This window comes from Hyaena hyaena, unplaced genomic scaffold (genome assembly GCF_003009895.1).
Source record: "Hyaena hyaena isolate Hyena2069 unplaced genomic scaffold, ASM300989v1 scaffold_559, whole genome shotgun sequence".
Classification (NCBI taxonomy): Eukaryota; Metazoa; Chordata; class Mammalia; order Carnivora; family Hyaenidae; genus Hyaena; species Hyaena hyaena.
In genome coordinates this window covers 393,177-537,355 of record NW_024081191.1, presented here as the reverse complement: position 1 = coordinate 537,355, position 144,179 = coordinate 393,177, and the positions used below count along the sequence as shown (strand labels likewise).

General features: G+C 40.3%; 1 protein-coding gene across 3 annotated transcripts; it reads left to right on the top strand.

Annotated features, from left to right (window-relative positions):
- Nucleotides 1–57,546: 57,546 nt before the first annotated feature.
- Nucleotides 57,547–136,605, top strand: FRMD6 (FERM domain containing 6). Of its 3 annotated transcripts, none has more exons than XM_039256111.1 (14): nucleotides 57,547–57,626; nucleotides 99,444–99,688; nucleotides 105,579–105,669; nucleotides 108,552–108,631; nucleotides 109,693–109,769; nucleotides 112,195–112,381; nucleotides 115,398–115,553; nucleotides 118,681–118,746; nucleotides 119,592–119,660; nucleotides 122,720–122,894; nucleotides 127,240–127,575; nucleotides 128,701–128,832; nucleotides 132,233–132,324; nucleotides 134,574–136,605. In XM_039256111.1, the coding sequence occupies exons 2-14, from the start codon at nucleotides 99,590–99,592 to the stop codon at nucleotides 134,856–134,858; spliced, it is 1,845 nt and encodes a 614-aa protein (XP_039112042.1). In that variant the 5' UTR covers nucleotides 57,547–57,626; nucleotides 99,444–99,589; the 3' UTR covers nucleotides 134,859–136,605. The 3 variants fall into 3 exon arrangements, with proteins under 3 accessions (XP_039112042.1, XP_039112040.1, XP_039112043.1); XM_039256109.1 differs by having other exon boundaries at nucleotides 108,552–108,655; XM_039256112.1 differs by lacking the exon at nucleotides 128,701–128,832 and having other exon boundaries at nucleotides 108,552–108,655.
- The last annotated feature ends 7,574 nt before the right edge of the window (nucleotides 136,606–144,179 follow it).

Here is a 144,179-nt window from a genome sequence, read left to right as displayed (position 1 = left end):
TCCTACACTCCAAATGCAAATCCAGTTGATTCTGTTTTCTGTGCTGGGAGCTTATGTGGCTTCATCCCAACGAGAATAATCCAGTTACACCCTGACTCTTATTTCAAGATAGCAGAACGCCTTTTTGATATTGTAAATACAAAATTGAAGATGGCAATTTGAAATATATTAAGTATACATATATGAAGCCCGCCTCTCCACAACTGTAGAATTTCCATTCCTCCTTCCCAAGAGTAGAATCCTCATATGTTCTGAACCAAAGATAGAGCCAAATTGCATGGCATTTCACTGGTGTACTTTTGGGGACAGCGAGGCAGGGTATGTGAAATGGAAATACCAGAGGGAATTATTGATGGAACCTAGGTGAACTCATGGCCTGTCTTGCACTGCATCCAGAGACTTCATAAGAACAGGAAGTAAGTACATGTTTTAATCTTCTTCCCCAGCAGGAATCCAATTCCTCACTGCACTTGGAAATGGGAACTAGGGCAGGAAGGGTCCCTGTTATTTACAAGTAGCAGGACTTTTGTCAGAGCTGTTAAGCAAAAGCAGGATTGACTGCTTTGAATTTTCATTTCTTCCTTGGGAGAAGGTGCTGTCAGGGAAACTGCCCCAACTTGTGTAGAAGAGAAAGAGCCGAATGGTAGACTGTTGAGGTAACTCTATTAATCCAGCCTCAACAGAAGAGGAAGGGAGTCCTGCACTGAAAGGAAGAGAGTGCTGAAAACTGAAAGAGGGAGTTGGGGGGTGTTCTTGAATCCTCTGTATCCCCCATCCTCCTTTAGTTACCCAGACTTCACAGGGACCAGTGGACCAGGGATCTTGGAGTAGACAGACTAAGTAGATGCTTAGAAAATAGGTTTTGAGATGATGTAGCTTATGTAGCAAGGCTACATCAATCGTCTTACTCTGAAAATCTGCCTTTTCGAGTTCTAGTTTTAAGCTCAGGCATTTATTGCTGGAAGATCCTCTTGAACTCAAATTTGTGTTCTGGCAATATATATTATTAGCTCCCATTTCTCCAGATTAGTTTATAAAACACTTTCACTTTCTCACAACAGAGACTGGGGAATAGGATACTCTGGAGGAATGGCACATGAGACTGGTAGAGTTTGATTATATTAGAAAAGATGAGAACAAAACCTGCTTCCAGGGTGAACAGAAGTATGAAAGTTTCTTTAACAGTGTGAAGATCTACCCCTGGACTAACATGTCAGAAAGAGAAAGAATATTTAGAGATGAGAACACAGGGTGAACCCTGACAGCATCAGATCCAGCTGCATTTGTCACATCAAAGAAGGCAAGAAGAGAGGCACCTGTGAGACTCAGTTGGTTAAGCGTCCAACTCTTGGTTTCAGCTCAGGTCATGATCTCACGGTTTGTGAGTTCGAGCCCCATATCAGGCTCTTCTCTGACGGCACAGAGCCTGCTGCGATTCTTCTCCCTCCCTCTCTCTTTGCTCCTCCCCCCACTCAGAAATAGATAAACATTTAAGAAAAAAAGAAGACAAGAGGAAGGCTGACTGCCTGGAAAAAGCAGTTAATCAGGGTGCGTTAAAGATAATATTACAGGTCAATTACATGCTGTGCAATAGACAACACTAATGTTTCCAATTGGTTTAGACTATGGTTCACTAAAATTCGTCAATTAATACCTTGCTTTCCTTAAAATCTCAGGCAAAAAAAGGGACTTCAACATTCAGATTTTCTTTTAAAAGTAAGATATTCCCAGTGATTAATTAATGGCATTTAAATGTGAATGGACTTAAATTCCATAGTCTTGAATTTATAATTCCTCTTTCTTAGAGTTTGCAGTGTTTTATATGTATTTTGGTTTGTACTTGTGAAAAATGTTTTACTTCTGTCGGTATTGAAATCCTGACTCCCCGCTGTTTTCTGTAGCTGTGAAATATCATAAGTCTTGCTGCTTGCAGAACTAACGTTCTTACTGATGTACCCCTCTCGCGCTTTTGATTAAGAAGTAGCAACAGCAAAAGAGAGGGCCTGGGACTGAGACTGGCCATTATTTTTATGTCTCCTTTTGTCACAGTAATTCTCCACCCAGGCTTCACATCAGAGGGAACTATGCAGCTTTTTAAATTATGGACTTTCCAGAGGGACAGCCTGGCGTGTGTGTGTGCATGCACACACGCGCGCGCATGTATTCATGTTTAAATAATGCAGGGAATCTGATGCATAGCAGAATCAAGAACTCTCACTTTATTGATTTCAGTGAATAGCTGCAAACAGTTTAAGTCTGGGGTTGGAAGGTGATTGATCAAAATATTTTGTGTGTATTCCTCTGTCTGCCCGATTGTTTCTCCTGCTGCTTGCATGAAATTATGAGATGTAGACGCCTTCATAAATTACTCACATGGCTGAAGGTGCAAAGTGTCCTCACTAATGACTTTTTAAATACCCTACTTCATACAAGAGCGGGATTGTTTTGCATCCCGCGGGTGGTGGCCTGAGCTGTGGCCGAGCCCCAAGGCTCACGGTTAAGCAGTGACGCTTCTGTGGCCTGTGAACACGGCTTGCTGTGTGGGCATGTTGGTGGATGAGCGAGTCATCCCTGAGAGGAGCCCCGCTGCCCTGGTTCAAAAGTTCACGGTCCCAGAAAAGGCGGTGGTGGACTCGAGGCCAGACAGAGATGCTTTCTTTCACACAGGAGAATGCCGAGAAGCGACGTGGCTGCCTGGTCTGCTGGGCTAGACAGCGCGCTGCCTGCATACGTGGGGGGGCCTCAGATTTCTTGCTCTGTTTTGCAGCGTTAGACACCGCACAAAAAATGGCATAGCATTTGACTGACATGTATATATTCCTTTTATAAATATGCAATTAATACACCCAGTGAGCCTAATTGCAGTATGTAAAAGAGGCCATTCATTCATGAACTAACATAGCATAGAGTGTACATATCCACTCGGCATTTTTTCTAACACGTGAAAATGCTGCAGTGGCTATTATCGACTCTGTACCAAGGCATGAGCTAGCTGATGTGGGAGCCCAGAGATAAATCAGATATGCATCATACCATAGAGCGCCTACCTTATGTTTGTAAAGATAAAAGGCACATGTAAATCATTAGGATACAGGGTAGAACATGGCACCTGCCACAGAGTACAATTAAAGTTCTTTGCTATTTCAGAGCAAGGAGACTGGCTCCAGGTGAAGGCAATTAGGAGAGGCTCTCTGGAGGAGGTAGCACGTGCCCTAGACCATGAGGGATGGGTAGGATTTGGACAACACTGAGCTTAGGGGAGGGGAGGGGCAGGGGGAGGAGTGGCTTTCCAGGCATAGGGAATGGGGTGAGCAAGGGCACCAGACAGAAGATCCAGGGCGTATACAGCAAATTTGGCCAGAATGTGGAATGTGTAAAGAGGAAGGGAACCTCTGACACCTTCTGAAGGGCCACCTTGGGTAAGTGACTGACCCTCTCTGTGCCCTAGTTTCCTCATCTGGAAAATGGGGATAATAATAGTGCCTACTTCACAAGGCTGCATGAGAAACAAATGAGTTAATATATGCAAAATACTTAGAATATTCTGTGGTACAAAATAAGTTTTCTCTAAGCGTTAGATCTGAGTTATTATTAATGAAAGGGATCAAGAGATACCAAGACCAGATGAGCTCTAAGATGCATCCAATTCTAGGGACCCAGCATGCAAACCCACTGTGAATTCTGAGTGGTCTCTGAGGGGGAGGAAGCCAACTTCCTACTAGATCTGGGGACAATTTTGGAAAACAGTGGGGAGGAGACAGAGGCCTGGAACAAAGAAGGCTCTGAAAACAGAGGGCTGCTGCCCCTAACTTTTGCTGGTAATATGGAGTCTGAAGGGGTGGGGGGAGCCCTATTATGTCATTCCTTTTTCTCCCAGTGGAAAATTCCCTATTTTGAATCTCCTTCAGCTACTCTTTTGTGTCTTCTTTGGCCAATAAAGGATTAAAAAAAAAAAAAAAAAGGGTGAGAGAAAAACAGCTTTGCTGTAGAGAGAAGGAAACAAAACAAAGCAAAACAACCAAACCAAAACAAAAAGAGAAATTAAGGTTCTAATCTGAAGTCACAGAGAGTGGCCCCAGGGGCCGAACCTTTATCTGTCCCCTTCATGCTGCTCACAGAAGCACATGAGGTATCAGAACTAATGAGACAAGTTGTCCCGACCGGGGTGTGGGGCAGTCTCACTGGCTTGTTGCCACATCTCACGGTCTTCCTAAGGCAGGCAAACTTTCATCAGTCACTCTAGGTCTCTCTTCTTCAAAGTTGGTAGTCAAGTCTTGAATGATAAGCGACTTCCCAGGTAAAATTCTGTTAAATGCTGAAATACTTGCCCTTAAGACCCTCCACCTTCCCTCCACCTGGTTCCCTTTGGAGTCTAGCCCTCTCTCTGAATGACTGCTAGGTCCTCAGGCTGTGGAGAGGCAGTCAGGAGTCACGGTGTCCAGTCACCTCCCTCTGGCCAGCCTCATCTCCAGCTCCAGCCATCATACAGATTCCCATCTGTCCTCACCTGGGGAAAAAAAAGTTGTCAGTAGACTTGAAATCGCAAATTTGAAAGCCCCTGTGCTTTATAAATTCAAGGTGACACTGATAACTGTTCTGATTTTTAAAAATTACAGCCCTCTCATTTTTTTCTCCAGAAAAGCATAAAGAAGACAGTCTGGTTCGTATTTTATCCCTTTTCTTAGCTCAAGCTCTCCTTTGAATTGCCAAAGGGAATGAGTGACTCGAACACAGACATAGAATTATTAGAGTGGATTGCAAAATAAGATATGCTGAAGCTCAGGGGCTTAATTTTTTTGCTTCACTCAGTAACTTATTTCAGAAAAGCACCAGTAATTGGGACATAATTTATTTATCAACAGGGATCCAGACTACTCCCTTGCAGTTGATTTCTGAAATCCATTTGACTTTTGCTGAGTGCTATATCCAAGGTGAGAGAGGCTAGAAACACAGATGTAGAATTACAATTACTGAAGAGAGAAGAGTTGGCCTGGGGTATTTAACCACGCTGGCAATCGGCCACCAAACTGGGTTTTTCTTCACAGCCCCTGACACATCCATTTGTGAAGGAGGTTGATAATAGTACCATACCTACACCCACACAGTTACAGCTAAATAACAATTTCCTTGATACGACTTTATTTTTCTGCAATTTAGAATTTAAGACTGCAATTTTATCTATCCCGACTAAGCCCCAAATTTATTTTTGGTTTTCTCTAAAAAAGTTGCACCCATTTAACTTTGCCTGACAATATAAGAGAAAAATGTTTTTAAAAATACAGATTTTAATTAGCTAGGCAATTTGCCTTCCTCTGAACCATCAAAATGTGGCTGTTGCCAAAGGCAGGGAGCCAGATGAAGTAGAGCCACGGTCAGATACAGAAGGCAATGTCAAGAGCTTGCAACAAGCAGCAGTTGCCAATAGCCTGGGTTCGTAACGTGCATATTATTTTAATGACCTATCAGCAATTGTCATTGAAATGAAAATTGTGTGATTTTTAAAAAAAGGATATTTCGGCAGCAGCAATTTTGGGGACTTAGGGGGAAGGTATATTTTTCACCACTACCTTGCAGAAGCAGTCTGATGGCCTGCTGTTGACCTTCAAGCTGCTTTTCCTTGCCCTGGGGCTTTTCCAGGGGCAGACCCCTCTCTAGGTCTTGCGTGTGCTCTGGGTAGAGCTGAGCTACAGCTTCTGGAGCCTCTGGTCTGGGTTACATGGAAGCCAAGGAAAGGTTACTGCGAGGGAGAACCTACTGGCCTGTAGCCCCTGGGTCTAAAATTGATTTTGTGGTGGGAGAGTACCTTTTTGTTCTACTTTTCTGTGATACCTTAGGAAGCATCCCTCCCCTGGAGTTTCAGAGATGTCTTTCAGGAATGAAGATTCTTGTGACTTCAGTCTGGGCACCCTACCTTCCTCCACCTCCTTAGTAAGAGGAGACCTTTGCAGAAAATGATTTTGGGTCAATACCTGTTGCCCTGTCTCCCTTTGATTGTCCAGTGGTTGCTTAGAGCTGGTGGTGAAACTACCAGGCTCGGTCACTAAAGGACTCCTGAATGAATTTTGTTTGGTGCTTCACAAAAATCTAGAGATTTAGTGAAAGGCTCAAGAGCTGCCTCTAAGCTTGGGTTGATGCTTAATAAAAACAAGTTTTTCTTTCATTGCCTATGCATACAATAGCGCCAGTAAAACCATAAAGGAGGGACTCTGGCTGGGTAAAAGCCTTGGGCCACAGATGTTGTGAAGTTATTACCCACAAAAGGCAAAGAGTAAGGAAGACTCTGTGTCCTGTGTCCCACGATATACCAGGAAATGTCCCCAAATGCCCAGGCTTGATATCACTAGGCAATTATGGTCTCCATCATAGCTTCACCATTTGATTTATCGACCAGTTTGTTGGACAATTGATAGCCTCTGATTTGAATTTTTAATTTTCTTTGTCCTGCCTTCCCAATGAGATTTTGAGCACTGAGTAGACAGGACATATGAACCTCCTTGGCAAGCCTAACAACACCAAAATCAAATTCCTTTTTTATTTTCTTCAAAATCAACTTTCAGAATGAAGAACCAGATATCCTACTACTTAAAAATGTCCTCCTCGGGGTGCCTGGGTGGTTCAGTTGGTTAAGCGTCCGACTTTGGCTCAGGCCATGATCTTACGGTTCGTGGGTTCGAGCCCCGTGTTGGGCTCTGTGCTGACAGCTAGCTCAGAGCCTGGAGCCTGCTTCAGATTCTGTATCTCCCTCTCTCTCTGACCCTCCCCCTGCTCACACTGTTCTTCTCTCTCTCAGAAATAAACAAAACATTTTTTAAAAAATGTCCTCCTCAACATCCAGTTAGCTACCATTGTGCATTTTCTTTTAAATGGAAATTCCTAGAGGGAGGATTGATCCCTGACAATCTCTCCTTAAATGTGAATTACTTTGGTCAGATAGATGCTTCCAGAAAGAGAATTGATTGAGGAAAATGGGAGTAATTTTTGAATAGCCAGTCCACAGAGGAAAGACTCAGGGACAACTGTGTGTGTGTGTGTGTGTGTGTGTGTGTGTGTGTGTGTGTGTGTGCGCGCATATTCAGGAGAAGGAAGGGTTGGAAAGCAAATTCTCACTGATTCTGTAATTCAGTCTGTGGATCTGGTGGCACACTCTAAGTATGAATGAATGATTTGGAGCAAGAGTGAGCAGAGAATAGCCCTGCCCCCTGTTTTTGTGTGGTTCACAGACTAGTTTTTACATGTTTAAATGTTTTTTTTTTTTAAAAAAGCAAGAATACTATTTTATGACTCATGAAAATTATGCAAAATTCAAATTTCAGATTCTATAAATACTTCGGTCAACACACAGCCATACTGTTTCATTTATGTATCATTTATGGATGCTATTGTGCTGTGATGACAGTAAAGTTGACTACTGGCAACAGAGACAATATTTCCTGCAGAGCTAAAATATTTACCACTTACCCTGGTAAGCAAAGTCTGTCAACCCCTGACTTAGATAAAGTTTTCTTGTTTGTTTCTTTTTAGCTTTAATATTTTTGGGTGAAAAATCTTGCACCATTTATAAAATGACTAAATACCGTTTCTTCTCTTTCATGCCTAACCATTTAGTGTTGATTAAAGTATGGTATATGTACGCAAGTGAATGCTATAAAATGCTCTACTGGCATGGAACTCTGTGTCCAATATTGACTCTTTGTGCAGCATGAACCCACACCAAAAAAATGATCCAAATATGATCAAAAATATCTTAGAGATGTATGGGTAGCTCAGTTGGTTAAACTTCTGACTTTAGCTCAGGTCATGATCTCACTGTTTGTGAGTTCAGGCCCCGTGTAGGGCTCTGTGCTGACCACGCGCAGAGCCTGGAGCCTGCTTCGGATTCTGTGTCTCCCTCTTGCTCTGCCCCTCCCCTGTTTGTGCTCTGTTTCTCTCTGTCTCTCAAAAATGAATAAAATTTTAAAGAAATTAAAAATACCTTCAAAGATCCATTTCATAATTTAGGCATGTTATTTCTACGTGGTGGGGTTACAAATGATTTCTTAGTTTTGCTTCTCTGTATTTCCAAAATGGTTTTCAGGGAACAAATATTACCTTTATAAAAAGGAAAAAATATAATAAAACACTCTTTTTCTTTGATAGAAAAATACAACAAAATTATTATAATACATTAGGTATATTGTGTTCTTCATGAAGGGAAAAAGGAATATTCCTAGACAGAATGGAGAGAGAACAAGGGCCTTGGCATCAAACTGCTCACTGGAGTTCAGAGACCAAACCTGCCAGTCACTAGTTCTGTAATCCCTCTCTCTCTCTCATTCTCTCTCTCAGCCTGTTTTCCAAGTTCTCCAATAAGGAAAGAAAACATCTTCTTAGGGTTCTTTCAAACATTAAATAAAACAATGCATTCAAGGGGCACCTGGCTCTTAATTTCAGCTCAGGTCATGATCTCAGGGTTGTGAGACTGCATCGTCTCTGTGCTGTGTATGGAGCCTACTTATGAGTCTCTCTCCCTCTTTCTCTGACCCTCCCCCTGGCTCACATTCTCTCTCTCTCTTTCTCAAAGAAAAAAAAATATAATGCATTCAAAACAGCTGGCAACCCATGTAGTGATAGGCACATAAACAATACAAAACTGTCAGTTTCCAGCCGATTTTATGAAGAGTATTTGCCATAAAGATGTCTTGCCTTCTGCATCAATTTCTCTTGTGAAAAGTGGTCCCTGAATGAAACGTGTGGAGTGAGGAGCAGGGGAAGGCAGGTGAGTGAACAGGAGGGCAGCAGGGGATGAGAATGCTACCTGTCCTGAGGGCAGTGAAAGTAGAGTGGGTCAGTAGAGGCATAGATCTTGTCATTTGGCCAGGAAGCTTCCATTACTGCCCAGAGTAGTTGAGGACAGCTAGAACGCTGGGGAGAGCATGGGGGGGGGGGGGGGGGGGGGGGGGGGGGGGGGGGGGCAGAGGTGTATGTGTGTGACAGTGAGATCTTGGAGGAAAATTGTTCTGACAGTTCACAGTTTAGTTTAGCAGTTTCAAGTGTCTGTTGTATGAAAACTGCCAGACCTCCCAAGATTCATAAAGCATGGCTACAGAGTGAGCCTCACTTATAGGTTTAGAGAGATGACTTTGGGGAGAGGGGCCAGGCAACGGATTGCTTGTGGGTATCCAGCACATTTTCCAGTAGTCCTCCAAGGAATGCTTGCACACTCAGGATTTAGCAAGAAGGAAGGTGATTATTAAGATATTGTTAAAATAACCATGTTTTGAGGAAGTGACTGGGCCAGGAATAAAAACAGTCACTAAAAAAATATACTGATAAGTTAGGAGACTAGATGCTCAATGCTTAAAAGAATGGGAAGAGGTGAAGAGAAGATTTTGTGGCCCATTGAATTGATAAGCATCAAGGAGCAACCCTTGGGTAGGATAATGTCAAGTGGGAACTCTACAGGGTACCTTATTCTTCTCGTCCTCCTTGTTCTTCTTTTTTTCCGGGGAATACTGCTCTGAAGGTTCATTTCCACCTTTCCTCTCTCCCAGGCTTTCTCTGTATCCATACAGCCCCAGCCTTCTAGACCATTGCTCACTATTAACACTGGCATGTGAATATGGTTCAGTCCTTGAAATTATATCCTTGAAGTGTCAATGGCTTATACGAACTGCTGTCTCAAGATACATGAGGGGTAAAACCAGACCAAAGCAACCACAACCATCTCTTTGTGAAGTTCACTATGTCTCCATCCCTGCCCTCTAATGCATTACACAGTCATTACTTTTTCTATGCTGTTCACCTCTCTGTATGTTTCTCTACATATTTTTGTATTATGTTATTTATTCCAATTTTAGGATGGGTTTGTATGAGCAGGCCTTTGCTACATCAGAAGAGAAATAAATCATTCTCTCGTAATGTGTTTTACCTGAAGTATTGAAAGTCAGTATAATTACACTGCTAATGTCTTACCCCAAAGATGTATGTTTTCAAATATATATATTCTCTCTCTGCATCTTGTGAGGATGCAAAAAGAGAATATATATCGTATCATAAAAGGCACTCCAGCGAGACACCATACCCCCATCTGCAGGAAAGGTACTCAATAGACCAAGACTGTGCACGATTTACTCTCTGTAGGCTCTGGAAGAAGGCTCTTTCTATAGGTAGGCCCCTCTACAGTTGGAGGTGGTGTGTGGACCTTGCAAGCATTGGTAATACGATGTAGGTTATGTTACATTTTGAGACATACCAAAAAGGAAGGCACTTAGAATCTCAAAATAGTTTATTCATCTATAAAGGGAATTAGAGTGAGGATGTTGGAAGGAGCTGGAACTTCTGAGTCTCAGAACTCGTGTCCTTCCCCCTGCTGAAGCTGGCTCTTCTGAGCTACTCTAGACGGACTATGAATTACTCAGTTTCCACACTGCTGTCCCCAGAGGGTCAGAGAAACTGGTTTCTTAATTGAAAAGTGGTGAAACAGGGGCGCCTGGGTGGCTCAGTCGGTTAAGCATCCGACTTCAGCTCAGGTCATAATCTTGCGGTTTGTGGATTCAAGCCCCGCATCAGGCTCTGTGCTGACAGCTCAGAGCCTGGAGCCTGTTTTAGATTCTGTGTCTCTGTCTTGGTCTCTGCCCCTCCCCTGTTAGTGATATAGCCGGAAGTGAGATGGGTCGGTTTCCAAAGGCTAGGTAAAGCATGTTTCCTCTGGGGTAAGGTAAGGACCATCCTTTACCATGACCTTGCATCAGTGAGGTGCCTAGAGGTCCTCTGCAAAGAGTTAAGAATGTCGCATTCAGTCTTTAAGCAACTTGAAAAGGCTCTTTGAGCTTCTGCTTTGCAGGAAGAAGGATCTTTCCATTCCATGCACATACTCATACTCATATACACACAGTAATAAATATAAGCATTCACAAATGCTCATGAACACCCATACATACCCTTATAAACACTCATACATGCACATAGGTAGTCACGCATACAAACATGCACACGTGTTCAGACACACACACACACACACACACACACACACACACACAGGCACATGCCAGCTGGCTCCGTGCAGGCCCTTTCCAAGGAGCTATTTCTAGGCCCTAGCCATCTCCCACCACCTCTGCCCTAATGATACACTGGCTTTAAGCTAATATCTAGGTGACCCTGGCTCTCCATGGCTCAGTCTGTAAACTATTCCAATCCAACAGCTTTAAGATTGCATCTCTGAAACCAGCACTGAACACCAGGAAGCCTGAGGTTGGGGAGGACAGAAGGGAATGACTCCCTTTCTCCATCTAAAAAACTGTCAGACTAGAGGAGCTCTTCCGTCTCTTCTGCCTCAGAACCAACTATGAAACTGTCCATGTTTGGTAGGCACCTTGGGGTGGAAAGTGTATTATGCATCCAGTTTAAAATTGAGGGGGCAACTGGGGTATTCATTGGTCGTTACAATCAAACAAGGAATTGGTGTGGTGCCTGGTGTGCTAACTTTAATCTTGCCTGACACCAGGGTTCATCTTTCATTTTCTTCTTTTCCTTATAAACCTATTTTTATTTATTTCACTCTTTTTTGTTACCCATTAATATAGGATTATCGTAGTATTCTGAAATTAAAAAAAAAAGAAGTTAAGCCACCATGTCTCCCACATACAGCCCCCTTCTCAGAGATGACCACTGTTAGCAGGTAGCGTGTGGCCTTCCAGACTGCAAACTGTCTGGACTATACCTTTCCGTGTCATAAATGGCACCCTACTACATGAATTGTCTTATGACTTGCCATTTTTCCCACTTAATTATATATCTTAAAGGTCTTTTATTAAGTGATTTTTTAAAATATGAAACAAGTCCATGAACTTCGAGGGGGTGCCCTTTCCCTATTTCTGCCAAGTGCCACGCTGTGCTGGTGGTTCCGTCCGAAATTCCTGATTCTGGGCTCCTGCCTTTTCCCATCTTACAGTTAAAGTAGTCACTTTGCAGCGCCTCTGGGCTCCCGCCTGTCTGCTGTGGCCGTGTGAAGGAAGCAGAGTCGTCTTACTGTAATTATTTGAGGTTCTGGGCAGTTTTCTGTGCATCAAATCCAGTAACACAAAACATAAGAAAACCATTATGCCTGAAACCCAGCTATTTACTCTCTCCCACACAGCATTTTCTGGGAAAGGGAGACTGCAGTCATCTGGGAAAGGGAACCGCCACAATGCTCAGTTAGGTCCCAGAGCCATGATATGCAGTGAGCACTCTGGGCTCCCCCCGCTCCCGCTGCCCCCCAGGGCCATCCCAGGCAAATGGGAACTTTTTACCAAGAACGCTAGCCCAGTGATTAAATGACACAGACATGACCAGACTTTTCTTCCTCCAATCCTGGTTCCATCTGTAGCCCTAGAAGCTTGGGTCAGATACTTACTGTCTGCACACCTTATCTTTTTCATCTAGAAGACGGATGTCATAAAATGTGTAGCTATGTTGTGAGAGTTTTGTGATGCTTAGATGGGAGAATTCACAAAAAGTCCTTAGCACAGCGCTTGGCGTCTAGTAATTCCTCATGAAATGTTAAATGCTGAGTGAGCTTTCCCTCTCCCCTTCCATCTCTTAGAATCCTTCTCGGTGGTTCCACTCCCTTGTATCTGCCCATATAGTCACTCTTTCCCTGTTCAGGCAAGCTTACAACAGCTGGGAACCTGCCAAGGTGTTCATGGCCTGGCCCTTCCCTGGGGGTGGAAGGGGGGGCGGTGCTCCCTGGGATTCGTCCTCACTCACCTTTTCCACAAACCTCTCAACTTCCTCTCAGCAGCAAGTCCGGTGAGACTTACCTCCATTCATTCATGCATTTGTTATGTGTTCTTTCAGTACATGGGTTATGTTCGTGCCTACTCTGTGCCAGGCATTGATATAGGTGGCAGGGGTAGAAAGAGACAGTCCCAGCTCTAAGGGAAGCCCAGTCTTTTGGGGACTAGACACTGGTAAATTGGCTCTACGGTGCGTGGCACCAAACACGTGCTCTGATGAGAAGGTTTGTCCAGGATGCCTCAAGGACGCACAGCAGCCTTGCAGCAGATCTCTACTTTCTGGGAGAATCCTCCAAACCTCCTATTGAATTTTTTATGTCATCAATTATGCTTTCAATCACCAAGTCTTCTTTTTTTTTTTTTTTTGTTCTGATTATTCTTTCTTTCATAGTGGTTCCTAAAAAGTGTATAGGAATCAGCCAGAAATGTACATTTGGACCAGGATGGATTCCCACAAGCTGAGCAGGAGCCTGGTATGAATGTCCCAGCCTCTGGATGTCAGGGTCTCTGTAAGAACCAAAGAGACAGTTGGCCAGGCTGATAAGGCAGTCATTCATTCCTTTATTCATTGCATCAAAAGTAGTGCTATGCACTGTTGCAGGTTATGGTGTGGGGCAGTGAGGGGCATGATCTGTTCTTTCAAGATTTCACTAACGTGTGGAAGAAACCAGCACATGAACAACACTAATGCTGAGGGTTAAACTCCACATGCATCGCTGTGTGGATTGGCCAGGAAACCATTGAGAAGGAAACTGAGAAGGAGACAGGAGAAGGGGGCCCAGCAGAAGAGGTCATTTTATTGCTGAGTCTTAAAGGATAAGAGGTAATTCCCAGGCAGGGAAGGAGCCGAGGAAGCAGCAAAGGGGGAATGGCATTCCTGGCAGAGAGAAGGGCGTGTGTTAAATCCAAGAGGTATTAAAGGGTTTATGGCCTGTTGGAGACTGGTGAGAAGTTCTGTGACTTAGTTCACCCAGCCGGGGAGGACGGGGAGAGGCACTGGCAGGAGATGGGGCTCCAGAGAGGTCAGTGAGTGCAGATCATGCAGGACCTCATCTGGCATGTTAAGGATTAGGGCTTTATGTCGGCGGTTCTTAAACACTTCTACATGGACCCTTTTGAAAATACGATGAAAATTATGAACCTTCTCACCCCTCTAAATACCCGTGTACATACACGCTCGGGATTTGAAGGATCTGAAGCCCATTCCTGTTCCTTGGGTTAGGCAGTGGGGAGGCCCCAGAAAGTTTTAAGCAGGAATGTCCGTTCAGTTGGAGGACTGAGTCCTGGCTCTTCCATTTCCAGGTGCATGTGGCTGTAGTGACACCATTGTGCCTGCTTCACATCCCTACAGCCCACCTTGGATTTCAGTGCCGTTGAGGTGGACAGTTCCGTGCGAGCTCTGACATGTCCTCACATTGGCAGTTGTGTCTCCTGTGACTCACACATAGGTTTAGTCCCAGGGCAACCCCCGAGCGTGGAGACCTAGGGTGAGAAGTGTCGGTGCATAAATGTCCCAGCCTCCCTTTTTCTGGGTTACTGTTCCTCCAGCCACTTTCTGTTTTCCAAGAAACTTAAAAAACCCTCATGAGCTGATAGCGCTGTTGCATTCTCTTTTTATACCTTAAAAAGAAAACCTGCCTTTCATGTGTAGTGTCTATCAAAAGGGAAGACAAAAAAGTGTTGTACTCAGTTGGCAATTACCAGCAAAAATCTGTTTGATTCTTTTTGTATTACTTAGGGTAAAAAATTTTAACTATAAACTTAAAGTTTAAAATTTTAAACAAATATTAAATTGGGGTTAAACATTGAAAGAAATTAGAACCAGAAGGGCTAACATCCCTAAAACTGGAATTAAAGATTAAGTCACTTAAAAATCACTTTTAATTGACCAAGTGTTTTGCCATGGGCCCAGTATTCCGGTACAACATTCTCTACAAAAGTCAAAATATTCAGAGTAAGTGCTGTGATCCTGGTTTATGCAAAAAGGGGAAATAATGCTGAGTCCTCATTTTGAAAAAGTATGTACCCATCTTGGTTCCAGGGTTAAAAATGGTCACAGGCTTTACTAGGAGGTCCAAGTGTTCCAAGTTAACTCAGATGTTCAGTGTTTTAAGTGGTCATTTTCATTTCACTGAAAAGAAAATTAGGAAAAACAGTTCATGGCTATGACCTTGACTTTCCCACCTACCTGTGCTTGTGGCTTTGTGTAGATAGAGTCAGAGGGTCAAAACCCACTGGCTTGCTTAAATATGGGCATATAGGAGAGGTTGGATTTAGGGCTTGAAGGTAGGACAATGTTCCAGGACAAATACGATTATTGAGAAGAAATCAAATAGTCTTTCTATTGCTTCTTGGTGCTGTGTTATAGGAAATCATGTTTTGTGGTCTCTGAGCAGGATCTCCAGAGACTATCATGGCCAGGAATCTCTTGGGAGAGGCAGAAAGGGAGGAGTCTAGGGGGAGGTAGAAAGGGAAACACAAACGGGAAATAAAGAAATTTTTTTAATGTTTATTTTTGAGAGAGACAGAGAGAGAGTGAGAGAGGGTGCAAGTGGGGTAGGGTCAGAGAGAGAGAGGGAGACACAGACTCTGAAGCAGGCTCCAAGCTCTGAGCTGGACGCAGAGCTCGACTCAGGGCTCAAACCCATGAACGTGAGATCATGACCTGAGCTGAAGTCAGACACTTAACCAACTGAGCCACCCAGGCATCCCAAGAAATTTTTAAATTTATATTTTCCTAAAAGCATTGTGGGGTCTTGTTTTGTTTTCATTGTTGTTGCTCTGTTTTGTTTTGCTTGGTCTTGTTTTACCAGAATGTCCCACAGAAATTTATAGAATGCCTTATAAAAGGAACTCGAGGACTAGAGAGAGAGGGCTACTTAACTATTTAATCAGTTTGTAGCAGGGTTTCAGTCCCCCTTCAGTGGCTTTCCAGCACATTGGAATCATCAGGGTAACATTTACAATGACCAATGCTTGCCCACACTCCCAACCCCCACTTCAGATTCTGATTTAATCTCGTGTGACCTGAATATCAGGATTTTGAAGATCTTCCCAAGAAATTCTGAAGTGCAGCCAAGATTGACAACCACTGTTTTTAGTCAACTACTTCTTATATACCAATGTGCACACAAGTCACTGGGGGGTCTGGTTAAAATGTAGATTTGGGTTTCAGTTGTTCTGGGGTAGGGCTCAAGTCTGCTTGGTGACAAGTTCCCAGGTGATACAGAGTCTGCTGGTCCAAGGACCACACTCTGAGAAACAAGGGGCTAGAGATGAGGTCCTTTTGTGCTATAAACCCTATCATTCTACCAAGCTGCTGGATTTCATGCCTTTAAATATCACTTCACTAGGACTCAAACAACTCTGAACGTTGTGGTGTGAGTACCTGACGGACTCTTACACAGCCATGACAAGTTCTGCTTCTGAAGATTACACAGTAATAATGAAGGAATGTTCAATATCATGATGGAAAACGAAAGCAACAGTGACATAAAATTTTATGTAATCAAAAATATGTCAAACAAATAAAAAATGCATGGGAAAACTGGGAAGAATTACAACAAATGTTAATAGTGATCTTGATAGTGATATTTTTCTCCTATTTATTTTTTATAGTTTTTAAATATTCCATAATGAAGCACCAGTTACTTTCATAATGAGCAAAATAGTAGCGGGAGAAATGTCTACATATCTGCAAGTTTAAATACCAGAGTGTGTGAAACATTTTCATGTATCCAATTTTGTGTTTATATCTGCCTTTATTTTATATTTTTTCCAAATATTAAAATGTAATTGACACATAACATTGTTTAAACTTAAGGTATACAACATGATGATTTGATACACACATACATATTGCAAAATGGTTACCACAGTAAAGGTAGTTAACATCTCCATCATCTCATATAATGGTTTATTTATTTATTATTTATTTATTTATTTTTGTGGTGAGACCATTTAAGATTTACTCTCTTAAAAACTTGCAAGCATATAGTACAGTATTGTTAACTTAATCCCCATGCTGTACATTAAATCCCCGAAACTTTTTCACTATGTAACTATGAATTTGCTTATAGTTTGACCAACATTCCCCATTTCCCCCATCATTCAGCTACTGACAACAACCATTCTTCTCTCTGTTTCTAGGCTCAGCTTTTTTTAGATTCCACATATAAATGAGATCATATAGTGCTTGTCTTCTGTCTGACTTATTTCATATACTATAATGCCCTCAGGGTCCATTCATATTGCTTCAGATGGCAGGATTTTCTTCTTTTTATGGCTGAATGATAGTCCATTGCATATATCACATTTTCTTTATTCATTCATTTGTCAATGAAAACTTAGGTTGTTTCTACAGTATTTTATATTAATAAAAATTACGACTGGTGTAGATCTCTTTAAAAGATAAGAAAACTAGAAGAGAGAGCGCTGAGTCTAAAATGAGTCTCATGATAATAATGAGGTTCTTTTCACTAAAACACTCTATCTGTACAAAATACCATCTTTGTTGGCCAAGAGACACATAAAAAAGAAGCTCAACATCACTAATCACTAGAGAAATGCATAGAAAAACCACAATGAGGTATCATTTCCCACCAGTCAGAAGGGCTAGTGTCAAAAAAACAAGAAATAAGAAGTGTCGGTGAAAATGTGAAGAAAAAGGAACCCTCATGCACTCTTGATGGGAACATAAATTGGTGTAGCCACTATGGAAAACAGTATAGAAGTTCCTCAAAAAAATAGAAATATTATATGACCCAATAATTCTGCCTCTGGGTATTTACTCAGACAAAACAAAATACAAATCCAAAAAGATGTATGCATTCTTATGTTTATTGAAGCATTATCTAAAATAACCAAGATATGGAAACAACCTAAGTGGCCATCAGTAGATGAATGGATAAAGACATGTGGTGTGTGTGTGCGCGTGCGCGCACACACACACACACACACATGCACATGTGTGGAATATTACTCAGCCATTAAAAAGAATGAAATCTTGCCATTTGCAACAATATGTGTGGACCTAGAAGGAATTATGCTTAGTGAAATAAGTCAGACAGTAAAAGACAAATACCATATGATTTCACTTATATGTGAAATATAAAAAACACAGATGATTAAATCAACAAAATGAATCAGACCTATAACTATGGAAAGCAAACTGGTGGTTTTGAGAGGGGAGGGGAGGGGAAGAGATGGTAGGCAAAATAGTTGAAGGGGATTAAGAGGTACAACTTCCAGTTATAAAATAAATAAGCCAGAGGAATGAAAATGATAGCTTTGGGGATATAGTCAATAATATTGTAATAACTTTGTGTGGTGACAGATGGTGACTTCACTTACAGTGATTAGAACTGAGTAACATATAGAAATGTCAGATCACTATGTTATACACCTGAAACTAACGTAATATTGAATGTCAACTGTACTTCAATAAATAAATAAGGGTGTCATTTTTGTGCTTGTTGAATAACTCAGGTAGCTCCCCAAATTATAAATAGTCACATGAGACTAGGGAAGGATGGCGAAGCCAAGTATGAGGAGACCTGAATTCTTGTCTAATCTTGCCAGGTTACTAGCTATGTGACCTTTGGCACATTGCTTAAATTCACTGAGGTCTCACTTTTCTCTTTTGTTAAATGAGTATTAATAGAAATGCCTACTTCATAGGTCATCATGAAGACAAAATGAGGTAGCAGGCCCTCAGTGGCTCATGTCATCTCTGAAAGGTCTGGATGTGGTCATCAAGGACTGACAGGGGAGAATAGGAGATCTCTAAGGATCCTTCAGATTCTATCTTGTGACATTAGAGAACTGTATTTTGGAAAATCTAGAGAAACAAGATCATATGGCATTTGTCTGGATGTCAAGTAAGTTCTTAGCAACTGTGCTATGCAGCAAGGACAGCTCAAAGGAGCTCACAGTCAAATAAGTCAATACAACATGATATGTGCCATAATGGAGAAATAGATAAAGTGCTCGAGACGCCCAGAGTGGATGTAGTAGAGATGGTGATAATGTGGGTCTTGAGAGAGAAGAGGAGGAAGAGGCACACAGGCAGAGGGAAGGTCAGGGGCCAAGGCTTGGGAGCATGAAAGAAGGCCGCATGTGGTGTGGCTGGAGTGGATGTTGGATGGGGGATAAATCGTAGGTGAATCCAGGGTCCAGACAGTTTGTGGAGAGCTTTTCAGCTACAATGAGGACATTATGGTATGACCTTTGAACCAGGGAGTAGAATAACCAGATCTGCCGCTTGAAAAAGAAACCTCAGAGCAGTGGTGAGGCAGATGATCTGGAGGCAGGGAGGCGAGGTGGATGGAGGTCATGACGATAACCCCAGCAGTGGTGACAGAGAAACACAAAAGGGTGTATTAGAAACACTTGATAGGCCTTAATGATTGTTTGCATGTGCTGGCATGGGCAGGGAATGAGGAGACAAGGAAATTAAAGGTGCCCGTGACCCAGATAAAAAGTGCAGGAGGAGCAGCACTGGCGTGAGAAGTGCTCATATGTTCAGTTTTTAGGTGGAGCATCCAGAAAGACAGAACAGATGTATGGGTATGTGACCTCCAAGATGAGAGGCAGAGAGATGACGGAATCTGTCCGCTAGTGGTGAAGTGACGGGTGGGTCAATGTTTGTTTCTGAAAATGCCAGCAGTATTAGAAGTTTCTAAGGCAGCATGTCTCCAAATGTAGGCCAAGGAAGGCCAGGCCTGCATCTCAGTCCCTGGTGGTGGGCTCTATCCCAGGCGCACTGAGACGGAGTCGGCAGGGTGAGGATCGAGCATGAGCATTTACAGCTCAGCAAGTCCTACTCTAAGAGAAAGAGCCCTTTGATAAACTCATGAAAGCTAAGACTCAGTACTGTCCAATAGAAATGTGACATCAGCTACTCACGTAGTTTTAGTTTTTCTCGTAATCATATTTTAAAAAGTAAAAAGAAACAGGTGAGGTTACTTTAATAATATATTTTACTTAATCTAATGCACAGAAAATATTATAACTTCAACATGAAACACTGTAATAATTGAGATGCTTTACATTCTTTTGATCACTCAAGGTCTTCAAAAGCCAGTTGGAATTTTCTACTTACAACATACTTCAGTTGAGGCTATGCTATTATCAAGTGCTTAATAGCCACCTATGGCTACTGCATTTGACTGTGTGGCTATAGAAAGGTCCCACAACTCTGCCCTGAAATATATACATGCACACAAAGTTTTCCTAGAATTCTGGGGATTCTTGTTGCTCCTGAAGTATACCTATGCTTGGTTAAGAACTCTTCCTTTTAGGGTGGCTTACTTGGTTAAGCATCTGACTTTGGCTCAAGTTGTGATCTCGTGGTTCACAAGTTCGAGCCCCACGTCGGGCTGTGGGCTGACAGAGCCTGGAGCCTACTTTGGATTCTATGTCTCCTTCTCTCTCTGCCCCTTCCCTGCTTGCGCTGTCTCTCTCAGAAATTCTCTCAAAAATAAATAAATATTTAAAAAATAAATGGTAAAATAATAGTCATTTAAAGAAAAAAGAACTCTTGTCTTTAGAGACTTTGGGTTTCTTGAGACTGATCCTAGAAATCCATGGCTTTGTTCAATATTGTGAGGTTTAATTTTAAATATTCTAGTTACACAGAATATACAGTAATGTACACTTCAGAATGATAAGAATTCATTCTTGCAAAAAAGAAAAGGAATAAATAAATCTTTTTGGTTTATAATTCTACAGTGGACTGTCTACACTAAAAGATGGATTTTTACACTTTCATGGGACACTTTTGTTTGCAGATTTGGTTTGTTAACCCTGTGGATATTGTTTCTAGGCCAGACAAAGGCAGAGTTATAGGCATCATTTTCTAGGTGCATTATTTGAAACATGATTTTTAATTCTGCGAATTTAAAAAGAAATTTTAATGTTTTATTTATTTCTGAGAGAGAGAGAGAGAGACAGGGTGAACAGGGGAGGGTCAGAGAGAGAGGGAGATACAGAATCTGAAACAGGCTCCAGACTCTGAGCTGGCTGTCAGCACAGAGCCCAACACGGGACTCAAACCCACAAACTGTGAGATCATGACCTGAGCTGAAGTCCGACGCTTAACCGACTGAGCCACCCAGGTGCCTCTCTGCGAATTTTTTAGATTGGTTTCAGTGGTTTCTTTTCCCCTTGTCATGGTTATATACAAATTTCAAAGAAATGGCCTGAGGCACTACTTCCTTCCCAACAGCCTATGTGTCCTCTCTTTAAAGCAGCACCTCATAAAAGGGGATTTCTTTCTGAATCTCAGGCAGAATTATTTTTAGAGGTGGCATCATGTTATATTTGCAGGAATGACCCTTCCTGTAACTGGCCTGTTGGGATGATTGTGGAGATATGGTTGTGGTCTCACATAATTACACACCTGTGCCAAAAGTCTAGGGACCATCCGTGTATTTCCAAGGCCTCTAAATCAAGGGTATTTGGTTAATTGCTCACAGGTGCTTTCTCGTGCTTATGAATATGTGCAGTCTATGAATTTCACAAAACTTGGCAGAAAGAAGGGCTGTAAGGTTGAGGAGTTTCTTAGATTTACTCAGCTAATTAATCAGGCAGGGTAGGGATTTGGCTCCTTGGTTGAGGGAACTACACATTTGGAGTATGACTAAGGAATAACCTATACCTTTGAAGCAGAGTTTAAATGGAAAACAAAAGGAAACAGAGAAAAACTTTAGTAAGCTGCTGCCCCTAGAAACTTAGTGTAATGAACCTGCCTATTCTGGGGGCTTTGCGGAGATGGGTCGGCTCGTCCTCTGCACAGAAATGGTGCTAGATTCTAAGACACAGCAGACTGTGTTGGGTTATGAATTTTAATTTCTAAGACTGTACCTATAACAAGCCACACTATTCATTCTTTTTTTCTGCTGGCTGCTAATGATCATTATTATTGGCACAAAGGCCTTGAAAAGTATGGAATGCTGGTCAGAATAATCCTATATTAGATTTATTTAGAAGTTCATCCTAAACAAGTAAATATGGCATTACTGGCATAATATAAAATCAAAAGAATGTTCAGATCATTGCCCCAGGTGATTTCTGTGACAGTTATTCATAAGAGTAAAAGTAAGGGGGCCTAGGCTAAATGAAATGTGCCTATAGCCAGTTGGAACACATCACTCTGCCCAAAAGTTAGGGGGAAAATGGTTTTGCAGTTCAGTTCAATAAGCCCGCAAAACCCCATGTGCTGATATTAACAACGATGAAAAGGACATGGTTTCTGTCCTCAAGGAGCTTAACTTTGAGAGAAGAGAGAAAAACAGAGAATGTTAATTGAATGTACTACATGCTGTAGAAAAGTCTTGATTCAGCCATTGAATCTGGCAACCTTTTGTGGAGAGATGAAAGCAACCAAGTCCGATTATGAAAGGTTAATAAGAGTTAGTCCAGCTGAAAAAGCTGGTTTTCAGGGCAAATATTACCAGAATAGGAAGAAATAAGTGGAGAGTGGATGGGTGTGAAGCTGGAGACTGAGAAATGAAAAGATGTAGTGATCTTATCAAAGATAGGGGAGACTTAATCTTGCTTATACTCTGCAGTGAAAGATCCAGCAAAGAGGAAGAGATCCTTCACTGTCCACTGGAATCATCTGTCAAGCTTTTAAAAATGCTGATGCTCGGATCCACTGCCAGAGAATCTGGTATAATTGGCCTGGATACAGCCTAGGCACTGGGGTTTTCAGAAGGTCCTGGGGTGACTTAAATAGGTTGTCAAGGGTGAAAACTGCTGGCTCAGATAGAGTGAGGGGGTTGAGGAAAGTATCGAACAGGCTAGAAATTGCCACTGAGGGGAATGGAAAGGGACCTGAGGACCAGCAGAATCACTATGAGGCAATGTCTAAGACCAGGTGAGTCTTCAGAGCAAAGATTTATGATAGCCCCGATCTGCGAAGGCTGATTTTGTTTTTTCTCCCAGCCACAGTGTGAGGCCAGCAAAGTTGGCTGGCAGTAGGACTGGTCCCGAGGTGGGGTTTACACAGGCTCGAGGTACAAGAAAGGGGTCAATCAAGTCAGCTCCCTGCCATCTAAGGCTGAGCTTGGAAGAAAGCAAGACAGGGAGCAGCCCAGCCCAATTCTACCTTAATCCTCTATTTCCACTAGTGGAGGTTCTTATCAACAAGAATCTGGACAAAAACAACACCAACAAAAACCCAAGTAAGCAAAGCACTAGGAGAAGTAAGAGGACCAGATGCTTCCCCACTTATATCACTAATTGCCGAATAACCTAGAGGTTGCTGAACATGCTTCCTATAAATCTGTGTGACATTATATGTCAGGAACACATTTCATGTCCCTCCCTTTTTGAAAATCACCGTTCCTGCCCATGAAATAAAAAGGCGGGACGTGGCTTATGAGGGGTACGTCTGTCCCATTGGTCATAGAAAGCATCTCCTAACTCACAGGAGTACTACTGTGTGCTAGCTCCCTGACTTTCCATGGGGACGGGCGGCATTTTTCTTGCTACGATGGTGCAGTGGCCTATTATTGAACCATTTTGCACAGTGACACAGTGAGTCATTGTTCTGGCAGAATTCCCTGCTTTCCACACACATTTCTACCTACCTTTGGAATGTGGGAACACTGACCTTGTATATGATAGCCTGGCAGAAAAGTGGCTCTGTCAGAGGTTTTACTACTGAACAGCCCTGGGGAAGCAGGGAACAGAAGAAAAGGGTAGAAGGAGGATGGGGAGGGCAGTGGCAGGGAATATAGAGAGAAGAAAGAAAATGATGATCAAGAGGAAGAGAAATCATTCTACCTGCAGTATTCCTCAGTATGGGAAACCTGCCTCTCAATATGTTAGATCTGTATTTCAGTAAGATGACCAACATGAATATATACTTTTTATTAAAAAAAAAACACATTTAGTATTATGCGTGTATATGTTTGAGACCTTAGATAAGTTAACCTAACTTCCATATCCTTAAAATAGGATGATAATGTTACTTACCTCCCAGGGTTGTGATAGGGAAAAAAATGAATGAATTGAAATACTCCTGGGACATTATAAGAGAACAGTAAATGTTAATCATTGTTATTGTTTTTCTATGTTTGGCCACTCTGAACTTAAGGACCTTATACCACTTTTCTTAACTTATTTTTTTTCTTTAAACTTCTTTCTTGTCTGTGAAAGGGGGATACAATCATCTGGTCAATAGGTACATAAATTTAAGGACGTTAGAATACTCATAAAGAAAAAAACATGCAATGTACAAATACGTTACAGTGATGATCCATTTGTTCACAGGTATTTACTGAATGCATATTAATGTTTTATATGCCTCTCTGAACTAGCACACGCATGGTATCTGCCCTCTTAGAATTTATAGACTTCAGGATAGATTAAACATTATATATAATACAATAAAAAATATTATTATCATACAATATAAATACACAAATCCACAATCAATTGTGGTAAGCATATTGAGAGAGAAAAGCCAGTTATTATATTTAAGACTAACAATGGAGACTACATTAGTTCGGGTACAAAAGTTTTTGATGACTGACATGTAGTTAAGACCTGAGGGTGAAAAGAAACTAGTGAGTGTCTGGGGCAGGGGTGTTGGGGCAAAGGGGAGGAGGAAATGTTCCACATCATTTCACATACCAAAAGAAGGTCAAAGACAGCTACCGTTTAGGGAGCCAAGAGAAAAGGGGCAATAGATCTAGACCTGTGTTAAGGAGTTTGGAACAAGTGCACCACTTGCCCGTGTTCACTTGTTTAAAAGGATGCTCTGGTTCTCTCTGATTGGAGAGAAGCAAGTATGGAAGAAGAGAGACCAGGTGGGAGGCTACTGATGAGTAGTCCAGCAAAGAACTGATGGTAGCTTGGGTGGATGGGAGGAGATAGAGACGGGAAGCTCTATCTATCCCACAAAGTCAAAATATACTGTGGGAGTGAAATTGACAGGACTTGGTAATGGATTGAATGTGAACATGGCTGGTGCAGCCACCGACAGAAATGAGGAAGTCTGTAGGAGGAACAGGTTTGGTAGGGAAGATGATTACTTGTGATTTGCTGTCAGAATCCTTTAATTGGAATGCAAATTGTTTTAGCCCATTGCAAGCAATAAATAATTATTATAATGCAATTATGAATGTATATATTATGAAGAACTGACAAGGTTTCATCTGGGGCAGATACAAATAAAGTTGTAATATTAAGGAATTCCTGATGATTCTTGGACTCCCTATGTCTAAAGGGTTTCAAACAATTGATTGTGAGGCAAAATATATAATCAGTAATCTTATAGTTTAGTACCCACTTGACTATTATCTTGACATCATTTAAGCTTAACCATGGAGAGTACAGCTCTGAACACAAAGCAGAAATTTCTCAGGACAGAAATTCTATACTGAAACCTCTTGGTCTTGAATCTGTAGAATGAAGAGTCTTCTGGTATTTTATATTAACACATGAATATTCTTCGTATCTTTACAAAAGCTGAGCAATATGAAGGAACACTCATTTTTAATAAATGCACCGGAGGCCAGGGCCCAACAAATGACCAACTGTTATGGTATCGCTTCCACAAGCATTTAGTGTGGGTGACTGTTTATTAAATAGCACAGTTGGGCTTTGAGGTTTGAAGAAGAAGGAGGGGGAGAAGAAAAAAAGGAGAAGAATAAAGAGGACTAGAATGACAAACAAGAGGGGGAGGTGGAAGAATAGAGGAAGGAATGAAAGAAGGGAGAGAGAGAAGAAGGGAAACGAAGAAAGAAAAGGATGAAGAAGAAAAAACCGAAGAGAAAATCCTGATGTTAACTTCTAATAAATCTGAGGCCAAATACACAAAGAAAAAATGCCATTTGGAAGAGCTGTCGTAAATCTGATCAGAAAGATTTCTTCTCAATTACCCCATAAAACAAATCTTCCTACCATCACCACCTTCCCTAACTACTCTTAAGGGGCCAAAGACAGATGGGGAATCAGAGAATATTCCAGACTCAAAGCATAAAGGTTTATAGCTAATGGACAGTTTATGACTGGAACCTAGGACACAGATCAGTCCAGATGTTTGGGGAGCCCTGTACTTTCCAACAGCTGGTCCACTGTACCTACCCAAATTACGTCAGCTGCTTTGTATACTTTTTGGAATATCTAAAACATCTCATCAGCTGGATTCCATGTGTTTCCTTTGGGGATACATCAGTACTCCATGAACAAAAGGTTAAAAAGGGAAAAGAAAGACGAACTTGAGAAAAACACACCAGGCCTTTGCTTATGACAATTGTATTCAAGTTGTCTCAGAAGACAAATAGGAATTTCCCCTGTAGCCACTGGGTCGCACATACCCTTTTCACTTTCCGAAGTGACTGGTAAATAGCTGTGTGACGGGGCAAATTCACTCACCTCGAGGAGCCCCGGGTCCTTCATTATAAGATGAAGTGACTGAACTAAATGGTTTCCGTAAGACTTCTTCCAGGTCTGTCATTTGACTTTGACTTGCCTCCCTGGGAACGCTGTGTTCAAAACCCATGGGAATTGGCGTGACTTGCTCTGTGGAGGTCATCCAAACCTGATTTCCACTCAGCTTGTTCTGTGATTTCTACTTTTAAGTCGGCCTGGGAACTTCTCCTCTAAAATTTACAACTGGATGAAATAAATCCATCAAGGGCAGCTAATTAGCACAAATATAGTTGCCAGCAGTAACTTATGAGGAAAGTTCTGTAAGGATGAAGGGAAATGATTCTTCCCAGACACAAGAAAAGTTCCACTGATTTGGCACACAGTTGGGAATTAGTTGCCAAGACATAGGGCAGAAAGGTGATTACTAGGTCTTTTTCTCTGAGAAAGGTGTGACTCCAAAGTGGAAATGGACAAAAGGGCCCCTGTGTCCTTCTATTTAGGATGAAGCTAGGCTATGCCAGTCAGACATATGTATGGGCCATCAAGGCAGGACTTCTGGAGCCAGCAGCAGAGACCCATCAGGATGTCACTCTTTGCAGGAAGCCTTGCCCACCTACCCGCCCTTCTCTGGCTTGCTGAGCAGTGGCTGTCCAGCCCCAGCAGAATCTGACAAGACAGTGTAATGCACGGATCAAAGCCACCACTGCTCCTAAGGGACTCAGCCATTTCCAAGGGCTCCCAGTGAACATGGGTGACCACAGGTTCCCAAGCCATGTTCCAGACATATGGTCGGTTGCGAGCTGGCACAAGCGTTAGAGAGCTGGGCAGTGCACCCACACTTGTCCTCAAGTTCTGACTTTTCCAGAGACAGTCCTCAAGCAGGAAGTAGTAAATTCAGGGAGAAGTGTAAAGGAAGAAGTAAATTCAGCTGACTCTCCAGAGTTTGCTGATAGAATCAACTTTGTTTGCTGCAGTGGGGCTCTCACATCACCACATTCCAGGGCTGCAGTATAATTACTTTAAACACAGAGTGGCATTTAACCAAGCCACTGTTTATGTGCCTAAATCAGCACTCAGAGGAAACTGCCTTTTAAATCAACTTTTTGATGTTACCTCGACATTGCATGTGACTTTGGCAGGGAAAATAAGCCCAGTTATTTTCACTTGACGTATGACTTAAAGGCTCTGAAGTGGTGTGTTGGATCCGGTATCCTGCCCACAATGAAGCTGTCTCGTCGTCCTCGCTGGGCCAGCCATGCCAAGCAGCTTCACGCAGGAGTGGTCTTCTGCCTTGCTTTCCTGCTTGTCTTTCTGTCATAGTGATGAACTGACACAGGTGTGACCCACCAAGACGAAGCTATTGCATGGATGACACTTAGTCCACCTTGTGTGGACTTCCTTAGTCCACTGGCACCTCCAGATGCAGTGTTTCACCTAAAGGACAGGCACCCAGGTGATCTTTCTAACCAGGCTTTCCTGCTGCTCCATCCTATACGTTGGTTAAGATGTGTAGACCTTTATGAGAACAGAACAGAAGGGACTAACTGTACTGGATCAGATGGTATTACTTACAGATTCTTGGGTCTCTAAACAGAAGACGCCTTACACGCCAAGGACTAATTTTTAAAAGTTTTGATTTATATTTAAAAATGACGTCTAAGGAGATAAAATAAAACCCCACACAAGAGAAGCTTTTCTTGCGCCCCACTCTAAACAGGTCGATGTGATTATCCCCACTTTAAGATTGGGAGACAGAGATTCTTTCAGGTCCAGCTGGGACAAAAAGGCAATGAAGATGCAAAAGTTGGAGTGGAAAGACTCCTACCTGGGCCCAGCTTGTGTGGTGACAGAGGTGACTGACATAAATAGGGTGAACATATAATTTATTGTGCAGAACCAGGGCTGTTTTGTTTTGTTTTCAGAATGAAAAGGCAATTATTAAATCTTAAACAAGAATAACAGGCATAACCTGGGGCTTTCTGGTAAACCAGGACATGTATCCAAGTCATCCTCCTGCAGTCTTCATCGGTGATACTGTATCTGGGTGAACCCTGAAGCCAATGAAACTTCAGGTCCCTAACTTACATAGGTCCCTGTGCATGCTGGGAGTGGCTTGGACTTGTAGAGAGTTGTAGGTGTGGTGTGTACGCTAGACCATGATCAGGAAGCATTTCTGTGTAAAGCATCCCTGATAATTCACCTGATGATATTTTTGGAAAAGTTCTAAATCTCCAAGGCTTCAGTTACCTGTTGTGATTTTTTTCCTAAGTAATTGTTCATCTTTGTCCTTAATTTTACGTACATAATTCTTTTATTTATTTATTTTTATTTTTTTAATGTTTATTTTTGAGAGGGGGAGGGGCAAAGAAAGAGACAGAGGATTCAAGGTGGGCTCTGCACTGAGAGTAGAGAGCCCAATGTGGGGCTCAAACTCATGAACTCTGAGATCATGACCTGAGCCAAAGTTGGACACAATTGACTAAGCCACCCAGGTGTCCCTCTTTTTTCTTTTTTAGAGAGCATCCTTCTCCTCTCCCTCTAACTCCTACACAAATTGTATGAGCCTTAAGTTTCACACTTTGTAATAAGGACACCTGTTCAGGTGACACAGTCTGGGGAGAGAAATAGGGACCAGCATCATTGCAGTAGGGTGTAAATCACATTATTTCTTACCCTCATCACATTTATATCAATGTAATTAGGATAGAATGATCACTAAAGGCAGCTCTAGAGAAGAAACTCAATCTCCCAGCTGGATCTGAGGGTCATAGACAAAAGGGGTAGCAGTGGTCCTGATTTTGAGTCCTTCGTTATAGGAAGAAATGTAGGAGAAAATGGTGCATTGCATGTTTGTGAGCTTCAGGTCCTCTTACAGTACTCGCCGGTAGGACTATTTCCTGCCTTTACTCTGAGTCAGTCCCTGACCCAGCTTCTGCTGCTGCCCAGCCCCCAGCACATACATACTCTGCTCAGATTCTAGCGTATTTGCTCCTATTCACAATGCCCTGAAGACTCATTTGGACCAAGCCTTAGGAGACCTTCAATCGAATTCTTTGTCTGCGCTGACTCATTTTCTGACTTTGTCATTTTTCATAAGCTCTTCAGTTCTCTTGGATGTACAATGAAAATGATTTAACACCTCAAGAAATAGGAGATCATATTTTGCTCCTCAAAAAAATAGGAGGTCAGATTTTAAAATCAGCTGCCCTCCCCGCACATGTTAAAATACCCTTGCTTTATGGACTGTGAGAAACAAATAGGTGATTGTTCAAACAGAACAACACAAAATTGATCTTGGTGGAATTCCTTTTCATACGTCAAGAAATGAAATGAGGTGCCCTTGTTTTATTATCACCTGGATACGTTGGAGAATCTCTGCCTCAAAGAGTTTTGCATTTTAAACCAGCCTGCCATCATGTTTCCTGACTATCTTTAAAATGGGATCCTGAATTCCACAGGTCCAAACACTCAAAATTCATTATATTGTATAAACCAGAGCCCAGCTGATGACTAAGAGCTAAATTCTGACAATCACTCAGCCCCCTTGGCCACCCAGCTCTGTCACCTTTCATATTTTTGTGAAGGTCATGCACATTTTCTCTTCCTTCTGGACATGATTTTCTGCTTTGACTTCATTGCTTTACTGCTTTTACTGCTTTTTAGCCACTTTACTGTACTCCTCATTGTCCTTCAGAGTTTTCCCAGCTATCACAGTTTCCTGGAGGACTTCACCATTATTGTCTTCCTCCTGTCACCATTACACCTAGTTCATGATCATATCACATTTCTTTATACTATAACATCAAGTTTTATTGACTGGACTATGAGCAGTCTCAGTGTAAGGAGTGCATTTACTATAGTTGCAGTAGACATCCAATAAATGTTGAATAAATGAACTAATGAAAACAAGATGGCATTAGAGAGCACTTATAAGGCAAGGACTGTGGTATAGTGGTTCTGGAAATAGATGAAAAGAATATCCTATGAACCTTATTCCAGTGTTTCCTAACTTAGAAATGGTAGTCCCTATTGGGAACACCATATGGACAATATTATTCACCAGTTGGGATGAAAAATTTCAAGGGTCTCCCAGACCCTTGATATATAAAGGGTAAATGAGACTCTCCAATCTCTGAGCCTTCCCCCTTCCCCCTTTCATTCCTTGCTTTTAATAGTGCTGCCTTCCTACAGGTGCCTGGATGGCTCAATCGGTTAAGTGTCTGGCTCTTGGTTTTAGCTCAGGTCATGATCTCATGGTTCATGAGTTTGGACCCTGCATTGGGTTCTGCATTGACAGTGAGGAGCCTGCTTGGTATTCTCTCTCCCCCCCCCCTCTCTCTCCCTTACACCCCAAAAATAAATAAATAAACTTAAAAAATATATATCTTGCTGCCTCCTTAAAAGCAAGCTGAATTTGTAGGATAAGTGTATATGATCGTGTTATCCCATGACGGAATATACCTGAGGAATGTCTATTCCATTGCTCTGTCTTTAAAAAAAAAATTTTTTTTAACATTTATTTATTTTGGTGACACAAGTGGGGGAGGGGCAGAGAGACAGAGGGAGACACAGAATCTGAAGTAGGCTCCAGGCTCTGAGCTGTTAGTACAGAGCCTGATGTGGGGCTCCTCACCAACTGGGAGATCCGTGAAATCATAACCTGAGCCAAAGTCTGACACTTAACTGACTGAGCCAGCCAGGTGTCTCCCATTGCTCTTTCATAAAATGGCCTCTGCTAGGCTCTGCCTAGCCAGGGACGTGGGCCTTGTCTAGATATGCTTCAGTCCAGCTTTAGGAGCCTAGAGTGTTGCTCTTCACTTGCCCTTCTAAACTGCAGCGCTGAGGCAGCTAAACATCAGCACCAATCTTTTAAGCTCAGCAAGTTAGTAAAATGAATTTTTTAAATCCAAATTAGAGCTGAGGGAGCTTGGGAACATTTGTCTGGAATGCTAACCTGCCTCCATAAAACTCACAAAAATAATTGCTCACCGCAGTCTTGCACGATTAAAACTATAATCAAACACATTGGAGATTTTTTAAGTTGTCCAGGTATCAGGAAAATTATAATGACAGTAAAAAAAAATTACACTATATCTAGCAACTATCCTTGAAAACTATAGTGTTAATACCACCTCTCCTGTAATACTAAAAATTCCCAACATTGTTATAGTTTTAAAACATCATTGGTCACTCACCCTGTTGCCAGCATATGTGTGTGGTGGAAGGGGATGAAACAGGGTAGTCTGGGATACTTTTATTACCCAAATCAGTAATTTGAGCACTTGGGGTGGAAAATTATTTCCAACAATCTGCATATTTAGAATGGGATGAATTTGTGTGTGGGGGGGGAGGGAGATGATTATATATTTTTCCCGTTTAGCAGAAACTAATTCAATCATCTCTGCTGTTGAAAAAGAGCTTCAATCATTTCTGCTGTTGCATTTTCAGAGAATAAATGACTGAAACTGAAAACAAAACTCAGAAATTCTGATTTCTAACCTTGTATTTGTCCTATGACTCTTCTGGGATTCCCCTTATTTTTCTTTTTTCTTTTCTTTTCTTTTCTTTTCTTTTCGTTTCTTTTCTTTTCTTTTCTTCTTCTACATGCTGGCAAAAAAAATAGACAGATTTTTACCCAAGACAGGAAGCAGTATCTGAGTAACTATTGCCTGGACCTTGACTGGAACAGAATCTCCTTAGTGTCACAGGCTGTGATAGGATGTGTCACCATAACATTCAAATCTTTTTGCTCCCGAGCAGAAACCACATCATACTGACCAACGCAGGGTGGCATCCTCACTGTTCTTCAATGCAACATGTCCATTCCTGCTTCCAGGTCTTTGTAGAATGCTCTTCTCTCTCTTCTCTGCTATCCAAACTGTGCCTTCCTTGAGGCCCACATAGGCCTCGCTTCATTTGATGGGGCTACCCCCATTCTCTTCAGCTCATAACTGTGCCCCTCTCTAAGTTCCCTTAGTATATACTGTCTAAGCCATTCTTTTAATTACCTAGGTCTGTTCTTTTCTCTTTATTGAATTATGACCTCCCGAAGAGCAAGGCTCATGTCTTATTTTCAGGGGGGTTGTCATATCTTAGGTTTATTTAGGCATGAAGTAGACAACTGATAGTGTTTGTTTAAATGGCAATAATAATAATAATTTAATCCTTGGTGGTGCTCCCAGACTTGGGAAGAGCAAGATAGCATGATGGAAAGCACATGAGTTTTGAGTCAGACAGAATTTCTAATGTCCCTTGTCCTCAGGTATTTGGGGTTTTTTTCCAAGTAAATAGGAACAAGAAGACCTAACTTGCCTAGTTATCAGGATTAGAAATAAATGTGAAATGCCAAGCACAGTGCCTTCTATATAGTAGGTTTTCAATAAATGGGAGTCATTATTGATTATGTAACCAAGACCTGGAGATAATGATTCTATTTTCTGTTCATTTACCAAACAGATTAAATGGTTTTGAGATCTCTCTTACAGAGGGAAAATAAAAATTATTGAGTGCCATTATTTGCGCTCATGATCAGAGAACTCTAAAGGGAAAATGGGAAAGATGGTGGTATGTCCTAGGCTTACCTGTGCACTTTCTTCTTATCTTCATTAATCTGGGACTGGGTTGTTTTGCACAGTTAATATAGCAGCAGCCACATCTCTGCAATGAAAGGTTTTAAAGCATATTCCTCTGTAAATCATTCATTTCATTCTCAGATTTCTCTTCTCTGCTACTCTTGCCTGATGTCAGATTAAGAAGATAAACAATTCTGAAACATATCAAAGAGAGATTTTAAAGGAATTGGATATATAATGATGTACGTTGAGTAAAAGGATGGGTTTCAGTTACTTAAAATAAATGCCCTTATGATAGTGTTATTGATCTATCATCCTATGTCTTTTCCTCAGTGGAACTGATGCCAAAATCTTTGCATGAAATTAAATCTTTGTAAAGTAAACAAAACTGCTACTTAATTCGCTCTGATGACCTGGTAATCTAAATACAAATGGTCCTTTTGTTTTCAGCCACACCAGTGATTTCCAGAAAATGAAGAGTCTGGGTTGTTCTGGCTGTCTGGAACCTATAGCTAGAATTCAGGTAAGTACCTATAAAAGAAGAGAGTCCTATTCAAGACAGTCTTATAAGCTGGTGAACAATTTATAGAGCACTGAAGAGGAGGCCCATATGGCTCAGGGACAGAAATCTACAGAGAACCAACTTATTGGCTATTCTTGAGTGAGTCATATGCCATGTCCCCCGTGGTTTCTTCATTTTTAAAAATGAGGGTGACAGTTTTTGCAAGATATTATCAGGAGGTCTGTTTAGATGTATGGGGTAGTGACTGAAGTCACTGGCTTTGGAGTCAGAAAGACCTAGACTTAAATCCTGGTTATGTTATTTACCAACTGTCACTTTGAACAGAAAACCTCTTTATGTACTTTTCTCATTTGTAAAAATGGGAGTAATTATTGTTCTTATCTCATAAGGGTCATTGTGAAGATTAAATAAGGTGTCTGGGACATCACAATATATCAGGTACTATTAGCTATTATTTATAAAATACTATAAGCTTCTTATAGAAAAGAAACCCATATAATTCAAAATCTGAATTATTCAACTGGCAGGTACAGGTTTGGGAGGGTATTTTCAGTTTTAAAAAGTAGATTTTAAATAGGCTTTTACTGGGGTGCCTGGGTGGCTCAGTAGATTAAGCATCGGACTTCAGCTCAGGTCATAATCTCACGGTTCGTGGGTTCGAGCCCTGCGTCAGGCTCTGTGCTGACAGCCAGTTCAGAGCCTGGAGCCTGTTTCAGATTCTGTGTCTCCCTCTCTCTCTGACCTTCCCCTGCTCATGCTCTCTCGCTCGCTCTCTCTCTCAGAAATAAATAAAACATTAAAAAAATTTTTTTAAATAGGCTTTTACTTTAAATAAGGACTATATGCCAAATTATCTGATGTTTAGTTGATTCATGTATTTCTGATTATTCTTGATGACTGTAGAATTGCAGCCATTATTATTAGGAGCATATCACACGTATCTGCATGATAACAGTGCATCCTCTCTCTCGATAATTTTGCTCTGAAATACTGGGACTGAATGAAGTGAAAGAGAGAACTATTAAATTATCAAGTTCCAAAGTAGCCAAGCTTCACTATTCTTTGAGATTCTCACCCACATTCACTTTCTTCCACAATGTAAATCGCAAATTAATAATCTTAGCTTCGCAAATAAAGTTTGTGAATGAGACCCGGAAAGAGGTTTTATAAGTTTTATTAGCGTAAGGAAAATAATGATGGAAACATAGGGTTTTCCTTCGTTTAAACTATTACATGCAGGGGTTAAGATGCTTCAGAAGGTCTAGCCAAATAGGACACCCGGGTGCACAGATGGCTGAAGGCCAAGAGCCTGGGGAGGTTGGAAAGCAAGGAAAAGGAAGAGTGGGGGAGACGTAGGGCAAAAATATCCTGCTGGCAAGATGAAAAATGGCGGGATGGCCATACTGGGTTCAGGTTCTCAAAAGACCAAGCCATGCAGGTGTCTTACTGTCACCAATCCTGCTGTTGATAAACAGAAGTAGCTCTGGCCTGCTCATCTTCTCTCTCCTCTGGCTGCCGTCACCCAATCCTGCTTCTCCCCTTGCTCATTGCCCCGTTCCTTACCCAGCTGGAATGTTGGAGCTTTGACATTGTTTACAATCAGAGTCGTGGAGTAATAATAGTTCAGCTTAAAAAGATTTTTTTAATCTTTTATTTATTTTTGAGAGAGAGAGAGAGTGGTGTGTGTGTGTGTGTGTGTGTGTGTGTGTGTGTGAGCAGGGGAGGGGCAGAGAGAGAGGGAGACCAGAATCAAAAGCAGACTCTAGGCTTTGAGCTATCAACACAAAGCCCCATGCAGGGCTCAAACCCACAAACCATGAGATCATGACCAGAGATGAAGTTGGCTGCTTAACCGACTGAGCCACCCAGGAGCCCCAGAATTTGAGCTTAAAGACAGATGTGTGACTACTTCCAAGAATACAGCCTGATTATGATATCCTCCACAATCTCTGACTGCTACTTTTGATGTATTTCATTAACTGCATAATGATAGGCATTTTTAAAAACAACTTTATTGAGATATAATTGACATATTATAAAATCTATTTTAGATGTATATAATTTAATGGCTTTTTAATAAACTTAGAGTTTCTTAATCATCACCACAATCCACTTTGAGAACATTTCCAACATCCCTCCAAAAATCTTTTGCCTGTTTTTAGTTAATCCCCATTTCTACCCCCTAACCCCAGGTGACCACCAATATCTTCTCTGTCTCTATATATTTGCCCCTTCTAGACATTTAGATGGAATCAACCAATAGGTCTTTTGCATCTGGCTTCTTTCACTTAGCATAATGTTTCTGAATTTTTACTTGTTGTAGCAGGTATCAGTCATGTGTTCCTTTTTATGGCTGAATACTATTCCACAGTCCATGTACTAACTGATAGACATTTGAATTGTTTCCAGTCTTCCACTATTATAAATAATGCTGCCATGAACAGTCACATACATGCCTTTGTGTGGACATTCATTTCTCTGAGGTAGATTCCTAAGAGCAAAATTGCTGGGGGAGATGGTAGGCTTAACTTCTTAAGAAACCACCAAATCATTTTTCAGACTGAAAAATATATCTTACCTACCTGCCAGCAACATGAGAGGATTCCAGCTTCTCCACTTCCTTGTCAGCACTTGCTATCGTCAGTCACTTTAATTATGCCCATTCAGCAGGATCCCAAACATTCCTCATGGACCAGAGTCTCCTTACAACTTGAAACAGGCTCTTTGGTGTCGTACAAGCAAAAAAGGAATGCTTCATTTCCATTCCTTGTTTGGCCAGCTAGAATAAGTTAAAAACAAAAGCAAAAACCTAGCACCTGACGTGGGCAGGGTAGAGACTCCGTGCTCACCTGTATTCTTCCTCCTGCTACCTGCACAGCTGCTTCTCCAATAGAGTCTCATCTGCTCCAACAACTTGAAGCAGATCCCTTTAGGATACACGTTTCATTGTGCTATATCATGGTGTCATGTCAAAGAAATGCCCACGCATTCAGAGAAGTCATTTATTCTTGATTTTCTTCCCAAAATGATGGGATCGGGTGATAAATAATGCAAGCAGGGAAGAAGGAAAGAAAGCAAAGAAGCCAACTGCCCACATACTGGGTATGAGATGAGCATTTTCAAATTTTTCACATCGTGAAATTCTCATAATCCTTGAGGTAATTTTACAATCACCATTTCACAGGTGAAGAAGTGAAAGCTCAGAGAAGTTAGGTAAATCCCATAAGGACACACGGTAAGTGAAGCTGAGTTTTAAGCCCAGGTCACCTAGTTGGAATCCAATTTTATTTCACTGTGCCAACAGAGGAAATAAACAAAGGCGGAAAATTCTGATGAGCGGGGAGAAGAGTTAATGTAAATGTTAACTAACGAGAAAAGATAACAATGAGACCAACAGTGGTCAGTTATTATACCTACATTGTACAGCCCATATTTATCTTGTGGTCCAGGTCTTATTTCCATAGTTGGGTGCCCTGTATATGTGTGTACTTGTGTGTGTGTTTGTGTACACATACACATGCACGTGCACACACACACGTGCACACACACAGTTCAAACCTTGGAGATGAATCAATCTCACTCCTTCAGGAGGAATGGGGAGAAAAGGTGTTCTTGTTTAATGAATAGGCATTTTGATTTTCTCCCCACCAAGAAACAATTGTTCATCCCAAGTACTTGCCTGGTTAGTGCAGAGAAAATCCACAGAGACATTTTTACCACCCGGGGTGAGGAACTAAGAAGTTCTAGAATTAAACTGGCATATTTTTTGAGTCATAGTTCTATATCCCTTGGGTGAGTGGCATCTTCACTGATGTCATTGCTACTCACCACCACATGGCATCTCTGCATGGTTGCAGTCACAGCATGGTGGCAGTCACAGCAGTGTATAGATGGAGAGGATCATTTAGAAGAGGCAACAGGGCATGTGGAGGAACTCTCTCTCTCTTAAAAAAAAACAAAAACACACACTTACAGATTCCAGAGTGGAAGGCCTCCTCCTTAATCTCTGTTTTTAGGAATATTTGATTTATGTATCCCTTACTTCATTTGTTTTTCATCTATGTTTATATGATCACCATGAAAGAAAAAGAGAGAACTCATCTTTATGATGCCTAGTTTCAAGGGAAATGTCACTATTTCCTGAAGTTCTTCTATTCCTTATAAGCACCAAGTTAGAGGTGGTTCTGGCATGGGTTAGAAGTGTGGTAAAAGGGACAGGGGATGGGAGATGAGAATATAAGTAATACATTATGAAATTACTTTTTCCCTAACGACAGCCAACACAGGTAATTGGGGATTATTTTAATTGTTACCAATTAAGTTCTTCAGATTTTAGGGCTTTAAGTTAAATCCTAACTCTGGCAGCATTTTGTTACTGGGCTCATATAATGTACTTAATAGCACTTATCTTTCAGTGGGATTAAAAATTCCACAGGGCATCTATCTGATGATAGATCTGAGTGGCTTAGTCTGTTCAGCATCTGACTTCGGTTCAGGTCATGATCTCACAATCTATGGGTTCCAGCCCCACATTGGGCTCTGTGCTGACAACTCGGAGCCTGGAGCCTGCTTCAGATTCTGTGTCTCCCTCTCTCTCCGCCCCTCCCTCTCTCACACTCTGTCTCTCTCTTTCAAAATAAAATAAAGACATAAAAAAATGTTTTTAATTTTGTAAAAATTCCAGTTTACACCACTGGATCTAAGAATGAGAGGAATGGGGCTCCTGGGTGGCTCAGTCAGTTGACTGTCCGACTTCGGCTCAGGTCATGATCTCATGGTTCATAGGTTCGAGCCCTGTGTCGGGCTCTGCGCTGACAGCCAGCTCAGGGCCTGGAGCCTGTTTCGGATTCTGTATCTCCCTCTCTCTCTCTGACCCTCCCCTGCTCACACTGTCTCTCTCTCAGAAATAAATTTAAAAAACACTTAAAATTTTTTTTAAATTAAAAAAAAATAAGAGTGAGAGGAAAAACTAGCAAATGTGATTATAAGGTGCTCTGTCAGAACAGATGGTTATTAGTGTACCTAATCAAAGCAGTAATAATAGTAGCACAGATCAATGCATTTCTCATACTATGTTCCAAAAGATGTTAATAGGTGATCTGTGGGGAAAAGAAACCCAACTCCATAATCAGATAACATTGGGAGACACTGAGTAAAATTTGTGCAACACCAAGGAGCCTTTAATGTATTAAATGTACACTGCGACCCTCCAAGAGGGGCATGCTGCATGGAGTATTTCCTGAACTGCTTGAAAAGAATACCTTTTTTTTTTCTTTTCTTTTTTTTTTAGTATAGTTGACACATAATGTTACATTAGTTTCAAGTGTACAACATGGTGGTTCTGAAAGTTTATACATTGAAAAGAAAAACTTAGAGGGACATTTTGTAAAACATTTTGGGGGAAGACAGCACAGGAAATTTGCAGTTGCTTTAGGAGTACAGTTTCTTGTCTAACCAAAGTTCACACATCCAGTCACCTCTTTCCATTTCTCACCCACATTCCATCTCGTATCTCCCACAAAAGGACCCTGAATGGTAAACCCATAGATCATAGAAATATGTTAAAAGAGAAATGAAATCGATGACCCTTCTAAATCTGAATTTTCTTATACAAACCTAGAGAGCCAGCCTGACTGAGTGCTGCTTAATGGTAGTTTCATGTGAAAGGGGAATTCTTCATTAAAAAAACAAACTAGGGGTGCCTGGGTGGCAAAGTTGGTTAAGGATCCGACTTTGGCCTAGGTCATGATCTCACAGTTCATGTCATCGAGCCCTGATCTAACAGTGTGGAGCCCACTTGGCATTCTCTCTCTCCCTCTCTCTGCCCCTCCCCCACTTGCACACACTCTCTTGCTCTCCCAAAATAAATAAACAAACTTAAAAAAACTAACTTGTTTAATAATGAAATGCAATGCATGGCACTCATTTGGATCTGGATTTCAACAGACCAACTATAAGAAGACATTTTGGGGATACAGAGAGAGCTTGAAGGCTGAGGAATTATTGTTAATTTTGTTAGCTATGATAATGGTATCTCGTTATTAACAAAATGCCAGTTTTTAAGGATGCATACTCAAGTGTTTTGTATGAAATGGATTTGCTGTAAAACCTTTAAAAAATAAATGAAGCAAATATGGGAAAATATTAATAACTTCAATCTAGTAATGGGACAGGTGGGGATTTTTTACAATATTTTTCTGAAGGTTTGAATTTTTTGATGTTGAGTTTTTTAAAAGGCAGAATAATCAATCAGCCCCGATCTACTAAATCAGACTCTCTGGAGGCTGGTCCTAGGAGTCTGCTATTGTTTCCCTCCTCTTCTTTGTTACTTTCTCTTTAACAATCATACTACCAGCGTTTTTTAGTCAGGAAAGCTGAGATGCTAGCTTCCTCTGGAATGCTATAGCCTTTACACCTCGCCCAGTTAGTCGTGGCCTGGTATTTTGTTTTTTAAGAGCTTACAAAGCAGTGATGTAGGCGTGTGACATAGTTGTAATATAGCAAAAAGCCTGTTGTGCAGACATGCAGGTTGAAGCTACAGATACTAAACTAAAAGCTCAACCATCTCATTAAACAAGTATAACATGACTTGTTTTTACTAATTCGTTTTGATATTTACTGTTTGTAATGCAAACATATAGTTGAATTAAGAATGAAAAAGTGAGTAACTTGCCATAATTATAAGGTAACCATAAAATTAAAATTGAAAGTAATGTTACATTTCATAAATCAAACGTATTAAGGCAAACGATATAATAATAACTCTAATCAATTCTTTTTTTAAATTTTTTAAATGTTTTATTTATTTCTGAGAGAGAGAGACAGCATGAGCAGGGGAGGGTCAGAGAGAGAGGGAGACACATAATCTGAAACAGGCTCCAGGTTCTGAGCTAGCTGTCAGCACAGAGCCTGATGCGGGGTTCGAAACCACAAACCGTGAGATCATGACCTGAGCTGAAGTCGGTCGCTTAACTGACTGAGCCACCCAGGCACCCCAATAACTGTAATCAATTCTAATATGTGCTTAAAGAACGGCATTATGCATGATTAACATAATAAGTTACATATTATACTTCACATACTAAATGAGAGTCAACTTCAGAAGTCATAACTTGATACATCCTTTAAAAATACTTAGATGAGGGGCACCTGAGTGGCTCAGTCGGTTGAGCGTCTGACTTCGGCTCAGATCATGAGCTCACGGTTGGTGGGTTCGAGCCCCGCGTCGGGCTCTGTGCTGACAGCTCGGAGCCTGGAGCCTGCTTCGTATTCTGTGTCTCCCCCTCTCTCTGCACTCTGTCTCTCAAAAAAAAAAGAATAAACATTAAAAAAAATTGTTTTTTTAAATGCTGAGATGAACATGGAAATTCAGTACCTGTAGAATCAATATCATCTACACTTTCTATAAAAGTTTGTTAATGTTTATTTATTTTTGAAAGAGAGAGAGAGAGAGAGAGAGAGAGAATGAGTGGGGGAGGGGTAGAGAGAGAGGGAGACACAGAATCTGAACCAGGCTGCAGGCTCTGAGCTGTCAGCACAGAGCCCAGTGCGGGGCTCAAACTCCTTAGTCTTGAGATCATGACCTGAGCCAAAGTCGGATGCTTAACTGACTGAGCCACCCACATGCCCTCATATCGTCTGTACTTTCAAAAATCCATATTGTCAGGGTGCCTGGGTGGCTCAGTCAGTAAGTGTCCAACTCTTGATTTTGGCTCAGGTCATAATCGTATGGTTGGTGAGATTGAATCCCGTGTCAGCACAGAGCCTGCTAAGGGTGTCTCTCTCTCTCTCTCTCTCTCTCTTTCTCCCTCTCTGTCCTTTGCCTGCTTGCACGCATGCTCAGGCAATCGTGTGCACACGCTCTCTCTCTCAAAATAAATAAACTTTAAAGAATCCACATTGTCATACTTCCAAGATGTTATGGCAGAGGGTTTATAGAACATGCCTGAGCGTCATACCTGTAACTCATACGGTCTGCATAAAATGGATTGTAAGTATAATTAGCCATGTCCTAAGCCATAATATCTATTAAATATGGGTTTCGAGCTGTTTTGTTTTTTCTAAAATACATTGAAATGAACACATAACTATTTTTTGAAAATGCATGTCTCTCTTACCATCTAAAATCATGTGGCATACCACGAGTAATACTCGTCATACACCTTGGGAGTCATCAACCTAATTTGAGAGTCGCAAGAATATATCAGAATATATCCTTTGCTAATAGGAAAGAAAGTGAAAAAAATATTCCTAAAGGGAAAGAACTATGTCGTAATTATATTTGTATAATCTATACCTAGCACAGTGCCTAAAACATAATAGGCATGTAATACATGTCTGAGTAAATGAATGAATGCTTATCATATCTCTGAATTAGCTCTATCCCCTATTCTCAAAACCAATTATTTGTCAAGGTAAAGGCTTTAATCAGAGCTCTTAGCCCATGAAAATTAAATTGTTGAGCCTGGCCCCTTTGTAGGAAATGTAAAACTCATGAAATTCAAGTACTCTTGGGAAATCCAAATATATTTCCATTTACCATTGTATATAATAGAGGCAAAAATAAATTTAAGTAAATTTCCTTAAATACAGGGATATTAGAGCTTTTGACATTTCTTAAAACATTAGAAAAGGAAATGGAAAATTATCTCTTACAAATTTGGAGGCAGCTTAGAGTAACGGACAATGCAGACAGAAAGCCTGGGTTAGAATTCTGGCTCTATTTACTATTTAGCTGTTTGTAACTTGGGTAAAGTCACTTAATCTGAGCTTTAGTTGCTCACTTATAAAATGAAAAGATGAGATTAAGTTATCTAGGTTTCCTTCCAGCTCTAAAATTAATTTTTTTTAAATGATTCTCCTCCCAGAGGCCTTGTGCCTTGTGTTTAGCTTCCAATCTTTTCCAATATTAAGTAGACAGAGGCTGGCATAGCTTTGTGCACAGACTCAGCACCGCTCTGAATTATATGAGCCCAGGTACTGGCAAGCAAAACTTCCACATATAAGTAAAGGCCCTTTGTTGTTCATTTTTTAGACAAGTATATTTAGGAAACCATTTAACATGCCCTCATTTCTTTCAGTATTTGAAGTAAATTTTATCGGAAGGCAGCATATCCAGCTGTTAAGAACATATTCTCTGTGGTCAGGTTGTTTGGGTTTGAATCCTGGCTTTAGAATTTAGACAAGGATAGATGTGTTAACTAATCTTGTAGTGGTAATCATTTTGCTATATATGTGTGAATCAAATCAACACTCCGTATACCTTAAACTTACACAATGTTATATGTCAATTATATCTCAATAAAGCTGGGGGAGGGAAATAGCTCTTAGGACAAGGGACTTCTCCATGACTCAGCTACCTCATCTTTTTAAAGTGATTACAAAAGAAAAAAATAATAATAATCCTACCTACTTCACAGGCTAGTGGGAGGCATAAGAATTAAATGAAAACAAAACAAGCATTTAGGAGAGTGCCTGACATGTAGTAATCACCCAATAAAACAGCTACAACGGGTCTTTTCCAAATATCCTTTATCTGGGAAACCATATTGTTTTTTCCTTACTAAAGGACACAGTGAAACATTTGCTGTGTACCTGTTTCTTCACTCTGACCTGTTTATGTTGACTTCTGCAGAAGAAACGAGGAAGGCAGGTGGGGGCAGTGGCTTGCCTGCTCCTGCCCACGCCCACCCTGCCTTCCGAGGCCTGTCTGCAACTAATTGAATTGCTCTGGTCAGTTTATCACATTTGCCTTCATTTGCTCGTTTCCCTGTCTGGGTGTGTGCTGGTGGCCCATTCGGGTAGCTATGAGAAGCAGCCTTGTGAAATGCTCACCTGTGAAGATGATCCTCAAGTCCCTATACTGTTGCCGAGAGGCAAATGAGATGCTTGCGGTTTAAAAACTGCAAAATGCTGCTCAAATGCCACTTTTTTATATGTGAAGTCCAATTTGAAGATCAAATCTAGAGGAAAAAGGTCAGAATGTGGGAGGTACCCCCCGGAAGGACTGTCATTATTACAAGGTACAGTGCTCATTTCCCAAGGGCCATGGAGTAGCTGTTTCTTCTGTCCTGATTTTGCACCCAGAGAGGAAGGGCCAGAGGGGTAGGAGAGAGCACCCCCCACCCCACCCCCAGAAGGCTGACAAAGACAAGATTGAAGCAACTGTAGGGAAGAAAAGGCCAGCTCCATTCTGAACCATCTTCTCACCTGTGTTACACATTTTATGTGGAATAGCAGGTGTCTTTTACATTTAAAAAATAATGTTTTGTTTTTCTTTAAGACAGCTGGCAGGAAACTTTATTTGTATGGATATGTCTCCTATTTAAGGGGAAGAATAAGCATTTTATGTAACAACCATTAAATGAAAATCCTTTAAAAACTAATTTTACTCTGTAATTGATGTGGCCCCATTTAGTATGCAAATGACTGGTGTTAAATATATGCATATTCCCTAATTTTAGGAACATAATTTTGCAAATTTATATTTTTATTTTTTGGAAGCATTACACATAAAAGTGATACCATTGGCTAGAAATAGTTGCTGGGGGGAAAAACTGACATAAAGTGAATGGCATGTTATCAGCACCGCAGAACAGTACAATTAGCAACAACATTTTATCCTGCCGGCAGACATTTGCAATGCTCCATGTATCTAAAAACAAACCTAGAGGGTATTATGCTAAGTGAAATAAGTCAGACTGAGAAAGGCAAATATCATGTGATTCCACTCATATGTGGAATCTAAAACAAACAAAAACAAAAACAAAGCCAATACCAAACAAATGAATAAACAAAAAACAGAATCAGACCTATAAATACAGAGAACCAATGGTTGCCAGAGGGGAGAGAAGGGGTAGAGAGTTGGGCAAAATGGGTGAAGGGGAGAGGGAGATTGAGGCTTCCAGTTCTAGAATGAATAAGTCACGAAAATAAAAGGCACAGACTAAGTAATACAGTCAATGCTATTGCAATAGTGATGTAATGGAAAGATGGTAGATACACTTGTGGTGAACTTTAGTATAATGTATAAGCTTGTCAGGTCACTGAGTTGTACACCTGAAACTAACATAACATTGTGCGTTAACTATGCTCAAAGAAATAAAAACAAATGTAAAGGGAACAGAGAACAAGAAAAAGATTTTTCTCTGTTAATTAGCATAACAAGTCAGAAAGCTAAAGAGATTTTGTTTTGAAGCAGAAATTACAAACGGAGCAATTTTGAAAAGTGAGGATAAAGATGAAATTCATAATACAAGCTGATATGTTCATACCTTCATTAATGTAATCCATAAATCCATCTAAAACAGTTTTTATTTGTTGTTTATGTTTTTGTTTAAATTCCAGTTAGTTAACATACAGTGTAATATCAGTTTCAGGTGTACAATATAGTGATTCAACACTTCCGTATTTCACCCATGCTCATCAAAGCAAGTGCACGCCTTCATCCCCATCACCTAGTTTACCCTTCCCTTTACCCAGCTAAAAGGTTTTTCTTTTTCTTTTTTTAGTGTTTATGTATTTATTCTGAGAGAGAGCACGAGCCCATGCACACATGTGCAGGGGAGGGGCAGAGAGAGAGGGAGAGAGAAAATCACAAGCAGGCTCCATGCTGTCAGTGCAGGACCTGATGTGGGGATAGAATCCACAACTGTGAGATTGGGACCTGAGCTAAAACCAAGAGCCAGAAGCTCAACCAACTGAGCCACCCTTCACCTAAAATAGTTTAAAAAAAATTTTTTTAAATGCTTATTTAATTTTGAGAGAGAGAGAGAGAGAGAGAGAGAGACAGCTTGTGACTGGAGGAGAGGCAGAAAGAGAAAGAGACACAGAGAAGCAGGCTCCAGGCTCTGAGCTGTCAGCACAGAGCTCACTGTGGGGCTTAAACTCACAAACCATGAGATTATGACCTGAACCGAAGTTAGATGCTTAACTGACTGAGCCACCCAGGTGCCCCACCCTAAAACAGTTTTAAAAAATCATCCCAATTTAAATCCTCTCTCCCCAAATCCCCAAAAGATTCTGATGGGTGGCTTTTCCTGTAACTTAAGGACACTTTCTTCAAGAGTTCTCCAAGTTGCAAAGAGTAATAGGGAAATCTTTGATTTAAGAAATGAAAAGTTTGCCGCCAAATTCTTTCCAAGGATAAGGGTTGGATGAGACAGGACAGCATGGAGCCCAAGCCTCAGTGCCAGTGGGAACAGTAATTTGGTCCCTACCACCTCATTCAGACTGGGAGCCCCCAGCTGTGGGTGGTTCTGCATTGTTCGAATTCCTCCAAGAGGCTCAGGTTGATAGCCACTGTTCTGGGAGCCTCAGCTGACATAGGAAGCTCATGTCGCATGCAAGATTTTACAACCTGGCTCTAGCAATGACAAAATCATAGAGACTAAAGGCAGAGGTGATTCTACGGACTACCAGTGGTTCCTCAAATGTTCCCCTGAACTGTCTGCCTCTCTCCTTTATGTTGTGGTATGGCTCAAATGAAGTCACTGGAATCTTGAAGGGAAAATGTGGAGTTGCAGATGAATGCAGAGGGGTGTAGTTATTTACCTGAGAGCTTTCGTCATCATTCTTTTAGTCTGATCAGTTTAAAACACAGGCCAATTTAAAGCTGTTAGAGTGGAAGGGTATCAGGAAGCACGGCCCTATTGATGCCTTCTTGCCAAATGACCTCATGTAATTCTTCGAATTATTTTTAAATAGATCTACCCACTGAAAACAAGGCTGAGAATTTTGTTCCCAGTCCTTCCTGTCCCACGTACAGTTTGAGTGGGTACATATCATGGGTACTTCTGGACGTTTTCTAATACGATAGCTTGCTGTCTGAAAGTCACTCTGCTAAAAAAGTGGACACCTTAGTGTTAGATTTTAAAAATTTTATCAAGGACACCTGGATGGCTCAGTTGGTTTAAGCATCAGATTCTTGGTTTTGGTTCAGGTCATGATCTCATGGTTTGAGTTCAAGCCCTGCATCGGGCCTTGCACTGACCGTGTGGAGCCTGCTTCGGATTCTCTGTCTCCCTCTCTCTGTCTCTCAAAATAAATAAATAAATTTAAAAAATATATCAAATTTGGGCATTCCATTAATTTCATGACTTTTTCTATTTTGTTTTTTACAAAAATTATTTAGAAGCTCCAATACTAATGGGCTACTTAAATTTGGGTAAGTTACCTGTGTCCTAGTTTCTTTATTTGTAAAATAGGAATTTTGATGGTATCTATCTCTAGGGTGACTGTTATGATAATAAACTTAAAACATCCGGCATAGTACCTAAACCACAGTGAATGATCAATAAGCAATCACCTGTCATTATTTTAAATGCATTGCATTCCTGGAGACTACTCTTCTGAAGTTACTTGTCATTCATAGAACAAAATAGTATCTATCCATGCAACCTTGTATTTATCAACTAGGTGTCACCTTCCAAAGTCCTGAGTGAGTCAGTGCCTCGAGGATGAAATAGGTACATGTTTATTAGGCGGCTTCAAAAGAGCAAAGCTGTGAAATGGGAAGATGTACAAATTGGGTTACTTGCATATCCTCTTCAGTCTGTATTCCATTTTCTCAGAGCTGCCCTTCAGCGTATTTATGGAAACATTAATTAAGATTGTGACTCATTTATACGCTATTAGATTGATGTGGAAGTTTCTGGGGACTAGATGCAATTATGTTATTCAGAAAGACTGGTAGTCTCCATTGCTTTATCTTAAGTTGAATGGCTTCTTATTGACCAAATTAAAAATCATAGCTTCAGTTACTCCATTTACATCACAAAGAATCAAAAATAGGCAACCCATCCTTAATTTGAATTGGTTGCACTGACCTCACTGTCCTTGTTGTGATAAGCGATTACTAACCACATCTTAACACATTTTCACTCCACCTCCCCTCTCACCTAGTTTTATTCATTGGAAGGGGATGGCAGAGCTACAGTACCTAAAGCATTTTGGGGTGTCAAATGAAACATTTCTAAAGTATCTTTAATCTGGCCTCTTCATTTAAATCTTACTTTAGTATAAGCACTAACAGTACCACTACACATATGGTTGCAAATGGATGTCAGAATCATTTGAAGAGTCTGTTGCCATTATATTGAGATTCCCAGCCTTGCCACTGGTTCTTAAATGGTTCTGATACATTTACAGGCTTGGAAATGACTATATAAAAGAAATCAACTAATAAGTCTAAGTGGAAATCAGGCAATATTTGAAAATGGTGGTTAACATATACTTTCTATAGCTATTCTTGGATTTGCTTTCATGAAATTTGAATATATTTGAATACATACACAAATTCTTTATTATAAATGCTAGTGATATGAAGAATAATGGGAGTATAGGGATAGGAAATGGCTTTCGTCAATATAAATGTGATGAATATGATTCATGCAAATAACTGATAGCCCTCAAGATGCTTTCAAAGTTTATTTCTGTATATTTGGCAGAAGCTATTTGTTCAAAAGATATTGTTTATTCTATTGTATGCATTTCTACTACTTAAAAATAAAATTAGCAAATTATTTAAGTAATTAAAGTTATTATTCATCATAAGAGCTAATAACTGGTCAGGTCTGGTTAAATTATAAAGTTTATACTTTATTAATATCTCTGTAAGACTAATTTTAGTTCACAAGTTAATTCTTCACTGATGTCAGTGGAAAGCATTAGCATTTCCAGCTTTTTTCCTCTTTGACCTATTGTTTAATTTGGACTGGGATAAATCTTGCTATATCTCTGTTGACAAAGAGCATGGTGTTCTACCACATTAGTAATTTTATAGCCAGAGGTAGAAATTTTACTAATGTTAAAAAATGCTTTTGTCAGATACAAGGATTGTCCTATTTAGTTTTCTCTCTCCAGGTCCCCATACACTAAAATAGGGGATACAAGAAGACATAAAGTGTGTAAGAAGTATCTTGAGGCTAAGAAAAAGATTCAGGTAAAGTTTGGGGAAGAGCAGATGAAGAAACTCAGCCCAAATAACTTACTCTGTAGGTTCCAAATGATTCTTCATCTCTAGTAACTCTTCAGCAGGCTTAGCCAGAATCCCCAAAGTGACACTTCCTTCCACCCAACTTACAGGGCAGCTAAATGTTCAGGTCAAGTTTACCCTTTAGACCTGTGGTTAACAACTAGGAGCAATAATTCTTTGTTTTGAGGTGCCCTGCATTGTAGGATGCTTAGTGACATCCCTAGCCTCTATCCACTAGACACTAGCAGCAATGACCCATCTCCTCCCAACCTCCTGATCTGTGGCAACCAAAAACATCTCCAGACACTGCCAAATGTTCTTCTGGGGTAATAAGCACCCTCTAGTTGAGAACAACTAGATTTTAAAAAAGTTTATTTTGGGGGGGCAGGGAGAGAGAGAAGAGAGAATCTTAAGCAAGCTCCATGCTCAGCGTGAAGCCCAACACAGGGCCCGATCCCATGACCCTGGGATCATGACCTAAGCCAAAATCAAGAGTCAGATGCTCAACCTACTGAGCCACCCAGGTGCCCAGAGAACTACTAGATTAATAGTTGCAAAATATGGGTTTAAAAGGTGCTTTGTCTTACAAATATCTACCCCCCCCACCACCACCTTACAAATGCTGAAATTCCTTTAATAAGATTGTGTCTTTCTTTTCACCATCATAGATTACAAGGCTTCAACCACAGGTACCAGTTTGAGGCTACTTTGGTGGGAATAACTGCAGTTAAAGCGTAACTAGTCAGTCAGTCAGTAATGGCAAAGGGTTAATTTTCCAGACCTTCCTAAATCTGCTGACAAAAAGATATGAGCTAGAGGCCCTCCTGAAGTGGGCCACCTTCAGAGAAAGGACTAAGGATAAACTTCCAAACTGTAATTACTTTACCTGGAATCATCCATCTATCAAACATGCACCTGGTGCCCTGTCAGGGTCAGTGGTAGGTGTAGTGTGAAATATCCAGTGACTTCAACACTCTGCCGATGCAAAGAATGGCCTAGGAGCTGGCCAGATACTGAATATTTAAGGGGAGAGTGGATAATTAGATAATCTCCCAGGTTGGGAGATTAGGCCTTGTTTACCTCTGTGTTCCTAACATACACCCGGTACACAACAGGGACTTAAGTATTTGCTAAATGAATAAACAAATGATGGAGAAGGCTCCCAACAGCTAGGAGGGCTTGGGAAACAAAGCTTTGGCCAGAGGAGGTTTACTGAGAAGGGGCAGGAGAAAATGTACACTCTACACAGAAGTTTGGAGATGGAGTGAACTGAAAATGACTGGGGTCAGCTCTGCACCCAAAGCAAGACAGTTTAGGGAGAGAGTGTGAGCTTAGAGACAGATTTCCTGAGTTTCAGATCCAGCACCTACTTTCTTTAAGATCTTAGGCATCTGTAAACCAGGGATATTGACAGTTCCTCCCTGAAAGGATTGGATTAAGGATTCAACAAGGTAATACTTATAAACCTTTCAGACCAGTGGCTGTCAGAAACACTCTAGGCTTGGGTTGGGAGCAGCAGGGTTTTGGATTGGGTTGAGGGACCTGAAGAGAGACCTAAGAATCTGAACATTATGGTAAAAGGGAAAGGCCGCCAATCAGGAATGAATAAAAAGTTGACCAAGCAGCTGTGTTAAGTGCTCCACTGCTACAACTATTGTCTTGGTGATGTGACTGATAGACACATTCATTATTGTCTGTAGTCTTCCTTGGTGACTTAAAAGCAAAATTCAAGAACATGGGCAACTGAGTTGACCTGATTGTTAGGGTTGTTAAGAAAGTTGTATTAGAAGGTCAAGGAGATACGGGGCATAGACTACAGGGGAGAATAAATTCAAAATGGTGAGTTTAGGCATTAAATTCAAAAGAAAAGAAGAGAGGCCACAAACAGCCAATAAACTGGAAGAACTGGGAGGGGTTTTGGTGAGTGAAAGTCTCAAGGCCAACAACAGTTCCGGTGGGAGAGGCAGAAGGGCAAGGCGCGGTGGACAGAATGGCTTCTCATGTTCAGAGATGGAGCAGCTCCAGATGACACCAGGAAACCTTCACGTGGAGGTGGGGGCATTGAGCACATGGGAGCAAGGCCACGTGTTTTTCCCTTGCTCTACTCAAACCACTCTGTTCCCAAGGTGTCTCATCAACATGCTTTGTTGGCAAGGAATTCAATAATTGATGAACTGCTCTAGTACAACCCCTCTAACGTTCTTAATATTTCAGAAGTCAGTAGGATGAGTAGTTAAAGATAGAGGGAAAGGTGCAAATAGAAATAAAATACATATTAAGGAATATCAAGGGATATATACCAGATACTGTTCTAGATGCCAGGGCCAGAGCAGTTAGTGAGATTAGGTCTGTGTTCATATGAAGCTTAAATTCTAAAGGGAGAGACAGTGACAAACAAGTGAACATATTCATAAATAATTTCAGATAATGAGAAAAGTGCTATGAAAAAAATAAGTGATGTGATAAAACATTTTATATTGATGTGTACATAATGTGAGGTCTATATACACATAAAATGATATAAGTATATATCCCATTAAATCTTAAGAAATTGGGGTGTAAAGGACAAAAATTAGTATCTAATATAGAACTATGGGCTGAACAGAAAATCACTGATTTGCTGATTCTATTTTCCTGCTCAAGAAATCACATAGGTAAATCATAAATACATAATAAAGTTTTTATTTATTTTTTTTAATATTTTTTTATTTATTTCTAGGAGAGAGAGAGAGAGACAGCGTGAGCAGGGGAGGGTCAGAGAGAGAGGGAGATACAGACTCTGAAATAGGCTCCAGGCTCTGAGCTGGCAGTCAGCACAGATCCCGACGCGGGGCTCAAACCCACGAACTGCGGGATCATGACCTAAGCGAAAGTCGGACGCTTAACTGACTAAGCCACCCAGGCGCCCCCATGATAGAGTTTTTAAAGAAAAGCATGTTTAAGAAGGACAGGCCTCACCCCTCCACCCCAAGAGTCTTACCGTCCAAGCTAAATCTAGTTAAGAATGCTATCACCCGGCACTTTCTTCTCCTGGCTGTCAAAATTAAACATTGGAATCTGAGGCCATTTGAGAACAATCTTCCAATTCTTGGCTTCTAGTTCAAACTCCACGCCTAATTACCAATGTTCTTTCTTCAAAGAACTAATGCATAAGAATTCTGTTTATGCTAATAGAATGATATATTAGCCTGCCCTTGTAAAAGAAAAATATAACCACTGCCTTGCATACAGAAAAATTCCTTAAGATTTTTTGGCATTTGGTTCCCTAGCCAAGCCAAACAAGAACGAATGTAGATTTTGTTTCTCATCTAGGATCAGGTGAGAGGAAAACAGGGATCTAATGTGGGTGTTCATGAATGCTTTTTCCCTTGTATATACAACCAGGTAACATAACCAGCGTATCAGGACTTTGTGTTATAACGAAAATCCCAATGACCACATGTGGATAGAGTGTTCCTTGGAGGCCCCACCAACAGAGCCCATTAGTGTCCTTGAGCTTACTGTGAAATCTGAGAGCCAGCACTTCGTACTTGTAACTTTTGTTCATCACTCTTTTTCAAGCAACTGAAAAAGAAGCTTAAGGGCACGGTTTGTTGTGCTTAAAATGTACTCAAGGTAACCAAATTAAAACTGAATGGATATGTTTCATGAACACTTGTCATCAATGAAACTTTTGTTGGTATTCTCAAGAAAACCAGTATTGGCTAGGCTGTAAGTGTTCTGGAAGATGGATGTTCACATCTCCTGTTCTATCTAGTTCAGTGTGTCTCTGGCACAAATTGATAAGATGTCATAAAATACTGAAGACAATTTCAGTGACATCTGCAATGTTATCATTTGTGTTTGAAAGTGACTCCTCCAGGAATATTGTCTCAGATAAAGATAATCAGAGTGTGCCTGCAGCATAACTCGAAGTAACCAGCCCTTCTTCCTTTCATTTCCCATTTCCCCCAGTAAGGAATGGAGGGAGTTGCCTCCATCTCTGTGGATAGGAATGTTTTCTTTCAGCTTTTCAGAGAGTAATCAAGGAATCAGAGCTGAAAAACTGCTCTGGGACATTGAGGCCTGTTATATAAACACAAATGGTATACACCAGGAAGCTTTATCCTATAGGGAGTCTAGCCCTTGTCTCATCCCTTCTACTAGACATTTTTCTGAACTAACTTGTCCTCAGTCGCCTCTGGAATGTGATTTTTGCCCCACGCAAAAGCAAAAATGCTATTTGCACACTTAATTCCTCACTCTATTTTAGTTAACAGCAGTGCCCCTCAAACAAGCATGGCCTCTATGCCATTATGCCTTTCACTTCCAAGACCTCAGTACTGGGTTATCCTACCTTGTGCAGCTAACACCTCCACTGTCCCACTCCTCAGGAGTGAAAGGCCTGGCTTGACCCTCCCAGTCTTATCAAACCTTTTGTCTGGAGTATTCAAGTATGTAAGCCCTCAAGGAATAGTTATGTGATGTTTTTGCAAAACTAAAGCCATAATAGAATGGAAAGAAAAGTAGCTCTTCAAATGTCTCCTGCAAAGTTTTACATGTTGCATTAAAACCAAACTTTGTCCTAGGATAATTAAGTTACCCTATTTTTAAAAAAAATTTTAATGTTTATTTATTTTTGAGAGAGAGAGAGAGAGAGAGAGTGAGCAGGGGAGGGGCAGAGAGAGGGGGAGACACAGAATCTGAAGCAGGCTCCAGGCTCTGAGCCGTTAGCACAGAGCACCACGCGGGGCTCAAACTCAAGAGCCTTAAGATCATGACCTGAACCAAAGTTGGACACTTAACTTTCTGAGCCACCCAGGTGCTCCTAAATTATCCTATTTTTAATATTTTCTCTCAAAATTTGATGGCCAGAAGAGTGGAATTCAATTAGTTTAATTTTTGTAACTCTGTGTCTCAAAATTGGGTAAAGGTAAATTTGTGTTAAGATCACTACATAATATATTATGTATGCTAATATATTGCCATGCTGTGCTACCTCTGCAAAACAGTTATTTGTATTCCTGGTTAGGGGCTCCTGGTGCACATTAATGAGACAACTGGGTTAAATAACTGATAATCAATTTTCCCGACTTTTCTTTTGGTGTTTTTGTTTTACAGAACATAGTGATATACCAATGAGAATAATAAAAAGAGCATTCTAAATGTTAAGCAGTGAAAACCAGGACTACATCACTGCACTGTTAAGTTTCCATGTGTGATTAGTTTGTCTTTCAAAGTAATATATATTAGCTAAGTGGACATTTAAGACCTTAGAGTAGGACTTATTTAAATTTATTTTGAATGCTTTCAAATGCATTTTGTTTTGCTTTTTAAATTGCACTTCAGTAATTACCAAAAAGAAAAATGAACCTAATTCCTTTATCATGACCTTCATCCAGAATGATAAACAGTATTTAACATCAGGAAGGTCTTCTTTAAAAGCCAGTATATCAAATGACCGACTTCTTTCTCTGTGTAGAAGTTATATCTCAGCATTAAAACATACTCTGAGTCCCAAATAACCCTGAATTATCTAAGAAAGATGAAAAAGAACTAAATTAAAAAAAATTTTAATGTTTATTTATTATTTTTTGAGAGAGACAGAGTGCAAGTAGGGGAGGGGCAGAGAGAGAGGGAGACACAGAATCCGAAGCAGGCTCCAGGCTCTGAGATGTCAGCACAGAGTCTGGCATGAGGCTCAAACTCACAAACTGAGATCATGACCTAAGCCGAAGGTGGATGCTTAACCACCTGAGCCACCCATGTGCTTCAAATTTTTCTTTTAATATTTTGAACTGATCTTAATTTTCAAAATACTATTCCAGTGTTTGGAAGATACTTGTGGTGTGTGAATTGCAGCAGTTTACATCTCTTTCCCTTCTATGTAATTATGTTCTTTATACCAAAAATGTGTAAGTATCAGCTACCAAAGCTTAAGCCTCTTGAATTACAGAATGAGGTTATGGCCATCATGCTTTGAACTCACACCCCAGGGCACGTGCTCACTCTTGTGCCCTCTACCTCGGATGCTATGATCCATGGTTCCCACATGTGTCTCCACTTAAAATAATCTGGGGGTTTAAAAACATTCCCAACCCCAGACTACATCTCAGACCAATGAAATCACTTGCCTGGGACACAGTTTTTGAAAATCTCCAGGTGATTCCAGCGTGCTGCCATGTTTGAGAACCCCCGCCTCAACTAACTCATTCCTTGGCAAACTTCTGTTCATCCTTCCCATCTCAGTTTATCCTTCTCACCCAGACAGAGGTCTGATGCCCACCTGAAGGGCCCAGGCCTTCCCACTATGCCTCCTGCATATCCCTAGCCTGGCAAGCATTAAAGTATATTGTAACTGCTTACTCACTTGCCTGCTTCCTCAAACACTGTAAAATTCAGGAATATTTTTACCTTTGGATCCCAGAGTCTACCCCTGTGCCTGGTGTTTCGAAGTACTCAATAAATTCATCGAATGAATAACTTCTTCCTTAGAAAAGCAACAGCACAAATATAGAGTTATGTCAATATTTACATGCCATGGAAAAAGTAGAAATTTAAGATGTGCTCAAGGTGATGTTTCACTGATGGGCAATGTGTCATATTTAGGAAAACATCATCCCGGTGAAAATAGAACTATACCTAAACATCAAAAAGAACCACAAAATATAACTTTACCTATAAATTTGCATTCTTTAATAAGTGCAAACAAAATGTCTTGCGATAAGAAATATTAAAACAACCCATCCTTTCTCAGTTCCACCTCCATTTTGAGTGGACTGTTGTTTTCCAAAGCAACCCTTTCAGAAATGTATGTTTCGGGGGGTTATAGAATGGTTTTTAAGAGTTTTAAAATACTTAGTTTACAAAATGCATTGGGGCGCCTGGGTGGCTTAGTCGGTTGAGGGTCTGACTTTCGCTTAGGTCATGATCTCGCGGTTCGTGGGTTCGAGCCCCGCGTCGGGCTCTGTGCTGACTGCCAGCTCAGTCTGTGACTGTTTCAGTCTGTGACTCCCTCTCTCTCTCTGACCCTCCCCTGCTCACGCTGTCTCTCTCTCTCTCCTAGAAATAAATATTTAAAAAAAAACAACAAAATGCATTATGTAAGAGTATATGTTTATTGGTATTCACTATTAATATGATCGTTACGAGTCAAACAATATTCACATAGTAAATTTTGCTACAATCTAATTCTAGACAATAAACCCAATCTTAAACATACATTTTTTTAAAAATCTGTTTAAAATATTTGGCTCCTTGGGTTACCTAATTATTTTATATTGCAGCAGTGTTTCACAATCTAACAATATGTTGTTCTTTTTTTAAAAAGTTTATTTATTTTTTGGGGGGAGAGAGAGAGAATCTCAAGCAGGCTCCGCACTGTCAGTGCAGAGTCGGATGCGGGGCTCAGGGTTCCAACTCATGAACTGTGAGATCAATGGACCCAAAATCAAGAGTGGGAGGCTTAACCCACTGAACTAGCAGGTACCCCACAATATGTTCTTTATCTGCTAGATGCAGAGAGCATGAAAAGAAATCAGATTTAAGAACTCTTTTCCAAGATAGTAATGTATTACTCCTTTATCTTGTTTATCTTATGAAATGCTGAATTATCTCATTAGACATCAAATTAATTTAAGATCTTGTCAACCAGTGTTCACTATGGACTCATTCTGAATGCATCTAAAAAAGTGAGAGAAAAGTGTGATCCACTTTTAAATGCCTACATTGTCATCAACTACTGTAAGCCAATTTTTAACCTTACTCTGTTAATTAAATACAACTAATTTAGAAAACAGTCATTGGAATGTAGCTCTGGTCCTCTTTTCCATTATGGAATCATGACTTTAAATGCAATATCCTTAGACACTGCTGCTTTGCTTTATCAGAAATAAGCTCTGAAAGTATAATCAATTGTGAAAAAAGATTACAGCTGCTTCTAAGATTCAGTTCCAGTGCCATAGTTCCCCCATTGTAAAGGCTGTGAATGAGGCAACTATTCCAAGTTAGCTTCAGCCCTAATGAACACAAAAGTGAATCTCTTTTGCCAAGCAAACGAGGCACACAGACAGGCATACTTTCAACCAGTATCAGCCAGCTTTACACATTTATGTTTGGATTAAAAGATCAGACCAATTTTTAAGTTGGCTTCTGTAAGCATACATCTGATTTTGGGTATTGTCTTCTCAGGTCCTCCGCTGCTGGTGTTTTCATCCATCTGTCAGACCCAGAAACATATACACCCCATCACTCCTTTCGTGAGGGGTCCTGTAGGGCGTTACTGCCACCACTGGCCAGGGGTCACTGGGTCAGCAATCAACATGAGACCTAGGAGGGCAAAAGCCCAGGAGGTGGGAGCACCCTGCATCAAGGGCCTGGGGACACGGTGGAGGCTGGGTCTCTCCCTTGGCTCCAGTTCCCAGCGGCAGGTCCTATTGGGCGCAGGCTGACCAAAGAGGCTTAGCTCTTTCCCAGAGCCAGCAACTAAAGGTGGCAAAGAAGCCTCCAATCTCCTGACTCGATTCGTAATTCCGCAAAAACATCCTCCAGGGGCCCTTTGCATCACCCGCTGCGCTCTCCAGCCACCTTCAGGAGCGGGCAAATAAATTTTCTGAGGGGTCACGGACACTAAAACCACAGCAAATAGAGGCTGTGTCTACCTTTACAACTGGAGGGACTCAGCGGGGGAGGCTTGGCGGCCGGGCTGCGCCCCCTCCATCCAGGATAAAACCCGCGAGGGCGCGGCGTCCCGAGGGGTGGGTGGGCCGGTGGGTGCGGGACAGAAGGCCGGGAGGGAAGCTAGGAGTCACGAAGCCTCCTCCGCCGGGATCGCCTCCTCGTTGAGTGGCCTCCACTCCGACGTTCAGGATTAGTAAAGCGATGCTCAGGCCAAACAGCCACCCCCGCCCAGCCAGACCAGGCTCGGGAGGAAGCGTTCTCGGGGAGCGAGGCCGAGCGTAGGAGAGGGCCATTCGGCCAGAAGGGGGGGGAGCTGACAGTGTCCCCTCCCGCCTCCGTCGCGCGGGGGAAAGGCCTAGAAGGCAGGGGTCCACGTACGGTACCCTTCTGCGCTCTCCTTTCTCAGGGCCCGGGAGGGGGCGGTTCCCTCCGCTTCCTCCCACCCTCGAGTCGCGGCACCCCTCCGCGGGACGCTTGGTTGGGTCCGGGGCGGGGCCGACAGGCGCTCCACGTGCGGCCGCGAGCCGGGCGCTCGGCTCCCGCGGCCGGGCGGCCACCCCCGCCACCTCGGGGCGGGCGTGGGGGCGGAGCCTCTGGGGGCGGGGCGGGAGGCGTGGGCTGGGGGCGGTCCGGACGCGGAGCGCTCGTCAAGCTGCCGGGGCAGAGGGGCTGAGAGGAGCCGGGCTGGCGCGGCGCAGGCAGGAAGGGACGAGGAGCTGAGAAGAGTCCGACGCCGGGTGCTCCGGGCTTTCTGCGAGGTATGAGCGGGAGCTCGGCGCTGGGGGGCCTCCCAGTCCGTCCCCTAGCCCGGCCACCGCGCCCCGGCTGCCCATTGTGCCCCCTGCCGGCCGGGCGGCGGCGGCGGCCACTGGACGGGACTTTGGGAGGGTTTCTGGGAGTCGAGAGCCCCAGCCAAAGCAGTGTCTTCCCTGAGTCTTTCTTCGCCTTCTTTTTGCTTCCTCGGCTCTGGGCGTCGGGCACCGGGCTGAAACGTAGCCTCTCCGCGGGTCAGAGCTCGCCCACGCCGGCGCGGGAGGACGGGGCCCCGGGGCAGCCGAGCCAGGCGGCGGGGGAGGCGCGGAGCTCCGGGGCCGCCTTTGCGGCGAGGGCCGGAGGCCGGCTGGGGCTGCGGGCTGCGCCCCGGGCTCACGGTGCCGCGCTCGGCTCTCCGGTGGTCTCTGGCGCGCTGTTCTGGGGTCGCCTGTCGGTTGCGCCCCATCGGTCGCGACTTGGACGGGGCGCCGGGGCCAGCCAGTGAACCCTACATTCCTGGGTGTTCAGCCGCCTGTTGTGCGCGGGCGGGGGGCGGGCAGCCCGGCTGCGCGAAGGGACCCGAGAGCAGCGTCTGCCCCACGGTTCCTGAAAGTGTCTAGTCGGGGAGCCGGAGATTGAGCTGGGGCTCGGCGGCGCCAGAAGGGGGCCTCGGTGGGATGCGAGTAGGGGGCGCGGCCTGCAGAATTTGGGTTCCTGGAGGTGCTTGCGGCGCGCAGGCCCGGCCCCGGGCACAAGAGACCACCAGCCTGTCCTCGAGGAGTGCCAGGAACTGTCACGTACGGACCGCTGGGGGCCACCCGTGTGAGATCCACGGGGCTTGTAACAGCACCTCGAGTCCTGGGACAGCGTAACCTAATGGGGAGGGCGTTTTCTTTAGGGCATGAATAAATGGAAAGGTGTCAAAAGAAGCATATTTTAAAGTTGAAATGAAAACTGGCAGATTTTTCAGGCCGTGCAGTTGTGAAGTTAAGTGTCCAAAGAAATATTAGCTCCTTTACACCCTTTTCGTTTTTATTTTTTGGCAAAAAGCTGTTTTGCCAGAATTTCCCTCAGGAGCTTTGCATGGCCCACAGTGGGGCAGGAAAACTTCAGCAAGCGTTCTCAGGTTGCTTTTGACTTCAAGCCTACGCTCTCCAGGTTTTTGGAGTGCGCAGAAAAAGTATCTGATTCTGTCTCTTTTTCTCTGGGATCCGACGATGTTTGTTTATTGGTTTTATAAGCATCTATTTAAACGTAGTTTTTGCACGAAATACTCCCCGTTGCCACAGGGTGTAGTTTAGGGATTAGAAAATACTGTTGGAGAAAGCTGCTAGTGGCTTCATTTTCCAAGAATGTAAGTCATTTCCTTTCTGTGATTTCAGGGAGTTGATATTTCACAGCATCAAAACTTTGTGGGGAAAATTTTCCGTAATACATCTGTCATTAAAAAGGCTTTTGACTTTTGGATTTTGTCTTCTTAGAACAGCACATAAATTTAGGCTCAGCAGTGTTAGAGGATAGGAAGTTTTTCAGAAACTGCCGCATTCTGAAAGTCTTGTAGAAAGTAATTTTAACAACCACCAAGACTTACAAACAGCCTGCACCTTAGAGAGTGGGGGAGGGGAGAAGACCAGAGGAGAGAGGCAGGAAAACAGATGCTTTTGCTGTTGTCCTTTGTAGTATAAAACTTGTAGCAGTTAATCATTTTCCTTGGGTGGGGTTTTGAGAACTAAAAGTATTATGTTAAAAAGGAAAATAGCCCACAATATGAGACAGCTGACATTCAAATGCTCTTTCCGAATGTTTGTAAATATATTGGATTTATATTTCATATTAAAATAGACCTCTGGGATCATTTGATGAGAAGGGTCCCCCAGGGCATATCTTCTATCAAGTTATCTCCAGGATATCTTCTCCAGAAAGCAGACAGACTGTAATATGAACTAATTTTCCCCCTTTTGAATTGCTTGTAAAAATGCCTGAGTTCTGACACTGATGGACCACAGTAATCAGCAGTTCTTGCAGAACTCAAAACATCTTAAGAGAAAGGAAATCTTTCTGTATTTCCACGGTCTCCTTTTTGGGGGGCAGCTGGGGTAAGCGACCAGCTTCGAGTACATAATTTGAACTTGCTGATTTAAGATGCTCCCAGCTCTACAGTAAAACAATAGGAGCAAGGATGAAGACACTGCTGTTTGAAAGCCAAGTGCCCATGTGCTAGGTAATCATTTCTGGTAACAGGTTCTGTAAAAACTCATTCAGTTGGGCCAGCTGAACCCAGGGAACGGGGGTTGTAGAGCTTTTCTGTTTCTGGACTTTGTTTTCACTTTTAACTACACTTATAAAGCCTTTGGCTTTCAGAACTTATGACATAATAGACTGTGTAGCCTTTTGTGGCAGATGCTTGAAATGAAAGTTTCAAACAGAATCGCTTTTGACTGAACTGTCAAGTGCAGAGTTTAGTGTAAATGAGTCCTGTCTCACAACTAACTTTTTTGATAAAGGAGTTCTTTGTAGTTTTCAGCTTGGATGCTGCACATTTTGATTTCTGAGACTGTGGGTTTAAAAAAAAATAAAACCTGCAAACAATTATTTTATTACATGAAAGCCAGTACCAAGAAAAGATTAATTCAGTCCAGATGTAAAAATGTATGTGAATGTTAGATTTGGATGATCTCAACAAGTTTTCCCTTTTGTTGATGAAACTGCCTGGATCCCAGATGGCATTCACAAACTGTCCCTTAGGTGGTTTTCTGAGTTCAGAACTAAATTTCAGGGGCCTTCTCTAAAGTCACTTTAAAATTGTTTTAAGCATTCTAGAAGATAGACATTTTTCTCTCTTTATGCAGAGATGGGTTTTTCCTATCCCACATGGATACAAACTTTATAAATGCCCTGGTTTGGTAAATGAAACCTGTGTCTTTCATAAGTAGGAAAACCAGAGGTATTCAGCATTGTGTAACCTTATGAACAAAACATAGAAATGGTGGCTTTCGTTTATGCAATTCCAACTTTATTCTCTTTTTTAAAGTATTTATTTACTCATTTATTTATTTGCTGGGAGAGCATGAGCAGGGGAGGGGCAGAGAGAGGGGTCAGAGGATCTGAAGCAGGCTCTGTGCTGATAGGCTGTCATCATGGAGCCCATTGTGGGGCTTGACCTCATGAACCGTGAGATCATGATCTGAGCCAAAGTCGGATGCTTAACCAACTGAGCAACCCAGGCACCCCAATTCCAATTTTATTTTTTTTAAAGAAAATAAAGAGTTTTAAATGTGTTCTCAGTCTGTAATGAATCCTGTTGTAACACAGTTTGTGGTTTCTGATAAAGCAGTTGGTCCTTCTTATAGGATGATCCCTCACCAACTAGAAAGAACAAACACAACTTAGAAGAAAACTCCAGTACTTTAAAAAAAAAAGTCTGTACTTCCAACACTACAGTTATTAAGGGTGTGTGTTGCACACGTAAAATTGTATATTTTTAAGAATTCTTTGATTATATAATTACATATTTAGGAGTTTGGTTACATTGTGATTGCGCTTTAAACAATTGAGTGTAGGATGGGGGAATAGAAAGGAAACAGTGATGGAATTTTATGAGTGGCGAAATTTTGGTTAAAACGTATCTTTCCTAAAACCCAGACAGGAAAAATAGTATTGTTGTCCTCTGTAGTTAAAGTTTGATATGAGGGGTAGTTGAGAGGTGTTTTTGAATTGCGTATTACCTGAGGAAGAGACTTTGGGGGCCTATAAAAATAAGTAGAAACAAGTTAAAGGAATAATTTGAGAGGAAAGAAGAAGTAGAGTACTGGACAATGAGTTGCAAGGAAAATCTGAACTTCGAAGGATGAATATTTAAAACAAGGCTGAAGTAGGTAAAACATTATATTTAAAAATGGCAATTAAAAATAAGATCTTTTTAGCAGAGAAAAAAGGATTCCTCTTAAGGTGCCCTACAAAGCCTGGATACAGCATGAAATGGTACTGTTATGTTGTACTCATTCTGGAAAGCTTGCATGGATTTGTGTTGAATTTCTGCTTTGGTGTTAAATAATGTTTAGGGCCTGGAGGCTTATTATTGTGCCCCGCCTCCACCCATGCCACTTCTCATTTTGAAGCTTAGAAACCTTTTTCGTCTAAACTCTCATGATTCTACAAATATTTCATTATTCCCCCAGCATTTGTGAGCGCAAGAGCCTGCCTGCCATGCTGTAGGACCAGAGGGGCTCTACGCTGGTAATGGGCATAGTTACTATAAAATTTCGAGTAAAAACAAGCTATCAGTGCTTCCAGATTATCTGATATGATTTGGTGGTGTAATTACTTCTGATGCAAGCTTGTCTGATATCACTCTGTATAGGTATCAAGTGGAGCAATCATGCAGTATACCATATTGATCAAAAAGAGATTCTAGAACAGTGGGAATGGGAAAGGAAAGAAATCACTGATCTGACATGAAGAATTTTCTCAGGAGGAGAAAAATGTAGTGTTGCATCAAATTCACATGAACAAGTTACAGGCCAAAGGAGAAGGCAATGTTGACCTTGGATCTGTGTGTAGCACAGTGTTTTCTTGAATGCCTTTTCCCACCCGTGTGGCCTTTCCTGGCAGAGCTTAATCTACACAGCAAGAAATTAAGAGATTTTGTCATTATCTAGTTTATTTCATTAATGTGGTAACTGGGATAATTCTGACCAAAACTGTCTATTTAGAACCTCAGTATTCCTAATTGATTATCCGGGGATAAATTTTCAGCTGTTTTCCAATAACCCTGCCTTTATACATAGATATGACAGAACTTTGAGCAGTAACGTTTTACAGGTACATGAAGACAGAGAGAAAAGCAATTACTTTACACTATCTTCTAGCCACAGTTTCATGTGAAGGAGGAAATGATTATAAAAATTTGGCAAATTCTGGATGAAGATTTTACGAAATTAATGAAAGGCTCACTTAGCCTTTTGGGTAGTTCTTTGTGTAGTTGAGTAATTATTTTTCTGCCCACAAGTACTTGTACTGTCCAGTTGCAGTGAAAAATGCAGAAAAGTGCACGAATCAGAAGTATAGCACAAAGTGATCATATCTAGTCAACCAGCATCCAAGCCAAAAAACAAAAAAACAACAAAAAAAATCCATCACTATCTGCTCCCCAGAAGCCTTTCTTTATATTTATAATCCCTGCCTCAAGGATAACCATTCTTTTTTCATTGCTATAGGTTAGATGGTTTTCAGAAAAAATATTTATTTTGAGAGGGGGAGGGGCAGAGAGAGGAGGAGAGACAGATTCCCAAGCAGGCTCCATGCTCAGTGCAGAGCTTGACTGCAGGGCTCAATCCCACTACCTCAAGATGATCACAAGGTTACAACCTGAGCCAGTATGTCAAGAATAGGGTGCTTAACCAGCTGAGCCCCCAGGTGCCCCCAGCCACAGTTTAGTTTTAACTTGTTCTCAGACTGCAGTTTTTTTCAAGTTTATTTATTTATTTTGTGAGAGAGAAAAAGCACGAGTTGGGAGGGGCAGAGAGAGAGAGGGAGAGGGAGAGAGAGAGAGAGAGAGAGAGAGAGAGAGAATTCCAAGCAGGCTCCACACTAGTAGCACCTAGGGCCTCAAACCTGCAAACCGTGAGATCATGACCTGAGCCAAAATCAAGAATCAGATGCTTAACCGACTGATCCATCCTGGCACCCCTCTCAAACTGCATGTAGTGCAATGAAATAGAAGTTCTCTTTGTGTCTTCTTCAGTTCAGCATAGAGTCATGTCCAAATTGATGCAGGTAGCAGTTCTTTTTTCTTTTATTTCTGTGGATGAATATACCCGTGTATTTACCTGTTCTGTCGATGGACATTTGGGTATGGGGCTAATATGTGGGGTATGACCTTTTGAAGGTTCAAGAAAAGCCAATCACTTTGGAGTTGAAAGGAGAGTATAGTCTTAAGGTGAAAAGAGAAAAGTACTTGAGAAACGTGGGAGAAAAAAATAAAGGAACATTACAGAAACACTGAAGTCTCAGCTCAATCCATAGAATCCTAGTATTTTAGAGACACAGGAATACCAACTGGACCTTGCCAAATTTTAACTGAGAACTGGAACGAAGCAGGAGGCCTTGGGTGGCAGGCAGCCTAATCAGGTTGTAGAAGTGGAGGGACTGAGGCCCTGTGAGGTTGAATGACTCAGAGTCTCACAGGTAATGACAGCGCCAAGTGTACAAGCTGCTTCTCACTCTCGGTGTAGTCTAGGTACATGCCATCTGAGGGCTAACATCCGCCCCCCTACTCTTCAGTGAGTCCGCTGGCCTAAGGACAGGGTGCTCTTTTCTGTCAACACAAAGGTATTCTGTGGCTCTGTTCAGACAGACTCAAAATCTACCCAGAGAAAATGGGGCAATGGCCAGTGAGGCAGAATTTTACCTCCTTGAGGCTTGCCTACCTCTGATCCCATGCAGAGCCCTTTTCTCCTTCTCCCTGTATTCTAGGACTTTCTAGTGAGATGTTGGGTATTTAGTGCCAGGTAGGTGACATCTTTAGGACCCTCTTGACTCATTGTTTCATTGATCCACAAATGATCTAGGCTGGACCTCAGTTTCAAAGGACTGCTTTCTAAATATTTTGAGAATAGTTCACTCCTAAGAAGATATTATGAAAAAGTCTTTTTTTGTTTGTTTGTTTGCCTCTTCCTGCCATTATGTCCTCACTGGTTATAAACTTTTCTCCTCCCTTGGACATCCTTCCCCCTCCTTCAACTTATCTTTTCATAAATACCTCTGGGAATATCCTGTCTCTACCTAAAACAACAGTGAAATTCTGATGCTGATGTCTGTGGCAGTCTCCAGGAAGCATTTACTGTAAAACGGAGGATTATGAGAAATCTAATAGATAAAACAAAGTGCTTACAGAGGAAAACAAATGATGTAGATTTTTTTCTTTTATGTTTCCCTAAAGAAGAAGAGGGCATTTTTCATGGTTTAAGAAAAGGCTCAGAATTTTGACTTAGGCTCATTAGGAAAGTGAAAAACAGGTAAAATGACAGAAGTTTTACAGATGGGTAGTAAATATATTCTGCTCAATGAAATACTGCTTAGAACAGCAAAAACTTAGCATGTGCAGTCGTAGAAAATTTTTTTAAAAATGTGCTCACCATAGGTCGTATCTCTGACAAGTTCCTCACTGAAATTACTGCAGAAAAGAATAGTACGTTTCAGAGGCAACAGGGGAGAGAAGCAGAAAAGTCTAATGGTAACAACAAGATCCTTGAAATAAATCCTCTGAGGCCCAGATCCAGGTTCCACTATTTTCCAGCGTATAACCTTGAGGAAGTTACTTTTCTGAACCTCTTACCTGTAAAGGTAAAATGAGGATAATGATAGTAACTATCCCACAGGGTTGTTTTGATTACTATATGAAAGAGTACATAAAAAGCAACAGCACAGTCTGACACATAGTCAACTGTCAAGTGATGTGAGCTTTTACTACTTAAGACAAAAAAATGTTGTATAGGATTTATAGTTTTCTTGGAAGTCCCTGAGCCTTTAATTTACAAGCAACTCATGAGATGGTATTATATTTTGTTTTTGATGACATTCAGCAGGCAACAAAACCTAGTGTTTCTCAGTTACTGATATTGGGCAATCTATATTACTGCACCAAGAATATCTACAGATTAAAAAATATTCTTTTTATGATAATTAAGTTTGAACATAGTATTTTTAAACTTAAAGACTACCAGTGGCCCATGTATTTTGCTCTTGTATCTTATAGAATTCATGCACTTTTAAAGAAAACCACTACTGGGGCGCCTGGGTGGGTCAGTTGGTTAAGCATCCGATTCTTGATTTCAGCTCAGGTCATGATCTCTCAGTTTATGAATTCAAGCCCCGCATCAGGCTCTGTGCTGACACTGTGGACCCTGAGATTCTCTTTCTCTCTTTGCCCCTCCCCCCCTTAAAAATAAATATTTCTTGGGGCGCCTGGGTGGCTTAGTCGGTTAAGCGTCCGACTTTCGCTTAGGTCATGATCTCGCAGTTCGTGGGTTGGAGCCCCGCGTCGGGCTCTGTGCTGACTGCCAGCTCAGAGCCTGGAGCCTGTTTCATCTGTGACTCCCTCTCTCTCTGACCCTCCCCTGCTCACGCTGTCTCTCTCTCTCTCTCTCTCTCTCTCCTAGAAATAAATAAAACATTAAATAAATAAATAAATAAATATTTCTTAAAAATAAAAAAAACCACTATTATTGGTATAAAGCAGTCATTGATTATTTCTCCCATCCCTGCCCCCACCATTGGCATAGTTTCTATAATGTAGGTCAGACCCCTTTAAAATTTTCTCTGAGGAGGTCCAGTGCTTAAGATTTTAAGCTACTCGTTCGATGGAAACTAATAGTCTGGAAGTTTCAAAAGGAACATTTAAGAAAAGCAAACGTAAGCACATTAGAAAGAGACACATTTACATCTAAATAGCAGAATTATAAACCCAGTCAAAATAGGCACAGGATCCTCCAGAATCATTGTGGTGTATCCTCCTACTGTGTTCATTAAAAGCAGGACCTACCTTGCCTACCCCATGCTCTGTTATGCATTGAATAATATCTTGAATTCAGTGAACATTTTTAAAGTATTAAATTTCTTAAGTCCATCAGAAATGGGTCTTATGTCTCTGTGAAGTATCCAGACTGTGTTGGCAATTTGAAAATATACTATGGTCATAGAAGGACTTAGCGAGAAGATGACTCGAGGAAGTTGGCCCCACAGAGATACCTGGGAAAGACTGTTCAGCTGGGAGACTGGCAAAAGTCTCAGTGGAAGTGTGCCTGGTGTGTTCCAGGAGCTCTGAGAGGGTCACAAAGCAGTAGTAGATGAGGTCAGAGAAGTTTAGGGGGTATGTCATGTATGGCCTGCTTGGTGGACCATTTTAAGAATGTAGGCTTTTACCCTGAGCGAAATGGGAAATCACTGGAGAGCTTTGAGCAGAGGAGTAAGGGTTTGATTTACATTTTATTAGAATCACTGGCTGCTCTGTCGAGGTAAAAAAAATGGAGCAGGGTGGTCAAGGGCAGAATCAGGATACAAGTTATCAGTTGTTGATAACAGTCCAATTGAGAAATGCCGGTAGCAGTGGAGGAAGTGGTGAGAAATAACCAGGTTTTATTTTGTAGATCAAACCACCAAGATTTCTTGCCAGCTGTTTGAGGAATATGAGAGAGATCAGAGTAAGGATAACATCAAGGCTTTTTGCATAATTATGGAGTTCCCATGAACTGAGATGGGGATCTGATGAAGGAGTTGGTTTGGGAAAGATAACAAGGAGCTGTTCTAAACATGTTGTGTTCAACTTCCAGGTGGAGAGGTTGAGTGAGTGAGTTATTGGATAGGAGTCTGGAGTTTCATATGCCCAGGCTAGAGATTCAAATTTAGAAAGTGCCGACAGAATTTGGATGAGAGCCCTTGGGGAATGTGTGTAGACAGAGAAAGCAATCTGTGGACCGCGCCTTTGGTCATGCCAGTATATACAATTTGTTGAGGAAGAGAAGAAGTCTCCTAAGAAATTCTCTTATGACATAGGTAATATGCACATATTTCTAACATAACAAGATGGGAAGAATGAACTGTGAGTTCTATTTCTGTGATAAGGCACTTGGGCTGAACCTGGGCTGTTTCAGCCTTTAAAGATTGAGTTGGTAAGAAAGGATCAATAAAGGAGACTAAGAAGGAACAGCCAGATGGATAGGAGGGAAATTGGGACAATATCCTTGAAGTCAAGTAAAGGAAGTGTCTCATGGAGGAGAGAGTGAATCAGTGGTGTCCTGGGTTACTGAGAGGTCAGGTAGGATGGGGACTGAGTTGCTGATTGGATTTAGCAATGGAAGTCATTGGTTACCTTGACAAGTGCTGTGTCAGTGGAGTGGTGGGGGCAGAACCTGACTGGCATGGGCTCAAAAAGGAATAAAAAGCTTATGAAAGAATTCCTATTTTCTTTTTATTTATTTATTTTTTATTTTAGAGAGAGAGAGCGCGCGAGCGTGAGAGCAGGAGAGAGAGGCAGAGAGAGAGATTCTTAAGTAGGCTCCATGCTGAGCTTGGAGCCTGACATGGGGCTCCATCCCATAACCCTGGAATCATGATCTGAGCTGATATCAAGAGTTGGACGCTCAACCCACTGAACCACCCAGGTGCCCTGATAATTCTTATTTTCTGTTCAGTTTCTTATAAATATTCAGTATTGAATGTAAGTACTTTTTAATATATCTGATAGAATGTGGGGTAGGACCTCAGAATACTACTAGAGGCCATGAGGGGTCTTCAGCAGGCTCTGTTGGGTATGGGGGTAGTGGGGAGCCTTTAAGCTACCCCCTAGTTATTATTGGGAAAGCTCCCAGTGTATAGATTGTAGTCCGTTTCTTTTGAAATAGAAAATCAATTCTAATGCAGTCTCTTTATATTGTGTCCCTTTAGATAAGACCTATATCCTAGAAGCGCCATCATGTTAAGACCTTTCTGTTTCTAGTAAAGATGTGTTTTTGACTTGATCCCTTACGTGAAAAGAGTATGAGAGAGCCCTAGTGACACATGTTCTTTGAGTTGGCTTCTTTCTCGGCAGTGGTGATAGATTTGAGCTGACCAGCCACACATCGTTGTGCCCCACGAACCTAGACGCCTTCATTCACAGAACAGATGGCTCGGGGTAGGGATTCCCAAGAGCCAGTAGAAATTAAGTAATAGAAACATTGCTTGTTTAATAGTTATTTTATACTTTGTTGGTAACTTCCATTGTGAATATTATTTCAAAGCATGTGATTAAGCAATTTTCAGAGTTCTGTATTGTATATCGTAATTATGCACCAAGAATTTTCTCTTCTGGGAATTACCTTTCAATTATAATGCTAACTTTCTGTAATACTGTCATCAAAACAAATCAACAAGTCTCTGATACTAATTCTCTTTTCTTTCCCTAAGCTTATTAAAATGTTAACACATTGGCCTTTAATGCTTAAATATTGTTTTTGGATAGTTAAAAGCTTACAGTGAATGGTAGAATTAAAACTTTGCTACATGTGTTTGAATGTTGTTTGGTGATAAAAGAAAGTATAGTAATCGTCTTTAGAAAGTTGCTACATATGGGGAAATGCTGGAAAGAGCAAAGACTTTTCTTTTCCAGTGGATTATGGTGCATGTTTTTTGAGAAGTGGAGCTCCAGGGACTGTATGTGTGTTTGTAGTGGGTTGTGGTATACACAGAATGTCAGCATTCTCTTAGGCGCTGCTCTGTCAACACTGCTTTATTAGTATCATTTTGAATGTTTTTTCAGCTGAAACTTGTAAGTCACTCTACAGTTTGTTAAATGAACATAATTGGCTTGTAACAGAGAAATACACAAGGCCAACATGAAATAATTTGGCAGTGTTGAGAGTTTTACTTCGTAAATACCGAAGTGTGCAGAGGTATAAAACTAAGCAAATTTTGGAATAAATGTTAAGTCTCTTAAGTCAGTGAATACAAGATGAAGTCCAGATCTCTGAAGCATGGAATTCAATATGCCAAACCTGAGCTCCAAACCTGTGGCCACCAGGAAAAATTTTTTTTAATTTTTTTAAATGTTTTTTATTTATTTCTGAGAGAGAGAGAGAGAGCATGAGCAGGGGAGGGTCAGAGAGAGAGGGAGACATAGAATCTGAAATAGGCATCAGGCTCTGAGCTGGCTGTCAGCACAGAGCCCGACGTGGGGCTCGAACCCACGAACTGCGGGATCATGACCTGAGCCGAAGTCGGATGCTTAACCCACTGAGCCACCTAGGCTTGGTTTTTAACGTAGCATGAAAATATTTATTTGCCAACATTTAGAAGTTGAAAATTTTCATTTTTTACAAAATTGATTTTTGCATCTTCTTTTGAAAAACTGGAAGGCACGGCAATGTTTTCTGGGGAGCAACGTAATGATCTCCCCTTTTATATGGGGTTTGTACTCTGTAGCCCACCATAGTCCCCAGAAGAGATCCTCTTGGCCCCAACATTGAGACCAAATGGCTGTGAGCATTTTCATCCTGCACGCTTCATTCCTTTCTTGCCTGCCCCTGTAGGCATGTGAATTTACTGTCATTGTGTTGTAGTTTTATGTAGTGTCATTTCACAGATCCGTAAGTGTAACCCAGTTGTTCTCCTCCTAGTCCCCAGTTGTCTCCATTATCAGGCTAACTATGACATACTACTTAGTGTGTGTCACACATGCTCTTCTCTTTCCACTGAACTGAGCTGCAGAATGCTTGTATCATTTCATTGGAACTTAATACATCCTACTTTATATAGTCATCTTTTTATATATTCTAGCTTACCAGCTGTAAGTTTCTCGAGGGCAGGAACTACATCTTATAATTTACTAGTGCCTAGCAAATCTACTTTACATTTACTGGATTAATTATTGTTTAGATGGTACCAGTAGATGGTAATATATAGCTATAATGATGCTTCAGAAGAATTAGAAAATACCTAAAACTCATAAAATCTATTTCCTCAGCCAGGGCTATCTTAATTTACTATATCGATTTCTTTGTAGCAGGATTTAGATCATTTATTTGAGTATTAATTCACTTACCACCTCATTTATTGCTCGTTAAGATTCTGTCATGTAGGTGGATGACGTTTCCAAGTAAGCGGATCTTTATTACACACCATTTTATTACTTTAGATGTGCTTCTTTCTAAGGCTAATACCATTTTAAATGTCTTATTTTTTTTCATTCATTTGACAAATAGTGTGTACCCTACGGAGAAGGTCCTGGAGATAGTGTGTATTCGCCATGAATTCAGGAGAGCAGGCATGATGCAGAATTATGGTGCATGCTCTCCTGAAGCTTTAACCCATTACCTAGAAAGGCAGACATTAGATAACAGAATGTATAACTGTTTAATTTCGATAAGTATACCAAGAAGTAGGGGTTGCCCTGAGACCTTATAACTGGGCACTCTGGTCTGAGGGTGGGGCTATAATGGGGAGTATAACATAACTGAATTCTAAACTCCTTGACTTTCTCATAATGCCATAGCAGTTTATAAAATATTCTGAGTGTAAAAATATTAACCTTAGAAACAAATAAATGAAGCGGTAATTTCTGTGACAAAGTAAGATTTAAAAAATTCTCTAATGAATTTACCATCAGCTGCAGTCATTACATTAATGATGAAGAATGAATTTTTTTTTTTAAATCTTCATTTTTGAGAAACAGAGACAGAGTGTAAGCAGGGGAGGGGCCGGAGAGAGGAGACACAGAATCTGAAGCAAGCCCCAGGCTCCAAGCTGTCAACACAGAGCCCCAACACGTGGCTCAAACTCATGAAATGCAAGCTAATGTCCAGACCTGAAGTAGGGCTCTTAACTGACTGAGCCACCCAGGCACCCCATGAAGAATGATTTATAATTTATAACTCTAGAGTTTATTTTGTTTGGTACCTGAATCGAACCCTATTTAAATAAGTAAATGTCAGAGTTCCTGGGAGGCTCAGTCAGTGAAGTGTCTGATTTCGCCTCATGATCTCACAGTTTGTGATTTTGAGCCCCGCATTGGGCTCTGTGCTGACAGCTCAGAGCCTAGAGCCTGCTTCAGATTCTGTGTCTCCCTTTCTCTCTGTCCCTCCCATGCTCATGCTCTGTCTCTCTCTGTCTCTCAATAATAAATAAAAACATTTTAAAAATTAAAAAAAAAAAGAAAATGGAATTTGGGCTAAAAATTTCAGATATAGCTAACTTGCAAACTTTTATTTTATGAAACCATAATTATTTTAGAGATGTTTAAAGTGAGGACATTTCTTATGTCTTCCAAAAATAGGATATAAAAAATAAACTGACTTATTCCTTCAAGAGTAGCTAGTGGATGATACCTTTATTTTATATTTCCAAGCCCGCAACTAAAATATATTAATAGTTTATCAGTCTGATCTTGGAGTGATGTAATAGAATGTTATGAAAAACTTCAGCAGTAAAGTTAGTAGCATATGTGAGCCAAAAAATAGAGTGGAATTTTGTGTGGTGTATATATTTTATCACACCAATCAGAAATGCTTTAGGCATTTTTTCCCCAAAGAAAATAGAATTCTATACTTAACTAAATCCATCTAAATATAGTGGTAAAGTTAATGTTTTGCATAGCTTAATGTCACGGTGAAACAAAGGTCAGCTGTAGTGGTGCCATTTCTGAGATTTCTGTTGAGAAACTCATGTTACTGGTAATTATAGAAAGAGATTCAGAAAAATTAACATACTTAAGGAAGTTTTAGTTCAAGTTAACCCAAGATTTTCAGATGTGAGCCTAAGGAAATGTAAGGAATCAGATCAGGAAATAGTTTTTAAGGAATGCCAAATGTCATACAGAATTTAAAATAAGTCCCAGATAAATCTTCTTAACCTTAAATATTCATTAAGTGAGCCTATGTTAATTTTAAGTTGTGAAGAAGGTATTTAATAGATTATTTATAATTTACTAAATTATTTGCTTTTATTGGTGCCTACAGAAATATAAAGAGAAATTTTTATGAATTTTAGTTGTAGAGTAAAAACTAGCAGGGTAAGCTAATGAAACTCAGTTAACTTATAAAACAAAGTTTCCTTTAATGATTGGTTGGCTTATGTACTCTTGAACTAGACTCATAATTATCTGACCAATAAGTTTTCAGGAAATTTGTAATCACCATATTATAGATAAAGGATCTAAGTTAATGCATTTTAATGTATGAACTATTTTGACTTGAGGAGCCTGAAACATTCTCAGTTGCCCAAGGGGATGGGAAAGGCTATAAAATGTTTGGGGGCTTGTGTAGCCTGGTTAGTAGTCAGTTGAATTCCATTTTCTAGGGCTTGAATCCTGACCAGATATGTTGCAGTGGTAACTCGTGTTTGTGTATCTTTTTCTGGTATGATATTATTTTTGTCTGTGTTATGGACATTAGTCAAGTCTTCCCAGGTAGGCAGTAAGATGTTCGAGGACACATAAGAGGTGATTTCTACTCTTGAATTCTTTCATAGGTGCTGTAAAACTGTTAGCTCTTGACTTCAGCCCAACAGTGTTGTGGCTTTATTCTTTCTGATCTGTATAGTGTGAGAGAGCTGTCACCTAGATTTAAACCTTCAGCAAGTCAGGGAAGCATCTGCCCCATTAATAAAAGTTAGCAGACTTGTGTTTGTATCTCCCAAGTCTGATGATGTATGTAAGTAGCACAGTAGTGATATGTATTCATATTTAATATTGGCATTGGAAATACACATTTTGTTGCATAAACATTTGAAAGGCCATGAAGAATACAGATTTTGTTCCATAAACTTTCAAAAGACTGTAAGTAAGATTGGGTTTTAAATTTCTTTTCTTTTCTACATTTATTTGTTATTGAGAGACAGAGAGAGGCAGAGCTTGAACGGGGGAGGGTCAGAGAGGGAGACACAGAATCTGAAGCAGGCTCCAGGCTCATCCAGGCTAGCTGTCAGCACAGAGCCCGATGTGGGGCCTGAACCCACAGACTGTTAGATCATGACCTGAGCTGAAGTCGGACACTCAGCCGAGCCACCCAGGCACTCCCAAGTACTAACAATAGACTGCAACAATAGAAATTATCTGTGATTTCTCAGTGCAAGAAAACAAGGTCTCTTGAAATACCTTAGACTTTGGGATTTCTTCCCAGCCTACATCAGAACAGGGTTTCTTGTTTCCTCATGCCAGGAGTTTTCTTAGGGACAGTACACCACACACTGGGGCTGACCAAGACACAAGCTTAATCCATTGGAAACGCCCATTTAATCATTCCTGCAGTTTTTTCTCTTTGGTTTGACATGTGGTGTTGTCCACTCTTGTTGTGATGATCAAATTGCTTGTAAGGAAGTGGTCTTAAAATGACATGGCTCTCCGACCATTTGAGTTGATGTGCATGGCCCTGTGCCTAGGAGCGAGATGATAACGGACCTCATATTTTCTTATTAAATAATGTGAGTCATATCCTTCTTTCATATTGGGGGTGGGGTCAAAAAGTTGGGATTATTTCTAAATGAAAATTTTATATTGTTGTGCCACCCATCTTTGCTGCTATTCTTGACCTCCTTACAGATCTGAGTTTTATCGTCCCCTGACTTCTTTTCTTCAGCCCTTCTCTGTTTTCTGTTCCTGCTTCATCTGATCACATATGTATCTTCTATTACAGAAGGAAAAAACAACTCGGTATATGGTATGTTCTATAATGGGACGAAAAGGCTAATAAAATCATGTACAGAGATATTCTACTCCGTCCTAGAGTCTTTTTTACTCAGACTGTGTGTGTGTGTGTGTGTGTGTGTGTGTGTGTGTCTCTCCCAAGGATATTAATGAAGTTATTTTATAAGAATCTTTATGAATTTAAACCTTCCAGAGGGCAGGAGCAGTTGACCCATAAAACAAACTAAAAACCATGTTTATGAAAATCCATGTTATATATCTCCCAAATCTGACATATGAATAAAATACAACTTTTCATAACAGTAATATGTAGTTACATTTAATGTCGCATTGAAAAATATAAATTGTATGTGTGTGAAAAATGTAAATACTAACTTTTCAGAAACTAAACAAAGATTGAATTTTGAAGATTACCAAATAGAATGTAGTTATAAAATAGAACATTTTTCTCAAAGAAACAAATCAGGATGTAATTGATTAGCTTCCTATAATAATTATATATATATTTAATGTTTGATTATGGGAATAATTATGTAATCATAAGAATAATTCTAAATAGTGTTATTTCAGTTCTCTTTAAGATGCTTAAGTGTAAAATGAAATAATAGTTCTTCAGAATGGTGTATGCATCTTAATTAATAAGGTTTTTCTACCTAAATACAGATAGAAATATAGCCATACAGCATGATTAAGAACTCTGTCTTTAGGGGTGCCTGGGTGGCTCAGTCGGTTAAGCCTCTGACTTTGGCTTGGGTCATGATCTTAACATTCATGATTTTGAGCCCCGCATCTGGCTCTGTGCTGAGAGCTCAGAGCCTGGAGCCTGCTTCGGATTCTGTATCTCTGCCCCTCCCCGTCTCGTGCTCGGTCTCTCTCTGTCTCAAAAATAAATAAAACATTTAAAAATTTTTAAAAAAAGAATTCTATCATTGGAGTTTGGTATTATAATAAATCACTGTTCAGAAGTTGAATTAAATCTGATATTTGAGTGAGGTCACAGATCTTTTTTTTATTTTTTAGAGAGAGAGCTCATGAGTAGGGGAGAGGGGCAGAGGATGAGAGAGAAGAGACTCTTAGGCTCCATGCTCAGTGTAGAGCCCAATGCTGGGCTCAGTCCCACAACCCTGGGATTATGACCTGAGCCAAAATCAAGAGGTACACCCAACCAACTGAGCCACCCAGATGCCAAGGTCACACATCTTAAAGTGTTGTTAAAAAATGGAATATACCGGGGCGCCTGGGTGGCCCAGTCGGTTGGGCGGTGGACTTCAGCTCAGGTAATGATCTCAAGGTTAGTGAGTTCGAGCCCCGCATCAGACTGTGTGCTGACAGCTAGCTCAGAGCCTGGAGACTGTTTCAGATTCTGTATCTCCCTCTCTCTCTGATCCTCCCCTTCTCATGCTGTCTCTATCTCTCAGAAATAAATAAAACATTTTAAAAAATGGAATATACTACTGAAATGAAATAATGCACTTGAAAGTACTTGGTAAGTGTGGTATCCCATGGAGATACCCCTCAGGGTCTTATCATAGTTATCTGAATGGTCATTTACTACCCATAGTGTGGGCAGTAGAAAAGATTGTTACAGTGTTTACCCTGACTGCAGGTCATGAGCCGGAAACTCTGACTTTGGTATATACTTGAGGGGCAAGGATATATAGTGTATCAGATTAAGAACCATGATTTGTATATACTATCTTTCTCAAAAATGGAAGGAAAGTGAAAATGTCTTTCTTTTAAGCAGCATCATATTTTATATGATTCCAGCAGCATTATAATTTATATATTTTATGACATTTTGTAGGTTACTTTATCCTCACAGTAGTAGTCCTTCTTTTACAGAAGAGGAGGGTAAATAATTTGGATGACTTGACAACTTTACCTGAAATACTTTGTGAAAAATCAGAACATGATTCTAATTCTGAGGCCTGTGTTCTTTTTTCTTGCTACCAGTCATCCTGTTGATAAAATATTTCTAGAGTATTTGCAAAATACAGTGTGACATTTTGGTTTCTTTTCCTTTTTTTAAGTCAATTTTGGTTTCTGCCAGATACTAAATCAACTTGTGTTCCGTAATTAGCTTATACTGATTTTGCCATACAGAATTTTTTGTGTCAGTCTGAACTAGATAGGGTAGTCTTTTCAAACATTTTGTATTTCCTGTGATAATGCATTTAACTTGGCACAAAATTCCTGATCATTGGATTTTACAGCAAGATATGCATAAAATTTCACACTATTAATCCTTTGTTCAGAGCAGCTGTTACCTTGAAAAAAATCTCTAGTAATTTGTAGGATTGGTTAACAAAGGAGAATTAGAATGAAGGTGTTTTTGGAATGATTGCACACTGTACATTTAAAGGTGAGACATTAAATACATTTGCTTGATTTCTCTTTAGAGCATTACAATCTTTAAGTGCTAGTGTTTTATGGAAACATACTCAGGCCTTTCTGAAGGAAAGTATTGACATGTAGACTTTGTAAATGAACCCGAATTTAGCATGAGAACATCTGCACATCTTTCTTTCATTCAACTCTTATTTATATGCCAAGCATTTTGCTGGAAATTCAGTGATGACCAAGGAATGGACCTGTCCTCTGGAAATTGGAACCTGGTTGATGAGGGAGACAGACAAACCAGTGAACACTTAAACCATGTGGCATGTGAAATGTTAACCTGTTTAAACATATTTTAACGTTTAAAAATGTTTCAATGTTAAAAAATCTGTTGTGCTAATTTTGTATAACAAGAAATTTTCTTTTATCTCTCCAGAATTCTTACTAGATAATACCACTGGTAAACATAAAAGGCCAACTTTTGTTTTTACTTAGTATCACTTAAAACTATAGTCTTTTCCCAAATCACCATGAATTCCTACCTTTGAATTTTTAAGATCGGGTTTAAACTTTCTGAAGCCATGGATTTAGCCGGTTTAGTTAATAATTGTATCACTTTTATTTGTACCCTGCACCATGCAGCAAAGGGTTTGAGGTAATATGGTGTTACTTAACACATAAGGCGCTTTAATGAACGTGTAGATTCATTACATTTCTTAAAATCAGATTTTTAGTTATATAAATTACATACAATAAAAATAAAGTTCACAGATTTTAAGTAGATAATTTGGTGACTTTGGAGAAATGTGTATAATTATGTAACCAGTGTCAATCAAGATGTAGAACATTTTTGTCATGCCGAAAAGTTTTCTTTAGCCCCTTTTTGGTCAAGTCCTCTTCTTCCACCACTTTCTCTTTTTTCTCCTTCCGCCTTCACCCCCGTTATCCATGACAACTCCTGATCTTTAGTTTTGTCTTTTATAGAATTTCATGTAAATTGAATCATATGACCTGTAGTTTTTTTTTTGTGCCTTGCTTTTGTATCTGGCTTCTGTCAGTTAGCATGATGCTTTCTAGATTCATCCATTTGGTTGCATACATTGATAGTTTTTTTTTATTGGGCAATATTAAATTGTCACAACTTTTCATTCATCTGTTATTAATGGATATTTGCATTGTTTCCAGATTGGAATGGAATTTTATTATGAATGAAGTTACTATGAACATTCGTGTGTAAATTTTTTTAATTTGATGCACTCCAGTTCATTTATATTTTAAAACTTTTTATTCAAGTATAATTAATATACAATGTTCCATTAGTTTCAGGTGTACAGTATAATAATAAAACAATTCTATACATTTCTCAGTGCTCATCAAGATAAATGTACTTTTAATTCCCTTTATCTATTTTACCCATCTGTCCACCCACCTCCCCTCTGGCAGCCACCAGTTCTCTGTATTTATTTATTTTTACATTTTTATTTTTGAGAGAGAGCAGGGACGGGGCAGAGAGACCAGGAGAAAGAGGATCCGAAACAGGCTCCACGCTGCCAACACAGAGCCCAGTGTGGGGTTCAAACTCACAAACTGTGAGACCATGACCTGAGCTTAAGTCAGATGCTTAACTGATTGAGCCACCCACGCCCCCCCATTCTCTATATTTAAAAGTCTGTTTGTTTGTTACTCTGGTTTTTTCTGTTTCTTAAATTCCCTATGAGTGTAATTCTCTATGAGTGAAATCATACCGTATTTCTCTTTCTCTGTCTCACTTATTTCTTTTAGCATTATACCCTCTAGGTCTATCCATGTTTTTTGCAAGTGGCAAGATTTCTTTCTTTTTTATGGCTGAGTAATACTCCATTATGCATATATACCACACCTTCTTTATCCATTCATCTATCAATGGAACTTGGGTTGGTTCCATACTTGGCTATTGGAAATAATGCTACAACAACCATAGAGGTGCATGTATTTTTTGAGTTAGTGTTTTTGTTTTCTCTGGGTAAATACCCAGTAATAGAATTACTGGGTTGTAGGGTAGTTCCGTTTTGCGCTTTTTGAGGAACCTCCGTTCTCTTTTCCACAGTGGCTCTACCATTTTGCATTCCCACCAGCAGCGCATAAGGATTCCTTTTTCTCTACACCCTTACCAGCACCTACTTACTGAATCTAGCCATTTTAACAGGTGTAAGGTGATACCTCATTTTGGTTTTGATGTACATTTCCTTGATGATCAGTGACAGTGAGCATCTTTTCCTGTGTCAGTTGGCCACCTGCATGTCTTCTTTAGAAAAAGATCTACTCATGTCTTCTGCCCATTCTTGATTGATTGAATTATTTGGGTTTTTTGGTGTTGGGTTGTAGGAGTTCTTTGTATATTTTGGATAGAACTCTTTCTCAGATATATCATTTGCCAATGTGTTCTCCCATTCGTTAGGTCGCCTTTTTGTTTCGTTGATGGTTTCCTTCACTGTACAACAGCTTTCGATACAGTGTAGTCCCAGTACTTTCATTTTGCTTTTGTGTCCCTTACCTCAGGAGACATATCTAGAAAAACGTTGCTAAGGCTGGTGTCCAAGAAACTACTGCCTACTATTTTCTTTCAGGAGTTTTTTGGTTTCAGGCTTCACGTTTAGGTTCTTAATCCCATTGTATATAGTGTTAAAATGTGGCCCAGCTTCATTCTTTTGCATGTAACATTCTAGTTTTCTCAGCATCATTTACTGAAGAGATGGCCATTTTCTCATTGTATATTCTTGCCTCTTTTGTTATAGATTGACTATATACGCATGTGTTTATTTCTGGAGTCTATCTTAAAATCTGGGACTGTGATGCTTCTGGCTTTGTTCTTTTTCAAGATTGCATTGGCTATTTGGAGTCTGTGGTCCCATTTAGTATTATTTGTTCTAGTTCTGTGAAAAAGGTTATTCGTATTTTGATAAGGATTCCAAGCGTAAGTCTTTGGTGGATGTATCTTTTCATTTACCTTGGGCAAGTACCTAAGAATGAGTTCTATGATAAATTAATGTTTGACCTTATAAGAAGCTGTAAATTGTTTTCCAAAGTAGTTACATCTTTTAACATTCTCAGCAGCAGCGTCTGAGAGTTCTAGTTGCTCTGAATTCTCACCAAGGTTTGGTATTCTCTGTCTTTTCCATTTTAAACATTCTAGGGGTGTGCATTGTGGTATCTCGCTGTAGTGTATTTTTTATTTTTTATTTGAGAGAGAGAGAACACACATGTGCAAGTATGGGAGAGTGGCAAAGGGAGAGAGAGTGAGAATCCCAGGCAGGCTTCAGGCTCAGCACAGAGCCCAGTGTGGGGCTTGATCCCACAACCCTGGGATCATAACATGAACCTAAATCAAGAGTCAGACACTCAGCCAGCTGAGCCACCCAGGTACCCTTCACTGTAGTTTTTAATTTCATTTTCCTAATGACCAATAATATTGAGCATCATTTCAAATGCTTGCTTGCCATTTGTATATCTTTTTTCGGTGAAGTGACTGTTTAAATCTTTTGGCCATATTTTTAAGTGAGTTTTCTTCTGTTAGTAAGAGCTATTTATGTATTCTGGGTTTAAGTCTTTAATTAGATAAATGTTTAAAAATATTTTTTTTTCAGTCTGAGGATTTCATTGCCATTTTTAAACTGACTTGCAAGGAGCAGGATTTTTAACTGTAAAGAAGTCCAACTTATCCTTTAAAAAAATACTTGATCACAAAGATCTCCTAGAAGTTTTCTGTAAGTTTTACAGTTCTAGCTTTTATATTTGGATCTGTAATTCAAGTTAATCTTTGTATTAGGGTTGAAGTCAATTCTAAGTTTATTCTCTCAGTAAAGTACCTTAGCACCTTTATCAAAAATCAAATTACTTCCGGTATATGGCTCTGGACTTTTTATTCCATTGACTAACAACATATCTTTAGGCTAATATTATACTGCTTTAGGGGCACCTGGGTGCCTGTCTTTAAGTGCCCAACTCTTGATTTTGGCTCAGGTTATGATCTCACAGTTTGTGAGACTGAGTGCTACATGGAGCTCCACACTCACAGCACAGAGCCTGCTGGGGATTCTCTCCCTCTCTGCCCCTGCTCTGCTCGCACATGCATGCATGCTCTCTCCTTCTCTCAAAGTAAACTTTAAAAAGGTAAAAATGATATATACTGCTTTAAGTAATATATGTACTCTTTACAGTACATCTGAAAAATCAGCTTTGAATTTGACTAGAAAGGTCAGACCATACTTGCTTTGTTCTAATATTAGGGAAAAACCATTTACTCTTTCACCATTAAGTGTAATATTAATTGTTGGTTTTTCATAAATGGTCATGACTTCTACTCTTGGAGCAAGTAATTTCCAAATTCTAGACAGATTAATGCAATTGGAAGGTGTTTTTGAAGGACTCCTTAGAGTGGATTTCAGGATTTTGTCTCTTCATTTTTAATAACTATTTCGAGGGTTACTAGTAGACAACTTATAACTTTCCAAATTTTATCTGAAAAAGAATTTTCATCCAGCTTTCCCTAGAGAGCCCATGATTAGTACCAACACCATATTTTCTTAATTCACTTTTCCAGAAGAGAAGGTCGTGAAGGAAAATAGGCACTCCTTTCTTAATGAGTACTTTTTGAACACTTGAATAGTTTTGCCTCTGGATCTGAGGCGATAATGGTTCTAAGGAATTTGTTGGCAATATAGAATGTTTTCTTGGTAGAATTATAGGAGTGAGAGGACAGGGATGCACCGTAGGTATTGGACAGTAGTCCTGCCATGAGGAATGGCTGACCTCGGAGTAGGCTGCTCATCTGGTTTATTCAGGATAATAGTCTATAGGTCAGCCTCAGGACTAGCTGCCTTTCCAGGATGATTAGAGCCATTAAAAAAAAAAAAGCAATATTAAACAGAGGTAGGTTAGTTTCTGTTTTTTGTTTGTTTGGTTTGTTTTTAACTTCAACATTGAATTATGGTTCCATTTTTCATGGAGGATTAGCCCCGTCATTATAGGGTAACGTGTAATTCTGATTTCCTTCCTCCACACCCTTTAAAAACCAGACTTTTAAGTCTCTCTCAAAGCATTTGAGGATGATTACTATCAGGAGGAATGTTGTCTTTTGGCGGCACGCAGGGGGATGCACTTCACAGAACCAGAAAATCCAATGAACAGGTAGGTCAAATGGAGACAACTTGACTGGGCTCTTAAGTGACTCACTGTTGGATGGTGTGGACTTCACCAGAGAGCACAGAGATTCACTGTTAAATGACTTTTATGTCTACTCTCTTTGGGATATAAGGTAATACTCAAGTTGGCTTTGGTTTCTTACTTCAAAATCCCAGTTGAGATGAGTTCTAGAAACAAGGTCTGTGAATTGGTGTATGGGAAATAGAATATTACTGTACAGGTAAATACTGCTTGAAAATGAGATTTCACACTTGATGGACCTAGCAAATTTATGGTGGTTGTCTTCTAGAAGTAAGTGAAGGGAATTAAACACTAGATGATGGGTAGAAGAGAGCCAGCTTCTGATCGAAAATTACCTTGGGGGAAACCTAAGGGATGCAGCTGTGGCTCCCAGTGATGTTCTTCACAGCTGCCATAACAGTCATGGATTTGTGTTTCTCCAAAATAACACAAATCACCTCAGTCTCCTTGGAGAAGATTAGCTAATGATTGGATGATGCCCCAGGGGCATAGAGTAGCCATATAGAACTGGGAAGCCCTATAGAAAATAAACATTCTTATCAGTTTTCTTAAGCAATGACTTTTAAAACTGTAAGTCAGAGTTTCAGACTTTTTTCTTAATGATTAAAATAATCATTGTTGGAGTGCCCAGATGGCTCAGTCAGTTGAGCTTACAACTCCTGATTTCAGCTCAGGTCATTATCTCATGGTCCTGAGATCGAGCCCTGCATTGGGCTCCACACTGGGCATGGAGCCTGCTTAGGGTTGTCTGTCTGTCTGTCTGTCTCTCTCTCTGTCTCTCTCCCTCCCTCTCCCTCTCTCCCTCCCCCTCCGCCCCTCCCCTGCTTGTGCATGCACATGAGTGCTCTCTCTTTCTCTCTCTCTCTAAAAAAAAATAACAGTAGTAGTTGTTTTCTCTGACTTTTAAAATTGATATTTTCAGATGTCTTTGTAAATTTATGTGATAATTTTGTTTCTAACTTACGGCAAAACTCCCAAAGGGGTGTTAAATTAGACCTTTTGTAGCAATAAAAGCCTTGTTAGAATATCCAGAGGAATTTTTTACTTTGAAGTCTATAGATTGTGCTTTTGATCTTTTACTGTAAAGAGTACCTGGACCTGTGAGTTTTACTTCAGTCCATTCTGCACGTTTGGCACATGAACAGTACGTGTGCATGTGTGAGGGTGTGTCCTGCAAATTCTCCTCTTTCAGGTGTGTCTGGTTAACAAAATAATTGCGGCCCATCATTTATGTGTATAAGGGTAAAAGCTGGATTCCTAGCATCTCAAACTCTTTTTCTGGCTTCAAAATCTTTTTTACGTATAATTCTGCAACTCTCAGGGTAGAAGGCAGGTTTTATTAGCATTTGAGTACATTCACTTTAGTAAATCATTTTAGCATGTTTTTTAACTTTATATATAAAGTGAACGTTTTGAAAAGAGACTAGATTAAATTAAATTGTTTCCCATTCATGGGAGTTTTTGAACAGCATTTAGAGAAGAAAAGAAGGAAAAAGGATACTGGGTACCTAACACTAACTGGTATTATCTTGGCAGATCATTCTCTCACCACATCGGTTTCTTCACCAATAAAAGTAAGGAGTTGGAGGGTGCCTGGGTGGCTCATTCGGTTAAGACTTCGGCTCAGGCCATGATCTCACAGGATCGTGAATCTGAGCCCCACATCAGGCTCTGTGCTGACAGTTTGGAGCCTGGAGTCTGCTTCAGATTCTGTGTCTCTCTGCCTCTCCCTCACTTGTGCATGCTCTCACTTGCTCTCTCTCAAAAATAAATAAATAAACTTAAATTAAATTAAGGGGTTGGAGTAGATCATCTGTAAAATCTGATACAGTGGTCAAGTTTTCATTTGGTTGTTACTTTATTGCATTATTATTCCATTTAGTAGTAGATAGAATCGTAGAAATTAAAATATATGGCTACTACTAAATTGTAAATACTGTAAGAATTCATTAACAACATCAGAATATCTAAGGCTTTTTTTTTCCCCATTTCTGGCTCATGGAAACACTTATGTAGTGGGCACAATAATATTTTATAAAGATTATTTTAGTTTGCTGTAAAGTCTTTGCATAGGATCCTCAATGTATTCAATTTATGTTAAAAGTAACAGGCTATTTATTATAACAGGATTGTATACTTGTCCTACTTTATGTATCTTTTTCAAGTTTAATAACCAATATGTAGTTATTCACAGCATTTTCTTTTTTTTTTTTTTTTTTTACAAATAGTTTATTGTCAAATTAGTTTCCACATAACACCCAGTGCTCATCCCCACAAGTGCCCTCCTCCANTGATTTTCAAAATATTAAATAGATTTACTAGCATCCCCCAAACTGGACCAGTGATTTTTCTTCCTGTTTTGTGTTTCAAACTTAAAGATGTAAACATATTTGATATATTTTAATCCATCACAGTTATTACTCTTATTGATGTTCATCATTTCTATTTCTGACCACGGGGCGGGGCTTCCAAGTGAGATCCTATATCACTGATATGGTCACAGTAACATCTGTAGTTTTTGAATACTTTGTACTCTGGCTACACGTTTACACTACATGGAAACTAGATCCTTGTGCTATATGTAAAGTCATACAATATTACTTGAAGATAGTCTCTGTCTAGTGAAAGGTACATATTCTAAATCCTCAAGCAACCACTAACGGTGATAAGAGAATGATGTCATATTACATATTACTACTTCCTCCAAATCATTCTCAGTCCATTCTACCTACCTAATGACACAGTCGCTATTAAGCAGCCTTTTTTTTTGACTCATAAGTTTTTTTTTTTTTACAAATAGTTTATTGTCAAATTAGTTTCCACATAACACCCAGTGCTCATCCCCACAAGTGCCCTCCTCCATGCCCATCCCCCCTCCTCCCCAATTCACAGCATTTTCAACAAAACCTCTCAGAAATTTTATTTTTTAATTATGACATATACACATAGAAAACTGCCTATAATGTCTGTGTACATTTTAAACAATAATAGTAATCAACACCATTGTATCTACTACCAATTATAAGAAAAAGAAGAATTCTCTAGCTCTTTGGTAGCTCCTGCCCTTTCTGAAGACATCTCCTACTCCCACACTACCCCATCCAGCACGATTTTGAGCTTAATCATTACCTTTCCATACAGTCTTACCAATATATATTCTGTATCCCTGAATGAGTTACTGTTTCATCACCGGATTTTGAACTTTCTATTCAGGAAAGAATTGTGTATATTCATTTGTAACTTGTTTTTTCACTGAACGTTGTCTTTGGGATTCACAGTTGTTCACGTGTGGCTGTGGTTCATTAATGTTCACTGTTGAATTGTTTTAATGTACCATATTTTATCCTGTCACTGGACTTTTGCCTCTCTGGTTTGTGTGTTTACTTTGTTGTTGTTAAGAACTGTTTAATAACATGAAAAGTCCTTCATGTTAAAGCTAGCAACTTTCTAAATCCTCAGTTCAATCTTTCTTAAAGGTGCTAGCCTCCGGAAAAAAAATATTGCAGGGGAAAAATAAGTACAGTTAATATCGAGATTCTTATGTAATATAAGAATTTCTATATTTCTACCAGATAATGAGAATTTCACAGCAAAATCATTATCTAGAAAATTACAGTTCCAGTGTCAGAGGGAATTGAGTGCAAGTCCCATGAATGAAGGAATCAAAGATTTCATTGTGGAAATTAGAAGCAGATGCTTCTAAGTTGGAGGATTTTCCCTGAGAACAGCACTTTTTGTTGGCGGTGTCATGCTAGAAATCCATCTTGGTTGAAAGGAATTTTTGTGCCTGGTTGCTAAACCTGATATGACTTTTGAATACAGATGGCTATGAAAAAAATAAAGTTTCTCTGGTTGAAAATTCATGACTTTTACTCTTGACTCTGTTCTTCTTGTTGGTTGTCTATCTAGGCATCTCCCCTCATCTCCAAGGCTTTCCAGATGTACTCAGATTTTTGTTTTGATGTCCATGTACTTGAGGGGAAGTTGATCCTACCTCTAGCTCTAGAGATGGGCCCTGGGGCCTAACTATTCAGACCCCTGCCCTATGATTGGGGGTAGGGGGTGGGGTGGCTGGTGACCTGAGAAATCCAGTTAGGGTTAGTATCGTTACTCCTGTTCGCCTCCGCATTCTGGGTTATTTGGCCACGCTGAGAAATGCAAGCCTTAAAGTGGAGTGATTCCAAGGTATGAGAAGGAAACTAGGTTCTGGATGACATCTCAGGCTACCACATCAAACCACCCAGGGTCCCTTTCATCCTGCTTGTAGCCTTCAAGTTACTTTGGTTTTTATAAATTTCCCATATAGCATTTAACTAGCTTAACTACTAATAGTTAACATGTCTATAGTGTATACCATATGCCTTACATCATCCTTTAAAGTAAGTACTGTTGTTATTCCCTTTTTACAGATATGGAAGTTGAGATGTAGAGAGAGGTGAAGGGACTTGTCCAAGGTCATGTAGCTGAGATGTAGCTGGCTAATAGTCAAACCCAGGCAATTTGGCTACAGAGTTCAAGTTTGAGTTTGATATTTTTGGTACTTACAATTTAATGCATCCCAGACATTTGCTTTCACAGAAGTTGGCTTACCTGATATACAGGGAGACTTTTCTAGAAACTGTATTTTGTTGACAGTTTTGGAGATTAATTTTCTTCTACGTTTGTCTATTACATTGAAAGACAAGGAAAAATATGTATTTTTCCCCCTGTAAATAACATGCAGAAAATATTCAAGAAGGTGTGACCTTACTGACTCCCATTTCTGGGGTGGGGATTGGAGAGCGCCTCTTTAAACATAATTTTAATCTTAATTGCTAAGGAATTCCCATTTCTGGTGATATGATAAATACTTTGCTCATTGCATCCTACTGTGTGCCTATTAGAGACCCAGTACTACCACAGACGTTAGAGACCTAACAATGCTGATGGATGACCCTGGAGCACATACCAGTTCTCCGTTGGGAGACAGACTTGCCATCAAGTACAAGGGTGAGAAGAGTGCAAGGGAAATGCCCCTCAGCTGCCTAGCAATGTGGAGGCATGCTTCCCAGACAAGTATCTTGAATTTTCTGGGGAGAACAAAGATAAGAGTATTTTGTTCTTGTTCTTTTGGAGGTGGGTGAATCATATGCGAGGGAGGATATCTAGGCAGGGGAACAGGATGGTCAAAAGCATAGACATATGACAGTTACGACTTGTTCAGAGAACTCTGAGGAAAACAGCTGTAGTAATGTACAGCATGAGTGACAGAATGGCCACACTGAGGCTGGATAGAACACGAAGGTGAGAGGATTGTGCCTTAGAGTTTAGGTGTTGTCTTGAGGAAGCACTGTGGCGTGAAAGAATGTGTGCGCTGGGATGTGAGATGCAAAATTGGATGTGCAGTTTAATGAGGTCACCTTGGCAGCATTGTGGGGGTGGCGGACTTACAGACTGAAACAAGACCAAACGTTTAGACATCCAAGTTAGAATACAGTGAAGATGGATGGAAGAGGAGAAAGGCACGAGAACGACAGACTGGACAGAGGAAGAATTTTTTTTTTTTTTTTTGTAATTAAGATTATTTTTAAGTGTATGTAGCACCTCTATCCCAACCTTTCTGCCACTGGGATCATTTTTGTCATCCCTTCTCTCCCCCACCTTCCTTGGGTGCTATGAAAAGATTGTCTGTCAAAATGAATTGTTTTCATTTTTTAAACCTGGCAGGTAAAACTGAATGTGCTGTCAAAATAAGCACTTGAAAAATGGTATGAAAATGACTTAAGTGAATGATCTTAGTTTCCTTTGAAACTTTACCATGGGTAAAAATACCAGTTTTTATCAGGGTTTTTGAAATATTTAAAATAATTATAAAGATCTCATTACTTTTTCTGTTTAATTGAAGGATGGTTGACACATAGTGTTACATTATTTCAGGTGTACAACCTAGTGATTTGGCAAGTTTCTGCGTTATGCTGTGTTCACCACAAGTATAGCAGTCCTCTGCCACCATCCAGTGCTGTTACAGTATGCTGTACCTTTTATACCCATGACTTATTCATTCCACATTCCTTCACCCATTTTGCCCATCCCTCCACCCCCTTTTCCTCTAGCAACCACCAGTTCTTTGTATTTTTTGGAGCTGTTTCTGCTTTTTGTTTGTCTTGTTTTTTACGTTCCACACAGAAGTGAAATCATATGGGATGTGTCTTTTTCTGTCTGACTTATTCCACTTAGTATAATACCATCTAGGTCCATCCATATTTCTGCAAATGGCAAGATCTGATCCCTCTTTGTGGTTGTTATTCCATTGTATGTATATGCACCATATCGTCTTTATTTATCTATATGGATGAACACTCAGGCTGCTTCTGTATCTTGGTGATTGTAAATCATGCTGCAACAGACAGAAGGGTGCATGTATCCCTCTGAATTAGTGTGTTTGTTTTCTTTGAGTAAATACCCAGTAGTGGAATTACAGGGTCATGGGATAATTCTATTTTTAATTTTTTGAGGAACCTCCGTACTGTTTTCCACAGTGGCTGTACCAGTTTGCATTTCTACCAACAGTGCATGAAGGTTCCTTTTTCTCCATATCCTTGCCAACACTTGTTATTTCTTGTCTTTTTTATTTTAGCCATTTTAACAGGTATAAGGTTATATCTCATGGTCTTGATTGTATTTACCTGATGGTTGGTGATTGTTGAGCATCACTGTATACCTTCTTTTGGAAAATGTCTTTTGAGGTCCTCTGCCTATTTTTTAATTGAATAATTTGGGGGTTCTGATGTTGAGTTGTATAAGTTCTTTATATATGGTATTAACCCCTTACTGGATATATCCTTTGCAAATATCTTTTCCCATTTATTAGGTTGCCTTTTTGTTTTGTTGATGATTTCCTTCACTGTGCATAGCTTTTCATTTTGGTATAGTTCCAATAGTTGGATTTTGTTTTGTTTCCCTTGCTTTAGGAGACATTTAGAAAAATGTTGCTAACTTCAGTGTTGAAGAAATTGCTGCTAAAATTTTAAAGTTAAATTTTAACTCCAGGAGTTTTATGGTTTCAGGGCTTACATTTAGGTCTTTAATGCATTTTGAGTTTATTTTCCTTTATATTGTAAAAAGTGGTCCAGTTTCATTCTTTTGCATATAGCCATCCAGTTTTCCCAGCACTGTTTATTGAAGAGACCGTCTTTTCCTCATTCTGAGTCTCCTCAGAAACCTGGTCAGGGTACTGAAGGAGATGCCTTATCATTCAGGGGAACATTTTCCACAGCTTGATTTCTCATCTGTCCCATCTGAATTTGCTTCCTGGGACAGCAACACAGATTCTTTGAGGGACTCAGTCCTCTGTCCTGCCTCCCTACCCGGGGCCCTTGTAATTCTTTTTCTCCTCACTGCATACAAGCCATTTCACCTCCCTCCATGAGGTGTTTTCTCAGTGCTGCACTTGCCTCTGTTCGCAGCCTTTCCACAAATCCAGAGACAGCCTTCTGTTTACCACATAGTTTAGCATTTAACTTAAAATATAGTTGTATTATTTCTTTTTGTTCCTACTGTGTTAATTTTAACTCTTCAAAGAGATTATAAGGTCTCTAAGGGCCAGAGTTTAGAAATGATGTGAGAGATGAGAAGGAGCATACTTAAAGTGCTAGAGGACTCAAGTACCAGTTAGTTTATATGCTGGCTAATGGGCTAACAGAATACTCTGGATTTCCCTCCCTGCCTCCCTTCTTGTCTTTCTTACTGTCTTTTTACTGTCTTTCTTACTTTCTTTCTACCTATTTGATTTAGGGGTTTCTATATTCTTGCTACTTCTATTCTAAAAATATAGTGAAAGAGTAATTTTGGGTTACAGTTGGTATTTGTGATTTGGGGAGAATGTATTCAATAAATGGTATTTTTTTTATTGATGTACTATAATTTACTAATCCCTTCTGTTGTTAGACTGTTTAGATTTTTTTTCCAGTTTTTACTCTGATGGTAATAGTTCAGTGAGTACTTTTGATCAAAAGTGTGATGTGTGTTGGTTGTTTCCTTCTTATACATTTTGTCCCCAGAAGTTAGATTATTGGGTCAAAGGTACAAACATTTGTAGGACTAGTCACATAATTTTATTCCTTACAGTATGGTAAGCATTAGTTGGCACCAATTCAAGTCCACTTTAATTGGAAGGTGCTTTGCCATTCCCAGCCCCAGGGAGTGTCTAGCAAATGTCATTGTTAAATATAGAAATGAAATAATCTATTAACTGCTCACAAGAGAAAAACATGATTTCTTTTAGAACTCAACACTACCTATTACCAAAAACCCATTCTTCCACTTACTTTCCATAGCATGACATCAGTAATGTTACTTAGTAGTACATGAATGGCCTATTTAATAATCTTCACAACAGTTTGATTTCAGAGGTGAGGAAAATGGACATGAAGTCAAGAGACTTGCCCAAGGGCACCCAGGTTTCAGGTGGTTCAGGCAGTCTGAATCCATACTCTTAAGTAGCACATTGTATTACCTCTCACTATATTCCCACTTTCTAAACTTAACATTTCTATTATTCAATAATTACATTTCAAATTTAGTTATTACTTTTATCTAACTTACTTGTATATTACTCATTACCTCGAGCTCTTACAGGTTAGGTTTCAGACCACTGCAGAAAAGTGAATATTGCAATAAAGTGAGTCACATGAAATTTTTTTGTTTCCCAGGTCATATAAAAGTTATGTTTACACTATACTGTTGTCTATTAGGTACACAATATTGTTATGTCTTAAAAATGTACATACTTTAATTAAAAATACTTTATTGCTAAAAAATGCTAATTAAAATCTCACCTTTTAACAAGTCATAATTCTTTTGCTAGTGGAGGGTCTTGCCTCTGCGTTGATGGGTGCTGACTGGTGATCATGGTGATTGCTGAAGGCTGGGGTGACTATGGCAATTTCTTAAAATAAGACAATGAGGTTAGCTGCATCCGTTGACTCCTTTCATGAACAGCTTCTCTGCCTCCTGTGATGCTGTTTGATAGCATTTTACCCACAGTAGAACTTCTTTCAGAATTGGAGCCAGTCGCCTCAAACCCTCCTGCTGCTTTATCAACTAAACTTGTGTCCTATTCTAAATCCTTTGTTGTCATTTCCACAACTTTCACAGCATCTTCACCAGACATAGGTTCCATCTTAAGAAACCACATTCTTTTCTTGTGTATCAGAACCAACTCTTCATCCATTCAAGTTTTATCCTGAGATTGCAGTTCAGTCCCATCTTCAGGTTCCACTTCTAATTCTAGTTCTCTCGCTGTTTCTCCTACTTCTGCAGTTACTTCCTACACTGAAGTCTTGAACTCCTCTAAGTCATCCATGACGGTTAAAATCAGCCGCCTTGAAAGTCCTGTCCATGTTGATATTTTGACCTATAACAATGAAGCACGAATGTTCTTAATGGCATCTAGAATGGTGACTCCTTTCTAGGTTTTCAATTTACTTTGTCTGGGTCCATCAGAGGACTCATTATCCATGGCAGCATTAGATTTATGGAAAGTATTTCTTAAATAATAAAACTTGAAAGTCAAAATGACTCCTTGATCCATGGGCTTTAGAAAGGATGTTGTGTTAGAAGGCATGAAAGCAACATTAATCCAGTGTACATCTCCATCAGAACTCTTGAGTGACCAGATGTACTGTCAATGAGCAGTAACATTTTAAAAAGAATCTTTTCCAGAGTGGTAGGGCTCAATAGTGGGCTTAAAATATTCCATAAACCATGTTGTAAACAGATGGGTTGTCATCCAGGCTTTGTTGTTCTGTTTATAGAGTACAAGCAGAGTAGAATTAGCATTATTTTTAAAGGCCCTAGGATTCTCAAATGCTAAATGAGTATTGGCTTCAACTTAAAGTCACCTGGTAGCTGCATTAGTCCCTAGTGAGGAGTCAGCCTTGTCCTTTGAAGTTTTGAAGCCACACGTTGACTTCTCTCTAGTTATGAAAGTCCTAAATGGCATCTTATTCCAAAAGAAGGCTGTTTTGTCCACTCCGAAAATCTGTTTATTGTAGCCACTTTTGTTAATTATCTGCACTAGATCTTCTGAATAACTTGATGCAGCTTCTACATCATCACTTGCTACTTCACTTTGTACTTTTATGTTATGAAGATAGCTTCTTTCTTTAAACTTCATGAACCAACCTCTGCTAGCTTCATACATTTCTTCTGCAGCTTCCTTAGCTCTTTTAGCCTTCATAGACTTGAAGAGAGTTAAGGCCTTGCTCTGGATTACTCTTTGGCTTAAAAGAATGTTGTGGCTGGTTTGATCTGCTCAGACCCCCAAGTAAAGCTGTTTTGCCTTTGTATCATTAGTGTGCTTGCTAGAATAGCGCTTTTCCTTCAATAACCTCTCCTTTGCATTCATAACTTGGCTAACTGGTGTAGGAGGCCTAGCTTTCATCCTATTTTGGCTTTTGACATGCCTTGCTTAACTAAGCTTCATCATTTCTAGCTTTTGATCTAAAGTGAGAGACATGCAACTCTTCCTTTCATATGAATGGTTAGAGACCACTGTAGGATTGTTAATTGTTCTTATTCCAATATTGTTGTTTCAGGGGGGAAATACAGAGGCCAGGGAGATAGGGAATGGCTGGTTGGTGGAGCAATCAGAATACCCACATTTATCGATTAAATTCATTATCTTATCTGGGCACAGTTTGCAGCACCCCAAAATAATTACAATAGTAACATTAAAGATCACTGATCACAGATCACCATTATAAATATAATAATAATGAAAAAGTTTGAAACATTGTGAGAATTAACCAAAATGTGATACAGAGATACAAAGTTAGCAAATGCTGTTGAAAAAAATGGTGCCAACCAGATTTTCCACAAACCTTAAATTTGTCAACAAACAAAACCACACGCGCGCGCACACACACACACACGCAATCTGTGAAGTCCAATAAAGCAAAGTGCAATAAAACCAGATGTGCCTATATTTTAAAAACAGCTAGATGGTAAAAAGTAATGACTCTAAGGAAACTTGTTCTTAACAGTTGGTTCTCAACAGTGTAGGATTTTGTCCCAAGGGCATTCGACAGTGTCCTAAGAAATTTTGGGTTGTCACAATTTGAAGGTGGGGGGATTCTCCTGACATCTAGTGAATAGAGGTCAGGGATGCTGCTGAACGTCCTACAATGCACAGGAGGTCCCACAGTACAAAGGATATTTTACCCCTGGTGTCAATAATGCAAAGGTTAGGAAACCCTGCTATAGAACCTTCCTTGTCCAAGGACATGTATGCAGTAAGTGAAACATCTCTCACTTAATGAGCATATTCTATATGCCTGCCAGTCAGAGATTAGAAGAAATCTGAGTAGGGGAGACAGACAAGAAATGTAAGCTACTGAACTGTTGGTGTAGAGATAGTGCTTTGAAATAACAAACTATATTTGCACAAATGAGTTATCCATGACGCAGAATTTCTAACTGAATATGAATTAGTCACAGGGCCAGCCCAAATTCAAGGGAAGGGGAAATAGATCCTGTCTCTTAATAATAGGAAGCATGGAAAAGAGTTTACAGTTTTCTTTAATATGCCATAAGTGCTTAACAGTAGCACCTAACACATAGTAAGTGTGTACTAAATGTTAGCTATAATTAGTGCCTTTTCTGAACAGTAGTTGAACCTTGGCATTTGCTATTCCCTCTATTTGGAAAACTCTTCCTGAGATGGATGGATGGAGGGATGGATGGATAAATGGAAGGAAGGAAGGAAGGAAAGAAAGAAGGAGGAAGGAAGGAAGGAAGGAAGGAAGGAAGGAAGGAAGGAAGGAAGGAAGGAAGGAAGGAGAAAGAAGAAAAGAAAGAGAGAGAGAGAGAGAGAGAGAGAAAGAAAGAAAGAAAGAAAGAAAGAAAATGACACCCCTCTCTTAATTCTGTTATCATTTCAAATATCTACTTATCAGAGATGCTTCTCCAGATTTACCCTGTATGAAATAGCATCTACACTACCACCTTATCTCCATCAACTCTCTCATCTACTCTCAGTTTATTTTTCTTCATAGTGCATATCACCATCTACATTATATATTTATTTTCTCTCTCCATCATAGCAGAATACTTGTTTTGTTCAGTGTTATATACTCAGTGCCTACAACACTTAGTACATCGTAGGTGTTTAATGTATATACATGGAATTAGTGAATGAATAAATGAATGAGGAAAAAAGAACAACTCATATTACCAAAGACATTTTGATACCACTTTTAAGATATCATACATTGAGAAACTATATACTGTTTATTCCAAAATGATATTAACCACACTGTTCATACACTTAATGCTGTCAGCTATTATGTCTTCCCGTGAGACTTATCCATCAGGATACAGGCAGAGGCAATATCATCATCTCAAGTTTCTTGGCGGTGGTATGTTCCTAACTAGATTTTGAGCTCAAGGATGTAGGGGCACATCTTCTATTGCTGTTGTATTCTGCTTTTAAGCAAATAAATACAGTGCCATGTACGTAACTTGAGCTTCCTAAATGTATAATAATTAAGGTTAGAGCTCTCTGCGCTCCAGCTTTCTAAGATAATTTTTCATCTTGTTTTTGTTAGGTTATAAAGGTTACCTTATTGACTATTGAAATATGGCTACTAACCATGCTTGCCTTGTAGTAATCATCTTAGCACATTACCACCTTTCACTTTTTTTAGGGTGACGGTCTCAGAATTGAGAATCCTTTGCTTCCATTCAAAGTGAGACTGTATTATGTGTGTTGGAAATTTCTGATAACCTAGTTCTTTTATTTTTAAATAAACTTTTTTATTTAGAATACTTTCAGATAGATAGGAGTTGCAAAGAATATAGGAGTTCCTGACACCCCACATGTACCCAGTTCTTCCTCTTGTTAACATCCTACATGAGTGTGCTATGTTTATCATGACTAATAACCATTTATTCATACATTATAATAAACTAAAGTTCATGCTTTCATTCTGGGGTGTGACCCAGTTTTAAAGATTAATTCTAATAATTTCTAAAAAGAAAATCTATATTCAATGTACACGCTTACCAGGTGGTCGGTAGTTTCCCGATTCGTAAAAGAAACAAAGTAACTTTTAGCCATTGCGGTTTATCAGAAAATAAGGCACTTATAATAACGTGGATTTAAAATTCAAGTGAGGGAATCTAATAGCTTAACATATTTTATTTGTGAGTTGGGTATTAATAAAGATGATAGGATGAAGCTTGATGATTATTAAAGGTAATTTTTTGTTGCCTGGAATATCTGATCCTACAACATGGTGTGTTCAATAATCTATCCTAAGATCACTGGACAGAAAAGGGCTGCCCAGAGTAGGAAGTGTACCCTCCCGGGTCCAAGTTGGGACTTAGCTGAGGACACAGCAGAGGTAGCCAATGGCTCAGAGGTAATTTCTACAGCTCAAACTGGTATAAATTTAGTCTAATTCTTTTCCCTAGAGGACTGTCCAATTTAAGATTAAATTTTACACTGGAGCCTTTTAGAGATACAGGCATTTTGCTTTTTCACTGGAATCTTTTAATCAGCTTTAATGCAGTCCTGGGTAAAGTAAAAACTGAATCCTATCTCTCTTTTAGGACTTTTTAGTTTGCCATCCTCAAAGCAGAAAAGGCAGCAATGAGGGAGTGCTGCTTCTTAAATACTCTGCTTTTCATTAACTTTCTTCAATAATCCTCCTCTAATCTTTTTTTAATACATTATTTGAATCATAAAATAAGTAAAAATTGTAGTCAAATGAAATTTGAAAATTATTTTAATGAAGCTCTGGAAACATCTCAAACCTCAGAAGATATTTTTTCCTTAGTTTATTTTTTAAATTCTTGAAAGTAAGTTAGTAGCAATACCCCCCTTTTAATTGGTTTAATTAGGAATGGAAAATTATAGGAATAACTCAATTTGAAATGTAGATTTAAATAAGAAGAATTACATTGGGATTAGTATCACTTAAGGGTTTGCATTTAAATAAGATGCATTTAATCATAGCTTAGAATTTCTTCTTGGAAAGATTTTAATAGCAGAGAGGAGACCTAAGTATTAGAATAGATCAATACATAGGAAAAAAAATTGCCATGAAATTGACAAGGAAATTGCTTTACAACCATATTTCTCAAATAGTATGTTTAAGGATATTATTCTATAGGACCTTAATAGGTAAGTCTTAGAGGAGGGGGAAGTATTCTGTGACCAAGTTTGAGAAATATTAAGTTAAACAAATTTAAGCAGTTGCCTGCAGTACTCCTCAGAGCCTTTAACACTTTCAGAGAAGGTATATATAGAGCCCCCTGTTTCCCCAACTTATTTATCCCTAGGTCACCTAGTAACACTTTTCAGGAAAGTGTTCTGGTACACAAATTTGACCTGTTTTAGGAATTTATTTATACCTTTGAAAAATTTATTTGACTTCTGAAAAGTCCTCATATGTTGCTTATTCCCCATTTTGTACCTCTTGACGTTTTCCCAGTGTACACTGTGAAAGTCTTATATTCAACTGTTTGCTCAGTACCTTCCTTATGTTAACTCAAGTATGGTTTTTATACGTGACTATGTGTCAGAAATACCTGGGAGCTTTTTTAAAAGATTAAGATTCCTGAGTCCTGACCTGGGAGATTCTGAGTGAGTAGAAATGTAACTGTGCTCAGGATTCCGTATTGATTACAGATACTCAGGTGATTCTGATGCAGCCAAAGTGGGTCTTCCAATTGGTGCTTTGGAACTATTGAACTAAAAGTACGCATTTGTCAGATCAGTGGTTGGATTTGGGGTACACTTAGTTTGTGGTCATATAACACAGGGGCTAACCATCCCATACTGGCAATAAACTTCAGTGTTGACCTCCAGTGATCCTATAGGATGATGTGCTGGCTATAATCTTAATGTGAAACAATTGGTATTATCTTTTAAGAAATGCAGAATACTTGTAAGGGGGCTTTTGGTCCCCTTGGTAATAAGGAAATAATATATGTAAGATTACCATCTGTTGTTACTTAATTTGAGTAGCTCCCTTATTGGTGACATTTTATTCATACTTTAAAAAGAAATTCTAGTTTATATTTACTCATAGCCATGTAAGATTATATTCTCTCCCATCTTCCTGCCAATAACAGATGGACATTTAACCTTAAGCAAATAGACCAGATTATATCTCATTTATGCTTTGATTTATGTGAGCACTGACAGTAGCTTTTCTGTTAGAACTGTGTGGTTATGTACTCGGAAAGCTATAGAATACTTATGCCTAAGGAAATTGAAGAGGACACAAAGAAATGGAAGAGCATTCCATGCTCATGGATTGGAAGAACAAACATTGTTAAAATGTCTATACTACCCAAACCAATCTACACATTTAATTCAGTCCTTTTCAAAACCAACAGCACATTTTGCAGAACTAGAACAAAAAATTCTAAAATCTGTATGGAGCCATGAATAGCAAAGCAATCCTGAAAATGCCAAACAAAACTGGAGGCATCACAGTTCTGGATTTCAAGCTATATTACAAAGCTGTAGTCATCAAGACAGTATGGTACTGGCACAAAATCAGACACATAGATACAGTGGAACAGAATAGAAAACCCAGAAATGGACCCACAGCTATATGATCAACTAATCTTTGACAAAGCAGGAAAGAGTATCCAATGGAAAAAAGACAGCCTCTTCAAATAGTGTTGGGAAAACTAGATGGTGACGTGCAGAAGAATGAAATTGGACCATTTTCTTATGCCATACACAAAAATAAATTAAAAATGGATGAATGATCTAAATGTGAATCATCAAAATCCCAGAGGAGAACACAGGCAGCAACCTCTTTGACCTTGGCCAGAGCAGCTTCTTAATAGACACATTGCTGGAGGCAAGGGAAAGAAAAATAAACGTGAACTATTGGGACTTCGTCAAGGTAAAAAGCTTCTGCACAGAGAAGGAGACAGTCAACAAAATTAAAAGGCATCCTATGGAGTGGGATAAGATATTTGAAAATGACATACCTGATAAAGGGCTAGTATCCAAAATCTATAAATAACTTAGCAAACTCAACACCCAAAACACCCCAAATAATCCAGTTAAGAAATGGGCAGAAGACATGAATAGAAACTTCTCCAAAGAAGACATCCAGATGGCCAGCCGATACATGAAAAGATGCTCAACATCACTCATCATTAGGGAAATACAAATCAAAACCCCCTCACACCTGTCAGAATGACTAAAATTAACACAAGAAACAGCAGATGTTGGTGAGGATGCAGAGAAAGGGGAACTGTATTGCATTTTTGGTGTGAATGCAAACTGGTGCAGCCACTCTGAAGAACAGTATAGAGCTTCCTCAAAAAACTAAAAATAATATTGCACTACAATCCAGCAATTGTACTACTTGGTATTTACCCAAAGAATACAAAAAGATTCACAGGGGTACATATACCCCAAGGTTTTCAACAGCATCATCAACAATAGCCAAACTATGGAGAAAGCCCAAATGTCCATCAACTGATGAATGGATAAAGATGTGGGGTGTGTGTGTGTGTGTGTGTGTGTGTGTGTGTGTATGTATTACTCAACCATCAAAAAGAATGAACTCTTGCCATTTGCAATGACGTCGATGGAGCTGGAATGTATTATGTTAAGCAAAATAAGTCAATCAGAGGAAGACAAATACCATATGATTTGACTCATGTGAAATTTAAGAAACAAAACAGATGAACATATGAAAAGGGGGGTAGGGAAGAGGAGAGAGGGAAACAAACCCCAAGAAATTCTTAATAGTAGAGGGTTGATGGAGGGAGGTGGGTGAGAGATGGGCTCGATGGGTGATGGGTATTAAGGAGGGCACTTGTGATGAGCACTGGCTGTTGAAGGTTAAGTGAAGAATCACTGAATTCTACTCCTGAAGCCAATATTGCACTATATGTTAAATAAGTAAAATTTAAATTAAAAATTTAGTTATACTCTCTGGTAAAACAGTTCTGTATTCTGGAAATTCTCTTCTGCATCCTACAAATACAGCTGGAAAGAGACAATAAAAATACTACTGGAGAAAAATAATTACTGTTTGTTTGAGAGGCAACTAGTCTTAACCTATCTTGGTTGAATAGTGTTATATTAGCAATAATATATGAAAAAGTAGACACACCCATTAAAAGTAGAACATATCCCCCACTGTTTTAAAATGATTCTGCAAAATCTTGCCAATGCAATAAGACATGAAACAAAGGGTGTGAGTGTGGAAGACCGGAAATAAAAATTTTCATTACTTGCAAAGGAAGTTGTATATATTGAAAACCTGAGAGAAATTAAAAAATAATGTGTTTAATAAACTGAATAGTTATGAGAGGGTATTTACAAAATTCACTGTTCTTTTGTATACAAACACAGTTTGATATATACAGTTTTGTTATTTCTGTGTATTAATTGGTCGGTGGAAAAAAAAAAACAGAAGAATTGTTTGCATTGTCTGGTTAAAGGATAAGGAGAGAGAGCAGCACCATAAAAACTAAGGGAGGAAAAAAAGTTATAAGGAGGGCTTAACCTTGGTAAGTTAAGAGAGATCCGTTGAAGTGAATCCCGCAGATCCTGCCGGTGGTCTGGAGGTCACTGGCTTCCTTCGGCAGAGCCATGTTGGTGAAGTGAAGGAAGTGAAAGCCAGGCCACAGTAGTTAAAGGAGGAATGTAATGTAAGAGCCAAGACGTTTATTTGAGTTTGTAATGGAAAAAAAGATTGAGAATGTTGTTGCTGGTTGTCATTTTGTTTGTTTATGGAAGCCTTGGTGTTGTCTCCCACGCGAGACCGGAAACTTCTCAGAGGCAGGCTCTCTCTCTCTGCTTCTGCGAGCCCTGCAGTGCACGGCACCGCCTCGAATGTAGGACGCTCTCATTGGCTCTATGTTTAGTTCATGACTGTGAATGAAAGTTTTAAAAACAGTTGATAGTGGGCAAAATACAGATTACATTTCAGTGAGTTCTCATTTATTAAACCAGGCAGCCCTCGCATGGAGGCGTGCTGTCCCTGTGCCAACAGAGACAGTTGTGCTGCTGCTCATGTCCCTGTTTGTCTCCTCACCAATCTCTCCGCCTTCATTTATGGCTGGCTTTTGGGCTTTTTTACAGCTATGAAACCTACGTAGTGGGACATCATGCTGCTTCTCCTGTAGGGCGTGTGATGAGGAGCGGAGTTTGGCTTTGGAGTGCTCGGAACCAGAGGAATTGCCGAGGACTCGGAGCCCAGCCCTGACCACTAGAGAGCCCACAACACAATGAACAAATTGAATTTCCATAACAACAGAGTCATGCAAGACCGCCGGAGTGTGTGTATTTTCCTTCCCAATGATGAATCTCTGAACATCATCATAAATGTAAGTAGATCCGACTTTAGAAGTGTTCGAATATCCTGTTCCCAACCGGTGGCCACATCCAAGTTACTACCTGGTGAAGAGTGAGAGCGTTACAGAATGAGGCCATTAATAATGTGGCAGAATTGGGGGGTGAACATTGTCTACACAGGTACAGACTTTGAATTATGGCTTCAGAGCAGCTGCCTTCAACATTCTTTCACCTGGGATGAAATTACTGAACTGTGGTTACTATATTATAGAAAAGCAAACACCTTGCTATTTTAAAAAACTGTATATTGAGATCTAGATTTTTATTCATATATAATATGATTTGCTTTTTGAGTGTTTTTGAGTTGTGACACACATGATACAGTAATAATGGCTAGCTTCTTAATATGCATCTTGGTCATTAATCCTAGCCTAAGTCTAGCCAATTTTAAGAATAGGCTGTGCACGGGGTTCCTGGGTGGCTTAGTTGGTTAAGCGTCCGACTTTCGCTTAGGTCATGATCTCACGGTTCGTGGGTTTGAGTCCCGTGTCGGGCTCTGTGCTGACTGCCTGCTCAGAGCCTGGAGCCTGTTTCAGTCTGTGACTCCCTCTCTCTCTGACCCTCCCCTGCTCATGCTGTCTCTCTCTCTGTCTCCTAGAAATAAATAAAACATTTAAAAAAAAAAAAAGAATAGGCTGTGCACTTGAGCACTAAGCTGTTGCTTATGGGTCATGAGTCAAGGGTAACTGTCTTAATTGACCTGGACATTGAGGAATATTGGTACTGTTTTTCTTAACTTCTAAAATTGAGTTATCCACATACAGCAAAGCATAGGCATCATAAGCATGCAGCTCAGAGAATTTTTACGAGTGTATACACCCATGTAACCATCATCCAGCTTGAGATATGGTGTATTTCCAGTACCTGAAAACATCTTTTGTGACTCCTCCTTGTCAGTAATCTCTACCCAAAGGGTAATACATATTCCCTCCTCTAGAGAGTAATTTGCTTATTTCTGAACTTCACACACCTGGAATTACATGGTGTGTTTTCTTTTTTATCTAGCTTCTTTCAGTCAACGTTGGCCTATGAAATTCATTTATCCCATTGCATGTAACACTAATTCTTTTTCATTGTTGTATAATATTCCTTTGTGTGAATATGCCCAATTTGTTTATCCATTTATTGTCCATAGATATTAGGCTGTTGTAAGTATTGGGCTATTAGGAGTAAAAGTGTTAAGAGCATTTTAAGTGTATACACTTCTGACCCTCACCTAAGAGCAGAGTTGTGAATCATAAAGTATATCTGTGTTTAGCTTTGGTAGCCACTGCCGAACAGTTTTATGGTGATCAGAACCATGCCTAGCACTTTTCAGCCCCTCTCCCTGTTATCGACTTTCATATTCTTCCTTTTACTGATTCTGTTAGATGGAATTAGGCAAAAAAAATGGTCTACATGCAGTGCCTTAAATTAGTTTTCTTTTTCTTTTTTTAATGTTTGTTTATTTTTGAGGGAGAGAGAGAGAGGCAGAGTGTGAGCAGGGGAGAGGCAGAGAGAGAGGGAGACAGAATCTGAAGCAGGCTCCAGGCTCTGAGCTGTCAGCACAGAGCCCGGTGTGGGGCTCAAACTCACGAAGTGCAAGATCATGATCTGAGCCAAAGTCAGATGCTTAACCTACTGAGCCACCCAGGTACCCCTTAGCTTTCTTTGTTATCCCAATTGCTATATAAAAGAATATTTCTAAATGTTATACTGACTATATACGACATTTAAATAGCTTCATTACAAAATTTAGCCAGGAAATGACTCTGCTTATTACCATAATTATTTTGGGTTTATTCTGACAACCACCAGTTTCTCAGTGTTACAGTTTCTTGATTTACTAATGTAACCTCATTTTTGCTCATAGTGATTGTCTGAGCATCAAACCTACCTCTTGGATGAATTTTTCCATCTGTAGAGCAGAATTTCTGTTGATCAGCAACATTGCTATTCAGGTCAAAATTGTTAAAATGTAATTCTACTTATGTAGGTGAATATGCTCTTTCAGTTTTTATATACAATTATATAAAGAGGTACTAAATTTTTAAAAATTCAAAATTCAGGGCATATAGCCTAAGCACTTTAGGAAGCTTCTCTCAGTTCCATTTATATGTTTCCACCCAGAAGATTGTATATCCATGTGTTCATGTGTGCAGCTATGCGCACATACAGGATATGGAACAAAACCTTTACTGACCTCAGGTAAGTGGAAGGAAGACTAATCTGACTTCATGAGAAATACTGAAAGCTGGCTATAATTTTCAAAGAAATTAATTTGTACTGAAATCTCAGCTAAGGAAGATAATTATGAATAACACCTATGGTACAGTCATACTATGTGATTGTGTATATTGTTAGTGTATAGCATCGTTCCCAACACTTACATATTAGCTGCTATTATTATTTTAATTCCTCATCAGAGATTCAGTTCGCATGTCTTCGGTCTCCTTATTTTGTAACATTAGTGTAATATCCCTACAGGATGGGCCAGGACCATGATCATGAATTGTGCAGCCAAACATCATCATCATTAAGGAGGGTTTTAGAGTCACAGGGACCTAAGTTGAAATCCCTACACCTTGACCTACTCTGCAGCCTTGGGCAAGTTAGGTTTTTGCTTCAGTTTCCTTATCTATAGTAGAGATCATCTTACTGTCCTCATCAGGGTCATTGTGAAGATTCAAAGATAGAACATGAATAAATTGTCAATTGTAGCACATGGCAGCTGGGCATTGCTCAGTAAATTGGCACTTAATAGAGGAGCACTTGTTTTAATTTCTTTGGGCTATGCTTGTCCATTTCATTTGGAAGCTCTGTTAATGAAACTCAAATAGAGTGTGTAAACCCCCTGTAGGCCTGTGAGATTTTCTTGTTCCAGGATATGTAGACTCCCCTGCCATGTCCAGACTCTTCTCTAGCCAACTGTTGAACAAAGGAGGGAGGAGGAGAGAGAGGAGGGACTGAGTTACGTAGTATGGAGGCCCCTCGTTGCTGGAAAACCAATGCAGGACTGCCAGAGGTAGCTTTTCCTACACAGTGTTATCTCTGTATTCATATAATAGCAATTGTGTTGTAGGGTTGTAACATAACAAATTAACTATAACCAAATCATCATTTCTTAATGTGTAGTTGATAGAATATTGTCTTTCTATGTGTGAGGTATATTTAGTGTCTGATCGCTCTAGTTTCTCCCTGAGTTTAAACTAGTAGGGACTCTTTTAAATGATTTTAATCATTAGATAAATACTAAATATGGAAACTTGGAAAATTTTGGAAATAAAATTATGGTAAATGTAAGAGCCACAACATTGTTGAGTGATATAAATAGTGGCCAAGAGCTTATACTTGTTCACTAAAACGAAGGCAAACAATTCTTTTTTCCTGGAATATATTTTAAATGTGCTTGCTCAATAACCATTGAACTTTAGGACCAATTTTTTTTTTTTTTTATTAAAAAAGTCCCTAAAGAGTATATTTTTAGATAATATTTTAATTCTTATTCTTAATACTTCATACTCTATAGCACTTTTTAAAGCTCCATTGCTCCTGAAGTTTAAAGAACTTGAGAAATTTCACAATTAGCTAAAATGTAGACTTACAGACTCATAATATGCAAATACAAAAAACTCAAGTTTTTTTTTTCACAGCAGGTAAGACTTCAGAGCCACAGTTTCAAGCAAGAACACTACTTACTCGATAGTTGTTACAGAATTTTAACAGTAGGCCCCAAATACTTGATTTAAACTAGCAGAACAATAATAAGTATATGGGATATATGGAAGAAATGTACAGCATTATTTGAACAAGTTATACATAGTTACAAATTGGTTTGTTTTATGTATAGTTTGTGGTTTGGAATTTTTCTGTTAACTTTTATCACATTTTATCCCAAGTGCTTTGTTTATAACCTTTTAAAATACAGTAAAAACTAAGGATTAAAGGTGATCTAGATAGATGACCTTTTAAGTCTCAAATTTGCAGTATATATTTCGACTTTATACAACATTTGATAGATTTCCCTTTACTTTATCATGGTGCTTAAGCTTATTTGTAAAGTAGAATTATGGTAATACAGAACTCAGAAATTCACAGTCTTTTTAATGAACGAAGAGGATGATGATTTTCTATTGGCAAACGTATTCTCCTAATGGTATTTGTGGGTTTGCAGTGCTTCATTTTCCCTAAATTCTTGAATGGCACATTTATAGAATGATATACTCAGTGGGCGAGAGACTAGTCCATAGTCATGGAACAGTACAAAGGTGAGGGGCCCAAATGGGTATCAGACACCAGCTTTTATTCTTCAGACATTTAATAAGGGCCATCTGTATATCCTGAATATAAAATAAGACACTATTCCAGCTTCATTGACTTCCTGGTGCTTCTAAGTGCAGAATTGGTGTTATTCTGGTCTTAAAGAAGTACCTTTTGCTCTTTCTGTTGGATAAGGTGCTTCAGGTTAGTTGCCATTTAATAATATGGAAAGAGCAGTAAACCTATTTTTCTTCCTTCAGTTGGAATTATCACCATTCTGCATTGTTTGGCTTTCAGTTATCAAGGGGTCTTAGCATATTTTTATTTTCTGAACCTGAGTCACATATTAAGGTATGAATTCAGAGCTAATTTAGAGTTTATAATTAAAACTGCAAGAGGCATCAGTATCAGTACAAGTGTAGTACAAGTGAGGGACAAATGTCACACATAATATATATATATATATATATATATCTGAAATGATAAACTGTCATGTTGTGTATATTTTAATATACACATTTAAAACTGTTTTAATACTTAAATGAGCAAAGCTGTGAGTCGCTGCCTTTGCCATTACTAGCTTATATGATCTTAAGCTTTGTGGGTTGTCTTTCTTTCTTTCTTTCCTTCCTTCCTTCCTTTCTTTTTGATAGAGAGAACATGAGCAGGGTAGGAGCAGAGAAAGACGGAAGAGAGAAAATATTAAGCAGGTTGTGCACTGTCAGCACAGAGCCTGATATGGGGCTTTAACTCACGAACCATGAGATCATGACCTGAGCTAAAATCAGGAGTTGGACACTTAACCGACTGAGCCACCCTGGTGCCTCTGTGGGTTGTAGTTTCTACTTCTGTAACATGAAGAAACTGACCATGACCGTAGGATCTCTTCAAGTCAGCTCCAAGCTTTAGTGATTCTGAATTCAATGAGGCAGACCCAGCAGAATTACTATCCCCCAAAATACTTCATTAAATATTTGAGAAATTATTAAAACTGAGTCTTTTAAAGACCATATTATTATTTCAACATGTGACTTTTCAGAATAATCTATTCACAGAGTTCCAAATTAATATGATTTTTTTATGTTTGAATTATACTAGGACTCAGAAAGGACCCTTGTTTAGGTACTTAAAAGATATAAGACAATAAAAGTAAGATAAATAAAAGCTAGTTATTCACTCACTCATTGTAATGGTATCTAAGTATTTTGCTTAGACCATCAGGAAGATAACTTTCCCCGTAAAGATACCTACCTAATTCATGCTTCGGATAATCTGAGTAAGCTGTTTCGGTACCTTATGAAAGAAATATTTGTCGTGCACCATGGTTTTAGAATTAAGGCCTTATCAACATGTCATAAGATTTATGAGTCTTGTACAAGATTGCATTGGTACTTTATTACCATGTTGTAAAAATTCGTATTATCAGTGTGATAATCATTATTGAAACAATGCAGACTAAAGCAATTTCCATGAACCAACAGTGGTTTTGCTAGTGTCACCTTTTCCTTTCAAGGTGTATATAATTTGGGTGTATTAAATTGCCTGATTGCAGCTCAGTATTTGGGCTTGGGTGACTTGTCTCAACTTGTGTTTTTTTGTTTGCTTGTTTGTTTTTCTCTACAGGTTAAAATTCTGTGTCACCAGTTGCTGGTCCAGGTGTGTGACCTACTCAGGCTAAAAGACTGTCACCTCTTTGGACTCAGTGTGATACAAAGTAGGTCTTAGTCCCATCTCTGATAGATTTAGCCAACTATCACTGAGGATGATATTTTATAGCTGGTTGTAACTTAATTTGGGCATATTGTGATAAGATTGTGATTGTCAAAATACCCATAAATTGGTCATTATTTTTAGTCTCCTATTCATTTTTTTGATCTTAACTATTGTGAATTTCTTACAAGATTTAGAATTTTAGGCCATGTATTATAGTTTGAACTTAAAAATCGGTTCCTTTTTAGGAGTCTAGATTTTGTGTTTGTTCTTTTCTGTGTTAATGAACCAAGCTTGATTTTTGCTTCCTTGCACTCAGGGAACAGCTGGAGCTAGTAGTAAATTATTTTGCATATTTTTGTCATTTGTTTTATGATTTTTGACATTAAAAAACTTAGGCATAAGAAAAATGACTTTATTCAGGTTTTCTTGCTGTTGACCATATAGTATAACAAAGTGATCTATTAATTTGCTCTTATTTCCTGTTTTTCCTCTTAACACCTTCTCTTTTTTCCAGTTAGACTATATGACTTGGAGATAGGGGATCAGTTTCTTCCCGTATACTTTATGTGAAGGCTTTCTTCACATAAAGGGCTCTGTATAAGCCTCCTCCACTACCCACTCCTGTAATTCCTTAGAGTTGAGTTCCCAGGATTTACCTGCAGCCATTCCTTACAAACTTTTTCTTTCAAGTCATATTTAAAAATTTTTCTAATTTAGTCTGATGCACAAAACCTTTTCTATCTTTACTCTGTTTTTCAAGAATACTTTTTTTGTGAAATACATTTAATTACATTTTATACTTGTAGATGAATCATATTCTACTACTGGAATCGGTTTAAATTTAAAGCCTCATGACATCTTGAGAATCTGGTTAGTACCAAAAAAGCTTAGATCTGCCAAGTTGGAAAGTGTATCATGATCAGCCCTTCTCCTCCAAAATATGTACCATTTTCAGCTGTCTTTTTAGGAGAAGCCAGAGAGCATGGAGCAGGGAACGCCTCAGGAACCAATGAATCAACCACTTGCTCTTCAGTTTTTCCCTGTAGTAGTTAAAGCAGTAAAAACACAAATGCTTAGCTACATCCTTCTATTAGTTCATCCCTCAGTCATTCTTTCAAGGAAGGATCTGGGTGAAATAAGATGCCCTATAGCTTCTAGAATAGGTTTCCTTTCTTTGAAACCCAAAATTAATTCTTTCTTACTACAATGACTGCCAGACTGTTGATCTGTGTTGCTCAATAAGTCAGTCTCATAAAACTAGTTTTCGGCTTCCTTAGATTTCAAAATACTAAGTTTGAAGATCTCTTTTTTAAAAGAGAGACTGTAGTGTGGCAAAAGAACACTGGAAAGGTACACAGATGACCCTGTTCTAATTCTAGTTCTACCACTAGTTAGCTGTTGCAGCTTTAGAAACGTTACTTGTCTTCTCTTGACTTCAGTTTTCTCACGTGTCAGCTGGAGATTACTTTACCCGCTTTGCAGAATTTTGATATATGCTTTAGAATTCTTAAAATGTAAAGCCACGATCAGACTGTCAGATGGTGGTAGTTTAAAAATATGTACCGTTACGGTGAACAGTCTCCATTCTGTTCATTATGTTGCTTCTTCAGATGGAAACTCAAGCCAAACACAAATCATATTCAACAGGAAGGTTGTCTGGTCTTGTTCACTTCATGTTTAATTGGTAGCATATAAGAGATGGGAGATAATTTAGCTGATCTGATAAGTGGATTTAAGTAGCATCCTTTAGGGGTTTTTTTGTTTGTTTTTGTTTTTGTTTTTGGTCTCTGGGACCTCTTATCCCTTTCATTCAAATTGGCTGGCTTAATATGCCATTTATAGAGTAGCTCTACCCTTCCTCCTCTCTTATGACTCTTTTTCAAGCAAACTTCCCCAGCCTTAAGTCAGGAGTGACAGGGTGGTCAGGCCTGTTATCCTTGGAGAAGTCAAAGAGACACCCTTCCCTTCCAGAATGCAGAGCTTTGCACGAGGACACTGCCTTAGTAATGGCTAGAGACACTGCCTGTTTTAAAAAGATTTACAACTTTGTACAAGGCAGGAATGCTGAAAGCTTCTGTTGTGAAATCTGTCTCTTTTGAAAGATTTCTCTTGGGAACATCTGAAAATTTTAATATTTTTTTTACCAGCTTGTCTTCATATATTTAGATCATTTTTACATGGGTTTTTTAGCAATCATGGTTTCTGTTCATCTTAGGAACATCATCTCCTTGAAGAACTACTTCAGCATTTTTTTTTTTTTTTGCAGGAGCTTCTTGTCATCTTTCCATGGGATCAGTCCAGAGGCAGTACAAGTGATGGCTTACCATTTTTATCAGGCCGTGTTTTATGTGGAGAACACAGAGAAGGAATTGTCTTAAAGACTGTTCTTCACAAAGTGTGGGTCAGGCCCATCACTTGGAAATAGGCAGTTATCCTCAATGTTATCTCATTTCTTATATAGCAGTTAGGATGGTGTTTCTGCCCTGTTTCATTATTCTGTACCTAGGACAGGAGTCCTCTGTGAGCTAAGCAAAAGCATGTTTCTCTCCAAGTAAGGCCAATGTTGGAAGTTTGACTATGCATTAGGGTGGACCATAGAAACTTAGTAAAAGCAGGATGTGGAAGCTAGTATTCTTCTAAATACTACATATTTTTAATAGGATGTGTTCTGTATTGCAAACACAAAATAGTTTATAAGAATCTCATTAATGTCTAGCCAATTTTTTGTCTTTTAATATCTTGTTGAGTGTTCGCATTTGTATGTGAATTCAGAGCACCTTCACAAATCATGAAGCTTTTTAAAAAGAAACTTGGTTTTGTGTATATTTTCTTTAAAAAAATTATCTTTTCTTTATCATCTTGCCTCCTTCTCTTAATGTGCAGATAATGAACATGTCTATATGGAATTGTCACAAAAGCTGTATAAATATTGTCCAAAAGAATGGAAGAAAGAGGCCAGCAAGGTACGACAATACGAAGTCACTTGGGTGAGATTACATTTATGAGCAAAACTATTTTGATTTTTTTAAAAGGTTTATTTTAGCTATTATACATTAGAAACATTTAATTTTTAAGTTTTAATTCATAAAAACATTATGAAGTAGAGAATGGAAAAGGGAAATGAATGTGTAAGTTCTAAAATGTCCCATTAATAAAGTATTAATAGCTTATAGCGTATAATGATAGATTTCAGATATCTGCTTAAATCATGTTGGATAATGACTGTTTAGTAATTTGGGGATAATGCTTTGAAATGAACACCATGGAAAAAGAACTTGCTTCTCTTCTGTGGCTGTGTTAGCCGTCAAACTTAATGTTCTAGAAGTTATTCTTAATTTTTAAATCTACTTTTACTGTACTTACCTTTGATACTTTATTACTTTATTGTACTGGTGCCTTTATTTAGTAAACATCAATTCCATTTACATGGGACATCATTTCACAGGGAATTTACCTAGTATTTCCAGGATCACCGTATTAATCAGGAATAAGTCCCCAGTGGCTAATCCTAGATCCTCCAATTTGTATTTAAGAATTCTTGGAATAAACGGGGAAGGCTATTTGAAAGCCAACTACAAAGTAAGGAACGTTAAAGTCTAAATAAACAAACATCATATTAGAATTTGGTATGTGGAATGTCAGAGGAACAAGAGAACATTTGTAATGAGGAGCAAATGGTCACCACAGGGGATAGTGCTGAGAGAGGAGCTGGATCTCAACTAGAAATTTCCACTGGCATTTATTTTTATCTTCCCTTATGTTGTCATTGGCCTTACAGTGATATCTGAGTATCAGATATATGATGATGCTTTATAACTTCCCAGTTTTGCATGAACTTGATATCCATAATGGACAACTGACTACTTTTCACTAGCCACCACTATATCACCCAACCCCCATTAGAAGTAGATAAAACCTTTCAAGGTTTAAAAAGTACCTTGTAAGTAATGGTATTTTGTTGCTTTTAAACTCCATTTTACAGTTACTAAAAATAGCTTTCTTTTTATGTGTGTCTTTGTTTTAGGGTATTGACCAATTTGGTCCTCCTATGATCATTCACTTCCGCGTGCAGTACTATGTGGAAAATGGCAGATTGATCAGGTATGAGGACAGGGAGAGACTAAGCCTTCACTTCCCGCAAGCACTCACCTTCTGACAGAACCAAATAAAGTTCTTGTGTGTATTTGTTTCCACCTGCTAGAATACAAATTTCAAAAGAGCAAGAATTTTTAAAGAAATCTGGGTGTATCCTCAGTTCCTAGAAAAGAGGCACAGTAGTTACTCTAAATATTGAAAGAATAAATGAACAAATGATAATGTTAGACTATTGATGAAAATGTTAACAATATCACTGCCTCACATTTTCTATACTCCCCATTTTTGATAACAAATCACTCACCAAAAAGCTATTTCATTCAGGAAGGAACTAGCACTTTTGTGAAGAATGGAGAAATTAATTAAAGGACTATATTCTTCTCTGGGGCAGCAGCAAGAACTCTCTCCTGTAGGGGCACGTGGGTGGCTTAGTCGGTTAAGCGTCTGACTTTCGCTTAGGTCATGATCTTGCGGTTCGTGGGTTCGAGCCCCGCATCGGGCTCTGTGCTGACTGCCAGCCCAGAGCCTGGAGCCTGTTTCAGAGTCTGTGACTCCCTCTCTCCCTGATCCTCCCCTGCTCACGCTGTCTCTCTCTCTGTCCTAGAAATAAATAAAACATTAAAAAAAAAAAAAAAAAAGAACTCTCTCCTGTAAAAACGGTGTGGATGTAGCCTGGTTTTCTTTCCATCTTTGGGGTCTTGATCTGTTCTTTGCAGGGGCGTTAAAGCTAAGATTACAGCCAGTGGAGCTATCCTGTGAGAATCTTAGAAGCAGTTTGGCGAGGGCAGGTAATGGATTCTTTTTCTGGAGGCACCAGCAAGAACAATTCTATGCTACTGGTACCACTCGGAATTTACCATTTCAAAAGCTTGATTTATCATTTGTATAGGAGGATTCAATGCTGGAAAGCTTTCAGAGGTGGTTTTGTTGGCTGATAGAAAATACTTGAAATGTGAACTCTGTTTTACTTAATGTACTTTTAAACTCTGAGAGACCCCATTAAAAGGTACAAAGATACATTTGGCTACTAAGTTGTATGTGACATCTGCTTTGAGAATTTGTATTATTGCCATATGTAAATAAAAAAAATCAGTCCATAAATAATTTTTTTAAAGGCCGAGAAACTTTTTTAGTTATGCGAAATTTGAGTAAAATTTTTACTCAGTTTACCAACGAACTATGGAATGTGCTGAGAAGAAGGAAAATCTATTATTTAGCCACAAATTAACCCCCTGGGGCTAATGAATGTTTCATTCATCCCTGTGCTTCTGCTCTTTTCCCGAGGGATGTACTAGTCCAAACATTGTGTGGTCAGCATTATAAAAAGAAATGTATAAAAGGAAAAGTACTCTGTCCCAAGGGGATAAAATTGCATAAATGCTTTATTTTTAAACTCGTCATACTTAAACATGATCTTAGTTAAAATAAACTCATGTTTTTATTGTCATCAGCTAATGCGCTATAAATTTCAGGTAAACATTTGGCTTAAAATAATAGGGGAGGCAAATAAGCTCATTAAATATACACACACACACACCCTTTTTTTTTTTTCTCTTGCATTTTTACTTTGATCACAAAGGCATCCCATTTGCCTGTGACATTTTTTGGAGCTTGACCATGTTTTCCCCCAGTCAGCACTTCTTACTCAATGCATTTAATGAGAAATATATTTATTTCTAACCTCAATGGATTATAATGAATGCACTAGTAGTATTTCCATTTGTGAGGAGCATCATGACTGTCATAACATGTTCCTATAAAACCACACCCATAAAGTAATATCCACTTAATTTAAAAAATAAAAAAAGAGGGAGAGAGATTTAAGGCAAGCTTTTTTCAGTTCATTCTGAGAAAGAAAAAAAAACACTGTAGGTTTCTTTTAATGGATACTTAAGCAGAAATATTTTTAGAAGGACCTTAGGGTATTTGTAATGTGCTCAGCTGAAAAACAAAACAAAGCAGAGCAGCAAAACATTAAAGCCAGGATTGTCCCCTCAGATTTATCCTTGTTTATGTCATATGTGCCGCATTATTGCAGCAAAGTTACTTTGATGGAGACAACAAATGCCTAGGCTTCTATAGTAATAGTTGTTTCAATGAAATATTTACCATGTTGGAATGGAATGATTCAGACCTTGCTTCCATTCTCTGAATGAATTAAATGTTATAGGCCTCGGGAAATGTTATTTTTGCCTCTTGGGGTAGTCTGACTTGGAGTCCTACCTCCCTGCAACCTGGATGAGGCAGCAAGCAGGTATTAGCCTCAACCCCCTACCCCTTTATTTTTTTCAAGAAGTGTGGAAGGAGGGAGGACGGGGGAGCAGAGACAGAAGAGCTCTTGTCACCAGATGGATAGCAGGATTTGGGTTCTGTTTACATGCCATTGGATTGTTCCATCAAATGTGAATTCTGTTTTCTTTTATTTTCCTAGTGACAGAGCAGCAAGATACTATTATTACTGGCACCTGAGAAAACAAGTTCTTCATTCTCAGTGTGTGCTCCGAGAAGAGGCCTATTTCCTGCTGGCAGCCTTTGCCCTGCAGGCTGATCTTGGGAACTTCAAAAGGAATAAGCACTATGGAAAATACTTTGAGCCAGAGGCTTACTTCCCATCTTGGGTAGGCACTGTTTTCAAGCTTTAAAGTGTTTTCTCTAGCACATTTCTACTTCATTATACTGCTACTCATGTTGCTTCAAGAAATGGGAACCCAGATGTTTGTGGCCAGTAAAACCCTTCGTGATGCCCAGATATAACTTTAACACTTAAGAGCATCGTACACATGATCTCTTGATGTATTTGATCTACTACTTCTAGTTAAAGGGGAAGAGGATTTTTGTCTGTCCTAAATATGGTGGAACTTGGAACTTACCAGCCCTTCTTTTGGCATTTGCATGGTCTTTACTTCCTTACTTGCTCTTAATTCAAGCATCCTTTTCCTCCCTTTGAAGGGAGAAAAACATAACACTTTAAAAAGTAAGATCATTCTCACCTTTTCCTATGTTGCAAAAACAAATGTAAGTAGTCGCCTTGCGCTGACCACCATCTGACCACCATCTCCTCCACTCGCGAGAGGAGCCATGCCTTTACTTCAGCAGGCAAATTTAGGTTTTTCCAGCATGAACTGTCTCGCTGTGCTTTCTCCACCCAACCCTGCCCATGTCTGTGCCCACCCTTCCTCCAGGTCTCTTCTGTAAATCAGACTTTTTACCTTGTTTCCCAGATGTACTCCTCAACACACGTCCATCTGCCTTCTGTCCCCACCGCTCCCCTCCACTCATCATGCTGTCCCTACGCTCACCGGTGACCTTTAAGTCGCCAAGCCCTGTGGATACTTTACACTTCTCTTCTCAGCTGCACTTGACACATAACCGCTCTCATCCTGGGAGATCTCCTCCAAATGAGTGCTTTTTCTTTTTTTTTAAACAACCACCTATGTGCTGGCAGCTCCCAAATCTGTTTCTCTTCCCTGTGTCCGTGAGATAGCTGTTTACCCATCGGCACCCCAAACTCAAAACGTCCCAAGTCAAATTCATCTTTCCCCCACCTCATTTTATATATTCCTTCCTCTCTGTTCCTAATGTCAGCTAGTAGCCCTGCCATCCACCCGGTCACCCAGAAACTTGAGGCTCCTGCAAAGCGCTCCCCACCACCCTTCTCTCTCCCTGCCCTGCCCACATCAAGCAGAACAATGTCTGACATCAAACACTTCATTACCTATCACCAGCTTAAGAAATCAGAGTCCCTTGAATTTTTGTTGTGGTTGACTTCTTGCATGTCGATGGTGTGCCCTCCCCGTGTCGTCTCCCCGGTTCCAGCTCTTGTCAGCACTCCGCAGCCCTGCTGAGGGAGCTTGTCTTTGCCTCCGTCCTTAGAGCCTGCAGACGAGTGGATTTTGCTCCTGATTTAAATCTTCAGGGGCTTCCCTCTCACCTCCAGAGTGAAAGCCAGGCTCCCACACAGAACCGAGGAACCTTCCAGGTTCTGATCTCTGCCAGCCTCTCCAGCTTCCTTTCTGGTTGTCCCGTGGCTTGACCTTTATGCTCTAACAGCATCCATTAATCCCGGAGTCTCCAAATGCCCTGTGGTATTTTGCACTTCTGACCTTTCTACCTGAAGTTCTCTTAGCCAGTGAAATCCCTCTCCCTGTTTGACCTGGCTAATTCTTCTTCATCCTCCAAGACTCTGCTCAGGTATAGTTCCCTCTGGGCAGACTGTCTAGGTACCCAGCGTCCCTCCTCTGGGCTTAGAAAGCCCCCCGACACAGTGTTTGACATCTTAGTTTCTGTTTATCTTTTGCCTCCAAGGAACTGTTTATTAGTATATTCTAAAGGACAGGCTTAAACTTCACCTCTTCTGTTTCTTCAGCACTTCCCATTGAGGTGCTCAATCAATACAAGTTTTTGTGGACTGATTGATAGCACATCAGTCATTAGAGAGAAACCACAAAAGATGTCAAGCTTTTACGTATTAGTGTCTGTGGAATGCAAATTAGCCTGTACGTATTTATGTTCCCCGAGTTGTCATCGGGGACTTGCTGAATCTTGGTCTTTTAAATCAGAGCTTCCCAGTCAGTTTGCCCCCACTCAGCCTCCAGAATGTGGAGATTCGAGTTTCTTCAACCTTTAAGATCACCAAAGCCACCTACTTCAGTGCCCTTACAAATATTATTTTCTGTTAGTTCTTTGAGCCAAGCAAGGTTGACAAATACTGATTTAGGTGATCTCCACATAAAAGGAGTCTAGAAAGAAAAATGTGTAACTTTGAGTTCTCAGCAATATTAAATAGCCAGTAATTTATCATGTTTGCTTCAATAGGAAGAAACAAAATGTCAGTATCTATAAAAACATTTAAAACTAAAAATTCTTCAGTTTTGTTATTTTGATGATTTTAAGCACTACTCTTTTTGCTCTTTCCATAATCCTTTCCATATTTTATAATCCTTAATGAAATCAGCTAAGATTTTTAACTAATCAGCACCTTTCTTTTAGTCTGCAGCTGCTGGATACACTATATTTTGGCCTTGAAAAGCTCAGGCTACTGTCTGTTGAAAAACTAAGCCACAGTGAATTGCAATGAATGTTTGAATGAAATTGTTTTCTCACAAATATTCAAATAGAGTGTTCACATCAGCCTTTTATGCAAAAACCAAAAATTTGCAGAGAATTCCTCCCAGTCCCCTGCCTTCTTTGGATTAACATTTAGAACCTCCTACTCTGTGGCTGTAATTTTAGAAGAGTCAAGTAGGATCCAGAACCTGAAGATGTGTTGACAGTAGATGTATTTCATGGTACCAATAATTCTGCAAGTATAAACAGTGATGTGTACAAAATTTTGCAAGTTTGCATGTTTTTTTTCCTTGGTGAGTTTCAAGCCAAGAGAACATATTTTTCTCATTTCTTATAATTTTTCTTCTCAGATATGCAGCTAAATTGACTTTGTAGTTTCTAGTATAGCTGATTCAGCCTAGTAACATAACAGATGGTGAAAATAGAATAAAAGTGGGAAATTTCCTGATGGAAATTAGCCAGCTTCCATGACCTCCTTTCATCATTTGGGGCGGGGGGTGGGAGACAGCGGTAGGACTTCCACCCCTCTGACAAACGTGGCAGTGCATACCCACTGTATTCCAACAGGTTGTTTCCAAGAGAGGGAAGGATTACATCCTGAAGCACATTCCAAATATGCACAAAGATCAGTTCGCACTGACAGCTTCCGAGGCTCATCTCAAATACATCAAAGAGGCCGTCCGACTGGATGACGTTGCTGTTCATTACTACAGACTGTATAAGGTGCGAAACTGCAGTAAGTCTGCAGCTCTTGGTTGTTGTTGTTAAATGTTTGTTTACATTTGAGAGAGAATGAGCAGGGAAGGGGGAGAGAGAAAGGGACAGGGGATCCAAAGCAGGCTCTGCACTGACAGTAGAGAGAGCCTGATGTGGGGCTTGAACTCCCTAAAGAACTGTGAGATCACCACCTAAGCCAGGCTTAACCCCCTGAGCCACCCAGGCGCCCATGTCTGCAGCTTCTGAAGACAAAATACCTTCCTGATTAGAAGAAGCTTTTATTAAAGTTGTCATTTCATTTTTTTTAATGGGCTTTAAAAAAAAAAAAGGATTCATGTGAACTGTTTGTCATGGTAGGTCAGTCTTGGAGTTAATGATGCTTTTCCTCGGGCTTGGGAGCACAATAGAGTCTTTTATTAATGGTTCTAATATTGAGATACCAAGTGGCTTCAAATTGGGAATCTGGGTTTTCAGTGACTGTGAAATAGTTATTTTTCTCCTTTCCAAATCTGCATTTCTGCCTTGGGGACTAACCTTTGCAACTTGTTTGATCAGTAATTTTTAATATTCTCCCAAGAGAGTTCATACCTGCACTGTATCCATTAATTAGGAGAACTACCACAACAGCTAATGTTTACTGAGTATTGTTTTTAATAGGGTGCACTTTATTTTCTTTTTTAAATCCTCACAGTTCTATAAAATAGGAACTGTAATGTTCATTTTACAGATGAGGAAACAGACCAAACACCACAAAACTAGCAAGTGGCAGAGCCAGGATTCAACCCAGGCCTACTTGACTACAAGAATTTATGGATAAAAACAGTGCCCAGCCCATGTTAAGCAAGATATTAAGCTGTTACCATTATCATTGTTATTATTATGCTGCTTATTACTACTGTACCCTTTGTGGAAAGCTTAGCATAACGAGACCATTGGAGACTAGGCTGTAGTTTGGATATGTTACTGGATAATCTTCCTGGCTGGCTCAGAAAACTTAATAAGGTACCAAAGAATGGTATTTTTTCCCCTCACTTCCATGTCCAAAAGATGCAACTGTTGATATCGTGTAATCCTTGAGAGGCATAATCGAGTTCTGTAAGGTCTCTTTGGCCAAATTCATGAAGGAGGGAGTTGTTTGTTTCCTTAAGAGATTTCATTTGTGACACCTCAGTTTATGTGAGAAAATGCAAATAAATGACTTTTGACAATCAGTTTATATTTTAAAATGTACAGGAAGTATGAATGGCATATAAGGAGTGAGTGTGACTTTAGAGTCAGATATCAGAAACCCTACATCACCACTCATGGGATCCTAGGCAAATAAAGCTATAATTCTGGGCCATTATTAAGTGGGAATGGTTCAATATGTTTCACAAGGTTGGGAAAATTCTGTGATGTAATGGATGTGAAATAACCAGGTAGAATGTCTGGTACATTAATCAAGGCTCAATAAATATCAACTGCTTCTCATTTGATACGGAACTTAGTATTTTAAAGACTCCTGTTAGGAATCCTTTAGTAAATACCCCCAATTTATCTTTTGCTTAAAAATTAATCTTTTATTTGCTTATGATGTGGTACTTCTACATGGCATAGAAAATGACTCTTTTATCTTCTTAAAACAAGATAATGATAATGACACTAAATGAAATAGGGAGATAGAAATTGTTACCTCATGGGCAGAGTTTTCATTCTTGAGAGAAATCAAGTGGCAGCCATTAAAACTGCTTGTAAAGTGGAAATAAGGTAGACAGAGGACAGGAAACATTCTGGGGGAGAAAACTTCTGTGTCCCTCTTCCAGCAGCACATGCCTGGTGCCTGCACAGCCAGCATTTTTATGAGCACAATCTTATTTCAGGAAGCAATCAGAGTAGCCTTGAAGAAGAAATTGACCTAAACTCAGTGATAGATTGATTTCTCCTGCAAATCCTATACTGTTTGGGCCTTTCTTGATGTAAAAACGTATTACTTGGAGAAAACAGTCCAAATAGTGAAAATAGGCCATATCTTGTCTTTACTATGCCAGATGAGGATGCATTTTCTAAAAATATTTCTTCCCATATTCTTGGGAAAGCTGGCACTGAACGTACTCTCTTATTTTTATTGAGGAATTCATAATGAAAATATTTCAGTTACTTTGTAATTTTATTTATCTTCTGTTTTGAACTTCGTACCTTATATCCGATTATTACACATGAGCACTCCAAAGATGTGGCCAGATTTCAGAGTACATTTAAAATTCAGAGAACATTTCAGGAATTTTTTCCCTTATACTCATCATAGTTGATTTTTTATAGTTTATAGTTTTTGCTGGTAGAATGTATATCATATTGGCAAGTGATAATTGAACTTCTTAGAAATAAGTATTTTCTTTCCAAACAAACTGAATATAAAGCTTTTAAAGCTTTTTATCCTCATGGGATGAGAGCCTTAAATATTTAGGCTTGCCTCTGATTTTGGCTTCAGAGGCAGGAGAGTTACGTAGTTTGAAACCTATAAAATCTAGTGCAGCTCAGAATATATGACATTAGATTCAAGATTCCAACATCTGGGAAAAGGTAGAAAGCTAAAAAATAAATAAGCAGCAAAAATAGTATTGTTTACTAGAGTTTTCAATGATATAGGTATTTAGAATATTGTCAGATATAAAAGTATATACAATATAGTGAAAACACTAATCCTTTGAAATCTCAGCGGTTTAAAAAGTAGAATATATCCTTGCTCATGCATATGTGCACATGATTTTCTTAAAGCTTATAGTGAACTAGGGATGCAAAAAGATGAATGAAGTTATTTAAATTTTTTTTAAATGTTTATGTATTCTTGAGAGAGAGAGACAGAGCATGAGTGAGGGAGAGGCAGAGTGAGAGAGGAACACAGAATCTGAAGCAGGTTCCAGGCTCTGAGCTGTCAGCACAGAGCCCGACGTGGGGCTCGAACTCAGGAGCTGCGAGATCATGACCTGAGCCAACGTTGGATGCTTAGCCGACTGAGCCACCCAAAAGCCCCTGAATGAAGTTGTTTTATATCAGAAATTTTCTAATCAGATTTCTCCTTCTGTTTTTCTCCTTTGATGTTTAATTGTCCGTTGTATTATAAAAAAGTCTTTTTCATATGTTTTTCTTTCTGTAGGATAAAAGGGAAGTTGAAGCTTCTCTGATGCTTGGACTGACCATGCGGGGAATACAGATTTTTCAGGTCAGTAAATGAGAAATAAGTGTCGAGTGGTATCTGTCATGTGTCACATTGACTGTGTGGTCCTTGAATAGGTTCACTGGTTCATTTCTGGCCATTACTTCCTATTTGTCTAGTACAAATGGGGATGATGTGGGATAGATGAAGTATTACAGTCCAAACCATGACCGTAATAAGTCTTCTAGAATAGAAAGTAAGAAGCCAAAGATTGGCTCAGGTTCATCACTAACAGATCATTAATATCCACATGTTTTTCTTTGTGTGTTATTGATTTTAAATATCCTGATTGTGACGCTCCTCTGGAGTGTTATAACTGTGCAAAGAAAACAAATGACGTCTTAATACAGTGCCAGACCAGGCATTTTAATTTCCATTACACTTTTCCAATAAAGCCCATCCCGTGTCCCTGTCACACTCTTGCAAGTGGGATGGCATTATATCGCCGCCATCAACAGGGAAGAGAGAATGCCTCTTTCTGTGAGACCAAGCAGAATATAAGAATCTCTTATCTTGATGTAGGCATAATATCCAATTATGAAAGTCTGAGTGCCTTATCTCATCTCTTGAATGCCTGAGTCTTTCTGGATTTTTTATTTAAATTTATGGATAGGCTCAAAGGGAAAAGGTTGCCTTGAAAGGCCGGTTAATGCAGTCACTCAGGAACCCAAAGCTACAGAATTGTATCACTAATCTTTTAATTACTGTCTGAACATCTCCAAAGAGAGTTGAGGACCTCTTTTAGATTTTAATTACTGTATTTTATTTTTCTGAGAGAGTAGTTAGAGCCATTTTAAAGTCTCTGGAAGTTTCCTCAGTAACTCTGTATGCATTATAATTTTTTTCCACAGAATTTAGATGAAGAGAAACAATTACTTTATGATTTCCCCTGGACAAATGTTGGAAAGTTGGTGTTTGTGGTAAGTTCAAAATAACTGACTAAAAAAAAATTGCTCAGTTGCTTGTTTTTGTGGATTTCTGTTGTTCCCTGTTTTGTTTTTAAAAATAATGCTGTGCCAGGTACAAAAGTTGGTATTTTGGGGGGGAAAGCTGACAATGAAGACAACTCACTTTTTTATATTCTTATGTACATGCTTTCTTCATTGCCACTCATCATCGGTCATGAATCTAAAAGAATCTTACAGCAAAAGAAATTAATTTGTGAGTCTGATCCCCACTGCACTATCCTAAGTTACTGTAGTTGCAGAAGAAATGTAGTGGAGATCATACAAGATGACTTCAGCAAAGAGAATGATTTTTAAAAGCCTACATCAGAGGGATCAGAAAACAGAAAGCCATAATCTCAGGACAAATTACTCTTCGTGAGGGTCTGCCAGTTCTTTTAGAAGTTACTTCTTTTGAGCAAAGAATAAAGAGTGATATAAAAAGATGTTTCTATTAATATCTAACTCTTTGAAAACATATTATAATGAAAGGTCTACAATTCTTAACAGGAAAAAATGCTGTTATTTTTAGAATGTTGAGAATAGTATCCTCTTTTTGTTATCAGAGCAAATTCATGATTTTTCCCAGCTGTTTCTCTACTTTGCCGGCTCTATCCAATTTTGGGTAGGGCTCAAAGGATTATAGTTAATAATATGTATATCTAGTGGTCATTAAAATACTCATTTTTTTTCTTTGTTCAGAAATTGTTGGGGAAAAATACACAAAGGAGGAAGATAAGGACTTGTCCACATGTACAAATAAAGAAGATGGCCTATATAAATAAAGGGCTGTATTGCCAAATAGCATTTGGGCACTGACTCCATATTGCCCTGTGAAGTCAAAAGACCTGTTCCTCACTTTACATTATTTTAATTACTTGGGCCCAGTTCAATCTGATTTCACTGTACTCATACATCAAATGGGGCCTGACCCACCTCCTCCTCACTTGCTCTCTCTCATTCAGGCCCTTTGTGCAAGGATCTGAGCTGTATGAAAATGAGCAAATTATTACCCCAGTTACCCCTTTCATGTTCCAAATTGAGTAGACATAAAATGCATTTATGAAATTGAGTCTCTTAAGGGTCCTGGGTACAGTGGTTCCTGAATCTAAGTTGTGCAACAGCCTCATCTGAGGAGCTGGTTTCAGGTAAAGATTTCTGGGCCTCGTCGTCCTCCCCTAAGAGAGTTTTGATTCAGTGGGTGTGGGTTGGGGACCAGGCATCTATTTTAATGAACTTCCCAGGTGATTCTTCTCACAGCCAACCCGGTCCTGCCCAGTTGTATGACCTTGAGCAAGTTACTTAACCTCTGTGCCTTGGTTTCTTTGTTCCCAAATGGGGATAATTGGTCCTCCCCCATAGACTGATTGTGAGGATTAAATGAGTTAATACCTGCCTAGTGCTCATTCAGTGTCAGTTATTGCCTTTCTAGCATTGGGAAATATTCCCAACTGAGCTACACAAAGCCGTATTGTTTTTTTTTTTTATTGACTGTAAGGATGTAGTTAGAAGATGCCTCCCTCTTTGCTTTACTTCTGCCCCCGGGTTGAGAATCATCATGTCCGCAGTATTCCTTATGCAGTCCTGCTGCCCAGCTCATTCATAGGAAAGGTGAAGGAATTGATCATTCCATGACTGGGGTGTCTGGTTGGCTCAGTTGGTTAAGCTCTTGATTTCAGCTCAGGTCACATGATCTCAGAGTTTGTGAGATGGAGCCCCTCGTCAGGCTCTGCACTCCTGCCTGGGATTCTTTCTGTCTCTGCCCCTCCCTCGCTTGCATGCATACTTTCTCTCAAAATAAGTAAACTTACAGCATTCCATAACTATAAAAAGCAGTGCCAAACTCTCACCCTCAGCTTATGGTAATGAACTTCATGTTAATGATTCCAAACTTAAACAGGGAGATTCCTTATATCTCTGTTGCTAGAACTATTAACACTACTTATATCCCTTCCTTTCTCTTTCCTATCTCATCCCTTGAGCTGTCCCTCTTTTTTTTTTTTTTTTTTTTTTAAGTAAGCTGTACACCCAGTGTGGGGCTTGAATTCATAATCCTGAGATCAAAAATTGCATGCTCAGGGCAGCTGGGTGGCTCAGTAGGTTAAGCATCTGACTTCAGCCCAGGTCACAGTCTCACAGTTTATGAGTTTGAGCCCCACATCAGGCTCTGTGCTGACAGCTCAGATCCTGGAGCCTGCTTTGGATTCTCTGTCTCTGTCTGTCTCCCTCTGCTCCTCCCTGACTTGTGTGTGCGTGCTCGCTCGCTCTCTCTCTCACCCCCCCAAAAATTAAATAAATAAAGAGTTTTTTCTAAAAATAAATAAAGGGTTTTTTCTAAAAAGTTGCATGCTCTACCAACTGAGCAGCCAGGCAGGTGCCCTATCCCCAGCCTCCCCCTTTTACCCAGCTGAAGACATTTTCCATTTTGTCTTAACCCTAAAAAAGTATTCATAGTGTTTGCTATCATAACTCCTCATTTATTTTCTCCTCATAGTTTGTCACAAGCTATAGTTATTTTATGTGTTTATTTGCCATCTCTCCCACCAGAATGTATTTCTTTGAAAGTAGTGACCTCATCTGTCTTATTCACTGTTATTTTCTCAAGTGACTAGCACAAGTGTTTGGTACCTAGTGTTTAAAAATATTTGAATGCGTTATGCTTTTAGAATTTGTCATCTTGTTTGCTGAATTGGGGGTTGGAATTGCATTTGAAGATGCTTTCATGATGGGCCCTTCTCTTCTCCATTGTATAAATGGCCTGACTAGCCAGAGAAACCAAAGAGATTCTTCAGCTGTCATACCCAGTTGGTGTCGACTAGAAGACCCTGGCTAGACACTTTCCTGAATTTTTGGTAATCCCCGTCCTGTGACATTTTTGAAAAGGAAAACAGTAATTTATGTCTCGCTGAAATTTGAGTGCAGCTTTATACATCTGTTTTTGAATCTGCACTTTTCTCACTAAAAAGAAAACAAAGGGGACCTTGGTAAATTAGAGGCTTACTTTCCAAAATCTGATTCATGCTTTCATTCCACAGGGTAAGAAATTTGAGATTTTGCCAGATGGCTTGCCCTCAGCCAGGAAGCTCATCTACTACACAGGGTGTCCCATGCGCTCCCGACACCTCCTGCAGCTTCTGAGTAATAGCCACCGCCTTTACATGAATCTACAGCCTGTCTTGCGCCACATCCGGAAGCTGGAGGAGAATGAAGGTATGTTGGGGGGAGGAGCACACGGTGGTTTGGCTGCCTGCGGACCCTTACTCTATAGTTGCCATCAGTTGGGGCTTTAGACTCCTGCAGAATGGGATTCGAGGGCTGGGCCTCTCCGGATCCAGAGCCGTGTTCTCCTCACATCTCATCACTGTCCCAGAAGACAAGGGATAGCCTTGAGGCCCACCGACCACACCACCTGTCCCAAATACCTGAGGTCACCCCTGTCATTTAGCTACCCCTGAGTACAGTCTCCCTACATTTGAGAATCCTTGCAAAAAACCACCACATGAAGATGCAGGGCAAGATTTATCTGTAACTCAGAGCACCTTGGAATTTGGAATTTTTTCCAATGCAGTTACTCCTTAGATTAAAGTAACAGTAAAGGTGTGTGACGGAAATGTCTCCAGTCTCTCTTATAGACTGCTGAGAGGACTCCAGGTCTGGGTCAGCAGGAATGACAAAGGAGAAAGAAGTTTTCTTCATGTTTTTTAATGTTTATTTATTTATTTTGAGAGAGATGGGGAGAGAACAGGGGAGAGGCAGAAAGTGAGGGAGAGAGAGAGAACCCCAAGCAGTTTCCACACTGACAGTGCAGAGCCCAGCGCTGTTCTTGACCTCACAGACTATGAGGTCATGACCTGATCTGAAACCAACAGTCTGACATGACATTTAACTGACTGAGCCACCCAGGTGCGCCAAAAGAAGTTTTCATTTGAGGATTTTATCAGCCAGTCCTCTATGGGCTTTGCAGAGGTACATTTGGGGCCCCTGAAAAGGGGAATGAGTCATGGTAAGGAAGAGGAAGGCAGGGATTGGGGCCTCTAAGAGCAGACTTCCACTCTACAATGTTAAGCTAATGGTTAGCCCTTCATCTTAAGTCATGGTACCCAGGGTTACTCCATTTAACACACACAAACTTCTGATCCCCCAAAATGCTACTGTGCGTATTTGCCTATTTTAATGTCTTCAGTTTGTTTTGCAGATCCACACTGTAGTATGATTCAATTAGAATTAGATTTAGGATATCTGCATGAACTTTTGGGTGCAGGTTCATGTCTCAGGTCCAAGTCTGAAACAGATTTTGACCTCTCAGACCACACCTTTCTCACAGAAACACAAATACTTGTCCTCTTAACAAAAAACCTTATAGAGATTTGCACAGCTGATCAATTTCTTTCAAAAGCTATCTCTCTAACTGAATGAGACCCAGTTTGGGGATGCCATTGCATTTTAAGTAGCCATTAGAACATGAATCATTTCGCACTGTCTGCCACCAAACTGCTGCTTGTCTGGAGGGAACTGGTGTGTTGGCTTCCTCTGCAGCCAGGCTGCGAGTTCTTCCCCCACAACTCATTGGTATAACAGACGCATCTCCGCAATGGTGACATGAATATTAGGAGGAATCAGGATTGGAGAGAAGCACCAAGGGAAATTGTAAGAATAGACGACTTACGTGCAGAGCCTGTCGTGTATGTGCCATATTGGTCACATTCCTAAATGGCCAGCTTAGCACGCCTTGAGAAGTTTATTTATTTTACAGCTTTGCCAACATTTTAGTAAATTCTTTTTTAGATGAACATAAGAGGAGCCCTTTAGAGTCTGTCAATTCCAGAACCTTTATAGGTTCTAAGGTGAAATTACAAAGAATTTTCAGTTCTTCGAAAGCAGGGGTTTGTCTGTTACCATGTGTCGTATCGAGTGCATTTGGGGGCTTATGCAAGTGGGGCAATGAAGGTGTGAATTGTATTTGTTATTTGGATAAATGTAGATAGATTTGAGGGCATATCTCTTTTTTTCTTCTAAAGAAAACATACTTCTTTTCTTCTACTTAGAGACCCCTCACAGTCTAAAGAATGCCCAAAACTAAGTTTCTCTGGGCCAGCTTCGGCCTGATGACACTTATTTCACCCATACTTAAAGGCTTCATCATTTTTACAGTAAAGCCCTTTTCTTAGTGAAAAAAAAAAAAACAGCACAGAAAGAGAGCGTATTTTTCTTAAATTTAATTTAGAGCCACCTTGTCTGAGATACTCTTTTAGTATTTTATAGGAGAAAATGATCACAAGAATTCTTCCGTAGCATTTAGAAGGGGGGAAATGCCTTTGTCATTAGAAAAGTTTAAAAAAAAAAAGTTTTTTTAACCCGACTTTATTCAACAGTTGGAGCTTATTCTTAGGTCATATGCCAAGAGGTCACACTACATTCTCTTCCTAAATAATATGTGAAGAGCTCTGTGGTCTCTGGGCTTCTAGAGAAGAAGTGTTCCAAAGAACACCAACACATCGGTAATCTGTGCCGTTGACGCTGGTGATTACTAGGGAGGTAGGAGGTTACATTTCCCAGGTGTCAGAATAAATTTCATAATTACATCATTTCCTTCATGATACTTCTTACTTGTATGAGGTCTAAGTGATAACAGCCCTAGGAAGGGAACACTAGCCAGCCACGTAGAACAGGAAGGCCATGCTACACTGACAGGAAGTAGATTTGCACTAGGCTCCTGTAAGGTAGACAGCAGGTCGGCAAGTGCTTGTCTTGCCTTCTCCTAATGAGTATAGAGTATAATTGACTCCGAACCTGCTGGGAAGGGTTGGGAGTAAAAGGGCTATTTCTAAAGAGGTAGAAAGCTTTTTAAGTTACTAGATCCATAATTCCCAATTGTCTTAGAACTCTGGCACCCTAAAGAACTTTTTAGAAAACTGTTTTCATGTTCCACCTTTCCAAATATCACATGGCTACTATTTTGAAACTACAGTGAATAGAAATTGTATGAGAATTTCCCAAACCTGTCTACGGCCATACCACCCTGAACGCGCCCGATCTCGTCTGATCTCGGAAGCTAAGCACAGTCGGGCCTGGTTAGTACTTGGAAGGCAGAATTTCCCAAACCCCTTTAGCACTCTCCATCTTCATCTCAACCCCTGTTGCGTTCAGAAAACAGGAATCTCTAGAACCCAGTCTAGCCCTAAAAAATGGGTTTTAGATGATGCACATTTGTCTCCGATGTGTGTTTTGGGCTCAGGTGTCCAGCCCCAGTCTGCTTTCTGTGGCTGCACGATCTAGCTGTTGTGTCACAGCCTGATTCCCTAGAACTGACACGGATGGCTGGAGCCCAAAAATGTACACATAGCCTTCTGCAAGCATTTTTGCATTTTGCATCCTGGAAAGTGCATCTTCTTTTCTGCTGATGCTTCTTCCCTCCATAGGGAGCCTGTTTTGATTATACTTCAGACATCAGGAGTGCAAGTATTTTCATTTAACCAGGAAACAAGACATTTAAATCCATCAGCAGGCCCCTGAGAACCCAATTGGTCTACAAGTTAGCAATTTCTGAAATATCAATTTAACATTCACCTAATGCATTCTCCACTGTTCTAATGCATTATTTCTCATCAGTATTAAAAATACAAAGAATCTAAACTGTTTCTCTGGTTTACAGTTCTGACTTGAAACAGAAGTATTGTGTACCTGCAACTCACTTATAATGTTGTGCCTCCTTAATGTAATTGTTACTTCAGCATTTGATGAAAGGGACTTTCTAATATTATGTCTTGCTGTTAAAGAAGGAGCACTGACATGTTAAATCAAAGAACAGTTTTGTCAGTCAGAGGCCCCATAGGTTTAAAGCATCAAACCAGCAGTGATTACTGTGTTTTCTAAATAGATCATAAAACCTCACTAGTTCACCCCAAATGGAGAAAAGCAGTTTTCCCTAATGAAAAACTAAATTTTATAACTCTCTGAAAGAAATTTGCCAAAGAATAGTTTTATTTTAAATTATATTCAACAGTCAGAACTGAGCTAATAATGGGCCAAATTGAATAAATGAAATCACTGGCAATTAGTATAATTATATTTATTAAACAGTCTTCCATAGCGGTGCTTCTGAAATTATTTGTGGGGAAGGACCAGATTTTTAACATTTCTCTTGGACTGATACTTTTACAAAATACAAAATCACCTTAGTGGCTGTCACGGTGCTGTCAGATTGCTCTGAAAATCTGTAAGTATTTATATTCACTTACTGAACTTCTATTGCTGTGGACCAATGACAGTTTGCAGACAAGAGGTGGTCTGGTGACTCTACTTAGAGCAACACCGTTCTGTAGTTTTGAAGCTTCACTACCCTTTGAGTCATTTCAGCACTCCCTCAGATGTGTTGTACACGTTTTTGCTCATCTTCCTAAGCTGAGGCCCCGTCAGAACCCTCACCGCGCCCCAGGCACTAGATCCCGAGTGTGAAGCTGCACTCGATCTTAGCCTGATGTGTCACGTAAGCTAACCAGGCGTGTATCCCCCCCCCCCCCCCCCATCCTGCTTGAATGTGCTTCTCACCGCGCAGAGAAGAAGCAGTACCGGGAGTCCTACATCAGCGACAGCCTGGACCTGGACGTGGACCAGCTGGAGAAGCGGTCCCGGGCCAGCGGCAGCAGCGCGGGCAGCGCGAAGCACAAGCGCCTGTCCCGCCACTCCACCGCCAGCCACGGCAGCTCGCACACGTCGGGCATCGAGGCAGACACCAAGGCGCGGGACGCGGGGCCGGAGGACAGCTACTCCGGCAGCGCCATCCACCGCAAGCTGAAGACCTGCAGCTCCATGACCAGCCACGGCAGCTCCCACACCTCCGGCGTGGAGAGCAGCGGCAAGGACCGTCTGGAAGAGGACTCGCAGGACGACGGTAAGCCGCGCCCCGTTCCTTCCGCGCTCGCTCCGTCTTCCTCATACCTCGTTTCTTTTTCCCCCACACACCCTTTCTGGAGAACTGCTGTGTGGAGCACAGCTCAGAAGTAGTAACGGACAAGAAGGGGTGTCTTTCACCTTCCCTCGTGATTTGGTGGAGTTGCTCGAGTCGGTGAACAAAGCATTCCTCTGGTCACAATCCTTTGCCGCCACAGGGTGGGAGGCTGGTGGAGTCTGACTCCTAGTGGCTTATCCGAAGTAGAGGAGAGGTCGGTGCCGCTGCGCTCCTGTCTGCATTTCTGGTTAATGCAGATTAAATAGGCACCGGTGAGGACAACAGCAGAGATGCAGTGATAGTGGCAGAAATGTCTTAAACTTTGTAGGGAAAAAAAAAAAAAAAAAAGACAAGACTTGAGCCTAGGCCATCAGTTATTTAGTAAGTTTTTCTTGAATTCCTCCTATGCAGCCCGGACTCCAAAGTAAAAGAAAGCACCTGGCTGCTTAGCTCTGCTTAGCTTTATGGAGATAAAACCAGACCTCCGGCCTGTCTCAGCCAAACCTAACATATGTGTGCATCTTTTTTATTATTTTTCTGCTCAAGTGCTATAGCGTTCAGGTTTGGGGAAAGGATACTGACTTCAGTAAGGAGAATGGCGGCACATTTGCTTGCTTACTATAGAATTCATGTGGCTCTTCAGTGAAGCCACTGGGTGCCCTGGGAGTAGGCAGCTCTGGGAAATGGGGGGCTTTAGGAGCTACCCATTGTGCAGATGTCAGTAGTCTGCTCGGGCCTTAGGCATGCAGCCCATCAGTCTGAGTCGCCCTTTGTCATCTCAGCAAGGTGGTATAGCTTTTTTCTTCTTTCTCAAAGAGTAAAGAATAACTGACTGTTAAATCGTGGCATCAGAAGACATTTAGATAACACAGCAATCCTGTGAAAAAGAGAGCAAATACATCTAGTTGAGAATTATCTCTAGAGTTTCCTATTGTAGATTCTCATTAGCACTGAATAATCTGAATTTTAAAATCTGAATAATCACTTAGCCTCCCTCACAGTGTGGCTATGAATGCTGCGGTCCATTTCCCTTCCTATCACTACTGTCTTTTCCTTCTCCTGCGTTAGAAATAGAAATGTTGGTTGATGACCCCAGGGACCTGGAACAGATGAATGAAGAGTCTCTGGAAGTCAGCCCAGACATGTGCATCTATATCACCGAGGATATGCTCATGTCACGGAAGCTGAACGGACACTCTGGTGAGCTCCTTAGGGAGGTTCTTCTCCTAAGTCTGTGGATTGTCTTGGACTAGGAAGCAGGTGCCTCAGAAAATAGAAGGGTCTGGGTGGGGCTCTTGACCAGAGACAGGACTGGAGTCAGAACCTTTCCAAGTCAGCGCCATAGACTGCAAGGTTGAGCACCTTGTGAGGAAGAAAGGCAAAAGAAGGGGAGAAGCATCTAGGATTGGGAATTAGCGTCATCTACCCTGGGCTCAGGACAAAGTGGTAAGACACAGTTTTCTCTTTGTTACGGTTGTTTTGTCTTGCTGTTATAGATGGTAGTCAGAGAATCCTAGAACACACCTAGAGGAGACCTCGGGGACCTCCGTTTTACAGATGAGAAAGCCTGTGGGTGAGGGGGACAGATGCTTATGTGGCTAGAAACAAAAGTCAGGTCTCCAGTTTCATTTGTATTGCTTCCCCCCAACTAGATCAGAGTGGATATGGGAGTGTGGAGGAGAAAGTGTCAGAAAAGGTTGGCATAAAAAGATACTCCTATTAAATTCTATATTTGATTAACTCGACTAAAAAACTTGCATTCACTGTAAACCTATTATGGGATTATATAATGTCACATATAATGTCTACTTCTATAAAATAGAAGATATAACCCTTCAATATTACTGCAGAAAACAAGAGTATGGGTTTTGTTTTTAAACCTCAGTCGCTCCTGGCTGTTCTCATCGCATTTCATGAATTGGTGTCCGTTCTGCTTAAACACATGCCTCAGAAATGAAGTCAAATGGCCCAGGTACTTACTGTTCAGCCACTTCGAGCTTTGAGTGAAAGACCCTGTTTACAACCAGGGGGACCTGTCATTGCTGTGTCAAGCCCCACAGTCCCTGATAAGCGAGCCTCACCCATGCAACAGGTGCGGGGAATGAGAGATAAACAAGGCCATAGTACACAGGGTCCCCCATCCTGGCATTGAATTTGTAAGAGCACGGGGCTCCTTGTATTGCAGAGTTTCATCTGCTAACCTGGCAGAAGCATGGCCTCCAGATGCTCTGCCGGGAAGAGACCTGCCAGTAGCTACAGAGAATTGCGCTGCCTGACCAAACACACATTCATCAGGCGGCTTGTTCTGGGCATTCTTCAAGCCTTAGGGTTTCCAAACCAAACTTTACCCCCTCTTCTTTGCCCAGTCACTTTTTTATATAGTATCTTCCCTCACAAATACATTCTAACATAAATTAAATGTAAGTTTACAGTTCTGTGCACATTATATGTGCAAGGACTGTCGTGCTCTCACTCCTCTGCGTGTGTATTTTTGTGGAAAGAAAACTGTCTGAACCGTCCCCACCAAAGGGTCTGTGGGAGGAGGGGAAATGAGGGAAGCAGACTTTGGCTTTTTATTTGTATATTTCTCTGTTTAATTTTTATGATTGGATTTTGCGATTTTAAATAAAAATAAAATTTAAATAAATAAGGTGGCTGTTTAAAAAGGTTTTTATACCAAAAAATGCTTTTTGAAATGTTACTTATTGAAAAAGAACCTAAATGGTTAACAACGAGAAGTTCTGTGCTGTCTGTACAGTGGAATATTGTACAGCCATTAACTAATCTGATTTTTTCAGAATATTTAATAATCTAAGAAAGATAGGTAAGAAAAACATCACAAATTATATAAATAGGATGATCTCAAGTTATAAAAATGTATATATGTATATGAAAAAATACATAAAAATATAAATAGCCTTTGGATGATGGGGTTGTAGATGATCTTATTTTCTTCCTCACATCACCCTTCTTTTCCAAATTCTCTACAGTTTGAAAATTTAAACATTGTTTCTCAAGCACAGAGCTGGGATTGAATACTGATGGAAGTTTGGTAGGAGTCAGGTTAGCGTTCTCAGCACCAGATTTGCTGCTGGTTTGTCTGATGCAGAGTCCGAGTTTGGGAGCACATTATTCACAGGCATGGTGGCCAAGGGCACATTGACCAGGAAATCCAGAAGGACCCATCATCCCAAGTGCCAACCAAGCGCACCAGTCCACATTGTCCTGTGAGGATCTGTTAAAAGTGTAAAGCTTTTTAAAAGATAAGGATATTCTCAAGAAGGAGCCCCTACTAAAGCAGTCTGTACTAACTCCCAAAACATAAGTACCCACCTGAGACTTTTTTAAACTGTCTCCATGTAAACCAAGAACGTCTTCCTTCCATGTCTCAGTTGAACTCATAATCCAACACTTAATATATGCAAAGCATATACGAGTCACTGAATCATTAGGCATCATTTCTAAAGAGTGAAGGGATAAAACACTAAAGGCCATTTCTGAAGTTATCAGCGGTAGCTAAATAAAAATTACATTATCCTCAAGGCTCCTTTCTTATAAGGTGAGAATGTGCTTTATCTGAGAAGCCATTTGGCCTTAAGAATCTGGGGTTTAACTGACTTGCTTCATCTATTTGCCAGAAAAACATCAGTGATCTTCACTTCCCTCTCCGGCTCTTGTCAGTAGTTTTATCTTACGAAACATTTTTTTCTGGTGCTTCACTCACATGCTATAGACACAGAGGGAAGCTTCAGCCCCGGAATTCTGTTTCCAAAATATTAGCAGAAAGCCCCTGAGCCCTGAGGCGATTAAGGGCCCTGTCACGATTAGAGATCCAGAACTGAGTGTTCAGGGCGGTCCCCCAGTCAGGGCCTCACCCCACTAGGATCTGCGGCAGGAGGCTAAGTGCCACAGGGCCCCTGTCAGCCCGAGGAGCTCTGAGCTGTGCACCCCATATGCAGGCCCTATACCTCACCCCCTCTGTGCATTTACTCTTCAGTCATCATTAAGCTGTTGGATGGACGCTGCTGTCAGCCCCACTGTATAAGAGGAGACCGAGGCATAGGGAGCCGAAGTCAGTGGCCGCCATACACTTAATGCACAATTAATTACTTGTCTGGGCCTGGCTCCAGCCCAGATCCGTGTGACTCTGGAGGTCAAGCCCCACACTGCACTTTAACGGCACATCTAAGGGGACCCAAACCTAGAAGGCCAGGGGAGGGAAAAGGCCAGCTTTAGGGAAAAACTACTTTCATCTACAGTCTTTGTTTTTGTCACTAATTTCATCATAAATAGCTTCATTAGAAATTGTGGTTCACCTTAGAAAATTCAGACTCTCAACTCCTTCTTGTACTCTCATCACACATTTATCCCTCACCCCCCTATTTACTCTAAGACAAGAGAGGGAATGTGTTCCAATCTGGTTGTCTACCACGGGTGAGTCACAGTGAGGGTTTTCAGGAACGGTTAATACTTGACCTTTCAGTCTTGGTTGATAGCATATGTCAGATATGAGGCAAAAAGTATGAATAAGAGGAGGTCTTCATTGTTTTGTGTGTTTTTGTTTTTGTTTTTGTTTTTGTTTTTCTGTGTTTCACTCTAGGGTTGATTGTGAAAGAAATTGGTTCCTCCACCTCAAGCTCCTCAGAAACAGTTGTCAAGCTTCGTGGCCAGAGCACGGATTCGCTTCCACAGGTACAGAAGGGATCGAAATGTTTAAATTGGGCACTGAAGTTCCAGAAAACGTTAAATAGGATCTTATGTTTATATAAATGAGCAGCGATTCTTCTTAGGTACCTTCCAGCTTTATCCTCAACTTATAGCCATTGTATTTGCGAGTTCCATTCATTGAGCTGATTTTTATTTGGAGAAATTATGTACTGTGTTTCACACTTTATAGAGGTGGGAAGTGTGTAGACTTCAGACTTCAGGTTGTGTGTGGACTTCAACAATCGGAGGAATAATCTTCCTGTCAGGCGTGTTGTGACAGCAGTACTTCCACACTGATTGTTCCATTCAGACTGCATTGTCAAAGTATGCTAAGTGAGACTGTTTGATAACCTGTGATCACTTGCTAGGCTGTTAAAATAGCAAAAGATAAAATACTCTGAAACTCAGGGTTGTAGCATCTAGGTATAATTCTGCAGCTGATAATACTCACCTCTGTCTCCTGTGCGTTCTCTTTCTCTCCTTGAGGAGTCTCTTTCTTGGTCCATCTCTGTCTTTTTTGGTTTTTGTGTCTTTGCTTTCTGTGTGTGCTTCTCTCTTACCTCTTTTTCTTTCTCAATCCTCTTTCTGTCTGTCTCTCTCTCTCTTTCTCTCTCAATGTGCACATGATGTTTTATTACATATTTTTTGAATACCCCAATGAGTAATGTCTAAAGCAGTATGTGTAGCATGATAATCATAAACTCCAGGCCCAGGTTTGCACCCAGTTCTGTCACAAGGTGTTAGATCTTCCTGTACATAAATGCTTGTGGTGCAGAGCTAAGGACCAGATTCCACGCCTGCAGAGTAGGAAGCGCGTTTGCACGCCTGCCATGTGGATTTGTGAGGATGACCTAATGCATTCTATGTGGGAGATGCCGTTGGCACTTGGGCCGCCTGCATGGGTCCAGCAGTCCGCATCTTGAGGGAGTTCTCGGATGGGATACTTCCCAATAAAATGGTTTTGGGCTCAGACCCCGTTGTTTTCCCCACCTGGTACTTTTGCTTTTAGCAAAAAGTGATCTCTCTTTCTGACAAAGGTCAGCTTTTGTGGTGTTCAGCAGCAAAAGCTGAGAGGTCCAGTGCCCTGTTTCCTTAAATAGCCCATTAAGTATCTTTCATTCATGTAATTATCTGAACCATTTTTTAACCTGCTTATGTTTTCAGCCAGTACCACTTCTTGGGATAATGAGTTCTGGAAGTCTGTCGCCCGCTGTGTGGAGTATTTGGCACAACACCTCCCACAGTGTTTGGGAGTTGCCTCTTGCCTCCCAATCTTTCCTGAACTTTGTATTATTTTTCTATCCAAGAACTCTAGCTTTCTTAATAAAAACAGAAAACAAAAAAACAGTTCTTCAAATTGCATTCCTCGAGTAATTGATTCATTTCCCCATTTCTTATGAAAATAATGACAGACCTCAGCATGAGAGTGTTACCATGCTGAATTGTCATATTCTAGTAGGAAAAAAAGAAAAGAAAAGAAACCATATCTTTACCTATCTAGCCTTATTTTAAGACAATTTCTTGACTTCTGAGATGCTTGAGACGATTGGGCTCCTGTTGAGTTTACTTCCTTTGCCTTGGATTATTCATCTGTAAAATGGGTTAGAATAATGGGGCTGGGCCCATAGGGCAGATGGGAAGATTAAATGAGTAAATGCACGTATCATGTTTAGATGAGGGCCTCGCACATAATCAGGGCTCAGTAAATGTTAACCACTCTGACTGTGGGTGGTACTGCCGTTTTCCTCACAGGACCTCAGACCAGAAATCACTTTCTTTTTTTTACAAATAGTTTATTGTCAAATTAGTTTCCACATAACACTCAGTGCTCATCCCCAAAGTGCCCTCCTCCATGCCCACCCCCCCTCCCCCCCACATCCATCAGTCCTCAGTTTTTGTCAGCATTCAAGAGTCTCTCATGGTTTGCCTCTCTCCCTTTCCCCCACCATTTCCGCCCTTCTTCTCCCCCTTGTTCCTCCGTCAAGTTCCTCCTAATCCTCCTATACGTGCAAACATATGATATTTGTCCTTCTCTGCCTGACTTATTTCGCTGAGCATAACACCCTCAAGGTCCATCCATGTTGCTACACATGGCCAGAAGAAATCACTTTCTAATATCGGAGGATTCCATAACCGTTGATGATGTTGCAGCGTCTCTCTTTATAAGGGCAGAATATCGCTGCCCTTTCCCTTTAGTCATCCTCTTAAAGTTGTAACCTTACCTTCTTTTGCAGACCATATGTCGAAAACCAAAGACCTCCACTGACCGACACAGCTTGAGCCTTGATGACATCAGACTTTACCAGAAAGACTTCCTGCGCATTGCAGGTCTCTGTCAAGACACTGCTCAGAGCTACACTTTCGGGTGTGGCCACGAACTGGATGAGGAAGGCCTCTACTGCAACAGCTGCTTGGCTCAGCAGTGTGTCAACATCCAAGACGCTTTCCCAGTCAAGAGAACCAGCAAGTACTTTTCTCTGGATCTCACTCATGACGAAGTGCCAGAGTTTGTTGTATAAAGTACATCTGCGCTTAGCTAGCCACACGGGCAGCCTGCTGGAGACTGGCGGCTGGAGAAGCCACAGGTTTTCGTTCATTACCGTGCCATATCTTCTTCACCCCACAAGCTCTTTCTTTATGATATTTGCAATGGAAACAAAAGCCTTGGGACAGTTGCACTTTAAGTATCCCGCAGAGAGAAAAGAACTACAGAGAACGGACAGCAAGACAAGCGCCCAGATGTGCGTGATCCCTTGGAAGGAAATGTGCTTTACTGGTTACCAGGCCTTCAGCATATTGAACTGTGGTGTGTTTGTCCCTCGTTTTGTTTTTCAGTTTGATTATACGACATCACATTTTTTTTTTTTATCATGTGAAAGATGTTGTTAGGTTGATTCGTCTACTTGTAAATTTTTTTTTTTTTTTTTTGGTCACTCCCTCATGCACATGGTTTGAGGGAGGAGAGAAAGAAGAGTCCCTCCTTTTAACGGAGAGGCCGTTGCCTAGTATGTAGCCACGGCCGCCTCGCTGGGGCTGTCCCAAAGTGAACACCGAGGAAGCGGTCAAAACCTTGCAGTTCTAGCAAGCCAAAGATTTAGCAGAAACGCAGCGCAGGGCCAAGAAGACACGAACGAAGCAATAACCAGAAGGCTGTGTGTGCTGTGATGCCTTGTGACTCCTTCACACCTGGTCGGGGCCCTCTCCTCCTCCTGTTCCTCCCGAAAGTTCTAGGACCCCGCTCACTTTCTCATCCAGGTATCCCATCGGTTGTGTTCATCGTGTCATCATGCATTTTGCAGGGTTTACAAAACCAGTTTTGTTAAAACTATGGAAATGTCTTAGAAAATCTTTGCGTGTGGTGGTGGTGTTTTTTTTCTTAAATCAAGAACAAATTATGGTAATGCTTGTTTCTGCTTAACCAAAATACCTTCACTATACATATATGTTATACATATATAAATACCTGAGACTGTGTGTGTTTATATGTGTTTACAGCTTACTGATTCTTCGTTTTGGCTTCCATGATTGTTGTGCGTATCGTCTTTCTTGTTTAATATGGAGGACGTGTCACTGAACGAATGATACCTACAGACAATCAGTTAATATATGCAGAGTGAAGAATGACTGTCTTCTCGTGTGTCTTTTGCCGTGTTTCTCAACCCTGCACAATCGAATTATTTGGGGAGTTTTAAAAGCAATAACAGCGTCTGGATCCTACTTCAGACCAGTAAAATCAGTCTGCCGCAGTGCGGTCCAGGTGGAATTGCCTTTTCCTTTAAAGCTCTCCAGATGGAGCTAATATGCTCCAGGGTTGAAAACCACTGCTCCAGAGGGTGTCTTTTTGTTAATTTTGAAGTTAAGGTATACGGAATATGTCAGCGTTTGAGAAAGGACCATTTTTAAGACAGTTAACTGCCACCGCTGTTAGGATGTATAATGAAACCAAGTCAGGAGAGTGAACTTATTAACCTTTAGATGGACAGTAACAATGTTGTCCGCACTTCAGCGAGAACTTTAGCACAATGTCTTTCTACGAGATGTTTGTAATGATTTCATATTTTACAACATTTGTTTACCTTATTTTGATATACCATTTTTTCTATCTGCCAGGTTTTCTTAAAAAAAAAAAAAGCTATATATTATTTTCTAAAGAAACAGTCATATTTTTATACAAAATTAAGTTTTCAGGTAACAAAGAAATAGATTTAGGGTACAGCAGAACGTGCAGTGTGCCCTGGGGGTGGGGGTGGGGGTCAGTATTCTGAGCACAGGGGGAGGGCGGACAAGCCCCACCTGTGCTGCCCTGGGCCTCCTGTTTGGGCACTGCAAGCCTGGTCAAATCAGTTCCACCCGACACTTGGAAAAAGGAACGGAAGTTGTCTAGAGTTTTGTAGTCATGCAATTATTTCGCTTTTATCAAAAGTTTTAAAAGAACCAAAGTTTTCAGATATCAGAATGTACGAGTGTCTCTGTCTTCTATGTGAAAGGGTAGAAGGATCATCTGAAGATGGCTGCCCTTAAAAGTAAGTCGTTAAATAGGCCTCCATTTCTTACAGATGCTTCAGAGACACATCCTAGGAAGTTTAACTCTCAAGAGCCCAGATCATAATGCGGTGCATTTCCTCGGCTCTTAGTGTTTCTTGCAAACACCGAGGCAAAAGCTTATTTAATTAAGTATGGAGCGCTTTATTTTCTCTGTCCTTCAACCGGAATCAGGTCTTCAGGGTTTCGCCAGCATTGTTGGTGGGTTTGCACACTCTCTTTCTAATTGGGTTTATGAATAGTCTTGTGGGTTTTCAAAAATGAAACATGCTAGGGAACATTTTTGCTTCTTGATCCTCTCTTTGCAGCAGAATTATATATATGTATATGAAAATCCATTTTGGTTATCTACATTTTGTATTTGGAAATTGTTTTAAAAAATAAAAAAGGAAAAGAAACATATGAAGCTGTTATTTATTCTGCATTTGTTAATATCATCGCTAGTCAGTATACCAGTTTGGTATATATTGCCTCTATACAGCGACATTTGTATTTGCAACAATGAGCTTTATATCTACATAAACTGTAAACAATCCTTTCTGTGAAAGGATCATCATATCAGGAAAATACCAAAAGTATGTAAAAGAAAACTGCATTATTTTGTAATGATTTCTTATAGGCATTTCATGGTAAGATTAGCAGTCAATAAAGTTACTTTTTATTTGTCTTTACAGTGCCTTTTTTTCTTTTAGAGTTCTCAGTTAAGCAAGAACATTAAAGAGTGACTGTTTTCTTTATGTTCTTCTTTCCTATAATCGACCATGTTGAGGGACAACGTAAGGGTCCAGGTGGTACTGTTCTGAGCCCAGACCGCCGTGGCAGCCGTGGTGGGGATGAAAGCCAAGCATCTCCACGTGCTGCCCCTCCTCCGCGTGCATGAGGAGTTCGTGTATTAACTCCTTCAGCCTCATGTTCCCATCAGGCATGGTCACTTCTCCTTCTCACGTTAGAGACGTAGGAACCAAAGCTTGGAGAGGCTGTGGCGGACCAAGCTGTGGGCTAAAAGCAGTCGGCAAGATACAATATTTTGTTTTTTTAAATTAAAATTACTACTTTAACTTTGCTCTCAAAACAATCATCATTGATGTGTTCTAAGGTTTAAAATTAAGTGGTTGCATTTAAAAGCATGCAATCATAAGGCTGAGCATGAGGGCAAAGTGGCATCTAGGAGAGGGGCCAGAGCTGAGGGTCAGCAGACAGGCATCGAAAAGCCTGGCTATCCTTGGGAAAGCACATCCCTTATCTTCTCATTACCCCAGTTTTCTTGGCTATCGTAGGATTCATAATTCAAAGGACTAGTTGGGGGATTAACAAGGTAATAGTTATAATATGCCCGTGATCGCTAAGGTGGGAGAAGGGAGGGTGTTTTCCAATCTTCTAACAAGCATTTCACTTGTATAGAATTGAGCCATGTGGCCATTCAGAAGCCTGCAATCCAAAACAAAAGCTTCCTGCTGAGGTTAACTCCTGAATTTTGCAGTGTATCCGGTAAACTGTGAGTAATTTGGAGTCAAGGAGAAAAAAATTTTTTTCTGTTCATTTGCTATGTATCTGCCATCACACACGTCATGTCTTGTCTTCACAGCCCTTCAAGTAGTCGACTCACGTTATAGCTGAGGAAACCATTGAACTTCCCCAAGATCCTACAGCTAGTAAGTAGAGAGCAGCATTTTAAACCCAAATCCACCTCCAAAAGCTTTGCTTTTTCTACTACATATACCATGTTACCCATTACACTTAGAGAAAGTTCAGAACCTAATAGGGAAGACAGACTTATGATTTTGATAATGTCATAAATGACATTTGCACACTTTTTTCTTAGTTTTTTAAATGTTCTATTTTTGAGAGAGAGACAGAATAAAAGCAAAGGAGGGGCAGAGAGAGAGGGAGACACAGAATCCAAAGCAGGCTCCAGGCTCTGAGCTGTCAGCACAGAGCTTGATTTGGGGCTTGAACTCATGAACCACAAGATCATGACCTGAGCTGAAGTCATGACGCTTAACCAAATGAGCCATCCAGGCATCCCTGCACACTTAAAAAAAAATTTTTTTTTTTTTTTAAATTTTGCATGCGCAGGGGAGGGGCAGAGGGAGAGAGAATCCCAAGCACTCCCCACGCAGTCAGCACAGAGCTCTGATGTGGGGCTTGAACTCAACAATCTACAAGATCATGACCTAAGCTGAAGCTGGATGCTTAACCGACTGAGCCACCCAGGCACCCCCGCCCACCTTTTTTGAGCACCCCTATGCCAGACCTATAGACGGATTATTTGGGTAGTGCCCTGGCACAGAAGCAGTGGAGACCTGGGGGGGGGGGGCGGGGAGTGGGAGATGGGAAGAATGTGGAGAGAAGAGCCATGAAGGGGGCCTTCTGGCAGATGGGGGTGAAGTACAAACTGTCCATGCAAAGATTAGAAGCTACAGACAACAGTGCTCATTCAGGGGTCTTTAGGCTTGAGTAACAACTCTCCCCAGACTAGTCGTGAAAAGCTCTGGGCACCCAGAGGAGGACACTGAGCTTTGTTCTGGACAGGGAGCTATTGAAGGGGATTATAAAGGGAGAGACATGTTTGAGAGACATTATTTGGGAGAAATAATGAGATCAGTGCCAGTAGGAGATAGGGAGAGGGGAGCAGGACTGGAGAGATGATAACCTGAACAAGGATGTGGCCACAGGGAGAAGAAAGATTCAAAAATTATGTAGCTATGACTCCCTCACCTCCTCTCATTTTCTCTCTCCCCGTTCTCCTCTCTTGTGTCTCCTCCCACTCCCCTCGACCCCCTACTGGAGAAACAGGCAAGTTTTCCACTTGGCAACATCCTTGGGAAGACCAGAAAGCTTACTACTGCTTTATAGAATGAATTACAATCTACTCTGCACGGATGCTTCTGGTGTTAAAAATTGGCACAGTGGCCACAACCACTCTTAGTCTATAGGCCGTGGTTCTCAAGCTGGGTTGCACCAAGGACTGACCTGGAGAATTTAAAACAGCGATGCCTGAGGCCCAGACCAGAGCCTCTGATTTGTTTGGTCTGGGTGGGCATGGTACTATGAAAAGTTTGGCAAGTGAGCCTAATGTGCACCCACTGGTCTACAGGGAGCCCAGGCAATGTAGACCCAGCAGGCGACCTGCTCTGAACTAGCGTGATCCACACTGGGAATGAGTTGGGTCTCCAGAGTGTCCCGGTATATTGCACTTTTTGTGAGAATGATACTGTTTGTACCGATAAAGAGGTCAGGGAGTGGACTGACGTTCAGGTGAGGCACAGGTGAACTCACCATCTTGGGAAGTCTGAATACACCCACATTCTAGAGAGCTGGGCGTTACAGACATATCACTATTTTGCTAAGTATGAGGGTGGAGGTTCTGTGAATATAGTAAGTACTTCAAAAACTCCTCCCTGCCATTTCCATTTGCCTTGTCATGTCTCTGATGCTTTGTATGAGCTGATCCCTACAGAGAATAATGAAAAGAAGTAAGCTAAATTCCACCTAGCCCTTCGATTCTTAAGACATTCATTCTGAGTTAATGGAGAGGCCTGACCTCTGGAAAGTCCTGCTCAGATGCTCTGAGACGTTGTGGGTGATGGAGTTACATACACTCAAGAGATTAATCGAAGGTCTATAAACAGGGCACAGCTATAATTAACCAACTCATCACTTATGATGGGTGTTTACCCATCTGGTGTCAACCCCAGTCTGTTAAGGTCTCCTCATTTTGTTACTGTTATTATGGCGAGAGATAGATTTTATAAAAACAGATAGTTCCCAACTTAGAAAGGAATCATGTTTCAAATTTGCTTCTAAATTGGTTGTTTGATATTTAGAACACAACATCCCCAACTTCCCCAACTAGCCTACAAAGGCTTGTTTATCCCAGAGATATTATTAGAGTTGATTTGTTCCTGTGCATTCGTAACCACCAACAAAGAGGCCTAGAGTATAAACAAGATAGATGGACAACCAGACACAGAAGGTAGCACCCCCGAGAGACCATCAATTCGATCTTAAGGTTTTTACTTCTCGGAGTACATCCACGCTCAACTGTAGATAAAAGCAGAAAAAGGCTTCAGGTAAGCCATGCCAAAACAAAGCAGCTCTAATAAGCCAGTTTCTACCTGGCGGTTCCAGGAGGGATGCTTCTAGGGTTTGCCCATCCACACCCCAGGCCCCAGTCCAGAGCTGCTCAGTACTGCTCTGCCATCTTGAAAGAGGCAGCTGGGATGAAGCCAACCCCTAAGATCAAGTCACAGAGCCTCTTCGATCTACAGGTGGGAAGAAGCAGAGGCCCCAGGGTCTTGCTGAAACCCTGTCCCTGCGTTGCTACAGGGTATAAACAAGATGCTAAGAGAGAAGTGAAGGAAGACTCTATAGGGGCCTTTTTAAAGGCAACAGCAAAGTGAATGTGGAAGACCGCAGAAGCCACTGAAGAAATTAAAAGAAAGTCTAAATCAATACCCCATGTTCCTAAAAGGAAAGACTCAATAATATAAGATCATTTTTTCCCATCAGTTTCAATCAAAATCCCAACAATGAAACATTTCAACCATGATGGAATCATAGGACCGGTGTTATCCTCTCACCTTAAACAACTTTTTTTTTTTAATTTTTAATGTTTATTTCAGAGAGAGAGAGAGGCAGAGAGAGAAGGAGACAGAATCTGAAACAGGCTTCAGGCTCTGAGCTGTCAGCACAGAGCCCGACATGGGGCTCAAACCCATGAACCATGAGATCGTGACCTGAGCCGAAGTCAGACGCTCAACTGACTGAGCCACCCAGGCGCCCCTAAACAACTTTAAAAAGAGGGGGAAAATGCATGAAATGCTGTGCTTAAACCTTCAAAACTGTAGCACAGTAGAGGAAGCCCGAGGAGGACAAACCTCAAGTTGTCACTGCCCCAGCTCACTGCCTGGAGAGAGTTTCCAGGCCATACTGGAACCAAGAAGACCCCAGGGGTCTCCCAGAATGGGGGAAGCAGGGCGGGAATTTGAGGAGGCCAAGGTAGCTAGAGTTCACAGGGCTAAGTCCCAGAAAAGAGAGAGCTGCACAGAGCGTGAGAAGGAGGAGAGGAGCACGATGGAGAGAGCGAGCACCGGTTTCTCTCCCTCCTCGTGTGCACTCGGCACTCACACATGCTCCTTTGTGGACCTGTCATCTAGGCTGGCTTTCACGCCACAAGGGCAGAGAGAAGTGGCTGTCAACAGAGCCACAGGGCCTACAAAGCCTCAATATTTACTATTTGGCCCTTTATAGAAAACATTTGCCAATTCCTCATCACTGTCATTAATAATAGGAATTCTGTGATGTTTTTTGCACCTGGAAAAGTGAACGAACATGTTCTCATTGGGTCTGTATTAAAAAAAAATTAACAAGACTATTCCTTGTTAATGTCTCCGGTGAATTTTGCATTTGATTTATTACTGATATGATTGGGTTTAAATGTTCCAATGTTCTCTCTGCTTTCACTTGTTTCTTTGTTCCTTTTTTTTTTTTTTTTGCTTTTTGCCTCCTTTGGGCTCAGTGATTTTTATTTCATGTTCTCTCTTATGCCTCTTTGTTTTGTTTATTTTTAGTAGTTGCTTTACAGTTTATGGTATACACATTTAAGCTACCATAATCCGCCTTCAAATAATATTCCACCACTTCAAATATAGTGTAAGAAATTTATACTGGCCTTTTTGTTGTTACAGTACATTTGGCTTTTTATATATCTTATAAACTTCACAATACGTTGTTCTTACTTTTGCTTTAAATGATCATTTTTTTAAGGTGACTTAAAATATGAAAAGAATTGTGTTTTCTCTGTACCCACTTAGACACCATTTCTAGGACTCTTCATTCTTTGTGCAGATAAAGGGCTTCATCTGGTATTTTCTTTTGGCCGGAAAGTTTTCCATTAACATTTCTCATACAGATCTACTGATGTTGACTTCTTTCAATGTTTGTAGGCCTACAAAAGTTTTTATTTCATTTTGGTTTTTCAAAGAGATGTTTTCTGGGCACAGTACTGAACAGCACTTTTCTTTCAATATTTAAAGGCTTGCTTTTCAAGCTCTGTTGGATAGGACCAGAGAATCTTCAGTCTTAGAACAGAGAGTGAATGTGAATACAAGTGGTATCTTCTCATCTTCCATAACAAGAAGCTGACAGAGAACATTCCAAATTGAAAAAGCAGTATACAAATATTGTGAGAATGTTACTTTAAAATATGGAGGTAAATACTTTTCCTCTAGACCCACCTCAGGAATTGAAAGTGTTAGTATCTGAGGAGGGAAGAGGAAACTGCTGTTTTTTGTTAGAGGCTTTATAGCACTTTCAGATTATGGAGGCTAATAATTTTAAAATTTGTATAATTCTTTTAGAGAAAACAAAACTGATCCAGTCACTAGCACAGAACTCTGGGTTCCCAGAGACCATAAAGAGAAAAGGATCAGCAAATAGAAGCAAGCGTGGTGGGCATCGGTCTTCGTTTTGAGGAATGGGCTGTTAAGTTTATCTCCAATGAGCACAATATGGACGCGAGCCCAAGCCCGGGAGGTAGAATGGAAGAGAGAGGCTGTTCCTCTGGGCATGGACTCTTCCTGACAACGCCTGGCAGACTATTCTCGGAGGTGTTGGGCTATTAATGAAAAAGGCTTTGGGCAGCCACACGGGAGTTGTTTGCAGTGAAAGTGCCAGAAGGCGCTTTCCTCCTTGCACACTGGGACATGTGGGGTTGATGCCCAGTGAAAGTGATCTGGCTCCCGTTTCCTTGGTGAGAACAGCCAGCAGATGGGTGTCTGGTAACTCAAAGCCTTTACTGAAACGGACCAAGTCAATTCCTCCACCTGGCATGGGGTTGGGGCGGACTCAGGTTTCAGCCTCCGGCCTCAGGGGGCTACGGTAAAAAGTGGGGCAGAAGAGACACGGAGCACGTCAGGATGGAGATGATAATAAGTAGGAGATTGTTGATCAGTCTATCTCCTCGTCCAAGTGTTCACAAACCTGAATGATTCTCAGAAGCTCCAAAGATGTTTTTTAAAAAAAGACAGATTTATTTCCAGGCCTCGCAGCACACCAGCCGTTCAGAACCTATAGGCATTGTAAGGCCCAGGATTCTGTGTCTCCCACTCATTCCTCCACCGCTTCCCCTGCCCCCACCTCCACAAGCCCTGCTGTGCCACTTTCAGACCATGTCTGGCCTGTTCGTGGCCCCTTATCAGCAATTCAGAAGCAGTAGGCACTTTCTGAAACCCAGAGGTAAAAATCTGCTTTTTGGGAGGGGCTTGACAGCACCTGTCAGTTACAAAGTCATGCTG

Excerpts from the sequence above, each read along its gene's own strand:
- FRMD6 (XM_039256109.1), top strand. The coding sequence starts at position 99,590 with ATGAACAAATTGAATTTCCATAACAACAGAGTCATGCAAGACCGCCGG. Across the intron at positions 99,689-105,578 it reads CTCTGAACATCATCATAAAT|GTTAAAATTCTGTGTCACCA; the intron begins GTAAGTAGATCC and ends TTTTCTCTACAG. Across the intron at positions 115,554-118,680 it reads ATTACTACAGACTGTATAAG|GATAAAAGGGAAGTTGAAGC; the intron begins GTGCGAAACTGC and ends TTCTTTCTGTAG.